The sequence below is a fragment of the Xenopus laevis genome, chromosome 2L, assembly GCF_017654675.1.
Source record: "Xenopus laevis strain J_2021 chromosome 2L, Xenopus_laevis_v10.1, whole genome shotgun sequence".
Taxonomy (NCBI): Eukaryota; Metazoa; Chordata; class Amphibia; order Anura; family Pipidae; genus Xenopus; species Xenopus laevis.
This window is the reverse complement of record NC_054373.1, coordinates 28153536-28297714: the sequence shown is the minus strand read 5'-3', so window position 1 is coordinate 28297714 and position 144179 is coordinate 28153536. Positions and strand designations below refer to the sequence as shown.

Below are 144179 nucleotides of genomic sequence, written 5' to 3'. Positions count from 1 at the left end.
TCTTGCCCGCGACAAATTTCTCTGTACAATTTGAGAACATTTTGATTACAATCAAGTTAAAGAGCTGACATTATCTTTGACCTTCCTCTGACAAAAAGATCTGTGTCTATTTCGTCTTTCGCATTTCATCTTGTTTTACTTGCGCGAACAGGACGCAGTGCAAATCTGTAAGGGCCTCATTAATCTTAGTTCGGGGTCATAAAGTACATACTATGCTATCAGTACAATAGACATGAAGTAATAACATTGTATTATGGTGAGCAGGTTACAGTGACCTGACAATAAAGTTCTATTCCTGATAACAGATTTGTTATTGTGAACCTACGCTCAAAACGTATCAGGCCAGCAAGTGAAGCAGCATTTTTCAGACCTTTGGGTTCTTGGCTGTTATAAAATACAGGAGATATAACATATCACTGTAACAATCAGTCTTCTATAGTATTAAAGAGTGTCCAGGACACTATAAAAAAGGTGGCCATAGACGCAAAGACATTGCCAAACGGGCCGATCTTTCCCCGATATGCCACTAACGGGCATGACTATATCAGGGGTAATCTGAACGTTTGGCCCTATGGCCGAACGATCGGATTATGATGAGAGCGCAATTGGCTCCGGCAGGACAAAATCAAACCTGTCCGATCGACCAAACGACCGTTCTCCGCCGGACGAATAATGTCGGGACTCTCAACTCTAAGCAACTTTTTTAGTTGGCCTTCATTTTTTATAGTTTTTGAATTGCTTTCCTTTTTCTTCTCTTTTCCAGTTTTCAGAGAGGGTTTTTAGTTCTAGTTTCATATGCAGGTTGTAGAGTCTACAGCCCTATGTGATGGGCCTGTGGGATGCCAATAACAGAGTAGCCTTACATTTGTGAAGCTCTAATACCCTAAAAAATATGATTTTTACACAGTTAACCGTCTTTAGATTATACAGTTATTACTATTCTGCCAAATCACTCACTTCAGTGTCTCTTAACCTACTCAGCATGCAGAACTACCAGCATTTCCAGAACAGAGCCAAAAGTTCATCAAACGACTCATTGATGCATATGCCCAAAATTGATCATTTTCTCTGTTTAATATTTTCCCAAAATAGAATGAAGGAATTGAACAATTTCCAGTTGTATTGTACAAGAGAACTCTCTGTGTTTTTGGCCCTCATCACTAAATTAAGTTATGTAATATCATTTTGTATACGACTTCTGTTGGAAGAGAGGCAGTTGGAATGGACTAACTTTTGTGAACAGTAAAGCCCCTGCTAATTTCTATCTTCACTGCTTCTCATTTGGGACCCCCTGAACTCTCAGGGGCCAAAGGCACAAGGTAAGCCAAGGAAGAGACAAATTCATACTTAGAAATAGGCTAGAGTTCAGAGCAAAGTGATAAAGGCAACAATATTGCTATAGATTATGGTTCATTAGCAGATTGTGCCCTTAATCATTGCTCATTAAAAAATAGAGTAAGCAATAACATGGTTTAAATCATTTGCAATGACTGGTGCACTAATGGAAAAAATCACCACCATTAAACACTGGAGCTGTGGAATTGCATCCTCTAGGGTTTTCTGGATAAGGGATCTTTCCATAATTTGGATCCTCATACTTTAAAGGGATACTGTCATGGGAAAACATTTTTTTTTCAAAATGAATCAGTTAATAGTGCTGCTCCAGCAGAAAATCCATTTCTCAAAAGAGCAAACAGATTTTTTTATATTCAATTTTGAAATCTGACATGGGGCTGGACATATTGTCAGTGTCCCAGCTGCCCCAAGTCATGTGACTTGTGCTCTGATAAACTTCAATCACTCTTTACTGCTGTACTGCAAGTTGGAGTGATATCACCCCCTCCCTTCCCCCCCCCCAGCAGCCAAACAAAAGAACAATGGGAAGGTAACCAGATAGCAGCTCCCTAACACAAGATAACAGCTGCCTGGTAGATCTAAGAACAACACTCAATAGTAAAAACCCATGTCTCACTGAGACACATTCAGACACATTGAGAAGGAAAAACAGCAACCTGCCAGAAAGCACAAGTCACATGACTGGGGGCAGCTGGGAAACTGACAAAATGTCTAGCCCCATGTCAGATTTCAAAATTGAATATAAAAAAATCTGTTTGCTCTTTTGAGAAATGGATTTCAGTGCAGAATTCTGCTGGAATAGCACTATTAACTGATGCTTTTTGAAGAAAACATGTTTTCCGATGACAGGATCCCATTAAGGAGGTTATTTATTAAAGTTCAAATACCAAAAAATTGAAAAAATCCGGGTTTTTTTTTTTACTATAGAATCCGGATTTTTAGTGGAAAAAAAGATTTTTTTTTGAGATTTAATACACCCCGGGGATTGAAAAAGTCAGAATCCGAAAATCTCATCCCATATCAGACCTGCCAAGGTTGTATATATGTCAATGGGAAAGGTCCCTATCCTATTTGGAAGTTTCGGTGGTCTGCGCTGGAATTAACCCGAAAATTATTTTGTACTTTTCAGGAAAAAAACAATTCGGACAAAACGTATAATTCGGATTTTCACTTGATTTTTTCTATGGGAGACAGCCCTCCCTTAATTCAGAGCTTTATGGATACCAGGTTCCAGATAAGAAAGAAAGTTATGGAACGGCTAAACAACGTGTAATGTATGAAGCCAGAGGGGCCAGCGCTGCAATTTTTTCCTTTTCAGGCTGCTATGGCAACATTAAATCAATTGTTTTTAGATTTCAGGGCACTGTGAAATCTCAGTGTATGAATCATGCACAAGGCAAACTTCGTTTAAGAACCAAAAAAAGTAGATCTAAGTGTATTAGCTATTGTGGTGTATTATTCTGAATATGCAGCTTTCATGAGCCATGTTTCTCTGGATGTTGGTAGAGGAGCAGGAGGAAATAAAGATGTTTATTTATGAGAGGAGAATATTTTTATAGTAATTATTATGGAAAGTCAAAGCTAATGCTTTTTTTGTTGCATGGGCTCATTAGAATTATAACGTCTACATTTTCCCAAATATTTATCAAATTCTTTCCCTAAAATCCTCAATTACTCCAGGGATGTGCATTCTGTATATTCTGATTGTATGACATAGTGATAGTCATGTATTGGGTATTTGGTCTGTAGTTGTTGATTTAAACAAATCAATTTATTGGTCCCTTGTGGTGGTGAAATCATTTCACAGTCTGTTTTTATACAGGTATGGGATCTGTTAACTGGAAACCTATTATCCAGAAAGTTCTAAATTATGGAAAGGCCGGCTTCCATAGACCCCATTTTATCCAAATTTTTAAAAATTATTCCCTAATAATAAAACAGTAGCTTGTACTTGATCCAAACTAAGATATACTGTAAGTAATCCTTACTGGAAGCAAAACCAGCCTATTGAGTTTATTTAACGTGTACATGATTTTCTAGTAGACTTTAGTTATGAAGATCCAAATTATGGAAAGATCCATTATCCGGAAAACCCCAGGTCCCAAGCATTCTGGATAACAGGTCCCATACCTGTATATATTTCCATAGTTGAATTGTTCTGCAGAATAAATAAGGTGCAGCTCGCTCATCCTTTTCCACCTTAATACCTTTGTTTAAAATTACAGTATATTTTTCGAATTTATAAACAAGTAATAAAAAGTAGAAATATCTATAAATTTGTTGTCTCACCATTTTTACATGGGGGTCAGTGACCCCCATTTGAAAGCTGGCAATAGTCAGAAGAAAAAGGCAAATCATTCTAAAACTATATAAAAAAAAAATATTGAAGACAAATTGAAAAGTTGCTTAGAATTGGCCATGCTATATCATACTAAAATTTATCTTAAAGGTGAACCCTTTAAATTATATCTATATATATGGATAATGATGTCATCAGTTATAATATGTGCTTAATGATGTCATTTGTGTCACAAGACTCACTGAAACGTGTATATTAAAACAATGATAATGAACCCCCTATTGTATAATATATATATATATATACATCCTTGAGAAAGGTCCCAGTGTGGACCGAAACGTTGGATATGCATTTGTGAATAAAGCACATTACTTTTCTTCACTAAGAACATTGGAGTGCGGGTCCATTTACTATTATGTATGCAAAAATTTGACCAACGCACCCACCATCTAAGAAATCCAGTAAGAGTGCGCTCACCAAAATTGACTTTATATATATATATATATATATATATATATATATATATATATATATATATATATATATTGATTAAGTAACACATCTTGATAAAGGTTGTAGAACACAACCGAAACGTCGATGTATATATATATTATAAGTCACTGCCGATTTCCACCACCTGTGTAAAAGAACTTGGCCTTTAGCAGTCATAAATCTCCTAAGTGGCTTAAAATATCCTTATATTTTGTAACAGGAGGTACATTATTTACTATATAAATGATCCATAAAATAACAACTGTTTCAATCCTGGACATGGAAGAATCATTTCACGGAAGCAGTAACCCAATTTTTCATCTGTGTTTGTTCTCAGTTCCACTGCGTTCAGCCATCTTTTATCTATTTTTCAAACAATGCCCCACTCAATCTATTGTGTTTAATAGAGCCTAAATAATATAATACATATTCATGACCTTCTCCATGATCCCTGATGCAGAGAGTGGTGCAGAAAACTGGAATATTATGTAGGCAAGAATATAGAGGAGCACATTTTTAATTCCTGGTGTTTCTTTTCCTTTACAACCTACGAGAAAGGCACCAAAATACTTGTTGAAGGATTCTGGGAGTTGAAGTGAAACTACAGGCATTTCCCTAATTTATTAAAGGGCCTATAAAGTCTAAAATAGAATAAGGCTAGAAATGCTGTATTTTGTATACTAAATATAACCATGAACTTACTGCACCACAAGCCTAATCAAACAAATAATTTATGCTTTCAAAGTTGGCTACAGGGGGTCACCATCTTGTAACTTTGTTATACATCTTTGCAAGACTAAGACTGTGCACATGCTCAGTGTGGTCTGGGCTGCTTAGGGATCATCATAAGCAAAGCTGCTTGAGTTCTGCATGGCTGGGAAGGCGGGGGCTCCTCCTGCTGTTCATAAGTATGATTGTTTCCCTGCTCGGCAGTTAGGGACCGTCTGACAATTCCTATCCACAGCAGTAAATGAAGGGAGAATTTCACTGCATACAGTCAGGTTTCTTATAAAAACAGTACACATTTTTTAATTAAAGTATATTGGAGATAGGTTTCTTTTTCATTAAAGAAATTAAAAATGGGATTTTATTTTTTTTCCCTATACATGCCCTTTAAACACCCCCTATGTGATTCCTAGTTTTCCTACATTTTCCTTCTTGAGTAACTCCAGACATGTTTTTCTGGATTAGATTTTATTCTTACAACCAAGGGGTTAAAACAGTACTTTTCTTTTAACCCTAAGGAGCACTTTGATTCAGAAAGCAAAGGAATGAATATGTGAGGAAGGATTCTGTATGTACTTATTTTTCATAAACAGAAATGACACATTAAGGCTGGAAAGCTACGGGTTAGAAGGAAAACTATTATTATTAACTCCTTTATTTATACCCGGCTCTGGCTGATCTGAGGAACAGAACATATTCCTAATCCACTGACAATGAAAGTTTGTAACCTTGGCCGAGTCTCACACAAATTGCAAGCATGTCCCCGTCACATCCAATCACTCGCATTACTGAGCATCTCGTTAATATTTGGGTTTTCTGCCTTCTCATTTATGCACGAGATTTACATAATGGACTCATTTTCCCATCCAAAGACTCGTCGCGGACCGGAAAAATGTTTTAGGTCCCTTCTGACAGGCTGGAATAGTTTGATAATTGCGACAAGATATTTTAGGAGGACTGCGAGTTTTTTGCACATTTTTCTTGTTTAAATGCCTCTGATTAGACGCAGAACTGCAAAAAGAGATTATGTCATAGCTGGCAAAAACAGATATATATTAGAACTTGAAAATTAAGTAAAGCAGAACTAAACAGTCATATGAAAAAGTTTGGGAACTCCTCTCAGCCTGCATCATAATTTACTCCACTTTCAACAAAAAAAGATAACAGTGGTTTGTCTTCCATTTCACAGTAACATCTGAGTACTGGGATGTTTTCTGAACAAAGATTTTTAGTGAAGCAGTATTCAGCTGTATGAAATTAAATCTAATGTAAAAAACTGTCTATGCAAAAAATTGGGAACCCTTGTAATTTTGCTAATTTGTATGCTCAATACTGATTACTGGCAGCACCAAATTGTTTGGATTAGCTCGTTAAGCCTTGAACTTCATAGGCAGGTGTGTCCAATCATGAGAAAAGGTATTTAAGTTGACCAATTGCAAGTTGTGCTTCTGTTTGACTCTCCTCTGAAGAATGACAGCATGGGATCCTCAAAGCAACTCTCAAAAGAACTGAAAACAAAGATTGTTCAGTATCATGGTTTAGGGGAAGGCTACAAAAAGCTATCTCAGAGGTTTAAACTGTCAGTTTCAACTGTAAGGGCTCTTACACATGAGCGTTTTTACCTGCGCTCCCCTGCGTTCCGTTTTTCGGCGTTCAGCCGCAGGGGAGCGCAGGAATAGATGCATTTCAATATTTCAAATGGGGCTGTACTCACACAGGCGCGTGTAGGCGCCGAACGCAGGTTGAGACGCAACATGCTGCATTTTTCCTGCGTTCGGCGCCTACACGCGCCTGTGTGAGTACAGCCCCATTTGAAATAATGAAATGCGTCTATTCCTGCGCTCCCCTGCGGCTGAACGCCAAAAAACGGAACGCAGGGGAGCGCAGGTAAAAACGCTCATGTGTAAGAGCCCTAAGGAATCAGGAAATGGAAGGCCAGGTCTGGCAGGCCAAGAAAAATACAGGAGCGGCATATGCGAAGGATTGCGAGAATGGTTACAGACAACCCATGGATCACCTCCAAAGACCTGCAATGGTGTATCTGTACTACAATTCAGCACAGTTTGCACAAAGAACATCTGTATGGCAGGGTGATGAGAAAGAAGCCCTTTCTGCACTCACAGCACAAATAGAGTTGCTTGTTGTATGCAAAAGCTCATTTAGACAAGCCACAGTCATTTTGGAACTTTAATGTTCTCTTAGCTTTCGAATAAGGAGTTAATCAAGTACATTCTCACCAGGCTTGGTGTTCTTTGTTTTTTACCTCAATAAGTTTCTGTCTGCACAGCGAGTGTTGCACCTGCATTGCTAAAAAATGCTCCCATACCCCTAGTGGTAGATCTTAGAACAGAACTCCATAGTACAAATCCAAGTCTGGCTAACCAAAGTTGTTACTCCTTCAGTTACAGTGAGTAGGAGAAGCAATAGCTTCTCTGAAAGCAGTTCCATTGTGAAGTGGTCTTTCTGTAAAGCACATGACCAGGCAAAACCACGCTACCTACATACCAATATTACAATGAAGACAAAATACATTTATCGGTTCAAGAATAAAATGTTCAATGGTAGAATGAGTTACTTGCAGTGTACACAGTGTAATTTAGTAATAAAAACTATACCATGAAAATCATGACAGTATCCCTTAAAAGACATGTAATTGGCTGCTATAGGTGCCTAGCCTAATAGTAAGTTATGGGTAAGCATTCTAGCAGAGCAGCACGGGCAAGAACCATAGCCCAAAGAGAGGTGGCACAATATCTGAAATGCAGTTATCCAATCAGCAAATACAGTAGATTTGAATAGCTACAGCAAGTTAAAAATGGAAGCAGACTTATGATCATTTGTAATAAGCAACTGCGCCATTGTGATGCAACACCTACATTAGTAAATTAGCCCCCCAATTTTACAATGACCTACAGGCATAACCATGGGAAGGAAGTTTCCCTTACAGTCTCTAGAAAAATTGTACCCTAAGCATATTTCTTGATGGATTTCTCTATTGACAACCAAGGTCACGTAACTTAGGTGGCATTTTAAAGTGGTTGTTCTCCTTTAAATTAACTTGTAGTATGATGTAGAGAGTGATATTCTGAGACTATTTGCAATTAGTTTTCATTTTTTATTATTTGTGGTTTTTGCGTAATTTAGCTTTTTATTCAGCTGCTCTCCAGTTTGCAATTTCAGCATCTGGTTGCTATGCTCCAAATTACCCTAGCAACCATGCGTTGATATGAATAAGAGACTGGAATATGAATAGGAGAGGCCTGAATAGTAAGATGAGTAATAAAAAGTAGCAATAAGAATACATGTGTAGCCTTACAGAGCATTTGTTTTTTAGATGGGGTCAGTGACCCTGATTTGAAAACTGGAAAGAGTCAAAGAGGCAAATAATTGAAAAACTATAAACAATAAATAATGAAAGCCAATTGTAAATCTGCTTAGAATTAGCCATTCTATAACATACTAAAAGTCAATGCACCCCCTTTTACGGTTGCTTGCCCTTGGATGCCCTAAAACGAGTGGAGCTGAGGGGGGACAAAATGAAAAGTAATTGAAATTGATCGTCTACAAAACGAATAAAGTGTTAACTTTGCCTTTAGTCACTATTCTGTAACATGCACCTTTGTGTAAACACACTCGAAATAATGATGTTTCTTATTAATACCCCTGACACACAGCTATTCTCTCAGTAACTCCACCACCCACTTTCTTCAGCAGTAATTTGTACATGAGACAATATAATACAATGATTTATACCATAATTTACACTTTTTCCGCATTATACCATGCCTAACACATGGTATAATGATAAAAATATGTTAAGGGCGCCAGAAAGAGCTACTAGGCATAGAAAGGTCAGATACATGTATTTATCATTATAATCAAGAAAAACGCTGCTACATTTGCATCAATTTTGACCCTAATCATTAGCTTTAAGCAAGAATTATGCAGTGTTTTTAAACACACACATACACTGGAATCACTCCCACTCAATATTCCCTTACAATTCATAATCATTTCAAAATTGTATCTTTAAAAAGATGCTTCCTAGGAGCCTTACACCAAACGTAGCCCTGGAGATAGAAGCTATATTTATCATCTTCTGCATAGTAACCACTAAACTGTTGTGCGCTCACAGTCTCAGCTTCTCTATAGAAATCTCCCCATTCTTTTAAGGCTCAGCTTTAGTGATGGGCAAATCTATCCATTACTGCTTTGCCGAAAAATTTGTGAATTTCCTGCAAAATTCTGTAAAAATGTGTTTTATTTGCCCTTTATGCCCTGCTGTTAACTGTGCTGAATTGCCCCAGGGACCTGTAACTGCCCCATGAATACAACACTGCAGGACTGTATATATGAGTGAGGGGCGGCATATAGGTGACCGACTTTTAACCACTAACTTTCATGTCTTTCAGGTGCAGATCCAGGCCAAGCCAGGTGCCTAGTGTGAGGACAAGGCTCAGGACCAGGTCTGGACTGGGAGTTAAAATAGGCCCTGGCATTCCAAGTACTTAGAGGCCCAAATAGTCCTCCACCAGCCCACTTATTAGTGCCTGTCTAAGTTACCTTACAGCAGCCCCTCTGGCATTTGCCTGAACCCACAGATTGCCAGTCTGGACCTGCTCAGGACTAGGCAGTGTCGGACTGGCCCACAGGGATACCAGGAAAACTCCCGGTGAGCCCAGGTGTCAGTGGGCCCTCCTGCTTCAAAACATTTGGCCTATTTCATGGCCATTGCCTATTTATATGAGAACAAAGAGACTAAATAGATTGAATAATAGATTATAGCATGTAAAGAAAAGAGACTAGCAGAATAGAGGTTGTGTGAGGAGAGGAATTATATAATAATATTAATAATATATAATATATTAATAATATATAATAATATTAATAATATATAATAATAGTACTGAGAGTGGGCCCCTGATGTAAGGTCTTTTGGTGGGCCCCTGGTCTAAGATTTTGGGGTGGGCCCTTGGTGTCCCAGTCCGACACTGGGACTAGGGGTAAGTGATGGAAGAGGTAAGTGCCTAATGCCCCCACAACAGTTACGCCCTAGGCACGTGCCTCTTCTGCCTGCCCATAGTTGTGGCCCTGTTTAGATGCACAAGTCAGGGATTGGTAGAGGACACAGGCCACAACCCTGTATTTATCAGTTCCCCCTTGGCAGGCAGAAAGGACATGGCTGTCTTACACTGGTACTGCATTATGCACCTGTCAGAATCTGATGCTGTGGGCAAAGTGCAGTCAGACCCTGGGCACATGTGCTTTTGAAATCAGCACTTTTGTGTCCCTATGTGGTCTAGCACTTGTGTCTGGGGTCATAGTAAATATGCAATATATATATCCACTTTAGTCACAGTTTAATATGTTCACTTATCATCGGTAAAGAATGCATTAAATCCAGTAGCTGCCAACTCATTTCCTATCTTTTTGACCAACTGGGCAGTATATGCGGCAGTGTAGCACACAGACTGGGGTTTTGGGGTCCACCCGATGGGGGTACCAAGCTGTTGCCACCTCTGTCCACTCCCGGTCCACTATTTACTTCATTGTCAATTTGGCCAGTTAAAAACTTAAACATGTTTGCGTGTTCCATTGTGGAACACTTGGCCAACTTTGATTTTACTCATTCCGAAGTTGGTGCTGATGACTGGCTTGCAGGGCCTGACAGGATTGGGGATCCTTTGGATTTTTCCTGGTGGGCCAGTCTGACCCTGGTGTAGAACTTAATTCTCATTGGCAAATTCCATGTACCAAACCCATGGTTTACACAGAACCCATCAAGTTCAACCATTTGGTCTAAATTGAGCCTAATTAACTACTATCCAATCCAGATAAAGGTGACAAACATATTTTAAAGCCTCTTCATTGTGCCTCAAAGGGTATAAAAAATCCTTCCTGACTCCAAAATGACAATTGGACGACCAGTCCCTGGATCAACTTTGTACTAAGAATTAATTACAGTAACTCTGTATTTAAAGGCAATATAGGCAATGTGATGTAAGTCTTGAACTCCAAAACAAAGTGACCTTCCACTGCTGTAAAAGTTAATAAATGCTTCCAACATTTAAGGTCAAACAGACCCTGTGTGTATTTGTCTTTATTTGCTTCAAAGGCAACCAAATCTCTGTTTATTTCATTCTTCCATCTGGCTCAGAAGATAAAAATATCTCGGATCACGTATTCTGTATTCTGGAGAATCATGGTGCGTACGACCTGTTTTGTTATTCGGTAACAGCTTTCCATCTCCGAATGCATCTCAGTGAGCAACCTGAAATCTATCCCACATAAACACCCGTAGCCAGCTGTTCTCTCCCATGTCACCTTCTATTGTTTGTTTGTGTCCTACTGATCCACAAGGCGCTTGAATGATAAATGGCCTTGTGGTTCATCGGAATTCATTTATGAATGTCAAGTCAAGTCAACTAGGAGTTTATTATCATTAATACTAAGAGGGCAGAGGAATTCTTGTGCAGCATAGGGCAGTAAGACACACTTAGATTTTTATTAAACAATATATTACAGAGCACAATAATAAAGTACAGTAAGTGCAATGTAAAACAGAATTATGGAGTATAAGAATAAAGTGCAATGAGTACAGATATTTATTGAAGTGTATAAGCAGTTCAGTGAGATCCTGTGCCTAAATAAGTCTTAACATCTGGACCCATTTAGTCTGACTGCCCTTGGGAAGAAACTGTTAAAAAGTCTTTTACTTCTAGTTTTTATACTTTCAGGCCCTTTGTGCCTTAGAGAATAGTTAGGCTTGTGCCAGATGTATAGTTCATGCCCTGGAAGACTCGGGTCGCTAGTAATGGCTTTTATTTTTTGTTCTTTAAAGCTGGCAGTGTCTAGATCCGATAATGGGCCAGATTCAATTCAGTGAGAAAAGGGTTTATCACGTGAAAAGTCATGAACGTGATTCAATTTGAGATTCAATTCAGAAAAACTTATCTCAATGTTTATCACTTGAAAACTCTGTTGAAGTCTAAGGGGGAAAAACTGCAACTGAATTTGGAGAAAAGTTTTTACCCATCAAATTGAATCTTGTCCATGAGTTTTCACGTGATAAACCACGAGATAACCTTTTCTCACTGAATTGAATCTGGCCCAATGATGGAAATGTAGTGGTGATGATCCGTTCACCGCTCTTTAGAGAAAGTTTTTTTTCCTGTTGTGTGATGCTGCTATATCACACTGCTATGTTGCTCTTGAATAGACAGCTGGTTAGACAACAGAACTAGCTAAATACTGTAAATGATTGCTCTGACATTTCATCATACAGAACATGTTCTGAACATACTTTTTGCCAATTGTTTAAATAAACAGGGTGAAACAGGGAAACTAAAGTTGCTCCATGTTTGGTCCTTGGAAGGTACGTAGATAATTAGATTACAGTAATTTCTCTGCATAGTGGTCTCATTATAATAAAACAAAGGGAGAAGGGGGGTGTATACTGGTTGCATACCTTGCAAGCGTCAGTTTCTCTCTTTGCCCCATTTAGTTGAAAAAAAAAAATAGAAGATTTTTCATGATTAAAATAATAGGTAAAAAGTATGTTCAGTACAAGCCCTATTACTTGCACTGTTTCACAAGGATGTATACTGCCCGTGTAAATGTTAAAGGATGACTAAAGCTGAACAAAGAAGAAGGCTGGAAATACTATACTGAAATAAAATTGAATGATGAGCCCTGTAGCATCAGCGTCTACGACGAAGGTAACCCCATTTTCTGATGATTTCCAACAAACCCTAAGCTTAGCTTCTCAACAGCTGACCATACTGAGCATGTGCAGTGTCACTGACACTCAAAAGATGGCCTAACAAGAACCATGATGGGGAGCTCCTGTGAACAACTCTAAAGGCCCAGATAGTTTTGGATTATCTAGGGCTGATCGACCTCTGTGTTGGTAGATTAAGTTCAGCATTTAATATGCAGCATTTCTAGCCATATTTATTATTCGCCTCTAGTTCTCCTTTAAAGGGCATATAAAGTCTAAAATAGAATAAGGCTAGAAATGCTGTATTTTGTATACTAAATATAACCATGAACTTACTGCACCACAAGCCTAATCAAACAAATAATTTATGCTTTCAAAGTTGGCTACAGGGGGTCACCATCTTGTAACGTTGTTAAACATCTTTGCAAGACTAAGACTGTGCACATGCTCAGTGTGGTCTGGGCTGCTTAGTGGTCATCATAAACAAAGCTGCTTGAGTTCTGCATGGCTGGGAAGTAAGGCGGGGGCTCCCCCTGCTGTTCATAAGTATGATTGTTTCCCTGCTCAGCAGTTAGGGACTTCACTGCATACAGTCAGGTTTCTTATAAAAACGGTACACATTTTTTAATTAAAGTATATTGGAGATAGGTTTCTTTTTCATTAAAGAAAGTAAAAATGGGATTTTACTTTTTTGCCTTTACATGCCCTTTAACTGTGCCTACAAAATTAAATAGAACTGGGTGTCTTTGCTGGTCTTATTTGCAAAGAAGCATGCAAACTATGAGGCAGATATAGTTCTTTCTTTATCTAATAATGTGAATTAAATGTGATATTAAGCATCTGGAAAAGACCATGCTGCGTGTGGTTAATATAGATTTAGCAAACGTATTAATTGTATTTCTAATATAACAGAGAAGCTGCCCTTGGGTCAGCATTTCATTTACTGCTTCTATTTGCATTTGTTTTATTTGCCGTTTAAAAAAAACCCTCTGCCATTTGCTATTAATAACCTGTTACAAGAAGAGTAGTGTAAGTGGATATTTAATTTAAAATAAAATAAATAGTGATTGGGTTGTTTCATTCTATTCCTGAGGTTTAAATCAAATCCAGCCTGCATACCTCTAGGGTGACTATAACTTTGCACAGAAGGACACACGATAAATTGAATTTTATTTGCATAGAGGCAAGTGTATTTGTTCATATGTGCAGTCATGGGCCTTGGCCAAGTTAAGTTAAGCCAAGTTATAGGCCATGGCCAACATAAAACATTTGGATAACTTTGCGCTAAATGCTTATAATGTTGAATAAAATAATAAGAAATACTATTTTAATATTTAAAATAAAAATCCTTACCTACGCCCAGTTATTTGGTTAGAAATTACTCCGGCAACTCCATGTCCAGCAAGCTCTGTCTGTATGAAGTTCTGTAGCAACACAGTCACCTATGGCCATCTGAGCTCTACTACCTCTAATTAATAAAGGGCACTAAGTTTGCCTTTTAGCAGCCAATCAGTAGGTAGCATTTACTGGTCACCTGTTTTAAAGTAAGCATCTTATTGGTTGCTATGGGTTACTACCCCTGGGCAAACTATTTGCCTTTTTTTACATAGGGGGGCATTTCTCTAAAACCATGAATGCCGTGAAAGTTATTAAAAAATGCGGAAATAATAAGTACGAACGGAAAAAAACACTGAATGATTGTCTCTAAAACCTCTAAAAAGATGAAACCTCTAAAAGTCTGAATGGCCAAAAAAAAAAAAAAGTTGAAAATTAAATTCACTGATTCAAGTTTTTTACCATTCGAGTTTTTTTATAAATGAGAAAACATTTGAGGTATAAAATAACCTCACAAACCTTTAAAACTCGACCTTTGATAAATAACCCAAACATACTAAAAAATGATTTAAACATTTATTAAACCCAGTAAAATTGTTTGCCTCCAATAAAGGATTAATTCATCTTAGTTAGGATTTTTATTATTACAGTGAAAAAGGAAAAATGTTTAAAAATTTTTGAATGACTTGATTAAACTGTATTTTATGGGAGATGATCTTCCCGTATGTTGGAGCTTCTAGATAACATGTTTCTGGATAACAGATCCCATACCTGTAGCTAGAATTTAATTCATATGGGAAATAAAAAGAGAATGAGTAAGAGAATTTGAGCAATGTTGTGGTTATGAATGAGGCAGAGTTTGGACATAGTGTAAGTGAAAAAGAAATCAAAATGACTTTTATACAGCGAACGGGAAACTGCGACTCAATGCAAAATTTTGCATTTGCATCTGATTCGTTGGACCCAAGTGTGGTGCGCCAATTCACACATCCCATCGGAGCCCTGGAGCTACTCCCAGGTGTAATGAAAGTACCTGTGTGGCGGGGTCGCCCGCCGCATGGTCCTTAGAGCCGGCGCCATGTTGTTCTAGGGCGCGCGCGGCGCGCCTGCGCACCTCTTAAAGGCGCAGGTGCGCTGGCGTTTTTGCGCCAGCACATTTTGGTGCAAATTTTGAATACTATTTAAGGGCCATTCAGTGTACAGCCCTTTGCCCATGATAGAACTGTGTTCTGTGGTTCCTGTGCCTTGTGCCTTTTCCAGTTATTCTGATTCTGATCCTGATTCTTCGTGTTTGACCCAGCCTGTTCCTGACTACTCTCCAATCTGTATCCTGACCCTTGCCTGCCTACGACAACTCTTCTAGCTTAACCCCTTGATTGACTAGCTGGTTTTGACCCTTGCCTGCCTGACGATTCTGATATCCGCCTGCCTCAACCCAGCCTGTCTGACCATACTTCTGCCTAATCCTTTTGTACCGTGACCTTCAGCCCAAAAGACTCTGCTACCAACCGTGCCCCTTTACCAGCCAGAACATCTCGCCTTGTACCTCTCGTTAAGTCCAGGTGGCACCCAAGTAAGCTGAGGGCTCCTCCCGAAGCCCAAAGGTGGTCACACTACTGGTGAAGCCAAGCCGAGACCAGGGTACTTGGCACTTGTTCTGGTATTGGGTGCCGGTCGTGACACCAGGTCCAGAGAGGTGGTAGCTTGAAGGTTCCCCAGACACAGTTGGGTGCTATTCATCAGGAAAGGCAAGATGGATCCATGTGGAATTGTAGGAGTGAGTCAATGTGGAATTGTGTCTGTATCTGTATCAAAGTGACTACAACAGCCGGAAACCTGTTGGGAGCACATTTGACCCAATACAAGGTTTCCATTCACTTTAATAATTCTGGAGCCTGTACCTTGATTCTTTTTTACAGGAATTATATGTGTTTCAGTCTGTTGTGGGCACAGAGTGGTGTTCCTTCTGTCAACTAAAGTCAATAGAAGTGTCATTTCTCGGGTTCCTTGTTGTTGGCAGGAAGGAAAGTTGCATTTTGTGGCTACGGAGTCAAGAAAGTATTTTCATATGATCTCCGAATCAATAGGGAAATATGTTCCTTTGCAGAAATGCCTCATCCTCTCAAGAGTATGAGTCGTAATTCATCTGAACAAATCCCAACAGACATTAAGAGCCAGCAGAATGGAGAAATAGAATCAATTCTTTTCCCCGGCAGATGAAATAACACAATGGTAGACATGTTGCTCTCTGAATTAGACTTATTTACCAGTAACGGTTTTTTTACTGAAGAATTTTTAGATTTTTTCTTAAACCTTTAACCCACATTCAGATGTAAAAATAGTCGGGGAGCAACGCAGGCATAGAAAGATTTTCCTGGGTGGACCAAAAAAGTGCTCTGATTGGCAATTTGGTAGCCTCTTTATGGGCGGGAAGCCTACAGGAGGCTCTGTTTGGCAGTATATCTGATTTTTATTCAACCAAAACTTGCTTCCAAACCAGGAATTCAAAAATAATCACCTACTTTGAGGCCCCTGGGAGCAACATGTGCCACTGGTTGGGGATCACTGCCATATAAAAGTTTTTCAGTTTGTCTTAAATTTTCTACAAATAATTGCCAAGGGAAACTCAATAACTAAATGTTTTTTCTCTGCAGGCTACCGTAAGAGGAAATGAAGGTACCCAGTTTCAGGGCAAGGTTGTCCCTCTTGTTCATCAACCAGTCTTTGGGTCTCTATGTCAGGGGGCTCCCAGCAGGCCCGGACTGGCAATCTGTGGGTTCTGGCAAATGCCAGTGGGGCTGCTGTATGTTTCCATAGAAAGTTACCATATAGTGGGCTGGTCAGGGGCTGTTTGGGCTGGTCGGGGCTGTGTACTTGGAATGGCAGGGCCTATTTTGACTCCCAGTCCAGGCCTGGCTCCCAGCGGGGAAAGTCCAGACCAAGGAGGAAGCTTTAGGCCAAAGTCCAAGTTCACGGTAACAGACAAGGGTTCAGGAACAAACATAGTCAAATCAAGGCAGGAGTTCAGAAGGCAGGCAGATATTTAGAAAAGTCAAGGTACAGGCAGAGTCAAAAGTCCAGGAATGCAATAAACACGAATTTAGGAACACCCAGTAATGCTTGAAACAAATCCTATAGCCGGGCATTGAACCTCGGTCCTAGGCGTCCATGTATTTTGAATTTGGTGACAAAACATGGCGTCGTGACGTCACGCGATTGTGCTCTGACGTCACCGTGCCAGCGCCCAAAACCACACGTCGACCATGGGCCCGCCATCTTCGATTCTCCGAAGACGGGAGAAGGAGCGATCCTCAGTGCTCCTGACACTCTAGACTAGACATCTCAGGAAACCCGACTACCCTTAGAACTTTAGCAATACCCACTAATGGGGGAAATGTTATTCCAGCTGTCCATGATTTGGAGCTCAGTAACTTTACAAAATACAGTAGACATTTTTATTCATCAGTTGGTTTTATTTGAAGAATCATTATAGCACTTGGATTCAGTATCTGTATTCAGTATTTGCTGTGAGTTCAGATTTTAATGTTGTTCTCTTATGGGTTCTGACAGTAAACCTGATTACTTATTAGGAACTTGAATCGGCTCCAATCTAATTTTGCCGCATAGCTAAATTCTTTTCCACCGTGGCAAAAATTACATATTAAAAAGCTGGAATTGGACCAGAAGAGTGAATATTGGATTTCAGATGCAGCAGATGTAACAGCTGTTACTACTGAGAGTAACAAGATTAAGTGCAAAACAGAACTTTAAATGGTTAGCTAATACATCTATAGGGTTACTGTCATTTAGCGGCATGTGTCAGGTGTACCTTAGTTTTTGGGCAACATTTATTTGGCACTTTTCTTGCTGAGAAATGAACATATTGAGTTTTTCCACTAAGGATTTAGTGCAAGTAAATAACATGAAATGTAAAACAAACTGTTATTACAAATATGTTCATTTTTGTTTGGCAAGTTATAAGGGGAAAATACAACATTACAGTATGTGAAAAGCAATAATCAATGCACAGATGCCACGGCTTCCAAAAATCAAATACAAAAAAACAAAGGCAAATAAAAGGTTAAATTACATGCATGAAATGGGTCATTGATCTTTTTAAAGGACCAGTTTACCCTTTAGGGACAGATTTATCAAGGGTCAAAGTTTGAGTTCATGGGAGTTATTTAAAACTCCGATGAACTCAAAATTCAACTGCAATTTATTAAAAAATTCCAATTTTTTAAAACTCGGGTGAAAGGGATCGAGCCGCAAACTCGAATCAAATTGAATTTAATTTTGCGTTTTTTCTTGAATGTCAGGAAGGTAGCGAACAACTCCAAATTGATCCCAGGACGTCCCCCCTTAGGCTAAAACAGCAATTCATCAAATTTAACAGTTGTGGCCATAAATAAACTCGAAAATTCAAATTCAAAGTTCAAATTCTAAGTTTTACGACCATTGATAAATCTGCCGCTTACTGTTTCTACTTAACTGTAATTAGTCAGCATCACCCTTCATAAGCTGTTGGAAAACATCTGTGGGATGGAAGATTCCCCCATTCAGCCAGTTATTGTGAGAATTAGGGAAAATAAACATTTGCTCTCATAGACACACCTGAAATCCAGCTTGAAGCTCAGTTAGGGTAAGATCTGGGGTAAAACTTCTAGATATTCTTGGTACTGGTATGGGATCCGTTAAGACAGAAAGCTCCAAATTACAGAAAGGTCATCTCCCATTTTAGACTCCATTTTATCCAAATAATCCAGATTTTTAAAAATGATTTCCTTTCTCTATGTAATAATAAAACAGTAGCTTGTACTTGATTCAAACTAAGATATAATTAGCAAAACAAGTTTATTTAATATTTATATGATCTTATAGTAGACTTAAGGTATGGAGATCAAAATTACAGAAAGATCTGCTATTCAGAAAAACACAGGTCTCAAGCATTCTGGATAACATGTCCCATACCTGTATTATATTTGAATGACTGACACAGCAAGTGGACTCAAACTGAAAAAGTCTGACAGCCACTGATTTGTATCCCAAGGACCATTCGTTTTATGGGGTTTTTTTTTTTGATAGTTGGAGAGATTAATTTATTATTTTCCCATGGAAGATCTTCCCCTTTACCTGCACCACTGGAACCATGTCCACAGAAATCGTTTGTGAGGTGCCCTAGTTATGTGCAGAAAAGTGCTCTGAAGATGCAATGCAAAGTTGTTATATTAAAAACGCAGTTTGATTAAAGGGCATGTAAAGGCAAAATAATTAAATTTTTACTTTCTTTAATGAAAAAGAAACCTATCTCCAATATACTTTAATTAAAAAATGTGTACCGTTTTTATAAGAAACCTGACTGTATGCAGTGAAATTCTCCCTTCATTTACTGCTGTGGATAGGAATTGTCAGACGGTCCCTAACTGCTGAGCAGGGAAACAATCATACTTATGTACAGCAGGGGGAGCCCCCGCCTTACTTCTCATCCATGCAGAACTCAAGCAGCTTTGTTTGTTTCCTTGTAGAGCAGTCGGTGACTGTGTAGAGATTTGTATTGGGTTTTATTTTTGCCTTTACATCCCCTTTAATGTTTCCAACTCCAGCTGCAGGAACAAAGAGCAGGGAGCCAGATTTAAACAGATTAACTGGGATTCTATTTGGAGGATTATTTTGCTGCAGCCACTGGTTCTGGAGAGTTGGAGAAAGTTTGTATTAAACAATACAAAATGATAACATCCACATTAGATTACATGACAACACAGGACCCAGTGCAGTCTGTATATTCTGATTATTAATCAGTCTTGCTGTATTGGCTTCTGGCAGATATTATTTGACGTGTGCTGTTTTGATCATTTATGATGATCCCTAAGCAGCCCAGACCACACTGAGCATGTGCACAGTCTTGGTCTTGCAAAGATGTTCAACAAAGTTACAAGATGGTGACCCCCTGTGGCCAACTTTGAAAGCCTTAATTATTTGTTTGATTAGGCTTGTGGTGCAGTAAGTTCATGTTTATGTTTAGTATACAAAATACAGCATTTCTAGCCTTATTCTATTTTAGACTTTACTTCTCCTTTAAAACACAGTCTATGAGAGATGGCCTTCCTGTAATTTAGAGCGTTCTTGATACATGTATGGGACCTGTTATCCAGAATGCTCGGTACCTGGGGCTTTCTGGATAAGGAATATTTCTGTAATTTGGATCTTCATATCTTAAGTCAACTAGAAAATTATGTAAATATTAAATAACCCAATAGGAGTGTTTTGCCTCCAGTTAGGATTAATTATATCTTAGTTGGGATCAAGTACGAGGTACTGGTTAAGTATTACAGAGAAAAAGAAAATAATTTCCTTCGATTTGTACATTTTGAATTCGGCCGAATACGGACCTATTCTATCGAAAATGGACCTATTCGACAAAAACAAAACTTCGACTTAATTTCGGTTGGTCTTTTTGAATTCGAATTTCGACGTTTTTTCAATTCGAAATTCGACCCTTGATAAATATGCCCCCTGGTGTCATTGCATCTATCCTACTTACTGGGGAACCCTGGAGCGAGGGGTAATTACAGGATTCCCACAGTAGTTGTGTCAGTAGGAGTAGCAGACGTGTGACAAAAGAGAAGAATTATTATTATACTACTGTATGTACATATTATAAAGGGAAAAAAAACCCCAGAGTACCAAAAATACACCATACTTATGCCGATATATAAGGGCTCTAAACACTATGGCACCAGATCTGATTTTCTACTCCAGCCTAGAAAATGTTTATGAACAAAGCAGACAACTTACCACTTTCTGCATTCTATTACTCTGTGTATAAGTCTCTACCTCCTCATTTTTCAGAAGTTTTGAGAAGAATATTCAAAATACCTAAGGGATCTAATTAAATCTATTTAAGGGCCAATTATTCACCGTGGGTATATTTTCCCAGATGCTCCATCTGACACGTGTACAAGTTTCTATTTCATGATTATTTAATACGTTCAACTGCAGGATTTTGTTTTAAAAGAATTATAAATTCTGCCAGGAATATATTTGGAATTGTGACCACTTTTAACTTGAACTTGTAGGGGTGTTGTTCCCTTCTCACCAATAAGATTATTACATTCCTAACTGTAATCGCTGGAAAGGAGAACTATTTCTACATTAGAAATAGTTCTACATGTGCTGTGACTAGTGATGGGCGAATTTGTGGCATTTCGATTCGCCGAAAAATTAGCGAATTCGTCTCGTTTTTGACGCCGGCGCCCGTTTTTGGTGCCGGCGTCCGTTTTTTTCGAAAATAAATTTTTGACGCTGGCGAATTTTTGCCGCGAATTTTCGCGGGCGTTTCGTGAATTTATTCGCTGGCGGCGAAACACGCAAATTCGCTGCGAATTTGCACCTGGCGAATAAATTCGCCCATCACTAGCTGTGACATTACAGATACTGAACATGTTTATACACCATATATAGGGATTTATCTGTACATTGTTTCAGTTCATTTGTGAAGATTTATTTTGGATAACTGTCAGCGGATTAATCAAACAGAACAGAACTGTTGTATCTAGCGGTGCCATTAAAGGGGCTTGAGTGAAATCCTGGGGTGGAGTTTTGGCAGATCAGGGGAAGCATACAGGGCTGGAACTAGAGGTGGCCATCGCTGTCCCTCCCTCCCCTCTGTCGCTGTCTCTCTGTCCCCTCTCCAGAGAGACAGCCACTGTCTCTCCGTCCCCTCCGTCGCTGTCCCTCCCCTCCCTTTTTTATAACGCACGCCGCCATACAAGTCTATGGGCGTCATTTTTGCGGCAAAACAAGGTGAAAAAAATCGCCCATCCCTAATTTTGATGAATCTGCCCCTAAGTATTGAGCCAGGGTTTAGGGAGACATTCAGGAACTCTGCTTAAAGGGCATGTAAAGGCAAAACAATACAATTCCATTTTTACTTTCTTTAATGAAAAAGAAACCTATCTCCAATATACGTTAATTAAAAAATGTGTACCGTTTTTATAAGAAACCTGACTGTATGCAGTGAAATTCTCCCTTAATTTACTGCTGTGTAAAGGAAATGTCAGACGGTCCCTAACTGCTGAGCAGGGAAACAATCATACTTATGAACAGCAGGGGGAGCCCCCGCCTTACTTCCCAGCCATGCAGAACTCAAGCAGCTTTGTTTATGATGATCCCTAAGCAGCCCAGACCACACTGAGCATGTGCACAGTCTTAGTCTTGCAAAGATGTTTAACAAAGTTACAAGATAGTGACCCCCTGTAGCCAACTTTGAAAGCATAAAGTATTTGTTTTATTAGGCTTGTGGTGCAGTAAGTTCATGTTTATATTTAGTATACAAAATACAGCATTTCTAGCCTTATTCTATTTTAGACTTTACATGCCCTTTAAGTTAAAGGTTGAAAGCTGGGAGTGCCTCTGTCTAAGCTGTGTATTGTCTCTCTTACCCTGCAGGGATATATGCTGACCATTGGTGCCAGGTCTGGACTGAGAGTCAAAATAGGCCCTGGCATTCCAAGTACACAAAGGCCCAAACAGCCCCCCACCAACCCAATAAATAGTGATTATTGGCATCTTACAGCAGCCCCCCACAGATTCTGGCAAATGCCAGTCCAGGCCTCATTGGTGCTGTGAGTATATGCCTATCCACAAATTTTCCTTGATCCTGCTTTATACTGATAAACTCCTATGTGAACTGTGTTCTTTTATAAATAAGTTCTATGGTTAAGTTATAAGAACTACTGCCCCCTATTATTTGTGTATACAATTGTAGTTCAACAACATCCTGCCTCAACACCATTACCCCCATCTGAGTTTCTTGAGTCTCGAGATTAATGAGCTCATAGCTTGGGAGAAAAGGTGCTGCTATAGACTTACAGCTGCAAATCGGTTGTATCTATTGATGCAACCCGCTGTAAGGACCCTGGAATTACGGACATTTTCAGGGTGAAGGCAGCTCCAGGGTCCCCATTATGTCAATAAACCCCCTAGCACATGATTCATTACAGCAGACTAGTGATGGGTGAATCTCTCCCATTTTGCTTCGCCGAAAAATGTGTGAATTTCTCGAAAAATTCACGAGATGCTGAAAAAATAGCGAAACTCGAAAATTGAAGCCTGCGTCAATTTTGACACCAATGTTATAGTCAATGTGCGTCCGAATACTGTCGACGTGTGACGGTTTTGACGCGAGCGTCTTTTCAGACGCACGTCCAAATTTTTTTTATGCCAGCGAATTTTCGCGGGAGTTTCGCAAATTTATTCGCCCATCACTAGAGCAGACTGAAAGTATGCAATAGCATTTAGCACAGATACACGGAAGAGCAGGGAGTACATTTGGACACACATACCTTTAATGAATGGAGTCAATAAGTACATTTACGCCCTGCCAGTCAATAAAAAGCCTTGGTATGTATAAGAATTTTTTGTTTTGAAAAAATTAGTTTTTACAAAAAAATCTTGACAAAGACACAATAAGTGATCCATACAAAAACATTAGGCAAATATGAAAAGAGCAAGGGAAAGGAAATGATTAGCTAAACAAACACTAAATGACAGATAGAAATATAGTGTCGGCCTCCGTGTCTCTCTCTTAGGAGCATATAAGTAACAACGTGGGTCTCCCAAGCCTCCAATTCCACTGCTGAAGCAGCTCTATGGCTTGCACTGCTGGTTCCCTCTGTGATGACTTGATGAATTGTAGGCACAGTATTTACTTTGTGTTTTGGTTTCTGGCTATTTGTCTTCACAAGTCTATTAGCTGATGTTGCAAAACAGCAGGGCTACTACGAAACCGATCCCCTTTAAACCAAAAACAAAATTCTTAAAATCAGCATAAACCAAAATAGTTATTGTTCTTTGTTTGCCACTACTACAGCAATTTGTTGTCTGTGGGTGACAAATTAATGAGTGCTCTAAACTGATTCTAATGCTAAGTGATAACAAATGATTTCGCAAAATCAGCATCTTAGTGGCAGAAATGCTGCCCCGGTCAGACACGGTACATAAAATACCAGGCGGCTCTCTAAGCTTATCCAATGGAAATATTGAAGAAGGTGAAGGTATAATTAATACTACTTTACAGTTACGCAAAATACTTGCGACCTGGGGTGTCTGGATAAGGAGTCTTTTGGTAATGTGGATCTCTACACATTCAGTCTACTATAAAACCATTTAAGCAGTAATTAAACCCAATAGGCTGGTTTTGCTTCCAATCAGGATTAATTATATCTTAGCTACAATCAAGCGCAAGATACCGTTTTATTATTACAATTATTACAATTTTTTAAAATTAGAATTATTTGATTAAAATAGAGTCTATGGCAGATGGCCTTCCTGTTATTCGGAGCTTTCTGGATAATGGGTTTCCAGATAACAGATCCCATACCTGTACTTAAATTGACTGAAGGTGCTACTGTTCTCCTTCCATTGCCTCCTGAAATATGGCATTCATACACCTCATAGGGGGTTATTTATAAAAATCTGATTTTAAATAAAAAAAAAGTTTGGTCGAAAGTCCCATCCACGATTTTGCCTTATTTATCATTAAAATAGCTCAAATAAATTTGATTGGGAAAAAAATCAATAAAAAAATTAGCAAATTAAATCATTTTCTTTCAGAATTTTTTCCCGAATCGCTTGTATTTTCGGGTTGTTGCCTGAAAAACCAAAATTATTGTTTTGTCAGGCTATACACAGCGAAAAACACAATATCTTCAAATTGGAATAGGGACACCTACCACATGACAGGTTTGAAATGGGGGATTTTTGGATTCGGGCTTATTGAGTTTTTTCGAATTTAAGTTTTTGCCCCAAAAAGCCCAATCAGAAAAGTAATTCAAGGTATTTATAATGGGTCTGTATTTGTTAAGTTGCCTAACTTTGAAGACCAATCACCATTTTTTAATTTGGCCCTGAGGTTTCTACTATACCCACTAAAAGGGGTGGTTCAACTTTAAGTTAACATTTAGTATGTTATAGAATGCCTAAGTTTAAGCAACTTTTTAACTGGCCTTCATTTTTTCCTTCTAAAATTAGTATTTGTCTTCTTATTTTCACTCTTTCCAGCTTTCAAATGGGGTCACTTACTAGTGATGTGCTGGCCAGGTTTGGGCCGACCTTGCACCCCCCATTTGCAGATGGCTTCCGACTTCCGGTTTTATAGCCAAGTGCCTGCTCACCCTGCCCCTTTAGTAATGTCATCGGGTGTCGTGGGTCTATTAGAGGAACCCGGAAGTCGGGCGCAGGTAGGCGCAGGTGGGCGTGGGTTCGGGTCGGTGTGCGGGTCAGGTAAAACAACCCCATACATTTTTCATGTTTAAAACAAAAAGCCTTTTTCTTTCAACTTGTGTTGAGCAAGGAGATTTAGGGACAGATTTATCAACGGTCTATTAGTAAATTTGAATTTTTGAGTGTCAAAATTCACACATTCATATTTGAATCCCCTATCTGAATGTAAACTTGAATGTGAAATTTTTCACATCTCGAACCATGGAAACAGTTATCATTCGAATATTCAGCACCTAAAAAGCTGCCGAGTTCATGTACAAGTCAATGGCAGAGGTCCGTTGAGCCATTTGGAGATGTCAATAGCCTTCCTGACAATCGAGGTTTTTTCGGAGAAAAACTAAATTCATACAAATCAAATACGATTAAAATTTTTGGGTCGGAACCATTCAATTGAATATTAGCCATTCAAATTCTTTCTTAAATAACCTCCTAGTTGAATTGTGAGTATACTGTATTCGAATAAACAAAAATCACATGAATTTGAAATTCGACCTTTGATAAATGGGCCTCTAAGGGGGTTATTTACTAATCTCCGAATACCCGAAATTCCCCGAAATCCGAAAAATTAGTGATTTTTTGTGTTATAATAGGTTTAAAAAAAATCATGAATTTTTCGGAATTTATTAAACCCCGAGGGCTAAAAAGCCTGAATATAAAAACACGGCATCTCAAACCTGTCAAGGTTGCATAAAAGTTTCAAGGAACAAAGGAACAGTCCCATTGATTTTTGGTTGTGTCGGGGGTTTCGGGCAATTTCACAATGTTTTCAGAGCTTTCGGGTGAAAACTCCGAAAAATTCGGAGTTTTCAGGGAAAATTCACGAAATAATCGTGAAAATCTGAGCTTTTCCCGCAAAGATAATTTTTGGGAAAATGTAATAATAAATAAGCGTTAAAAACCCAAGCGGGTTGGATCGGAGTTTGTAGCAGCCGATATTGAGATAAATTCGGACTTTGATAAATAACCCCCTTAGTGTCCCTTGACAGACCTAGCATTCACAAAGACTGTCACAAAGCACATAATAAAACAAAACAAGTCTTGAAGTAATTTTCTGCTGTACTTACAAGCAATCAAATGATTTATTTTCTATTTCAGAACACACTGGCTAAAAAACTAAAGCTGTCAACAGCCTGCAGACATTTGGAAAGTAATTGCAGTTGGCACTAAAGGTATTGCCTAGGCTTATGATTAATTATCTGTCTTGAACATTTTTAGGTACAAGATGCACTTGCTACCTGCCGGACACCTGCACAGAAACAGCTTTAGGCAGTGGACAACAGCCGTTAACAACAGTCAACACATTAGAAATCAAAAGAAGAATTACTATTGCCAAAGTCTCAGCCTTTTCTTCAGGCCAAGTACAATATAGAAGATAGAAGCAACTTGAGGTATAAAAATAGGTTTGGACCTATGCTGGAAAATTCCATGTCACTAATGTAATGATCATCTCACTGGTTCTTTTCCAGTGCATTTTTTCCATATCTGGGGTATACAGTAAATTAGAAGCAGCAGTAGCTCCACTGCAAGGGCAACAGAGCTGATCCATGAGTTCTCTCATATCTGAAGCTGTTTCATATTCTTTAAAGGGGACCCGTCACCCAAAAAAAACCCATTCCAAATCCTATTTTATCACATTAGTCAAGCAAAATGAACTTTAATTACACTATATAAATTCTTTGAATCTTGCTTCCTTCAGTCTGGGAATTCATAATTATAGAAAGCAGGCAGGAGCCATTTTGTGGACACTGTTATTAAGACAAGTCTTGTATCATCTCAGAATCTTGTTTGTGCACCAGAATGGGGGACCTAATGTCCATCCCCATGCACTGGCTACACAATTAAATGGTAAAGAGAACGGGAATGTGGGGAGAGCAGTGACATCTAGGAAGTTCTGAATGGAAAGTGAAAGTAATTGTCTACCCCGCCTCTATGCCACTCACATAGAGGAGGGGCAGACAATATTTGATTGACAGCTGAGATTTTTAAATGAGCTTACAACAGCTATGAATGCTTTAATAAAAAATAGAAATTGGATTTCATGTTTAATTTGAAAAGGACTTTTATTATACAGATTTTTGTGTCTGGGTGACAGGTCCACTTTAATGGCTTGTTGGTCCAAATATTTAGAAATGATTGATCAGAAAGAGAGAATTCAAATATCCACAAGATTAATTAAATGGTCTCTAGTTACATAGCTAATTTGGAAAACTGAAAAAAGACAGACTAAGATCCATCAAGTTCAACTCCTCCAATGATTGGGATCTGGAGTTATCAGGTAAGGGATCTTTCCATAATTTGGATCACTATATAGGTTTGGGACCTGTTATCCTGAGTGCTCAGGACCTAGGGTTTTCCGGATTAGGCATATTTCCATAATTTGGATCTCCATAACTAAAGTCTAGTAGAAAATCTTGTAAACATTATAAAATAAACCCAATAGGCTGGTTTTGCTTCCAATAAGGATTAATTATATCTTAGTTGGGATCAAGTACAAGCTACTGTTTTATTATTACAGAGAAAAAGGAAATACTTTTTAAAAATGTGAATTATATAATAAAAATGGGAGATGGCCATCCCATAATTTGAAGCTTAACGGGTTTCTGTATAATGGATCAAATACAAGTACCTTAATATTTAAACATCAAATAAACCCAATAGGCTGGTTTTGCTTCCAATAAGGATTAATTATATCTTAGTTGGGATCAAGTACAAGCTACTGTTTTATTATTACAGAGAAAACAAAAATAATGTTTTAAAAATTAGAATTATTTGCTTAAAGTGGAGACGGCATGTCCGTAACTCTCTGGATAAGGTGTTTGTGGATTACCATACAGGTTGTAATTGTGATTGTCCCAAATATCCCATTGACATTGCAAAGGAACTGATATTTTGCTATAGCCACTATCTAATGAAAGCCAGTCAAGGTCACCAAGCATGGGATTCCCAGGTTTCTGCCTGATGGATTTGCATAAGCATTTGCACTGAATGTGTAGCTTGTGCGACTGGTCCGGAGGCAAGAGAAGAACATACAGTAAACAGTTTCCATAACAACCAGCTGCAAGATCTTTCTGCTCAATGTATATTCAGTGAAAACGGATTTAGCAGGCTCCTAATGCATATTTAGATAAACAGAATTGTTATTTAAATGTATAAAAATGCAGTCTGGAATAATGAGCAGAGATTTTCTTATTTTTGGTATTTTGTTTCTGCTAATTTGGATGCTTTAGGCGCTGCACATACCCACAATAGAAATGAAACACAGAAAAGGTTAATTGCTTCATTAAGTCTATGAGAATGTGCAGCACTGTATTAAAAATAACCCCGGGACACAATAACATCAGAGAGCCTCGGCTACTGTCAATTTTATGAAAATCATTTCAAAGGTCAAGAGAAGGCGCAGTTTCATTTAACTTTCGCTGCCTCTGTTACAGACACCGGTTATACACGGCTAAACAATATCACTGTGTATTCAGATGGGGAAATGAGCAAATAGTGTTCTACTCATTAAACATCTCCTGCACGTGTTGGGCAACTGTGTCTACCAGTACAACAAATAAGGGAGACCTTCACATCCCAATTAATCCTCATCAAGTCATGCCATGCTGTGCAATTATCATCAATGTTTGTGATGTCATTGTGGACATAAAATAAATGTGGGATTAGGAAGTGCTATCATCCTACTTGACTTGAGTATACATTTGTCATTTTGCCAGGGTCGGACTGGACTGGTGGGACACCGGAACAAAAACCTAGTGGGGGGGACCCAGGCCTGATCCTCACCCGTCCTCTGCTGCTGCTCACCGTTGATCTCCCTCCCCTGATTGTAGCAAAAATAAGTGTAATGTGCTCACAGGGTAGAAGAGGGACTGGCAGTGGGTGAGGGGGTGGGCAACAGGGGCCCCAGAGGGGGTGTTAGGGCCCCTTGGGTAGCAGCCCTGGTGGGCCTCGCACACCCCAGTCCGACCCTGTATTTTGCCACCAACCAAGCCAATCAGCTACAGTCAGGCTTTTCACCCACTTTTTCCTTAAGGCATCCATGTCTACACAACCAAAGCTGTGAATCATTTGTACTTCCTCAAAGGCCTAGATCTGTAGATTAAAATGGGTCTGTTCTCCCGAAAGTTTTTAGAGATGAAATAAAAAATACATTGTATACAAATTGGGGTGCCACCGTTTATGATGCCCAGGAACTCTGGAGCCATTGCCACCACCAAGTTGCCAGTACATCTGTGTGATGTAGGCCCAGCCAACTTGCACCCGGCGAATCACTATAAAGTTGAATGCTGAAAATGCTACAATCCCCGATCTGACAAACTCTGAACCCAATTGTATCCAACTCATCAAGACAAACCCCCACAATTGCATTTGTTTTGATGCATCAGGTACTACTATCAGTCACAATGACATTGGAATTGTGTCAGAAATGCTGTATTGTGCTTAAAAGTCTTGTATCCCAGCTCACCTGTTGTACTTGTGACTTCCTCTGCAGGTATAGTATACAGTGGGTAACATAGTAAAAAAAAGACATATCTATAAAGTTCACCCTTTTATGCCTACAATGTCAGACTGGGTCACCAGGAAAAAACCAGAAGGGCCAGGCCTTCATGGACCCTGCTAAACAGACTATTCCCTGCCTGGAATGCAGCCTCTCCCCCACCCTAGATCTGATAGCGACAAATAAGGAGAAGGTAAGCGTGGTTGGGGGGCCTAGGTTTGACATCGGGGGCCACATTTACTTAGGGTTGAATATCGAGGGTCAATTAACCCTCGATATTCGACCGTCTAAGTAAAATCCTTTACCGCATTTAGTACGATCAAACGATTAAATCCTTTGAATCGAATGGTTCGAAGGATTTTAATCCATCGATCGAACGATTTTCCTTCGATCACAAATTGGCTAGAAAGCCTATGGGGACCTTCCCCATAGGCTAACATTGATTTTCGGTAGTTTTTAGGTGGCAAAGTAGGTGGTCGAAGTTTTTTTTAAAGAGACGGTACTTCGACTATCGAATGGTTGAATAGTCGAACGATTTTTAGTTCGAATCGTCTGATTCGAAGTCGTAGTCGAAGGTCGAAGTAGCCAATTCGATGGTCGAAGTAGCCAAAAAAAATACTTCGAAATTCAAAGTATTTTTTATTCTAATCCTTCACTCGAACTAATTAAATGTGCCCCCAGGTGTCACAGTCCTGGTGGGCCCCAGATGGCCCAGTCCCACCCTGCATGGCTAAATAAAACCTGCCTATCTGCTAGTTGATCCAGAGGAAGCCAAAATCCCCTTTCTGAAGCCTCTCCAATTTGCCTCAGAGGGAGAAAAATCCTTCTTGGCTCCGAGATATCCCAGTGACCAGTCCCTGGATCAACTATGTACTAAGAGCTATTTTCAAAAACCCTGTATTTTCTCACATGCTTAAAATCCATCCAACCTCTTCTGGAAGCTATCTAATGTATCTGCCATTTTGAGAGAGAGAGAGACAATTTGTTGAGGGGCATAGTGTTTTGAACTGAAGATTTTCAGAGCACATTTGTCATGTAAAGGATTCATAAACTCACTGCTTTATTATGGTGAGATGGACTACTTTCTGTCCAGCAGTTAGGAACCAAGGAGGAAAGCACAGCTTAGGGAAATGTATGATGTATTGAGCTTAAGCTCCTATTTTTTACTCTGGTAATTTAATTTTATTAAAGCAATCTGGTAGCAAATTACCATTGCATCATTATTCATCTGTATGTTTTTCATTTTCAGTTCTTTCATTTAGAGAAGCTATTTGTAACCTCTAGTAAATTAAATTGGCTCCATCTCCTTTTCTTTTTTTATAATTAAGCTCGATGCCCTTTAAGAACATCAGGCAGAGTGGGTTTAATTTAGTCGCCACTCGCATACTAATAAGGTTAATTTCCTGGTCACCATGTTGAAGAGTAGCGGTAATGGTGATTATGAAGAAAACCTGTCAGTAGGGGGAGGCCAACAAATATTTGGTATCTAATGAGGGTTATCGTAATCTGCGGATGAGACAATTGCATTGTCAGGTTTCTCCTTATTTACCCTGGGGAACAAAGGCATATGGTTGTCCGTTTCTAAAATTCACTTTCTATTTTAAATTCAAGCATGAATTAATCTGCTCCAGGGACACCATGATGTCCTATAACATTTTATGGCTGCTTTTCCCTGTGCCTCTTGAATTGAAATAAAGGGCTATGATACCATAAAATTCTCCTGTAAAATGTTGTTTAGTATATGACAAAAGCCAGAGGGTTATCCCTGCTATTAAAAGATAAATGTATGGCCTAATTAGACTGGAATCTCCTCCAGTGATACTGGGTCACACCCTAGAGGCTTAATGTTAGGCTTTCAGTTGTGTTGTAATTACCTAATACGAGCCAGCGAAGACTGTATGAGATGTTTAGAAAAGCTGAATCCAGAAGCAACATGAGATTGTGTAGGTAAGGTTTAAACTGCCAGTTCAACCATTAATACCATCAAAGAAGCAAAAAAAATAAACCAAATGTATATAATGACACCTGTGAAGTGCAGTCCAACATGCTTATGAACAAAAGAGCTTCTAAATTACCTTGCAGTTTACATAGATAACAATCTTTGCCTTAATTAGAAGACTAATACATTTATCCTTACAAAACCTGAAAATCAAGATCGTACAATCTCAAGTAAGAGCTTCTGCTTCCTTTAGGGCCAAGACACACTGTCAGATTCGGGGAGATTAAACGCAAAATCTCCTCTTCTTCGGGGCCACTAATCTCCCCGAACTGCCTTCCCCTGCCTTCCTGCCGGCTAGAATGAAAATCGCCGGCGGGATGGCACTCGGAGCACTTTGTTTTCCAAAGTCGCCCGAAGATGTCTCATGAGGAAACTTCAGGCGACTTCTTAAAACAAAGGCAGGGGAAGGCAGTTCGGGGAGATTAGTCGCCTAGAAGAATAGGAGATTTTGACGCCGGACAACTAATCTCCCCGAATCTGACCGTGTGCCTCTGCCCTAATGGAGCAAAATCAGTGTAATATTCACTTATGTTTAAATCTTATTTCAGGGTTAAATATCCTTAAAACTAGCTGGGCCGGAATGATGGTGTTATGGTGTAAAATGTTTGCAGTGCTACAGGATCATTTAAGCCAACACAAATATAGGAAAGGCTATCCAAAATTAGGTGAACGGTGGAAATAAAAAAAACAAAAAAAAAAACAGCAACAAAACTAACTGGATTAAACACCCCCATTTATCCAAATGTGGACAGAAATCAAACTATTCTGCAAAACTGTAATAACTAGGCAAACTGCAAATAGTTGTGATATTAACTGTGTAGAGCTTGTAACATTTGTGTCTGAATGACTCGCAAGTTCGGGGGCAGGTGGGGGACCCCTACTTGCCTCACCCTACCGGCCCCCATGAATACAGTGCTACTGAATGCAGGCAATGATTGATTCATTGGGGCAGCCACATGTCTCTGTGCTCCAAGACAATTCATAAAATGAGTTTTTGGAACTTTGCACCCTGACTTCCATATGATCCATTTCTGCCTGGATATATCTATAGTTAAAAGAAAGGACTGCTTGCATTTATGGGGGGCACCACATATAGAAATATCTTGCCCTGTATCAGGATACCGATGATCTATGGCCTCACATATTGCATGTTGTATTTTCTGTAAGCACCAATTATCTAAGCGTCCTTGATCTGTGCAATTCCTTGAAGATTACATTTCCAATACCGTGGATTTGAAACTTTATACAGGAGAATGTCAGCAATTACAGTTTAATCTACAGAACTATCTTGATATAGATTTGAAATCCCGGCAAGATTTATATCCATCTGTCTGAATGAAATCTGTTGTCTGCTGCACACAGCATCTGGCATCTTGTGCTTTGCTGGGAGCAAAATCTACAACGGTCTTTTTTTTATCTATAAAAATAAATGTTCACAGCTGATGTCCTCAAGGACTCCAAACGGCCCCTGCATTTAGAATGTCCTCACATGAGAACACGCCAGTTACTCAGAGGGTAGATGAGTCTTTATAGCGGAGCCATCTGTACTAATAATGTCTACCTATTTCTCCTTAAAGGGTTTTTGTTTTTTTTGTATCTTATTAAAAACATAATTTGTTTCTCCAAATGCCATGCTAAAAAGTTATTACAGCTGAAAGCAATTGAAAATATCTTAAAATAGGTCTTAGGTTCAGTACCACTTATCACCAGATTTGGAAACCAATATACCATAGGGCTGCTATAGATCAGTGTCAACAGCTGACGCATAAAGGCTCACGGGGTGCAGGGCATGGAGCAGTGGAGCACAGTGCAAAGAATGGGCTTAAACCACTCAAAAATGGAGCACAAAGGCCTGCATATTCCCCACGAATAGGGTTGCCACTTGGCAGGTAAAAATGGTGGTTGATACCAATGTTATTAATAGGGGAAAAAAAGATACATATAGGAAGGCCAGTATTTTTCTCCAGAAAAGGTGGCAACCTTATTTGTACATGGAACGGGTAGGGTTTCCACCTGGCCGGTATTTTACTGGCCTGGCCGATAAAAATGATGGTTGACCCCAATGTTATTAATAGGGGGAAAAAGATAAATATATAGGAAGGTCAGTATTTTTCTCCTGAAAAGGTGGCAACCCTACCCACAAAGCTGCTCATGGCTTCCATAACTTTGTAATTGGGGGCGTTATTGTTAAATGTGTAGGAGTTGTAAAAAAAAAAAAAGATTCCATCCATATGTCCCTGTCCTGTTACTTATGCACGGGGCCCATGTTTAATTTCCTGATCCATATCATGTCCATTCTAATTTCCCTGTATTTCAGGAACCAGTACTGAAAGTGTTAGCGACGCATACACATAATAGTAGTGATGGGTAATGAGCCACAGAAATGCCATTGGTACTTTAAGGCAATACTGCAGATCACATTCCCTTTAGGTCTCAAAAGCAGGTATGTCCTTCCTATATACAAAACACACGTAAATAAGTCTTTGTTATAACAAGATGACTTATTATTATTCCTATTTATCTAATACAGTCATACTCAGGGAAATGTTCTCGTGGCCACAACCAGTCTTTGGTCGATATAGACATCATTTTCGAGGGAGTTTTGCAAATTTATTCGCCGGCGGCAAAATTCAGAGCAAATTGAATTTCTTCAGATGTCACCTCTTTGAAGAGTTACAATGTGCCATTGTAAATGGATTAGTGGAAGAGTTTATATGCCGAAAACTTCCCACACCAGTCAGTTGAACTGAAGAAGCTGCTCGGATGAGTACTGAAACGTCTTCATTGATTACTCAGCAAGTCCAGTTGTTTTTAGATTGACCTATACTAGATATACCTGAAGAAAACTAGACATATTGAGCCTAGACATATTGTCAGTTTCCCAGGTACTTCCAGTCATGTGACTTGTGCTCTGATAAACTTCAGTCACTCTTTACTGCTGTACTGCAAGTTGGAGTGATATCACCCCCTCCCTTCCCCCCAGTAGCCCGTCAGCAGAACAATGGGATGGTAACCAGATAAGAGCTCCCTGAAAGATATAAGAACAGCACTCGATAGGAAAAATCCACGTTCCACTGTGATTCCTTCAGTTACATTGAGTAGGAGAAACAACAGTCTGCCAGAAAGCAGTTCCATCCCAAAGTGCTGGCTCTTTCTGAAAGCACCTACACACCAATGTTACAACTTGAAAAAAATACATTTATTGGTTCAGGAATTAAATTTTATATGGTAGAGTGAATTATTTGTGGTGTAAACAGTGTAATTTAGAAATAAAAACGACACCATAAATATCTTGACAGAATCCCTTTAAGGCAGAACAAAAAAAAAAAGTCAACCAAAGCATACATCAAATAAGCCAGAAAAAAAGAATAATTGGAAAAAAATACATATAAAAAACACATATAACTGAATATCTGTTACATCCAAGTAATAAACTGTGAAACACCCCACTGGCAGATTAGACTCTTGGGGAAACAGGTAAATGATATAAATATTCGGTATATTTATCTTTTTGACATTAGGGCAGTCCGGTCACAACCCATAGGTCAGTTTAAACCCACAAAGCCCCGAGCTGTCAAAAGTGAATGATTACTATTGTTCAGTAACATTTGTTACACACCACTGGCTTCATGGATCAGATGAATACCATTAGTATGATGTATAATTTAGGTTTCCTGGTGTCCGGCTAAACCAGCCTGTTTCTTGGCCTGCGGATGAACGGCTTTTATGCAGGCTGAAAAACATCCAGTGTGACCCGATCTAATTGAAAAAACACGATACGATGTCAGGAAGGCTGCAAACATCACCAAATTGATCTCTGCCATTGACTTATAGAGTAATTCGGCAGGTTTAAAGGGCATGTAAATGCAAAAAATAAAATCCAATTTTTACTTTCTTTAATGAAAAAGAAATCTATCTCCAATATACTTTAATTAAAAAATGTGTGAGCGTTTTTATAAGAAACCTGACTGTATTCAGTGAAATTCTCCCTTCATTTACTGCCGTAGATAGGAATTGTCAGACGGTCCCTAACTGCTGAGCAGGGAAACAATCATACTTATGAACAGCAGGGGGAGCCCCCGCCTTACTTCCCAGCCATGCAGAACTCAAGCAGCTTTGTTTGTTTCCCTGTAGAGCAGTCGGCAAATTTGGGCTGGGAAAGAAACATTTTGTAAAACGAGACAATATTACATAAGATAAGAAATTTAGATGAGACCCGCAACGTAGACCTGCGACCCACAGACCCACATCTATACCCTCATTCCGCAGGGTGCCCAGTTTTTTCCGGGTAACCTGTGGGCACCCATGGGTACAAGACCCGCTGCAGGACTCTACAGCATACAACTTGCAGTTTAGTCTTTAAATGTATAATTACAATATATTTACTGGGCACCAAATATTCTCTGCGAGACACACCCCTAACTCCATGTCAATAGGGTTATATTCATCCATTCCAGACATTTTTTAGAATTCATTTTATGTTATTATTTAGAGTGATAAGAAAAAAGTGCTATTAAAAAAATTCATCATTCTCATCCTAACGACATGGGGTTAGCTGACATCTCTGCTCATTGTTTTTGCCGAAATGTCTAAAATGATGCATAAAAGAAGCAACCTCTGAACAATTTAATCTAAGTAGCTTCTACTGCTTTTGAGTGAGCTTTTATAGAAGGATCATTTCTTTTTATTGGCTGTTAAGTAACTGTATTATGTGCAGATATGAATAAATCAAGCTGCTGTTTATGGAGGTTGGCTATTATGGGCAGTTCTGCCATCAAACGTAATCAGATTTTATCTGCAAAATTTAGTTTGTTTGGTCCATTTGGGGTGGTGCACTAGCATATATTTTAGGACAGAACAATGGTATTCTTTTACACAGAAATGTGGGACAAAAAAAATACATATTACCTGTATATCTGTCACCAAATATCAGCACTTACAAACAATATAGATCCGGATTCATTTCCATGAGAAAAAGTTATTTTATGGTTTATCACTAGTGATGGGCGAATTCGCCAGGTGTGAATTTGTGACGAATTTCCTTGATTAAGGGCTGGAAAAGCTCGAAACGTCGCTTAGCTTGAGGCACGAATAAAGCTACAATTTTTTCACTATAAACGGAGTGCTGCTGAAATAATTCCTTGTACACGAATCAGACCAGGGCAGACAGAGTCACAGACGGCACCCGACACTACAAAAAGCTGCAAGAGTGTTTGTGTAGCACTACTTTGTGTTTGCTGTGACGAATTTCCATGTTTCGCCGCCAGTGAATAAATTGAAGCCGGCGTCAAGAAATTTTGGACACGTGACGCTTGTGCCAAAACCATTGCGCGTCAACACTGTTCGGTCACCCATATACTTTGACGTGGGAGTGAAAATTCATGTTTCGTGATTTTTTTTGCCGTTTTGTGAATTTCACTGGAAATTCGCAAATTTTTCGGCAACTCGAAACAGGACAAATTTGCCCGTTACTATTTATTACATTACATTACAATTCAGTTAAAGCTTTTTTCCATAAAATTTAGCAGAGTTTTCATGTGATAAACATTTTTCTTTCTCATTGAATTGCATCTGACTCAATTGGAAAATCTGGAATTGCATCAGGAGATGAATCTTTCTCATCAAATTGAATCTGCCCCATAAAGCGAAATAACCCAGTGGAAGATTAGACCCACGGGCAAACAGGTAACTAATAGAAATATCCAGTATATTTATCTTTTAGACTTTAGGGCAGTCAGGTCATAGCCCCCAGGGTCAGATTAAATCCACACAATGCCCCTAGTTCACAAAAGTAAATGATCAATATGATACAGTAACATTTGTTCCACACCACTGGCTTCATGGCTCAGATGAATGTTATTAGCAAAGAATATAATATTCATTTAGGCTTCCTGGTGTCCAGCTTATTGATCAAAAGGTCGTTGGTTTAAAGGGGATCCTGTTCTGAGTGCAGTTAAATATTCTGAATTTAGCCTCTTGTGTAAATATATTTTATTTTTACTTGTATTATATATGGTGAGTATTTATGCTGATTTGAGGGGGTACTTTAGGTGGAGCTGAGGTGCAGGTAATGTAATGTAATTAATTCTGTTCTCTGTCAATATATATATATATATATATATATATATATATATATATATATATATATATATAGAAGTTCACAAAGTACCTGCATTCCTTCCTTGTTAGCCAAAGGTGGGTGCTTGGTCAGTCGGAGTATACAATGTTCAAAATGGACCAGCACTCCAAATCTTCAATCAGAAAAAGGTTTATTTCAACATCACTCACGTGTCCAACGTTTCGGCCCACATTAGGGCCTTTATAAAGGCCCTAATGTGGGCCGAAACGTTGGACACGTGAGTGATGTTGAAATAAACCTTTTTCTGATTGAAGATTTGGAGTGCTGGTCCATTTTGAACATTATATATAAATATATAGTCACATCGGCACTTACCACTCTGCTAATCAATGGCCAGGTGCTCACCATCAGTAATCCATCTCCATAGTAGAAAGCACTCACGACATCCCGGATAAGGGGTCTATCCATAATTTGAATTTCTAGTCTACTAAATAATCATGTAAATATTAAATAAAACTAGTGAGATTGTTTTGCCCCCCAATAAGGATTAATTATATGTTAGTTGGCTTAAAGTGCAAGGTACTGTTTTATTATTACAGAGAAAAAGGAAATCATTTTTGAAAAAACTGAATTATTTGATTAAAATAGAGTCAATGGGAGATGGCCTTCCCTTAATTCAGAGCTTTCTGGATAATGGGTCTCTGGATAATGGATCCCATGCATATATTTGGCATAATGTAAATGATAAGGATATCAGAAGTCACAAAGGGGTTTGTCACCATATATATATATATCTATATATATAAGGGACAAGGATGCAGGAAGATATGACTATGAAGATTTTCATTCATCCAGGTCATGGTAGATAGATGCAGGACGAGTTATACAGGGAACTCCAGACAGACTCACCCACTACAGTCTCAATAATTTTAGGTCATATGGAACACAGAAAATAAATATACATTTCTAAAGTGAGTGAGGTTATATTCCTGTTCGGTTTAGGATTATATTCTCTTTAAAGTGGTTCCTGCTATAGAAATCCACAGGGAGCGGCAAGGGGGGCTCTTGCCGGCGTGTAAAGGGCAAAAACAAGTCTCCCATAATAGTGTTAAAGTCAGTCCTTATGCTCTGCCTCTTTCCGCTGATATCACTTGGGTCTCTGCCTGATACTCCTTACTGTAAAAATATAGGTTACTAGACTCATGTCATCTTTATTACATTACCCCATTTATACACAGACTCCATTTCAATACCCCCTGATTTCCTCTAATGTCCCTAAGGAGTAGGGGTTCTTTTTTCTTCTTTGTGCCCTTCAAAAAGCAGAGTATTTAAATAGGTGATCTACGGGCCTACGCGGGTCAATTTTTTGAAACACAACCCGTTCCCCAACCCAGAACTCAAACCTGCAATTTGACTTGTATGTTTCCCGCTACCCAACCCGCAATAGGCCAACTAACCGCCCGACCCAAAGGACATGCAAAACAGGAAGTTTCACATCACATTTGCCCGGAAGTGACGTCACTCCGGTGCCAAATCTTCCCCAAAATAATTAAAAACTGGAACCACAAGGGTGGGTGGGAGAGATCAGAAAAAAACCCGGTGGGCCCTGGGATTTGTGGGTGCTGCTGACCCAGACCTGCTCCTTGCTGAAGACCCTAGGCGCTGCTTACTGAGCGGGGTTGCGGCTCGGGGGTTGCGGCTGGGGGGGCCTGAGACAGCAATCTTGATGGGCCTGAGACTGAGTCTAGTCTGAGGCTGGCTACAGAATTAGCTTCTAGCTATGGAATTAAAAAATCAGAAACACTGGACATATAAGTAGACATATTTAACCATATTGTTTATTTTTATTTTGTCCTAGGGAAACAATGAATGGAAAAATCCAAGTGGACCCCACCGACCCAGACCCGCTCCCTGCTGGAGACCCTAGGCACTGCTCAATGAGTTCCCCTACTGGCCCCAATCACATCTGTAAGAATAAAAAACAAGTTGCAGGAGGGGCTGGAAGAGGGGTGTTGAGGCTGGGGGTCTGGAGATGAAAACCCGGGTGGGCCCCAATCCCCCTAGTTGATTCTGGCTACAGAATAAGATTCTAGCTACAGAATAAAATTCTAGCTACAGAATAAGATTCTAGCTACAGAATAAGATTCTAGCTACAGAATAAGATTCTAGCTACAAAGAATTAGATTCTAGCTACAGAATTAGATTCTAGCTACAGTATAAGATTCTAGCTACAGAATTAGATTCTAGCTACAGAATTAGATTCTAGCTACAGTATAAGATTCTAACTACAGAATACGATTCTATCAACAGAATAAGATTCTAGCTACAGAATAAGATTCTAGCTACAAAGAATAAGATTCTCGCTACAGAATTAGATTCTAGCTACAGAATTAGATTCTAGCTACAGAATATGATTCTAACTACAGAATTAGATTCTAGCTACAGAATATGATTCTAGCTACAGAATAAGATTCTATCTACAGAATAAGATTCTATCTACAGAATAAGATTCTAGCTACAGAATAAGATTCTAGCTACAGAATAAGATTCTATCTACAGAATAAGATTCTAGCTACAGAATAAGATTCTAACTACAGAATTAGATTCTAGCTACAGAATAAGATTCTATCTACAGAATTAGATTCTAGCTACAGAATAAGATTCTAGCTACAGAATAAGATTCTAGCTACAATGAATTCGATTCTAACTACAAGGAATTAGATTCTAGCTGCAGAATTTGAAATCAGATACTTGGACATATCATTTAACCCTATTGTTTATTTTTATTTTGCCCTTGGGTGAATCAACAGAATCATTATCCACCTGCTCCATTCTGTAGATAGTATTTAAATGATTTGGCCTGTTCAGTGGCTGCATATAAGGTAGCTCTATAAACGTTGCTGTTCTGTTGAGGCTAAATTATTTTAGGTTGCTCAGGTTTCCCAAGCACATCGAGGGCTGTAACCCAGCCTACTGTTTTACCACTTCTGGGTCACTGGGCATCATGACTTCTTGAAAGCCGATGTTCCCGAACGGGACCCGACTATCTGCAACATTCTGACAGCAAAGCGACACCTGTGTATTGAGTATTTAGTCGGCACTCTCTGCCAGTCATAGCTGAACTTGCTCCCAATGCAAAAGAAGCAAAACAATAAATATGTTGCACAGTCATTACAGTAAAACTAATTAGTGCTTTGGTAATTGGGTTTTGTAAATTATAGCCCAACAGTGAGACATTAGCAAATGCTGCCACAGACAGAAAGCAAATCTACCGAGTTACACTAAGGACATGCACCACTAATTGTTTCCCTCTTTGTTAAGTTTAATAGCTTAATCCATGTTTTGTTTTGCTATGAATGTGATCTTGCATTCACGAAAGAATAAACGCCTGTGACTGATTCCCAGCGCACACAAACTGTCATCTCTACAACTATATCAATAATTGTCTCTGGAAATCAGAAAAACATAGACCAAGCATCTTTCTTTGCAGTAAAACAAGGTTCACGTTCAGAACCCCTGCAATGGGATAGAGGTATGGGATCCATTATCCAGAAACCCATTCACCAGAAAGGTCCGAATTAATCTTAGGCCATTTTTCATAGACTGCATTTTAATCAAACAATTAAAAATTTTTAAAATATTATTTCCAATTTCTCTGTAATATTAAAACACTATCTTGTATTTGACCCCAGCTAATATATAATTAATCCTTATTGGAGTTAAAACAATCCTATTGGGTTTAATTCATATTTAAATGATTTTTTTAGAAGACTAAGAGGTACATTTATCAAAGAGTTAAGTTAGAGATAACCACAGTCCACTGTGAAATCCCATCTCTCTTATTTCTTTGGGATTTTTAAAGGCTTATTTATCAATGGGTGAAAGTGAAAGTTCACCCTTTGATAAATACACATTTAAAATTCCATAGAAATGAATGGAGAGAGGAGGAATTTCACTCTAGCAGACTGTGGGGATCTCTAACTTCACTTTAATAAATTTAACCCTTAGGGTGACAGCAGACAAATCTTCTCTACTGCAGGTAACAAATCTCCCCAAATGCCTTCCCGCTGGCAAGAATACGAATCACCGGCGAGATGGAATATGAATCACTTCAGAAATGAAATCGCCCGAAGTTTCCTTGTGAGGGCATTTGGCTTTAGGGTGCTTTGGTGCCATCTTTCCTGCAGTCTGTGCTGTCCCTTGCAGCACTCTGGGCTCAGTGCATGCATAGTATTGAAGCAAAGTACCCTCCAGCTGTTTTTGTTTCTTTTTTTGAAGAAGAAAGACATGCCAACCTGGGGGAAAGCTTTTCTTTAGTCACCAGAGATATCAGAGATAACAAATTAACAAATATACTTGTCCTTTAAGAGACAAGTAACTAAAGAGTATTTTACCATCATGTCAATACCTCAATAATCATTTCTGACAGTAATCAATAGCAGTTCATTTATATTCTCCTAAGGGTATTTTTTCCCCATTCTTTAGATAACACTCAAATGGGATTCACACTCAGTCCTTTCCTCAGGATACTTTAGGAGGAATACACAATCCACTTCTACAAACACATGGGTCCCAACTCTGGTGGATTCTACTGTGAAACTAACCCAATTCTTATTCCTTGGTGGAGCTTAGGCTTCTTATCTACACTATCTCACTAACCTGTGCTGTTGTATCAAGATCTAAGCTCCTTAATGACTAATAAAACTCTCTCACAACATCATTTAGACTAGAGAATCCTACCCCAGGATGTGGACAAAAATCTTCATTCCTTATGAAGAAGAAGTCGAAGAAACAGAACTTCACTACGCCCATGCTTTATATATATATATATATATATATACCTGGTTGGGGAGTCACCTGATCTTGGATGTTACATGGGTTACCTAGCAAAGCCCCATACAGACCCTATATAACAAATTAGAGCTACCGTATACTCAACCCCTACTCCTACTCCAGGGAAACAATTTTCCTAAGAAGTAGACTACTACGGGTGATTTATGAAAATTTTTCAATGATCAAATTTCTTGCTCTAAAACTTGTGAATTTGGATTACGATCTAAAAAACTTGTACAGGGTATGTACGATATTTAAGTGCGATAAATTTGGAAAGCTTGAATGTATGTATGTATGTATATTTTTATTTGTAAAGCTCTCCTTGAGGGCAAAGCACTGTACAACAAAACAATAAATTAGTAGTAACAAACAAGGGGTCATTGGAATAAAAAGTAACAATAAGTACATTATAAGAATACAATTCACAAAAATATAAAATATAATTACAATGCAGATTAAGTGCTCAGTGTCAAGGAAACAAAAGGCTAGAGGACCCTACCCCGTAGGGCTTACAGTCTAAATGGGAGGGTAACATACAGACACAATTCAGAGGGGTATTAAGGTGCTGTGGGTTACAGTTTGTTACACTGTTCTATAAGTGCCAGTTCAGGTGTTATCCAGGTGGTCCCAGAGGTAGTCTTTGAGTTTTGTTTTGAAAACATTGAGGGAGGATTCTCTCCTGAGAGATTCAGGAATGGCATTCCAAATATAAGGAGTCGCAAGAGAGAAGGGTTTGATACGGGAAACAGCAGTAGTAGTGGGGGGTACAACCAAGCGGTTGCTCTGAGAGGAGCGGAGGTTTCGGGCAGGAACATATAGAGAGACAAGAGATGAGATGTAGTTAGGTGCAGAGGAATGAAGGGCTTTGAAGGTTATGAGGAGGAGTTTATAAGTTATTCTTTGTTTTATAGGAAGCCATGATAAGGACTTCAGCAGCGGTGGGGCCTGTACCCTTTTGGATGAGAGGAGGATAATTCTGGCAGCAGTGTTTAATACAGACTGAAGAGGGGAGAGATGGGAGTTAGGGAGGCCAGTTAGTAGAAGGTTACAGTAATCTAGTCTGGATAGGATGAGAGCATGCATGAGCGTCTTGGATGTATCAGGTGAAAGGAAGGGACGGATTTTGGCAATATTGCGTAAGAAGAAGTGACAGGTTTTGACAGTGGTGTTAATATGATCAGAGAAGGTGAAACTTCATCATCTAAAGCTTCCAAGTTCACGGGAGCCATCTCTGGCAATTTTATTCTCAATCTATTGTAAATGATGAGTAAAAGTTTGAGCTATTATATATATATATTAAAAATGTTAAAAAAAATATATATACATTTTTTTTTTTATTTTGTAATTTTTTTTAAAATAAATAATGAAGCATTCAAATTTGAGTATAAGTATAGAACCCCTCTAACATTACACACACATGAATTTTTAGTTTACTCCTTATAGAATATGATAGAAAATGTAGGCAATTCATGTAATGGGATGTCGAATTTACCATATCTCTATTATACTAACAAAATGTGTCTTTTAAATGTTCACCTTAAATGAGCATGGACATTCTGAGACATTTTGCAATTGGGTTTCATTTTTTATTATTTGTGTTTTTTCAGGTATTTACTGTAGCTTTTTATTCAGCAGCTCTCCAGTTTGTAATTTCAGTAATCTGGTTGCTATGGTCCCAATTACCCTAGTAACCAAGCATTGATTGGAATAAAAAAAAGTGAGGGCCCAAATAAAAAGATTAGTAATAAAAAGTAGCAATAACAATACATTTGTAGCTTGACAAAGCAAGAAGAAGAAAAAAGGAAAATAGTTTTCAAGAAGAAAAAAGGAAGGCCAATTGAAAAGTTCTATAACATACTAAAAGTTAACTTAAAGGTGAACCACCCCTTTAAGAACAAAACAGTGCGAATTACAACTTTTTAGGAGGGTGATGACTCAAGAGCTGCCATCAGAAATCTTTTATTTCCCAAAGGGAGGGGGGGTCATGCTACAAGATTTACATTTGGAACCCTTTGTGCCATAGTAATCAGAATAATTTTAGGGGTGCGTCTAAGACTTTGCCCCTCCTACAGTTATACCCCCCTCTAACACAGTGTGACCAGATGTGATGAATCTGATTATTATTGGACCCAGTCGTCCCTGAAAAGTTATAGATATCAAGTGCTAGAGGTTCCATTTGTATCCGAGACCTCTACAGTTACTCTCAGCAGAGATTTAGCATCTTTGAGCCCCAGAAGGGGTATCACACAATGAATGTTCTCTCGTTTTCTTTACTGGCAGAATCCAGATTTCACTTTCAGTACATTCTCTTTTATTTATGAACTGTGAAAGTAAAACAACATATTTCCCTTGATTGTTTATGTCTTACTAAAGGAGTCTTATAATTCCCAGGACTGTTTACTATTCAAGCGTCTTCATTAAAATGAGAAAGCGGTAAAAATATCCATGAAAAATTACATAATAGCTTTCAGAATAGAATTCACATGGCAACGGCGGTCTGACAACAGTAACTTGCCAGCAGTATATAATTGGCCTGTATGTGGGTTGATGCTAGTTAGTTAATTCAATTACCATATGAAAATGTTTCAGCGTTTGAATAATGAGTGGATGATAGAGTGAATTTGTAGCCGACAGCTCGCTTCTTTATGGTAATGTAAGCAGCATAGGGTACAATAAAGCACAACATACTGTATTCTGTATACTGGGGCACAGATTGGACTATAACTACAGGATCGGGTACAGAGGGTGGTTGTTAATGGGACATTCTCTGCTTGGAGTAAGGTTCTTAGTGGGGTCCCTCAAGGCTCGGTATTGGGTCCAATTTTATTTAAATTGTTTATTATAATGACTTAGGGGAGGGTATTGTAAGTAATGTATCAGTGTTTACAGGTGACGCTAAACTATCCAGCCCAATTAATTTCATTCAGGATGCGGCACTTGCAACAGGACCTTAACAAACTGCCAATCTGGGCAGCTAAATGGCAAATGAGATTCAATGTTGATAAATGTAAAGTCATGCACCTGGGATGTAAAAATATCCACTTCTACCCTTAATGGGACTGCACTAGGCAAATCCATTATGGAAAAGGACCGTGGAGTCCTTGTAGATGATAAACTTGGCTGTAGCAAGCAATGCCAGTCAGCAGCATCAAGGGCAAATAAGGTCTTGAGCTGTATTAAAAGGGGCATAGAGTCACAGGAGGAGGGGGTCATTCTTCCACTGTATAGAGCACTTGTAAGACCCCATCTAGAATATGCCGTACAGTTTTGGTCTCCATCTCTCAAACAGGACATTATTGTATTAAAGAGGGTACAGAGAAGGGCAACTAAGCTGGTAAAAGGTATGGAAAATCTTAGCTATGAGGAAAGACTGGCCAAATTGGGGATGTTCACGCTGGAGAAGAGGCGCTTAAGGGGTGATATGATAACTATGTATAAATATATAAGGGGCTCATATAATAATCTCTCTAATGCTTTATTTACCAGTAGGTCTTTCCAGCTGACACGAGGTCACCCATTCCGATTAGAAGAAAAGAGGTTCTGCCTAAATATTCGGAAGGGGTTTTTTACAGTGAGAGCTGTGAAGATGTGGAATTCTCTCCCTGAATCAGTTGTACAGGCTGATACATTAGATAGCTTTAAGAAGGGGTTGGATGGTGTTTAGCAAGTAAGGGAATACAGGGTTATGGGAGATAGTTCAGCAATACTTTTGAATTTGCCGCACACCACCTCCTTCATATTACCGGGTGCATCCATATCCCAGGCTGCTTCCAAGCCCAACACTGCAACAATCCAAAGTAGGGAAGAAGCACACCAATTCAGCTTGGCAATGCCTTTAGCACATTTATTTGCAGAAGTATTGAACGCACAGGCTTTTGTTGCACCTGAGGAAGGGGTTGGAGCCCGAAAGCTTATGCATTCAATACTTCTGTAAATAAATGTGCTAAAGGCATTGCCAAGCTGAATTGGTGTGCTTCTTCCCTACTTTGGATTGTTATGGGAGATAGCTCATAGTACAAATTGATCCAGGGACTGGTCCCATTGCCATTTTGTCAGGAAGGAATTTTTCTCCCTATGAGGCAAATAGGAGAGGCTTCAGATGGGGGTTTTTGCCTTCCTCTGGATCAACTAGCAGTTAGGCAGGTTAAAAAAAGTTAAAAGGTTTAACTTGATGGATGTGTCTTTTTTCCAACCTAACTCGCTATGTTACTATGTACATGGCCTGTCCCAAGCTATCTATAAAAATCAGGAAAATTAACTAAAGGACAAATGTGCTTATATGAATACAACTTAGATTGTATTAATTCATTAAAATGATACAGGAATGCAAAGTTTAAGAACATTAAAACAATTTCAGTGCAGGCAGATCATGATTATACCTAAAATGGCAGGGTCAGATTGTGTAGGCATTTAGGCATATCCAACCTGCAACCAAAATCTGTGGGGATTCTGAGTTCAACAGCTGCACCTGGATGGACATCTCGGCTGTACAGGTATGGGATCCGTTATCTGGAAACCCATTATCCAGAAAGCTTCAAATTACAGAAAGGCCGTCACCTATAGGGGCAAATTCACTAAGGCACGAAGCGCCGAACGCTAGCGTTAATTCGCTAGCGTTTGGCATTTTCACTACTGCGCAAATTCACTAACGAACGCTGGCGTAGTTTCGCTAATGTTACTTCGCAACCTTACGCCAGGCGATTCTTCGCTAGTGACGAAACTACGCAAATTCACTAACTTGCGCAGTGCACTGAACGCTACCTTTTACGCTAGACTTCCTTCGCCACCTCAGACCTGGCGAAGCGCAATAGAGTAGATAGGGATTGTTTCAAAAAAAGTCAAAATTTTTTCTAAGTCCCAAAAAACGCTGGCGTGTTTTCTACATGATGGCTGATAGGCTGAAAAAGATCGAACATTTTTTGGGGCTCCCCTTCCTCCCCCCTACATTTCCTGACTCATGGCAACTTACCTAGACAGTGGGCACATGTGTAGGGCAAAATAAAATTTTTATTTGCAGATTTGAAGGTTTTCTAGGCATTTGTAGTGCAGATACGTGTTCCTCCATTGAAATTTGAATTTCGCGCCGTATGCAAATTAGCCTTCGCTAGCGCAACTTTGCTTTATATAGCAAAACAACGTTAGCGCAACTCCACAACCTTACGCTACCCCTGTGCGCAACTTCGGATTTTAGTGAATTTGCGAAGCGCTGGCGAAACTACGCCTGGCGAAGTGCGGCGAAGTGCGGCGAAGTGCGGCGAAGTTGCGCCTGGCGCAACTTCGCATCTTAGTGAATTTGCCCCATAGACTTCATTATAGTCAAATAATCCAAACATTTTTAAATGATTCCCTTTTTCTCTGTCATAATAAAACAGTACATTGTACTTGATCCCAACTAAGATATAATTAATCCTTATTGGAAGCAAAACCAGCCTATTGGATTTATTTAACGTTTACAAGATTTTCTAGTAGACTTAAGGTATGAAGATCCATATTACGAAAAGAGCCGTTATCTGGAAACTCCCAGGTCCCGACCATTCTGGATAACAGATCCCATACCTGTAAATACTTATTTAAGGCTTTTATCTCAAAATAATTGAGTATCCTTTGCAGTTAAATATCGGAAAGAAACATATTGTCATGAATAAAAAGTGATTACAGGCCTTAGGGCTCAAGTTATTAAACAAACCCCCGTCCTTATACACAAACTGCCTTTTAGCTGTAATCACTGGGGTGTGGTTATTGTTTGGTTGTTTGTTTATGGCTTTAAATGGGCTGGGCCAGCATCTTTAATCAGTCACTAATGGCCAACCCAAATTCTTTGGGGATTCATAGGAGCTGCTAAGATACTTTCATAGCTAAAAGCAGGTTATCCCAGATATAAACAAAATTAATTTATTATATACACTGTATACATTTTCACAAACAGTTCTTTTAGTTAATGGTTATCGGTTAGTGGCCACTTACTATCAGACATTTAGAGGCAGATTTATCAAGGGTCGAATATCAAATAATAAAAACTTCGAAACTAGAATAAAAAAAAGAGCAACTGAAATTTATTAAAAAATCTTTTTTTTTTTCCAGGTGAATAGGCCGTTTTCATTCAAATTCGAATTGTATGAATCGAAGTAAAATCTTATTTGATTGAATTCGATTCAAATTTTCTTTTTTCAAAGTCCACCAATTGACTCCAAATAGGTTGTAGGAAGTCCCCCATAGGCTAAAACAGCAATTCGGCAGGTTTTAGATGGCGAATAGTCGAAGTCGAATTTTTAAAGAGACAGTACATGATAAATTTTGATATTCGAATATTCAAATTTTTCTCAATCGAATTTGGACTATTCCCTAGTCGAAGAACACATAAAATAGCTTGAAATTCGAATTTTTTTAATTCAAATTTTCACTTTGACCCTTAATAAATCTGCCCCTTAGCTTCAGTGCTAGACATCGCTGTCCATTACCTGCTCTCACTGTAAATACTTGTTTTCAGCTTAATACTAAAACAATCATTATTTTATTATATATATATAACATTGAGGAATTACACATTGGTGATGGGCGAATTTGTCCCATTTGGCTTCACCACGAATTTCGCAAATTTCCTGTGAAATTTGCTAATCTGGCGAAAACTTTGTGAAACAGGGATTTTGACACCTGTGACAATTTGCGGCGTCTATTAAAGGAACAGTAACATCAAAAAATGAAAGTGGTTTAAAGTAATGAAAATATAATGCAGTGTTGCCCTGCACTGGTAAAACTGCTGTGTTTGCTTCAGAAACACTACTATTGTTTATATAAATAAGGAGAAAAGGCTCAGATTACACAGCAGGTATCAGATAATCTCTGTCTGTCTAATGGTGTTATCTACTATCCATCAGTTAACATGTGCCATATAGCCGTTTTTCAATTTCTGCCATTGCTATTCAGCAGCTTGTTTTATATATATAATAGTGTTTCTGAATCAAACACATCAGTTTTACCAGTGCAGGGCAACACTGCATTATATTTTAATTACTTTAAACCACTTTTATTTTTTGACGTTACTGTTCTGTTAAAGTCAATGGGCGTTCGTTTATCTCGCTGGCATCAAAATTGGCGCAGGCGTCGGAATGGTCGCCGACGCCAAAAAACATTGACTCCAGTGTCAAAATTTTTTGTGACGCAGGCGAGTTTTCGCCAGTGAATTTTTGCGGCAAATTCGCGGATTTATTCGCCGGCGGCGAAATTGTCAAATTCACTAAGAATTCACACCTGCCGAATAAATTCGCCCATCACTTTTACACTCCTTATTTCTTATATGGCACTAGGAACAACCCTTTTTTGTGCACGTATTTTATTTTAGGTTGTTAATGCCTATTGTTTTTTCTGTGTGTTTGTGTTTTTGAAACGGTCAGGGATGTCCATCCTACAGTCTGTTAGGGGATTCACTAGTTAGTAACCATTCACTAATTGTAGGTGTAATGCAGCAAAGAGATCCCTTCCAAGTATTGCAGCACCTAAAAGTCACATTTTGCAGTATTTGATTCAAATTGTACAGTCCCTGGCAAACAAGAACAGGAATTGGAAATTATTTAAGTAATTGACCAGTCTCAGTGCAGGTACAACAAGCGGATCTTTTGCAAAGTATTCCCAGTAAATATCCTCTGGTATTATAGAATGTGCTAACAGCTAACATTTTCCAAGGCAATGATATTGTGATCTATAATGTCACATATCATTCCCTACTGTCATTCAAGGCCTTTCTTCTATGAGCCGCAGTGTTAGTGTTGTATGTGTGCAGTGCCTCTTCCCTCGAGTTATTCACAGTCACAGCATTTCTTTATGCTGAATATATTCAAGGTTTCTACACTGTCCTATGTGTTAGTCAAGGTAATAGTTCTTTTCAAATGACTTACAGTATATGTAAATCCAATCATTTAAGGTAATAGGTTTTACAGTGCCAACTCCGGGAGGCTCATTTATCAAAGCCCAAATTGATCTCATTATTTTCTGAAAACGACTCCGACCAAATCGGCATGGGTTTTTTTCCCTTTATTTATCAATACATTTTTCCAAAAATTTCCTGTGCAGAAAAATCTGTGAAAAATGCAGATTTTACACACGAAAACTTTTTCGGATTTCTGCCCGAAAACCACAAAATCTTCGGATTATTGCACGAAACAAAGAGCAGATCAAGATATCTTTGGGAGCTCTTCCATTGACTTATATGCAACCTCTGCAGTTCTGAGATGCTGGATTTTCTGATTCTGCCTTTTCCATCCTCGGGGTATAATAAATCACAAAAATGATTTTCCAGTAAAAGTTTTTAAATTTGTAGCAAAAAAAAAAACATTTTTCCAGTTTTTGGCATTTGGGCTTTAATAAATAACCCCCTAAGGTCAATAAGTGTATAGCCCCATTTGCTACAGAGCATACCTTTCCTCTAGAACAGGAATCCCCAACCTTTTGAACCTGTGAGCAATATTCAGAAGAAAAAGGAGTTGGAGAGCATCACAAGCATGAAAAATGTTCTTGGGGTGCCAAACAAGTGCTGTGATTGGCCATTTGGTAGACCCTATGTGGATTGTCAACCTACATTTAGTTCTGTTTGGCAGTGCACCTGGTTTTTATACAACCAAAACTTGCCTCCAAGCCTGGAATTCAAAAATAAGCTCCTGCTTTGAGGCCACTCGGAGCAACATCCAAGGGGTTGGAGAGAAATATGTTGCTCACAAACTACTGATTGGGGATCACTGCTCTAGAACATAGAAGTAGGCGAGACTTATGTTAAAGGGCATGTAAAGGCAAAAAAAATAAAATCCCATTTTTACTTTCTTTAATGAAAAAGAAACCTATCTCCAATATACTTTAATTAAAAAATGTGTACTGTTTTTAGAAGAAACCTGACTGTACGCAGTGAAATTCTCCATTCATTTACTGCTGTGGATAGGAATTGTCAGACGGTCCCTAACTGCTGAGCAGGGAAACAATCATACTTATGAACAGCAGGGGGAGCCCCCGTCTTACTTCCCAGCCATGCAGAACTCAAGCAGCTTTGTTTATGACGATCCCTAAGCAGCTCAGACCACACTGAGCATGTGCACAGTCTTAGTCTTTCAAAGATGTTTAACAAAGTTACAAGATGCTGACCCCCTGTAGCCAACTTTGAAAGCATAAATTATTTGTTTGATTAGGCTTGTGGTGCAGTAAGTTCATGTTTATATTTAGTATATAAAATACAGCATTTCTAGCCTTATTCTATTTTAGACTTTACATGCCCTTTAACTTTTGTTCCTATACAAGTTCTATAAAAGGTATGCTCATAGATCAGTACACAGATATATCCTTATTTATCTACTTATTGGTAGAGGTATGGGATCTATATACAGGTATGGGATCCGTTATCCGGAAACCCATTATCCAGAAAACTCTGAATTATGGAAAGTCTGTCTGCCATAGACTCCATTTTATCCAAATAATCCAAATGTTTCAAAATGATTTCCCTTTTCTCTGTACTAATAAAACAGTAGGCCACTTTGTAATACACAGAAAAAGCAACCGTATGCTTCTCTGAACTTGTTGTTGTGTTATTTATTTTAAGCTTTAATCAAATTAAGCAAATCTTGTTTATTAGCACAAGCACTTTATAAGCACTTATAATTATTAACTCATTGGTTCACTATATAATTTAAATAAGCTAGTTAATTAATTTGAGAGTAAGGGGGCTTTTACTATCCTTTTCTTTTCCTTTGAATAATTGGCAACAGTAATTCACGCCTCCTTCCCTCCACAAGGTAACATTTAAACCTAAAGGACTGCCTTTCTTCCTTGTCATAAAACAGTAGCTTGTACTTGATCCCAACTAAGATATAATTAATCCTTATTTGAAGCAAAACCAGTCTATTGGGTTTATTTAATTTTTACATGATTTTCTAGTAAGGTATGAAGACCATTATTATGGAAAGATGGATGGATAACAGGTCCCATGCCGGTACTGCTAATGTTAATGATCATAGTTTGGAGATGTTCAAAGTTGTAGACAGCTCATACTTTTTCTGCAGTCTGTCCAACTTCCAAACATGCCACTGTATTTTCTAATGTGTGTGTTTTCTCATGTATCTCGGCAAATGCCTCCACAGTCCCATATATTTACAAGCAGAGAATAAGGATTGTGCCCAGGGCTCATACAGATCTGCATGTACCACTGATCAAACATCTCTCCAACCAGTGACTCTCTAACAACATGTTTCTCACCAAACCCTTGGATGTTGTTTCAAGTGGCCTCAAAGCATTCCAGGCTTGGAGAGAAGTTTTTGTTGCATAAAAACCAGATGTACTGCCAAACAGAGCCTCCTGTAGGCTGTCAGTCCATAAAGGGACTACCAATAGTTAATCACAGCTCATATTTGGCACCACCAGGAACTTTTTTCATGTTTATATTGCTCTCCAACTTGTGAACCCTGCTCTAGACCAAAGCGGGGAGACACATTTATCAAAGGTCGAATTTCGAGTTCATGTGAGTTTTTAGAAACTCCCATCAACTTCAACGAACTCGGAATTCGACCAATTGAAATTTATTAAAAAAAAATCTAATTTCCAAAACTTGGGTGAATAGGATTGACCCAAAAACTCGACTCGAATTTCAATCTAATTCGATTTCAGTTTTAAAAACTCAATTCGAGTTTTTTCTCTGAAAAAACTTCAATGTCAGGAAGGCTGCAAACAACAATTTAAAATTGATCCCAGGACTTCTTCCATTGACCAAACAGCAATTTGGCAGGTTTTAGGTGGCGAATAGTCAAATTTGAGTTCTTAAAGGGTCAGTGTATGATAAATCTCGAAAATCGAATTAGATTTTTTTAAAAAAAAAAAAAACTCAAATCAAATTTTAAGAATTCCCTAGTCGAATTTGACAGTTTTGGCCATAAAAAAAACTGGAAAATTCAAATTAGAATTTTCAATTCGACCCTTGATAACTCTGCCCCTTAATGTACCTGTATCTGTTTGGCTGGTTACACAATGTCCTGCCTCATTGATATAATTTCTAGGCTCTGCAAATGTACCAAACATTATTGCAAACCCTGCAAGCAATTTTCCGTTAATGATTCAGTTTCCATAACAACTTGCCTTCCTATCCGTGCCATTAGATTGCCTTCCTTGGCCTTCCGAGCTCCTCTGCCGCAGACACTGCGGGGCTCACAGTCAAGGACAACAACAAATCTCCCTTTTCCCAATGGTTTGTTCAGTATATTGGAGCGGGCAAGTTTAACTTACTAAAGGTATAAACTCTGCTGCCAGTGACATTTACCTCTGCATCACATCCTATTTGTAAGTAGAAATATAGTGTAGAAAAGAAAAATCTTAAAGGGCATGTAAAGGCAAAAGAATAAAATCCCATTTTTACTTTCTCTAATGAAAAAGAAACCTATCGCCAATATACGTTAATTAAAAAATGTGTACCGTTTTTATAAGAAACTTGACTGTATGCAGTGAAATTCTCCCTTCATTTACTGCTGTGGATAGGAATTGTCAGATGGTCCCTAACTGCTGAGCAGGGAAACAATCATACTTATGTACAGCAGGGGGAGCCCCCGCCTTACTTCCCAGCCATGCAGAACTCAAGCAGCTTTGTTTATGATGATCCCAAAGCAGCCCAGACCACACTGAGCATGTGCACAGTCTTAGTCTTGCAAAGATGTTTAACAAAGTTACAAGATGGTGACCCCCTGTAGCCAACTTTGAAAGCATAAATTATTTGTTTGATTAGGCTTGTGGTGCAGTAAGTTCATGTTTATATTTAGTATACAAAATACAGCATTTCTAGCCTTATTCTATTTTAGACTTTACATGTCCTTTAAACCACCACAAGATACACTGCAGTCTCCAGTTATTTGTGATATTGGATATGGCCCATTGTTGGACATTTGCTTTCTTTTAGACCTACTGTAAGAGGAATTCTATAGCTATAGTCCAGTCTCTGGATACATTACTATCTAACCATGTTACTGTAGCTAAATGCCCAATCAAATGGGACCAATGTTGGAGAGATAGGTGTAAGTAAGATTTATGTCAACCTTTACGTTGTGTGGACGTAACTGTCCTCATTGTTTGTGTCATTGGACAACACCTAAAGGGAGGCTAAGTAGAGGACAATGGAAGTGCTACTAATCTGGTGATTGTTGCTAAAAATACATATTGAGGGTTATTTATTATTATGAGACAAGAAGAGATGCAATCAATCTTGTCTCATAATCAATAACAATCTATAACAGTTGCTGTGTCCACTAATTACCGCATGGTGGAATAAGTGTTCAGGCAACACAGCTTGCTGCTAACAACGCTTTCATTTCCATTAACCACCTCCAAGATTTAGCACGGCTATAAAAATATTCTTCAGTCGCCGCATGTATCTTGTCCATTCCAGCCCTGCACACTTGATCTTCTTTCTATTAGGAAACCGGATAATTGCAGGGGACCATTGCATCTATAACAGTTCATGACTTTGCAAATCACTATAACCTATTTCTAAAACCCAGTGAACTGCAGTCTGGATATATGGACATATGTGTTGGAATTTTGATACTACTCCTGTTTTCCTTTTACTGCACTTCTGTATATGTTGCTATGCATTAAGTATCACTTTAATTAAGTCTATAGAGTGTTAGAATTGATATAGGAGGGGCCCCTTCTCGTACTCAACAGCACCACTTGGTTTTCAACTGTTTTTATATATATCATGATTCATTGGCATGGTTGATAATAAACATTGCCATTTTATTTACATGCATGTTGATGCAAATATTTTAGGATCTAGCCGGTTCCAAGAGTATAAATCCTTTTTCTAAATATTTTTTAAAACAGAACCTCATACCTCCCAACATTTTGGAAGTAAAAAGAGGGACAAATTTTTTTTTCCGCACATAGAGCAGCAATTTATTGGCCACACCCCTTACTGTGACCACACCCCCTAATTACCATGTTTGTTTTACAAAATTTGGCAGGTTATGAAAGTTTGAAAATATTTCTCCTTATCTAAACTGTGTTTTTGTGTCTCAAAATTGTTACAAAGTATCTTATTTGCACCTGTTAGCTGTTCTGGGCTCTCTGCTAAAAGCCAATTAAGTGAGAAACTTTATTTCTTTTTCTGGCTGTTCAGTGCATAGAAAAGAGGGACTTTCCAGTACAAATGAGGGACTGCGGGTTGAGCTGTCAAAAGAGGGACTGTCCCTCCGAAAAAGGGACAGTTGGGAGGTATGGAACCTTGTACTTGATCACAGCTATATAATTCATCTTCATTGAAAGCAAAACCAGCCTATTGGGTTTATTTAATGTTTACTATAAGGGACAAATTTACTTAAGGTCGAATATCGAGGGTTAATTAACCCTCGATATTCGACTGCCGAATTGAAATCCTTCATCTTTGAATATCGGATTTACCGCAATTCGTTTGATGGAAACAAAAAATCGATCGAACGATTAAATCCTTCGAATCGTTCGATTCAAAGGATTTGAATCCATCAATTGAACGATTTTTCTTCGACCAAAAAAAGATAGCAAAGCCTACGGGGACCTTCCCCTTAGGCTAACATTGACTTCGGTAGCTTTTAGGTGGCGAACTAGGGGGTCAAATTTTTTTTATAAAGAGACAGTACTTCGACTATCGAATGGTCGAATAGTCGAACGATTTTTAGTTTGAATCGTTCGATTTGAAGTCGTAGTCGAAGTAGCCCATTCGATGGTCGAAGCAGCCAAAAAAACTATTCGAAATTCAAAGTTTTTTTTCCTCTATTCCTTCACTCGAGCTAAGTAAATGGGCCCCTAAATGTTATTTAATGTTTTAATTTTCTAGTAGACACGATATAAAGATCCAAATTAAGGAAAGACCTATTATCTGGAAAAACCCAGGCCCAGAGCATTCTGGATAACAGGTCCCATGCCTGTGAGGAATTACGCATGCGTCCTGTCCGGCGCAGGCGCGCTAATGCGCACCGGCGCGTGACGCGGGGCGCCGTCGACGGTCGCTGATGCAAGGACGCAGGCGAAAACGCCTGAGATGGACGTGTTGGCGTCAGTTCCGTGACGCCAGCGCAATGACGCCAGTTTGGCGCCAAAGTAACAATACTTAAACCAAATCCAGACTGAGATGCATTGCCTGGTTATTAGGTTATTTTACTGAAACCCTAGCATCTTATACTCTTGAATTCTTGTTGTCGACCCTCGCCTGTACCTGGACTACGATTTCTGTTGCCTGTCTCGACCCTTCGGCCTGTCTCATCGTTTACGAATCTCGCTGCCTGCCTTCTGACCTCGGACCTCCTGACCACGACTTTGCCTAATCCTTTTGTACTTCGCTTGATAGTCTCATTGGCTACTCTCCACAACCCTGCTCCCTGTTCCACTCCAGGTGGGTAGCGGTTGTGTGAGGCGCTTGTGGGTTCAATATCTACAGCTCCAGCTCCTTCTACGACTGGATAATACTGGTAAGCCTGACACATGCCTGTTTTATAAATAGCAGGAGAAAGCAAACTGGGAAGACCACATCCAATAGAAACTACAAACTTAATTTCCCATGCCTAGAATATAAATATTTATATCAAATGTGAGAGCATTAATCGCAGCTTATAGCTGTCACTTTGATTAATTACATTTCACCTTATTCTCTGCCTTTACTGATACTTGTAAAGGTTAGAGCCATTGCAAATCCAGTATTGATTTCTGCCAAAAGTCTTAGCATTTTAGTTTTCAGTTTGTGAATGTCGCTGTATAGTTAGGTGATATGCAGAGCAGCAATGTTCTGTGCTTCTTGTTACAATTCACTGACTGGGGATGGATAGAAAACACATATATTCTATTTAAAAAAAAAACAAAAAACTGTAAGTTGGGTTGAATCCGAAGGAAAGGGATATCCGGTAACTATTTGTCACTAAACAAGGTAAAATAGAGAATTTTACTTACCTACTTGACGTAAATTCCTTTTCTTCTAGTCCCGACATGTCAGTACACATGGGCATTGCCCCTCCCAGACCTTGAGGTAGGACCTATAACATAGCCAATCAAAATGAATGACCTATAAGACCACATGACCTCCTCCTCACCACAGTTATACTTTTGCCATAGCAGTACATTAAATAATTGGGATGGGAAACCCTTTACTAACATGTCAATATTCAGTACAGTAACCAAATAAATAATTGGGATGGGAAACCCTGTACTGACATGTCAATATTTTTTTAGCCAGAAATATTCTTTCTATAGAAGTCAGGACACCTGTCTCCAAATTTACAGCCTATAGGCAGTCTGAATGTGAATTATTATAATATACCCCCTCCTCTGCCATGCCACTCTGCCAATCCCTACACTGGCTTCCACTATCTTTCGGAATTAAATTCAAAATAATGACCCTGACATTCGAAGTAGTTTACAACACTACAGGGCAAATTCCCTAACCGGCAAAAATTTGCCAGCAACGGCTTCGCAGCCATCGTAACACTTCGCCAGGCGTAAATGCGCTCCGACTACGCCAATTCACTAAAGTGTGAAGTTGGGTCCAGGGTGATGACCACTGGAGAATTTTACTTTGGCAATCAAGTCGAAGATGCGCTAGCGTTGCATAATTTGCATACGGCGGGAAATGCAGCAAATACTTTACGAAAAAAGGAAAAGACGCCAGCGTTTTTTGGGACTTCTGAGCTGGCGTCTGAACAGGCGAGGCAAGTCTGGTGAATGAGATAATGTTCAGTAAAATCCGCATCTTAGTGAATTTGCGGAGTTACGTCCATTAGCCAGAGTGAAAATTTGCCTGGCGTTAAGAGTGCAGAAGCAACCATAGCTTCTATCTCCTTCGCTAGCAAAGTGACACCTGCGCCCATTAGGAAATCGGCGAAGTTCCGAAATGACATCGCCAGCGTTTGCCCTTTAGGGAATCTGCCCTACATTTCTGAACTCACGTGCAATACCATATGCTAATTCTCTCATCTCACTTATTTCTGATCGTGACTATTCCCACACCTTGTGTCTCAACTCCTTCTTCTATATTGTAAGTTTTTGTGTAGGGCCCAGTTCACCATTTGTATCAATTACTGATTGCTAAGTATGTATGTAATTCTGTATCTTCTTTGTATAAACAAATTTGTTGTGGAATATGTGGGCACTCTGAAAATGCGTTATCAATAATAATATATAGGACCACTGCTGTGCTCTTAGCTTTCTCGTTCCACTGGGCACTACCTTTCTTAAACTAATCAAATGAATGGGGGCATCAGGGCCAGGCCAACCCGGCCAGGTGCCCTAGGCAGCCTGGCCAGGCATAACGCCCACAGGCGTGCATGAGCCAAAAAAGCCAAATGTGCGGTTGCGCGAAGAAAACGAAAAAGCACACATGCCGGTACATCTGAGAGCGGGGACCGGATTAGGGGAAGCAGAGAAGGCACATTCCTGGTGCCCCCCCAGCTTTGTGCCCTAGGCACATGCCTACTCTGCCTACCCCTAGTTTTGGTCCTGGGGGGCATCCTAATAGTTACGTCCTGATTTGATTGAAAATGGAGTACATTTTTATAGCATTTCTAGGTAAAGCTTAATGCATGCCATTGATAGATCTGCTAATTTGACAAGGTCACCAAATGAGTGGATCTTTCCCAAATATGTCCACCATGAGGTGGGAGATACCGCGAAGGGCCAATCAATCAGATCACGACAGGCCGTCGGGAGAGGGCAGCATGGAGCCAATCTCGGTCAGTGCCTCAATGAGATCTTTAAACCAGCCCATCAATGTCTGAAAGATTTCCAGATATAAGCCAGTTAGGCCTCTTGATGTGGCCGATAAACAATCAGATCAACTGCCGACTCAGACACAAGGAGCCAAATCGGCAGCTAAAATTTGCCTGTCTGTGGCTGGTTTTAGAAGAAGCATTTAAAAGGAGCTTCAGGAAAGTTAAAACAAGATAGCTGATGGGAGAAATATTTCACAAAGCACCCAAAATATTAGACATTAGCATAAAAGGCTGGAACTGAAATTGACTTGTGCAGAGTGTTAGAATATCTATAATCTAAATCGATTGGTCATGGTCCAGTAGAATATTCACGTCATCTCTCGTTAGAAACACTTCACAGTTACAGCAAAACCATTAGAATTCATGGGTGAGTCATCTCCAGAGCCGTGGGACGATTCTTACACAATGGCTTGACGCTTATGACTTTTCTTGAAACGTTTTCAAGCTCTTTTCTCGGCTTATACAAAGGAGCACAACAATTAAACAAATGAGCTCTGATTTCCTGTATGTCTGTTTCCATGAATGATGTGTAACTACTGAGAAATTTAAACATAATTACTTTGAGTTTTGGCAGATCTTATTTTTCTGACGAGTGATGGTGACTGAAAAATGATTTGCCATCAGGGCCATTATGTGCGATGGGAAGTTTGACTGAAAGTCAGCTAGTATAAGTGAATGTCTACTGTACTGTTTCATTTTGCTGTCAAAGTATTCTATGGAACGTTTGGATCTCTCCGTTTTAACGTTATAAACCTGTTCTTAACATGAAAAAAGGAAGAGAAGAAAAGAAAGAGACAGGACATGAAACCCTGGCATTTTATGCTGCATTATTCTAATGGCTCCTCACTTCCCACTGTTAAGCAATTCATTAGCATAGTGGAAGAAGACATTGGCAGTGCATTGTTCTCTTGAACCCAATGAAGCCCAGGTAAATAAGCCCCTAGTACACCACAACAATTAATTGTATTAGTAAATGAGATTTTGCAGAGTCACTTCTACTTCTACAATGATCTTGGGAAGACTACAGTGTAAATATTGTAGCTCTTTGAAGGACATCTGCCGGAGCCTACTTTCTATGTAAAGATCTATCTCGTGTCCTGCATCTTCAGCAGTCAACTTCAAGAAGACTGAATTTCTCGGCAGGTGTAGTCACAAGTGTAACACTTATATCTGATGTTGTGTTAAATATGCGGTTAAAGGAGAAGGAAAGGTTACAACTAAGTAAGCCTTATCAGAAAGGTCCATCTAAATATACCAGTAAACCCCCAAAGTAGTGCTGCTCTGAGTCCCCTGTCAAAAGAAACACTGTATTTCTTTCCTTCTATTGTGTACTCATGGACTTCTGTATCAGACTTCCTGCCTTCAGCTTAAACCTCATTGCCCTGGGCAAGAGCATGCTCAGTTTGCTCCTCTTCCCCCACCCCTCCCTTCTCTACTGTAATCTGACCCCAGAGCAGGGAGAGACTCATACAGGAAGTGATGTCACACCACATTAATACTGCAGCTGCTATCCTAAACAAACAGAGAGTTTCTAGAGCTTTTTATTCAGGTATGGTAAAACATTCTACAGAATATAGCATTCTAGCTTGCACTATTGCAGCTAATCTATTGGCAATAAAATGCCTCCGTAGCTTTCCTTCTCCTTTAATGGACAGTGTAATACTGTACTCACAACAGTTTGCCCACCCAGAATCCATCCTTTTGAAGGGTGACATCTTGCATCCCTGAATCTTCTCTGTCAATTGACTGCACACATGGAGCATGCACTGTTCAACCTCTGAATTGGCTGAATTGGCTCTCAAAGTCTGAATTGGCTCCAACTGTGCATGCTCTGTGTCGATGATCACTTAGGAGAAAACTCAGAGGTGCAAAATGAAGGCCTTCAGCTGGAGGACTATGCTGCTTTTTTCCCAATAGGTAATTGGGAATTACTTCCAATTACTTCTCTCTTGGTGACACCATATATTAATGATTGTTTACTGCCTGTGAACCACGTTTTGTTTGCATGTTCCTCCTCTTTCCTTTAAAATAAAAGGGAAAGAAAAAAAAAACATATAGGGAACAATACTGTCATTGAATTCCCTATTTAAAAAAAACAAACAAATGCTTGGTAATTTGACAGTTGCAAGATATGATTGTGCATATGAATAAATGTGCTTTTTTTTTCAAATATAACAAATGTTTTTTTTCTCCCAGCTGCCACCTCAGTTATAAAAATGAAGGACATTCTTTTACACTTTAGCAGTTCACTGGGCGACTGTCACTTGAGCAGCCTTTATCTGCCAGTGGACATATATCCCTGTCATACTCGTGACTGTGACCATCTTGCTGCCATTTCAAGTCCAACGTACATGATGTTCTGTTTCAAACCTGGCAATTGCTTCTAATTGCTACTACTCACACCGTTCAGGTTGCTTGACAGCCCCGTTTCATCTGCACAGAAGATCAAAAGTGTATTCACAATACAGACATATACTGTATGCATATGTCACTGGGTTTAAAAACAAAAGGAAAAATGGTATAATATTGTAGCACAAAAATACAATATAGATTTATCACATGCATTAATATCCTTTTTGATAAAACACAGAGATAGGAAAGAAGAGCATATCAACTATTCCTGTAAGATCCAAACTCAATGGGGAAAATTACGTTCAATCGACATCTGCCTCCGGAGTGAGGTCACATCTGGCACATGGTGACATCACTTCCTCTTTCAGAGTTCCAAGGTCCGTAACTAGGTTAAATTTCAATCAATCAAACTTCAATGGAAATTTTAGGAATCAAAAAATATTCATATTTATGTTTGTCTGAACCTTCAGGGCAGACGCCTACATCAGGTTGGTACTCATGGAATACCTGCAAACCTTGACTGTATGGATAGTCCATGGGTACCCTGCCTTGGTACCCATCCATGCCTTGGTACCCAGGTAAAGTGCAGCCTCTAATACTCCCACATGAGGATTTTTTCCCAATGATATGGTTTATCTGACTCCGGAGTGATGTCACATCTGGCACAAGGTGACATCACTTCCTCTTTCACAGTTCCTGGGTCAGTAAATAGGCTAAAGCTGGCCATAGATGTAAAGATTTTTAAAAGATCTTTTCGTTATCGTGAGACAACGATCATCTCGAAACAATCGTTTAAATGCACGATGTGTCCATCAACTAAAAAGACCATTTCAAGCAATATTGCCAGCAAAACTGAGGGTAGCTGCCTGCTTGGCCCTGCAAACATAGAATAGATTGCACTGGGACTGATACAATTTTTTTTAAAGGAAAACTATACCCCCCAAACAATGTAGGTCTCTATAAAAAGATATTGCATAAAACAGCTCAAATGTAAAATCCTGCTTCATGTAAATAAACCATTTTCATAATAATATACTTTTCTAGTAGTATGTGCCATTGGATTATCATAAATAGAAAATTGCCATTTTGAAAAATAAGGGCCGTCCCCTGGGATCGTAGGATTCACTGTACTCACAAACAAATCTGTTGCTTAAGTGTTCATTTTGGGGGTATAGTTTTCCTTTAACGTGCCTGATCAATTTTCTGACAGATATCGGACGAAAAATCATAAGATGCACAATCGTTCCATTTCCACTAACCTCACGATAATTTGACGGATTCGTCGGATTGCACTGAAATCGATCGTTCACCAATGAAAAATCTTTGAGTCTATGGGGACCTTTACCCATTGTGGGTAAAGGGTCTTGGAAATGCAGGGCTCTATTTCAGGCTTCATTATCCCAGACCAGCCAACAACAACTGGTTAAGTATATTGAATCTCACAAAAGGCTATGGTTAATGACCATTTTTTTTTAAACATTTATGTAAATTCCTTTTTTTTTTCTTTTTACTTTTTATATTTATTGTACCAAATACATAATATCCACATTATTGTTCACATTGGTTGGAGGAAAATAGAAAACCTATAGTACCCATAATAATTATTATTGTTCTTTTTATAGGATTCATGCGTCCATACTCTTCTAAGAAAAGTATTAGTGTTATTGTGTGGGACAGGTGTCGGTTGTGGTGAGGAACTAGTGTTGGTGTTTTTCTTATCCTAAGAGAAAATGTGCTAGTGCTTGTGTAGGACAGATCCGTGTTATTCAGAAGGGAAATGCCTATTTTTTATTATTATTATTATTATTTTATTTATGATTATGTAAATTCCAAAGTAATCCATAATATTTTTTTTGATGAATGTATAGAATGGGTTAACAAGGAGTGCCCTTTTAAAACATCTACACAATCTAAATTTAATGTATCTTGAACCTGATCCCTTAGAGTAGTTCTCCTTTAAAATACGTTTTATAATTAAGTATAATAACGACCGATATTCCATGACGACATTCTCCTCAAGGCCACCAATAAAAAGAAAAACATAATTATTTACATATGATATTTTCTGGTTATACAATAATGTAAGATGTCATCCAATCAGGCATAATTAACGAGACCATGACACCATACAGTATCTTAAAAACATTTATTTACATTATCAGTAGCAGCAGGAAAAGGAGGGACTGAAACCTGAGGTTATAATTGGCTCGATGCACTATATGCATTCATCCTTCAACCCTATAACAGGAAAGCAATGTCCTGTCAATGCTATCCTTCTTAACAAATGGCCTCTGGAGGTTCCTGTGTTTTATCTAAGACGAGAGCAAATGAAAGCCAGTGGCAACATAACTGAATTCTACAGTTTTAGTAAGTAGCATAGCATTGTCATAAATCTTCCAAATCTATAGATTTATGGGATCTACGCCATTGAGATATTCACACTGACAAATGTTCGGCACTAATTAATTAGTGATGGACAACTTATGGCTCAAGTATTTATGGCATGCAAGAGCTATGGCAACAAATATGGGAATTTGCTGAATTGCAAACTAGTATAGAGAAATAAGCGAGCTTTCTTAAAGGTCTACACGGTAAAATCACAGGCTCCACAAGAATTCTGTAGTGCATTCTTTTAGCCAACATCTGCTTAGAACTTAAATATTAAATATTGCCTTGAGAAGTATCCAAAGCTCACATTAATATAACATTCAGGGTCATGGCGGCAGGCTTGTCTACGATATGCATGGCCTTCTTTATAAGAAAACAAAACTGTTCACATTTTTGCAGCTATGAGTAGAGCTTCACAACTAAAAACAAAAGCAAAGTTACGCCAATTATTGGCGTCATTTATATGTCTGAAGAACGCTGTAACCTCTTTATGAAATAGTTTCTTAAACAACATTAACACTGCTTCCAAGGCAACTTTGGTCATGTGGGGGGGGGGCAGATCTATTATTCTCACGGGTGGTTTCATAGGCAGCGGAACTGATAGAAGAGCAACACATTTAACAGTCCTGGTGTTTCATCTTATACACTCCAGCAGCAACAATGGCAACCAGAATGGATAATAAGGCAACTAACATATGCTGAAACCAGATGCAGTGTCCAATCTGTGCTTCTAGTCTTCTGTTAGTTTCCAGCAGCTGATTCAGCTAAGGAGAGAAGCAGAAATGGATTCAGTCCAATGAAAATGAGCATTACCTACTAATTCACAGTTACATAGTTGGGACACTGGGCAGCAAACTGGAAAATGAGGTTCAATGTTGATAAATGTAAGGTTATGCACTTTGGCAAAAATAATATAAACAAGTTTTACACTAAATGGCAGTGTCTCGTTAAATGAGAAGGATCTTGCGGTTTTTGTAGATAACAAGTTGTCTAATTCTGGGCAGTGTCATTCTGTGGCTACTAAAGCAAATAAAGTTCTGTCTTGCATAAAAAAGGGGCATTAACTCAAGGGATGAAAACATAATTATGCCTCTTTATAGGTCACTGGTGAGGCCTCATCTGGAGTATGCAGTGCAGTTTTGGACTCCAGTCCTTAAGAAGGATATAAATGAGCTGGAGAGAGTGCAGAGACTAAGTGCAACTAAACTGGTTAGAGGGAGGGAAGACTTAAATTATGAGGAGAGACTGTCAAGGTTGGGGTTGTTTTCTCTGGAAAAAAGGCGCTTGCAAAGAGACATGATTACACTTTACAAGTACATTAGAGGACATTATAGACAAATAGCAGGGGACCTTTTTACCCATAAAGTGGATCACCGTACCAGAGGCCTCCCCTTTAGACTAAAAGAAAAGAACTTTCATTTGAAGCAACGTAGGGGGTTGTTCACAGTCAGGACAGTGAGGTTGTGGAATGCACTGCCGGGTGATGTTGTGATGCTGATTCAGTTAATGACTATAAGAATGGCTTGGATGATTTCTTGGACAGACATAATATCAAAGGCTATTGTGATACTAATCTCTATAGTTAGTATAGATATGGGTATATAGAATTTGTATGAAAGTAGGGAGGGGTGTGTGTATGGATGCTGGGTTTTCATTTGGAGGGGTTGAACTTGATGGACTTTGTCTTTTTTTCAAACTGATTTAACTATGTAACTAACTATGTAACTATGTAACCTACTAATTCACTGCTTATGTGGCAACATAGGGACAACGTACCCAGCACTGTTGGAAATAAGGCTCAAAAATCACCAAGGAGTCTCAGAACTTTATAAAGGCCAAAGGTTCCATAATTAGCATTAATAACTAGTGATGCACCGAATCCATTATTTTGGCAAAAAGTCATGCGATTTCGGATCGGCCGGCCAGAAGGATTCGGCCGAATCCTGCTGAAAAAGGACGAATCCTGGACGAATTCCGAACCGAATCCTATATTCGGTGCATCCCTATTAATAACCATCATGAAATTTATAGGTGATCTCTAATATCCTCGTATTTTGTAGGAATTATAATCTACAAGTGACAATAAACATTGATGCCATTTTTATGCTATATATTTATATTTATACAGTGCCTTCGAAAATTATTCACACTCATGACCAATTCTATCAGTTTACTGAATAAGAAATGGCAGTGGTCAGCCATATGGTATGTCCCACCCAGTCAACTGTGTTTAATGGGGCCTTAGATATACTGTACCTGCATCAACCAGGGTCTGAGCTTGAGAAGAGACTTTTTTTTACCATTACTGGCTAATCCTCTATTTTGACGTCAGTTGGGGACGGATTCAGCACAACATTATCCCGCCAGCAATTGGCAGGTGGTCAAGAAAAGTGGAAAGAGGATAAGATAATCAGTTATGAACGGGCTGGTGTGAGACCCATGGGTTGTGCAGGTTTGGGATAAAGCACGAGCAGCTTGATAGGGCTTAGGTTGGATGCAGGTTTATACAGACCAGCTGCAGAAAATAGTTAAAAAACACTAGGCAAAACTGCACCGGGACAGTAACCCCTACAAAACAATCTCTGAATAGAATTTTTTGCAAATTACCATTTGTTTCCATGGGTTACTGCCCAGGTGCAATTTTGCCCAGTAGTTATTATTTAAAAATGACCACCACACCACTGTATTCTGCAGCTGGTCTGTAGAAACCTACATCCAACCTAAATCCTATCAAGATGCACATACTTTATCCCAAACCTGCACAACCCATGGGTCTCACACCAGCCGTGCATCACTGATTATATTATACTCTTTAAACTCCCAGCCTACAAGACAAGGAAAAATATTTATTATGTATCGGATGATACGGATCTAGTTGGTTTTTGTTTTTAGTGCCCTTCACTGCAAAGGTATTTTATTTTTTAGTGTGATGATTTAACATTAAAAGTACAACACTGGGGATGATGGGGAGGCTGGTATTCTGAAATAATCAGTGTTTGTGGAAGCAATAATTGAGCAATCAGTTTACATGACAACTGCATTTAACAGCTGTTAAAGTCATGTGACTTTAAGCTCTATACAATTCAGTGCAAGAATTTTTGTTTATAATTGATGCAAACATTTTTGATTTCTCTCAAGTTTAAATAAGTAAATCAAGGTTTGTATTTATTTCAGTATTGTTTTCTGTGTGGCTTATGGGTTTGGTGCACCTCTACTTTTAACAAAAAATTAGAATAACAATGAAACTAAAGCCTCACTGTAAATTTGTAGCTACTAATGAAGATCATACTGTGCATTATTTAGATGAGGTATCTTTGCTAAGATATTTTAAAAAAAAAACTAATGATGAAGATTTGACCATTGTGTGCCCTGTGTCACAGATGTTTGTCATGTTTGCAAATACAATATATCATTGCACCATCAATGAACTGACCAATCTGAACTGTTTACCTTAAAATGCAAATCGTCACTGTCTGATACAGCGTGGTTTATTGTGTTTGACTTCAGGATTAATGAGGCTGGCTTGCTATTTTCAACAGCGTGGCATCGTAACCTGTGAAAAATAAAATGGAAAAGAAAGGAATTGGAAGGAGAGGGAAAGGAAGGAAGTATGGAGAGGAAGGAAAGAAAGAAAGAAGGAAGGAAAGGAGGGAAAGGAAGGAAGGATGGAAAGGAATTGGAAGGAGAGGGAAAGGAAGGAGGAAGGAAAGGAAGAAGGAAGGAAAGGAAGGAAGGATTGATTGATTTCAATTAAATACAAAGTCAAATTGATTTCACATAAATACAAAATTTAAACTGAAAAATCAAAATAAATACCTTTTGAGTGATTTTTACACTATGAGCAGATATCTAAAATGTGCACTGGGGTATCCCAAAGGAATTTAATCACATTTTTTTAACACTCTCCTGATTGTCAGGCAAGTGTTTTACCAAAATAGCAAAGTTAAACACCATTTCTTGTTTAGACAAATGTGCCAGTATGGATATCTGGAGAGGTGGCACAGACAGTTCCCACGTGCCGGATTGTACATGCTTTGTGGCCACCTTGGCACTTTCTCACTATGATTCAGTGCCGCATTAAGCACAAAACGCGTCAAGCGGCTGATGATTAAATTCTGATTCTAGTTGCACTGGTTTCTGTGCTGCCATGTAGTAATTATCTGTATTAATTACTAATCAGCCTTATATTGTGACATTTCTATTCTATGTGTACTGTATATTGTGAGTGGGTCCCTAAGCTCAGTAAGTGACTGCAGCAGAGAGCATGTGCAGTGAATCAGCAGAAAAGAAGATGGGGAGCTACTGGGGCATCTTTGGAGACACAGATCTTCCTGCTAAAGGGCTGTGGTTGCCTTGGGCTGGTACAAAAGCTCAAAACATAATGTACTGCAGTGTAGTGAATTCCCCTTTAAATGTTAAAAGATCACTCGGTATGTGCACTAAATTATTATAGAACAAAAGTGCAACAGATTATAAATCTGGGACACATTCACTTTAGGTCCATTGACACTTTCCCATGATTCAATATTCATTTGTCTTTTTCATCATCTCATGTCAATGTTTGTCTCTGATACCATATTTGCCCAGTATCACTGAATTCCTTTCTTGGTTCTCCTTTTACTTTTCTCTCCATCTCTATGGATGATCACTACAGTGATAATCCATATGGGCAAATTCACTAAGGCGCGAAGCGCCGAACGCTAGCGTTAATTCGCTAGCGTTTGGCATTTTCGCTACTGCGCAAATTCACTAACGAACGCTGGCGTAGTTTCGCTAGTGTTACTTCGCAACCTTACGCCAGGCGAATCTTCGCTAGCGACGAAACTACGCAAATTCACTAACTTGCACAGTGTAGTGAACACTACCTTTTACGCTAGACTTCCTTCGCCACCTCAGACCTGGCGAAGCGCAATAGAGTAGATAGGGATTGTTTAAAAAAAAGTCAATTTTTTTTCTAAGTCCCAAAAAACGCTGGCGTGTTTTCTACATGATGGCTGATAGGCTGAAAAAGATCGAAACATTTTTGGGGCTCCCCTTCCCCTTACCTAGACAGTGGGCACATGTGTAGGGCAAAATAAAATTTTTATTTACTGATTTGAAGGTTTTCTAGGTATTTGTAGTGCAGATACGTGTTCCTCCATTGAAATTTGAATTTTGCGCCGTATGCAAATTAGCCCTCGCTATCGCAACTTCTCTTTATATAGCGAATCAACGCTAGCGCAACTTCGCAACCTTACGCTACCCCTGTGCGCAACTTCGGATTTTAGTGAATTTGCGGAGCCCTGGCGAAACTACGCCTGGCGAAGTGTGGCGAAGTGCGGCGAAGTTGCGCATCTTAGTGAATTTGCCCCATAGAGAGAAGAAATAAATTTGATTTGGTAAAGCACAACACCCAAGCATTCTGCAATGGTGAGTAAAGATCCCTTGTCTTTCATAACAAGCAATGCTTCACAAAGACTTTTATCTGCTGTATAGAAAGCTAATTAGTCAAACATCACAAAATAATACAACGCATAATTAGAGTTGCCTTACAGTTTATTTTTTTAATTTCATGCCAAACTTTTACTTAAAATGACACGGGAAAACTTGTTTTTTTCAAAATGCATCAGTTAATAGTGCTGCTCCAGCAAATTCTGCACTGAAATACGGTTTTTAAACAAGCAAACATATTTTTAAAAATATTTAATTTTGAAATCTGACATTTCCATTTCCCAGGTGTCCTCAACCATGTGAATTGTGCTCTGAGAAACCTCAGTCACTCTTTGCAGCTACACTGCAAGTTGGAGTGATATCACCCCCTCAATGTATTGTTATTGCTTATTTTTTATTTTTGCCTTTCTATTCAGGCCCTCTTCTATTTATATTCCAGTCTCTTCAGGCCAGGATTTGTGGAAAGGCCACCAAGGCCTGGGCCTAGGGTGGCAGGATTTTAGGGGGGTGGCATGCTGCCCACCCACACCCACATTGGTTCAGAAACACTGGGGAGGAGATAAAATAGTTTTTTTCCCTTTCCAGTGAGGGAATGGGGGTGATGAATGTCAGCGGGTCTAGGGGTGCCTGTTATGTAAATCCAGCTCTGAGTCTCTGATTTAAAGCAGTGCATGGTTGCTACTGTAATTTGGACCCTAGCAACCAGATTGATGAAATAGCAAACTAGAGAGCTGCTGAATAGCAAGCTAAATAACCAATTGCAAATTGACTCAGAATATCACTCTTTACATCATACTAAAAGGTGAACAATCTTCTATGAACAGAACCGCAGAAATTCTTACAAGACTGACTGTAAATTATGCATTAACGAGGCTTAGAAATTCAACAAAAATAATGAAATTCAAATATATACCTATGCTCCATGACTTTACTCCTGGACACCTCCTTCCAAAACTGTGAAAGTTCTTGAGTGCTGGCACCAGAGGGCTGTTCCATTTCGGCCGCCATTACTAAGAATCTGTCCTGGAGAGACGCTACAAAGGCTGTTTTAAGGACAAAACAATTTATAAAGGAAAACAACATGCACTGCTGGCATTACTGTCTGTGCATATTTATGCAGAATGCTTATAAATTGGGAACACATTTGTCGATTACATCTGGATACCTGAGAATGGATGTTCTGTCTAAAGACAGCGCTATCAATCAAATGCTCATGTTCCAATGGCAAGGTCCTGACATTTCCCACATTATTAAAAAGTATAGTATAACCAATTCTATGTAACTTTTCAAGTGGTCTTCATTATTTATTTTTTATAGTTTTTAAATGATTTGCCATTTAATGATTTGTCACTGACCCCATCTAAAAACAAATGTTCTGTAAGGCTACAAATATATTGTTATTGCTACTTTTTATTACTCATCTTTCTATTCAGGCCTCTCCTATTCATATTCTAGTCCCTTATTCAAATAAATGCATGGTTGCTAGGGGAATTTGGACCCTGGCAACCAGATTGCTGCACTTGTAAACTGAAGAGCTGCTGAATAAATAGCTAAATAACTCAAGAACCACATATAATACAAAATGAAAACCAATTGCGAGTGTTCTCAGAATATCACTGTCTACATGAAAACCAATTGCAAATGTTCTCAGAATATCACTGTCTACATCATATTAAAAGTTAATTTAAAGGTGAACAACCCCCTTTAATAAATGTGCTCCATAGCCCTAAAACTGTACTACAAATATTTTCCCAAAAAGATGACCGATCTCTAGATTATACTTTAAAAATGCATTAAATAAACCATGCCCGCTGTCACAACCATATAAAATGCAACAACTTTTGTGGTACTAGACTCACCTGCATGCAGAGACACCACAATATCAACCGTTGCTCCTGGTTCACAGCTACTGTTACTTGGTTTGACTCTGTATTTTTCGGGAGCAGTTGTCCTCACCTAAGGGGTCACAAATCAGTTTATTAGCTTGCTTGTGAACTTTTATATCTACTTTGTAAACATTGTATCCTGCGCCGATTCTAAGGTAAGGGCCACCTGAGGCGGCCCCTGCAATGCCGCCCCCCCCCTCGCTGGCTTACCTGTCAGGAGGGGAGGCAGGAACACTAATGCGGAGAGCGCAATTGCGCTCTCTCACATTAGTAAAGTCGAATTTTGACTGGAAAACTCTCCGGCGTTGCCACCTGAGGCAAGTTTCTCAACTCGCCTCATTGGCGGCGCGCCCCTGATTGTATCAGGCGCAGTCATAATAATTCACTAATGATATATGTATTAGAAATCATAACAAGGGCACCCAGTGAGGTAATATTGTGTTTGTTGCTTCAAGTGTAGGAGCTAAAGGAAAACGAATCCCCCGACCAATGCAGGTCCCTATAAAAATATAAAGCATGGCATAAAACAGCTCATATGTAAAACCCTGATTTATCTAAATAAACATTTTTCATAAATATATACTTTTTTTGTAGTATGTGCCATTGGGTAATCATAAATAGAAAATTGCCATTTAAAAAAAAATAAGGGCCGCCCCCCTGGCATCGTAGGATTCCCGGTGCACACAAACAAACCAAACACACTATACATGTTAGGTCACATGAGCCAATTAACAGACAGAGTTGTGTCTTTTGCTTCCACACTTCTTCCTGTTACAGTTAGAGTTGTAGTATTTCTGGTCAGGTGATCTCTGAGGCAGAACAGAGACCATCACAAAATAGTGGTTCAAGGCAAGAGATGTGAAATAACAATATTTACTGGTATATATATATTCAAGTTGGTAAGATTTTTTTTCAATAGCCACTAAGGGGAAGACTAATTACGGTTTGAGTTGTGTTTTCCAAGAAAAATTCAAGTTTTCAAGGTTAGTCAAAAATCTATTTTTCGGGTTAAAAAAAACTCAAATTGTTTGAGTTTTTTTTTCCAAAAAAAATTGCATTTTTTGAGATTTATTATACCCCGACCATGGAAATAGCTTGAATCCAAAAATGCACCATCTAAAACCTGTCGAGGTCATGTAGGAGTCAATGGCAGAGTTTTTTCTGTGGCTTTTGCCCAAAATATTGATCAATTCGAGCGATTCTAATTTGTTTTTGACGAACTCGCTGATTTGAGTTTTTTCCATGCAAGTTTTTTCTTAAATTAGAAAACATTTGAGTTGTGAGTTCAATCGAGGTCTAAAAAACTTCGGCCTTCGATAAATAACCCCCTAAATATGATATAAACTATATGTTGGTTAAGCATTCATTCTGATACATGGATGATATTAGCTGCTGACTTAAGACCTCAAGCCATAAGCTCTGTCTGGCACACAGATTTCTAGAAACAACTGATGTGCTGACTTGGCACTCTGTATACATTAATGCAAACAAAGTCACCAAAGAGTTTACACTGCACTTATACTGCACTGTGAAAATATAAATAGGTTTGCTGAAACAGAAGGCTTCCAAAAGCTACAGTACCTTAAATGCCACTGTGTTTTTTGTTACATTATTCAGCACAATGATACATTTTCGCTCCCCACTTTCCTTGGACCCAAAATGCAGTTCTTCTGCTGGACTAAAAGAGAACAAACAAGATTGTTACACACCACTTTAGATACAGCTCTATCTACAGTATAAATATATATACAGGTATGGGACCTGTTATCCAGAATGCTTGGGCCCTCTGGTTTTCCTCATAAGGGATCTTTCTGTAATTTGGATCTTTATACCGTAAAGGTCAGGACACACAGGCAGATTCAGGGAGATTAGTCGCCCGGCGACAAATCTCCTCTTCTTCGGGGTGACTAATCTCCCCAAACTGCCTCCCCTGCCTTCTCACCAGTTAAAATGTAAATTGCAGGTGGGACGGCACTCAGAGCGATTCGTTTTCCGAAGTTGCCTGATGAGGAAACTTAGGGCGACTTTGGAAAACGAATTGCTTTCTGGATAACCGGTTTCTGGATAATGGATCCCATACCTGTATATATGTGTGCATGCAGATAGCAAACTTACAATAGTGAACAAAGGAACACCCGTGTAGTGCACAGATCCCATCAACATAAAGTCTGAGATTTATGTTTGCACATGTGTAAATAAACAATATACAGGCATGGGACCTGTGATTTTCCGGAAAACGGATCTTTACAATAATTGGGTCTTCATAAGTCTACTAGAAAATCATGTAAACATTAAATAAACCCAATAGGCTGGTTTTACTTCCAATAAGGATTTATTATATCTTATTTGGGATCAAGTACAAGCTACTGTTTTATTATTACAGAGAACAGGGGAGTCATTTTTTAAAATTTTGATTTGGATAAAATGGAGTCTATGGGAGATGGACTTTCCGTAATTCAGAGCTGTCTGTATGACGGGTTTCCGGATAACGGATCTCATAACTGTATATGATGGTGACGTGTGTGTATAAAGCTTATATGAGGATCATGCAATGGCACGGATTAGGGTTGGAATTTGCTAACATTGCATGAGTGACATCATTTTGTTTGTTCAATGGAATAATTTGTTTGCAGTTGTTTTAACACATGACACATTTTCTCAGATATTTTCATAACTGATAAATTGAAGTGACCAATGACAGTGACAACATACCCAAAAATGAAAAAGGTTAACAAATAAAACAATTCAACAAGCCAGGTTAAGTAAAAAAAAAAAAAAAGAATACCTGATATGTAACAAAGGTCCTTTAAAAACTGTTGATGCCTTCCTGTTGTTGTTTTTTTGCTTTGTATCATTTTTGTCTAAATCCTCCAGTTTAATTTGGTCTTCACTGATGCTCATCTAGGCAGAGAAATCATACAAGAATTGCGGGTGTTAATTTATGTTCAGTAGTGGCTTTAATTAAAGGATAAGTCACAGTAGCTGAAATGCATCAATAAAGTAGAAGTAAAATAAAAGTTACACTTCTCTAAACCCAGATCCAATTTGATATTAATGTTTTCGCTAGGTCAGTTAAGGTAATGACACTTTCGGTTCATAAACTGACTAACACTTGTTAATAAATGTCATCGATGATTTCTTTCGCTTTTGTAATGCTGGAGCCGCAAAGAAAAGGTCTCCATTCACACTTCCTGGGTGCTCACAAATGTCTTAAATGTACAAAAAAATGCATAAAGGTATAATGTTACTTGCAAGAATACCATGCAAGAATATTTAAGTTGGGTTGAAAAAAGACCAGTCCCAAGTCCATCAAGTTTGATCCCTCCATAAGAACCTCAGTGCACATTTGTACACATACTTATTCAGACCTACCTATACACATCACATCTATATACCAACATGTATACTAATTAACTGTAGTTCTTAAGATCACAATAGCCTTGGATCAAGAAGTTAGCAAATCCACTCTTAAAGGCATTAATAGAATCAGCCGTCACAACATCACCTTCTACAACCTCACTGACCTCACCATGAAGAACTACCTATGTTGTTTCAAATGAAAATTCTGTTCCTCCAAACTAAAGGAATAATGTCTTTTCTTGTCTTTTCCATGAGAAAAAAGACCCCTCACTATCTGTTTATATTGTCCTCTTATATATTTTTAGAGAGTAATCATATCCCTTCGCAAGAGACTTTTTGCCAGAGAAAACAACCACATAGTTTAAATCCTCCAGTTTACCAGTTTAGTTACATGTCTCTACCCTCTCTTTAGCTCATTTATATCCCTCTTAAGGTCTGGAGCCAAAAACTGCACTGCATACTCCAGAAGGCCTTACCAGGGACCTATAAAGAGGCATAATTATGTTTTCATCCCTTGAGTTATAGCTCTTTTTATACAAGACAGAACTTTATTTGCTTTAATAGCCACATAATGACACTGCCTGGAATTACACAGGTGGTTATCCACAAAAATCTCCATTTAGTTGAATATGCATCAGTACCAGAATTTATTGCTTACTTGCATTAATTATGAGGCAAAGGACAGCACTATTATGAAAAGAAATGTAGCATGGGATCCAAACTACTTGCATATGTAACTTGGAGATCATGCATAGGTTTCCAGCTGTGAGTGAAATATTCTAGGATAATAATTCCAAACTCCAAAAGGAATTCAGTAATCCCCACATTGTCCAGTTCTGCATCTGTATACGCATGCACCCAATGTAAAACTAGCTTGTAAGAGCATAAAAGCAATGTTTTCACTCAAGGTAATAGGATGCAAGTCTTTCTATCAAATAAACCTGGACATACAAAGCATTAAAAGCACTCCAAAAATAAAACACCTTTATTTTAACCATGGACATAAACCACTACAAAGAATGAACATTTTAGGCCTTCATAGACCTTTTTCTTCAAGCCTCAGCAGCTCCCAAACACAGTACTGGGACTCCCAGCGCAGTTCACAGAACAAACACAGATATGTCCAAATGTGTTAGCTTCAAAAATCCTGAGACTGTTCCTGAATTCTGTTTTGGGGTTAAAACAGCATAAAATTATTTGAAGTGGCAGTTTTCTGCAATGTTCATAAGCTTCCAGGTAGCCTTTGCCTTCAACATTCTCTGCCATTCAATAGTGAGAGATGAAACGGGGGGTGTTCACTTTTTCAGAAAACAAATCAAAACATTACGTAGAAGAGGAACCTTTAGGAGGGCCTGCAGTGCACATAAATGTGGCCAGTTTACAAATTTGCCAGTTAGTTCAAATGCATTCCCATACATGATCATCAGTTAGTGTATGGACAGCTTTAGACGTGTGAAATAAGTCTATTAACCAACAAAAATGATGAAGATGAACCACATCAAAATATCTCAAAAACCAGATCTTTTGAGTGATATTAAATATTATTCATTTAGTAGTAAAATTTATTTATATTGGTTATGAAATATCTATTTGTACCAAATATGTCTTTGTCCAGGGTCGTGTGTCATTAAAAAAAAAACACCAAACCTGACCACATAATTTCAAACCGATGTACTCACTTCCATATCATTTTCCAGGACATGAGTTATGTATGAATAAAAGTAAGCAAGTACCTTTAATGAATGGGGTTTTGTACAGATGCATTTGCGGTTGTAAATGACCCCTAATATGTGTCAACACTGTATATATACATAATGTATTTGAACATCAAATAGTATAGTCAGATCTGCATACCCTTCCTAGAATGCTTAGACATAAATCTCCATTTTGAAAAACAGCTTTAAAATAAAAAAAACAACAATGAAAAAAATAATCAGAGCAGGTTTAAGAAAGCAGTAGCAAGTTTGTGGTTTTTTTTGTATAACGTGTTTAAGTTAAGACAATGCATGCAAGCACTATAACATGCTTACTGCATGCACAAAAATAATTCTTCCCTTCCATTAGCATGTATACCCAGGAAAGTCTGATGCCCAACTTTAGTTCAGTTCTTTACATTACAATACTACAGTGCCAACTACTTGTTGAGTGATGTTTACTTGACTTGAGTGATGTTTACGGTATTAGTAATATAGGTATAAAACTGTGCTTTTAGTCCCCCCTAATACCTTAAACATCACTCAAGTAAACATCACTCAACAAGTAGTTGACAAATGTTTATGTACACTAGAATAGAAACTTGTATTAAAAATACTCATGGTAGTTTAGTGACACTTAAATAATAACAGGGACTCCACCACCACCACCCCAATTATACACCTCTATATAGTAGGAATGTGTCTTTAATAGTTTTTTTGTTTTTTTTACTTTCATAAAACTTGCCCCAAAAACCTTGTTGGCACCACCAAGTGACTTGGTGTTGACTTCTTTGCCAGGAATATCTGTAGCTCCCTGGCCTGTAGGATGCCAGCAAATCATTAGCTAAATAACTCAACACGAAGCTTACAGTATATCTTTCCATGTGAGAAGGTAGCGCTATGATTGGCTACCCACATCCTATGGTGCTTCAGAGGGAGGACCATTAGAACAACCCCTGACTTATCTGTAACAGACACATGGACCACAGAGCTACAAATAGTCACGAGAAAGGTGAAAACAAAAATGCATACTCAAAATGTTGTTGATTTAAGGGAAGATGTAGTAATGGTTCATCAGTAAGTAATGCACAGTTGGTACTTGGTCTAAGTGATTGGGACAAGATGGTAGGTAATGACATAGCTGGATAAGTAGAGTTTAGCAACTGCATCTCCTGATGTGGAGATATAGGGTTAAGCAGAAAATTGTAAGCGGGAAAGAGGAGAAATGGTTGGTTTGGGATATTTTCATGGACCGCATGTTCATGCTTCAGTAATTAAAGGCAGTAAAAATGATAAAAACAACATTTCTAAGGATGCAACAGCAGGAATAACATTTTTTTATACTGATGAAGCAATTTAGGAAAAGTTTGTGCGGGATATTTTATTATCATAATGACAAATGAATTTAGCTGCCAGGTCATGCGACCACAAACGCCTGGTCACAAGATACATTGCAGCACTGTAACTTTTAACATACTTATTATGCTAGGGTTAGCAACAGCTCCTTTCCATCTGCCAAATAATAGAAAGCTTGAGTTATAAAAGCTCACATGATTTCTATCTGTACTATGTATAAATGAAGAATAATATGGTGATGACGCCAAATAACAATAATAATATGGTGATGGAACTTTTACCAAAATTGTGCTTAAAGCTTGACCATGTGTGAATATGGCAGAGACCTTAGATTAAGCTCCACTGAGGCAGGGACTAATGTGAATGATATACAGAAAATCCCCATTTTATGCTTTTCAGGGGACTAGAAAAAAATGGTGAAAAATCCGGAAGAGCGTAAACTCAGAGAAATGTTTTATGCATAATATATAGGTGGGACCACAATAAATGATGTAGAATAAGGAGAACTTCAATCAAGGGTTATAAATCTGAGGTTTCAATGTATAATCTCTGTAAAGATCGGTGTATTATGTTGTTGTTATATTAGCTCATCAGGGGATGGGTGTGGGATTTTCTATGCCTAGAACAAAGAATATATGTACTTTTAACATATAAATAGCAAAATGTCAATGCAGGAAAAAAACAAACTCATTTATTTTAGTCTCTACTAATAAGGACATATTGATCCAGGCGGCCGACACGCACACACGCACACTAGTTTTTTGGGGGTTTTTTTCCCATTATTATGATGTAAAACCATTATTGGTCACTATGATGTACCCTTTAACCCCATCATTTCCATAGCTCTTTTTAGCAACATTTTATACCCTATATTGACCAGTAATCAGATTAATGCTGTTGTCAAGAACAAAATACCACATATTTTCCTTATTACATTTATCATAGGATTATATTTAATACAGTATGTCAGTACAAATTATTAAACACTTGTCATTGATTGCTTAGAATTGCTTCAGAACCATTTGGCTAAATTACTTCATTCCCACGCAGAGGCTCTCTCCGCTAGCAGGAAGAATATAGTGCACAATATTACAGTTGATTACACAGTTGAGTATTGATTTTAAACATTATTTTTAACATTTTAGAAATGAATTATCTATTGCATTTTTTAAAAGTCATGGGATTAATAGTTTGACAAATGCTGTATTGTCCAGGAATCATGGAACATAAAGCTTTAAAGCTGTCAGTGGGAACCGTAGATCAAGAGACATACATACTAATATGTTCTACATGTATTAGTGTAGTGGAAATATTAATAAATGTATACAATTATTAATACAGGTAAGGGATCCGTTATCCGGAAACCCATTATCCAAAAAGCTCTGAATTACGGGCCTTCTCTCTTCTCTCTTTATTTAATGTTTACATAATTTTCTAGTAGACTTAAGGTATGAAGATCCAAATTACGGAAAGATACGTTATCCAGAAAACCCCAGGTCCTGAGCATTCTGGATAACAAGTCCTATACCTGTATTGCAGGCCTTTCTCTAGTTTCTTTAAAGGAGTCACCAACTCTGCTTAAGATCGTCTTTGCCTAAGAGCAGGAGTCCCCAACTTTTTTTTTACCCATGAGCCACATTCAAATGTAAAAAGAATTGGGGAGCAAAAGTTCCTCAGTATCCTGATTGGATATTTGATAGCCCCTATGGGTTGGAAGCCTTCAGCAGACTCTGTTTGGCAGCAGACTTGGTTTTATGCCACACAATCTTGCCCCCAAGCCTGGAATTCAAAACTAAGCACCTGCTTTAAGGCCTGTGAGAGCAACATTCAAGGGATTGCTTGCGAGACACGTGGTTGTGGGTCTCTGCTTTAGTGGCTTGGAAATTCTCCTTTCAGATAGCTTGCTTATCTCCGTCCAGTGCCCCCTTGACATTTCTAAGGTTCCTAAGTATCAATATGGCAAGATGGCTTGTGCAACTTTTTACAAATTGCCCGATATTCACTACAAATATGGGTCCTTTGGCAGGTATGTTTTTCCAGACTACCCTGTAAATCTACTGGATTACAGGCATTATGTATGGATAGAAATTCATGTCTGTTGATGCTTTCAGTGGACAGATATGTGGAAAAATTAGCAGACCCATAAGTTGCATGGACAACGCCTTGCTAATACTTCAACTGAAGTATGCCTATCATAATTATAATCTGTATGTCTGCTGCCAAAACAGCCATGGGTCTACTGATCAGCAATAACTGCCCTGATGTAGCAACTTTTAATTAGTATAATAAAAAAAACATTACATAATATTCAGTGTTTAGACTTAGAACCATGGCTTGTCAGTTCCAAAAATAGGCAGACATCCTCTTTTGTCTTCAAGAGAAATATCTGTTTAGTAATGAAGAATACCAACATACAAACAGTATTAAGATAGTAGATTTGAGTAAATATCACATTTCGTCAGAGCAAGCAGAAACATCTTCATTCTGAAAAACATAAATAACATAGTTAAGAAAAAGATTGTAGCGGCTCAATAACTGCTGGCAATGCATTCGGTTTTTATTTCACTGTACATAACAAATAAGACAATGAATTTAAACTCTTACACTATGTTGTACAATAGGTACATGGAGTTTAAATGTGGGTTTATTTAGCTCACGTATTAGAAATCTACTTGTGACACTGTAAAAGTTCAGAGATAAACAAAACCTTGATCTTCCATTGAAGATGAGGCACAAACGCAAAGAAATATTGCAATTGTTACTGAAGCTTAAAATAAACCAGTGAAGAAGAAAATGCAATTTAAGACATGATTAAGCATGACACATTACATTTTTAGGAGGCGCACTGAAAATCAAATATCAGAATAGGGGTTCTAAACAATAATTAAACGACTGAAAAATCACTGGGTGGTTGAAATATGGACAGATTAAAAATAGAAAGACACTAGAGAGTTTAAAAACTTTTTTTTTTTTTTTTAAATGCAGCAGAAACCTAGCAAAATACCCAAATGCACGTATAGGGCTAATATTAGAAAATAGAAGGGCCTAAAGCTATAGCGGTTCACTAATTGCAATTATTCTTAAACATTCCAGAAGTATTTAGAAATAATTTACATGGTGTCATGAATCTGCTACATTTTATTAGGATAAACACTGGTTGCCATGGCCAATCCTTCAGAAGGCTTGGACGCCAGAGTCCAGAGTAAATACTCTCTATGCTCTGCCGTGAAACTTCTTCTTTGAAGTTACTGCTCTGGACAACAAGAGATAACAAGGTTTATGCATATAACATACTCTTTTTCATGTGTCCACAATTAAATAAGTAGATTTGGATCTGAATTTGGTTCTTTATTTAGAAATATCAAAATTTGTTTAAGTGCATAAATAATTCATGTGTATAGGGTGTAGACTAGAGTGTAACAGCAGGTATTGTATACAACAAGACCTCTATCCACTTTAGGTTTGCATTTAGTGTGTGGGAAGTAAATGAACTTAGAGCATTTCCTTTTATCTTTTAATTCATTTGCACAATGAGACTTTACCATTGCAGTTCCTGCTCAGATGTCACTCATGTGACAAACTTCCAACTGTGGTGTTATATTCAGTTCCTCTTCGGCCAGACCATCAGACAAAGCAGTCGTTAGCTGAAACACCAATGCAACAGCAAAATCATCATTTACATAAGCACAAAATGTTTGGAAAGATTCTAAAAGTATATAGTTATAGAAATGTATTTGAAACTTACAGCTGAGACAGTGGGAAGGAGTCCAAGATCTTTTCATTTGGTTTTCATTTGTAAGGAAAAGAAAGCGGAGGAGAACACTATAGTGAATATAGTGAAAAGGGGAAAGCCACTGAAAATGGCTGGATGAGAGGCAGGAGTAGCAATAAGCACGGAAAGATAATAAAGTTGAATCAAGCTGGGGTCTCCTGTTCTCTTTGGCTTCAAGCTGAATTTCTTCTTATGACATGGTTTCTTGAGTCTACATGTTGATCAGTAACTGCAGGGTGTTAGATACTGAAAGCAGTTCTTTATCAGTTTTACAAAATGTGAAAGATGATTAATTTTATTGGGTTGCAGTTTTTTTTATTATACAAAGACACAAATGGGTTATTAATAGTTAAGTAAAGATGCCGCCAATCAAATATGATTTATATATCGGTCAGTAAAGCAGAGTTTTGTTTAAGAATGTTAAAGCTATAGCCGCACATGCTTGCGTGTCTAGGACCTTTATGAAAATCAGCATAAACTGAATTTTATAAGCGTACACAAAACATGAAACTATTCAGTTCAGCTGAACGAGCGTGAAACGTTTTTCAAGAAAGTCCAGACTTATTTCTACTAGATACTGTACAGGAAGTGTTTTTTGCAATGGAACCGTAACAAGGACTATAAATAAAGCTGTGATTTAAATGTGATTTTTAATGGGTTTCAGTTAGAGCCCATAACCAGTCAGAAGTTTTGTTATAAGATTTACAAACAAGATTTACAAACATCAAGTATGACAGAAACGTTGTTTAATGGGTTTCAGTTAGAGCCCATAACCAGTCAGAAGTTTTGTTATAAGATTTACAAACAAGATTTACAAACATCAAGTATGACAGAAATGTTGCTTTTTAATAAAATGCCCCAAAGCATCCATGAAAGTATATATAACTCTTTCTAAATGTAAAAATGTGTTCATACAGTGCTTTGCTTTACTAAAATGAATGTAAAGAGTTTTGTCAAGACACAAATACAAAATGCATTTATTTTTTCTTTTTAATAGTGCCCCTTTAAGCAACCATACTGTCAAGCTTTATTTTTCATTTAAAATTTTAAGAGATCAATGTACAGTATAATTATTTTCCTTCTATGCCCTACCCACATGTATAATTATTTTCCTTCTATGCCCTACCCAAAGATTATATGACGAGTAACATTTGTCAAACTGTTTAGGCTTTTTGACCTCAAGCTTTCTTGTCACCTCTAAGATTCCTACTATATTGTTATAAGTCCATTTTTAAAAGCAAGCAATTGGCGTGGGAGAGCAGTCAATGCACTGGGGGCTCTGATTTGCTTATCCTCTACTTTAATGTGCTTTTAAAACTGCCCCAAGGACCAATGATATTACCAAAATTCTTTGCACAGAGCAAAATAATTGCGGTATGAATTATAGTGAATAAAGTTCACCTCTTGTAAAATATAAGGATATCTATATACCGAGGTGTTCCATGATCACGAGGCGAAAGAAACTCCAAGAAGACTTATAATATCCTTATATTTTGCAAGAGGGGTACTTTATTTATTACAATACACACATTTCAGTGAGTCATGTGACAGAAATGACATCACTTAGCTCCGATTATAACCAATGACATCACTAAGCACTGTTTAAATAGTGAATAAAGTACCCCCTCTTGTAAATTATAAGGATATTATAAGTTACCGAGGAGTTTCATGACCATATAAAAACACGAGGCCGAAGGCCAAGTGTTTTTATACAGGTCATGGAACTCCGAGTAACTTCTAATATCCTCATATTTTGCAACTGGGGGTAATTTATTTATTATAATACACAAGTTTCAGTGAGTCATGTGATAGAAATGACGTCCGTTTATAACTGACGACATCAGAACTCAACGTTTATAAGGATATAATTTACAGGATATTCATGGCTTTTGTGTATTACAAGGGTATAATTTACAGGACATTCATGGCTCGTGTATTATAAAGGGAATTGTTACAGATTTCATATAGTGAGAAATGTTATAAATCCTACAGTTACAAAGTAAGCTAGTTTGAACAAATACAACTGTCCTTCTAGTTCAACCACTGCGATACATGGTACACTAATGAAGCATTCTTTTAATATTTCAGAGGTAATAAGCAAAGTTCTCCATATATTTATTGGTGTTCATAGACATAAAAATGGCAGATGAATGTAAGACGAAAAGTCAGCAAAGGATATAAAATGTTAATGTACAAGTTGCAATATCATATTAATCTCAGTGAAACATATCATAGATTTTAGCACGAGCATGAATCAAATGACGTTCTGCGACCTTGATGCAGCAAAAAGTGAATCATTGAAGAAAATGTAAGAAAAACTGGAAAGAAAATAATCGTTTGTATTGCACAGTACTTGAAAGCTTCAAGTAGAAGGTTGCAGGGCGGTTTATATCCACACACATGCATTATGATAAATATATAGCAAGGATGTGTTAAGAACGTATTGGTTTAACCCCAAGAACTCTATCTTTTCACATTTCTTGAGATTTAGAATAGTAACCTAGTAAATATATTTTTAATCTATGAATTTCGAATGCATAATTACAAGATTTTTGATAAATAATACTAAAAAAAACATTTAAGAGAAAGGTTACCTTTTTTGGCACACTGGAATCGACTGAGTCACGGAGATCTGATTCGCTCAGTTTGCTTTCAGAATCATCCTCACTTGTTATTGGTCCATTCTCACTTGTTATTGGTCCATTCTCACTTGTTATTGGTCCATTCTCACTTGTTATTGGTCCATTCTCACATAAGGGCGTTTGAAAGTCATCGTCTGGCAATGGAGGATAACTGTACTTGAAGGGATCCTACATTTTTCAAAAAAAAAAAAAAGGTAAAAAAACACATCTGTGCAATCACAGGACTGAACATGGTAAAATCAATATCAGATTGTCCAGATCTCTGTGATTTCTCACCATTACAACGGTGAAACATCCTATTCCATCACCAAACCGAGCCCACAATGTACTATTCATCAATTCTTCTTAAGCAGCACATTAATGTTAAAATGTGAAAACTCAGTTTCCAGTATGAGCATGTAAATTGTTAGGCAATCTTAATTTGCAGACATGGAATGTTGTTCATTTCTCTTCTTCTGGGCTAAAATCAGTGTCGGACTGGCCCATCGGGGTACCAGGAAAACTCCCGGTGGGCCCAGGTGTCAGTGGGCTTCTTGCTTCTAACCAATTGGCCTTTTTCATGGCCATTCCCTATTTCTATGAGAACAAAGAGGCTATATAGATGGAATAACAGATTATAGTATATAAAGAATAGAGGTTGATTGAGGAGAGAAAGAATAACAGTACTGAGAGTGAGCCCCTGGTCTAAGGTTTTTTTTAGGTGGACCCCTGGTGTCCCAGTCCGACACTGGCTAAAATATTTGGACGATCCAGCAAATTTTATGCACAAGCCACGATGAGATACAGTATGTGTACCACTAATTCGAGCCTTTTTATTAGGTCCATCTCTATTCTAGCACTTCTATAGCCAAGGTACAGGCTATACAGGTATAGACTCCATTTTATCCAATTTTTTTTTAATGATTTCCTTTTTCTCCGTAATAATAAAACAGTACCTTGTAGTTGATCCAAACTAAGATATAATTAATCCTTATTGGAAGCAAAACCAGCCTTTTGGGTTTATTTAATGTTTACATGATTTTGTAGTAGACTTAAGGTATGAAGATCTAAATTATGTAAAGATCCTTTATCCAAAAACCCCAGGTTCCGAAGCATTCTAGATTACGGTCCCATACCTATTTATATATGTTGTTAGGGTTATACTAAAATGATGGGAAGAAGGTCTGTCTGAGGCAGACAACATGGGGGATACATATAGGAAAACGCACTACAGTGTTTCTGATTGGTATCTGTCTGTCTCTCTAGAGATGTCTGTCTTTCTATTGGAAGCAGAGATAGATCATTTCAGGCATTTAGACTTTCATGATTATTTATTAGTGTACCACAGGGCCCTTAAGTATGAAAAATGGCAAGAAAACTCTAAAACACTTACAGTTCCTCCCATGAGAGGTGGCAAGTATTCAGCACTGATGTAGTCCTGAACTTGACTCTTGTTCACAAATTTTAGCAAATTTATAGCCTCTGGACCAAGCCAACTTTTCACAATTTTGAAGGCAGCTTGTAAGAAAATGAAAGAACAGTAAATTAATTAATACAAACAGAAAACCAACTAAGCGGCAGAGTTTACATTTACAGGACTATTACAAAAGAGAGGATATAAATATTTAAGACAATATTAGTGGTTATGGTACGGATCCGCCATTATCCAAAAAACTCAATTATAGAAAGCTGTCTCCCATTGACCCAATTTTATCCAAATAATCTAAATTTTTAAAAATGATTTCCTTTTTCTCTGTAATGATAAAAAAGAACATTGTACTTGATCCAATCTAAGATGTAATTAATCCTTATTGGAAGCAAAAGCTGCCTATTGGGTTTATGTAATGTATACGTGATTTTTTACTAGACTTAAGAAGCAGAGATCCAAATTACAGAAAGACTTGTTATCCGGAAAACCCCAGGCCCCGAGCATTCTGGATAACAGGTCCCATAACTGTACACAGTCAAATGCAAGCTATAACCCTCCCATGTAAAAATGAAACCATAAATCGACGTGATATTTTTAAAAACATGGTTATATGTATTATTTAATGAATAAAAATAAAATAAACATTTTAAATAAACATAAAAAAGTAGAAATATGGTAAATAAGTAAAAATAAGTAGAAATATTGTAAATATTGGTTATGGTTTCAACCAAGAAAACAATAACTTTCTTAAAAATGCATGTTATAAGGCACAGACCAATTTCCTCTAACTTATCCAACTTCACTAGTCTTGCTTCATAACCAATGTATTCTCCCTCCTCGTTTACTCAGTTCCCCTGCGTTTTACAGCTGAATAATTCACAAAAACCTCTAAATGAAAAGGTCTGAAAGCACAGAAAAAAAAAAATCAGGCATTTATACCACGGAGCGGTTCTTTCCCTCTGCACAGCCGATTAACTGCAGCTCCAGCTTTGTTTTAGCAAAAAGCAAATTAAAAAACTGGACACAATATCTTTCTTGCCTTGTTTAGCACTCTAATATATGTTTTATAAAGTCCGTGTTGGTTTTTTTTTCTAAACTATGATTTGATGTTCCAAATATGTACTTTTCTTATTGCACTATTTTTCCTGATTATGTTTTTTTTATTGTTACATTTTTATTGGTAACAACAAAGTATTTTTTATTTATTCCCGTACAGAGGCTGTGGGTTACCATGGCAACATTATACACGACAGCTTATTGGTGTAGGGACTGGCCCTATTCTGAGATCACCCTGTTGCTATGGAACTTTTATTCTAAGACAGATGTAATAGCCAACATAGTGTACGCTCGAAAAAGGCCAACAGAGTACAAGTAATTACCTAGGTTTGTAAAGGCATTGGATCTCTTTTATGGAAATCCAATTTCTAGAGAGCTCTAAATTATGGGCAGGCAATCTCCTGCCCATAAGCATTTATTAAAAGATATATTAACTAACAATAAAAAGAACCTTGTCTCAGGCACTCCAGAAAATAGATCCCATACCCCTGTCCAGGCTATAAAACCCCCAGGGAGTTACAGCCTACAGTAGATTCATGTAATGGCATAATAGAAACTAGAAACTATGTGTGAGATGGTTTGACCTGGCTTTTATATTTCCTAAGTGATATAGAGGATTAGAGGCTCCAGTAACAGCTTATGCACATGTATATTGATCATTATGAGTGAGAGCAGACATAACGGCAATATAAGCCCAGACCACTATGAAAAAGAGACGCCAGTGGATAAACAATCTTTGAATACAGCGCAGATGCAGAATGCATACTTTGCTTCACTTACCATTTTTTGTGTTGCTTTCTTCAGTCCATAAAGAAATAATGTCTTTTTAGGCCAGTAAGACATAAGTAAGCAATTTGGCCCTATATGATGAAGTTCCATAAAGGAGATACTGTAGCTACAAACAGCGCAGTAGGTATATTTGGCTTAAGCTGGCCATAGACGAAAAGATAAAGTCATACGAAACAAAGGTTCATATGATTTTCAGACGGTGTGTGGATTGTCCCAACATTTTTTGTACCATGGAGATTGGCTGTTTAGTCGATCAGACAGTTTAGAAGGTTTCTGTCGGCTAATGATAATAACTCTGCATGTATTGCCTCTCTGTACGATTGCGGTCTGTCAATTAATAGCCAGAACATTGTCTGATTTGTTCCTTTTATTACTTTATTTAATCGGCATGGTTACTTGTAGGTCAGAAGATCCCAATGCACGATTGTTCGTTGGATATAAGGATAAAATCTGCACCTATGGCCAACTTTAGAGATGAGGGTGCTAGTGGGGTACTAGGACTAGATAAGAAGTAGCCTACACCGTGAAGTATAATGCTTTAGGGCAGAGACACACGCTCAGATTAAGGGAGAGTTAGTCGGCGGGCGATAAATCGCCTCTTCTTCGAGGCAACTAATCTCCCCCGAACTGCCTCCCACTGGCTAGAATGTAAATCGCCGGTGGGGTGGCACTCGGAAAGCTTTGTTTTCCAAATTCGTCTGCTTACATGATTTTATAGTAGAGCTAAGGTATGAAGCTCCAAATTATGGAAAGATCTATTATCTGGCAAATCCCAGGTCCTGCGCATTCTGGGTTACAGTTCCCATACCTCTACTTGTGGTTGCAGGTAAACTGTTTTGGCATATGGCTGAAAGCCTTACTAGTAGGCTTCTTAGCAAACAACAAGCTGAAAACTTTGCCTGCTAACTGGTACTCATTTCACCTGGATTTCTTACTACCGATTTCCACTGATTGGTACAAAACCGTTAAAAGTAGAATACAATGTTGCCTTGCCCTCTGAAGCTTTAGTGCCAGCAATGGAGGCAAAGACTAAGGGCAGGACTCCATGGACAATTCCGACGCGTTGCTCAAAAACGAAGGCATCACGTTGGATGCGACAGAAATAAGGTAAGTAATGCTATTGTCAGATTGTGTCGCATTGTTGATGCGACGCAACATGACTGTATCATGCATCCGACAGTCGTGTCATATAAACTCTGCGTTTTTGAGTAGCGCATCGGATTGCGGCGGAATCGTCCATGGAGTCCTGCCCTAAAAAAAGGAAAAAATGTGATGCAATAATAGCTTATACAGCCCCAAGCTCTTATGAAAGCTACACAAACATACATACAAACATTACCAATATGATTTGAAGGAAAAAAGAAAAGTGTACTTACCATTCAATATCCATGGCATTTCATAGACTACAATCTTAGCTGCAAGAGACACAACAATAATTTTAGGTATTTAAATACTTTCATAGAGTGATGTAAATATTATTTATGTATCTACTTTTAAATAAAATAATATCACTTTTCACATAATACTTACACAGATATCTGGGGTAGTAGGTCTTAAAAGAGTTGATGATAAACCGAACAAAATCCATATCCTACAAAAACAAAAATCAGTGTACTTAGTTTCATGATGATAGATAAGAAATACATTGCAATAAATAGCAAATAAGAAATATCAAATCCATTAGTTGTTCTAAGGATACCAGACCTAAGATATGCACTTAATATAAGCCAGGTCTGTCCAACCGAAGGCCTGCAGGTTTTTGGGATTTTTTTGCACTTCAATAACAATTCATTAGGTTTTTTTGCTATATGAAGTCCATCATCACTTAAAAAGAAGTTCTTTTACACTCATCTAAGAATATTAAAGGGATACTGTCATGTGAAAACATGTTTATTTCAAAACACATCAGTTAATAGTGCTGCTCCAGCAGAATTCTGCACTGAAATCCATTTTTCAAAAGAGCAAAATGATTTTTTTTTATATTTCATTTTGAAATCTAACATGGGGCTAGACATATTGTTAGTTTCCCAGGTGCCCCCAGTGATGTGACTTGTGCTTTGATAAACTTCAGTCACTCTTTATTGCTGTACTGCAAGTTGGAGTGATATCACCCCTTCCCTCCCCCCCGACCCAGCAGCCTAACAACAGAACAATGGGAAGGTAACCAGATAGCAGCTCCCCTTGTAGATATAATAACAGCACTCAAAAGTAAAAATCCAGGTCCCACTGCGACAGAAACAACAGCCTGTCAGAAAGCAATTCCATCCTAAAGTGCTGGCTCTTTTTTGAAAACACATGACCAGGCAAAATGACCTGAGATGCGCCTTACAACTAAAAAAAAATACTCTTGTTGGGTTAGGTATGAAATTGTATATGGTAGAGTGAATTATTTGCAGTTTAATTTAGAAATAAAAACTATACCATAATAATCATGACAGAATGAATATAATGCATACTGACACCACTTAAGAAACCCATAGCAAGTAAACACACATTTAAGTATTGTAACTACCCTAATGGGTTAATGCGCACTGTAAACAAATCTTGACTTAATCAGACATTAAATTACACAATCTTCATAAATGAATCAAATTGTCAAAAACCATATGAGTAATTTTAGAGGCAATAAAATAAGCTAGGCTGCTTTTGAAGAGCTGAGGTGCAACTCTCTATAGAAATTAAGATTTAGAGGAGAAGGAAAGGCAACAATGACTGGGGTGGGGGCAACACCCAGTGATTGTATTCACTTACCTGATACCCCCTCCTATCTGCCCTGGCCCGGGGTTCTATCAGCAAGCATCACTGTCACAGTCCTCTTTCTGTTTCTTCTTTGTTCACGCCGGTGCGCATCAGCAGTTAAGTGAAAAGTCAAACTATGAGAGGGAAGCTAGACTTTTCACTCTACTGTGCATGTGTCGGGCCAGGGGATTTTGAAGAAGCGGAAGAAGAGAAACTCTCTGTGGCGCTTGCAGAGAAGTTACCCCAGGCCAGGGTAGGTTTTTGTTAACAAGAGCAACACCCCAGGGTATCAGGAAAGTGATAACAATCACTTGGGGATGCCTAACTTTCTTTTTTTTTTTTTCTAAATATTCTTTATTTATTTATTTATTTTCCATTTCTGGGGGGGGGGGCAAAAAGGGAAACAGAAAGCAAGAAGGGGGGGATAAAGGGAAAGCATTATATCCATTTACACAATCAACATAACAAACATAGGGGCAAATTCACTAAACGACGAAGCGCATAACGCTAGCGCCAGCGTATCGCATTTTCGTTAATTCGCCGATTCACTAACGGATGCTGGCGTAAATTCGCTAGTGTTACTTCACACCCTTACGCCTGGCGAATTTGCGCAACGGACGTAACTACGCAAATTCACTGACGCGCAAATTATTCTGAACGCTACCTTTTACGCCAGACTTCCTTCGCCACCTCAGACCAGGCGAAGTGCAATAGAGTAGATAGGGATTGCTTCAAAAAAAGTAAAAAAAAAATTTTAAGTCCCAAAAAACGCTGGCGTTTTTTCATTTTTTATGGGTGATAGGCTGAAAAAGATCGAAAATTTTTTAGGGGCTACCCTCCTTCCCCCCTACATTTCCTAACTCATGGCCTCCTTCCATGCTGTTTTGAAGGTTTCCCAGGCATTTGTAGTGCTGCTACATATACCTCCATTGTAACTTGAATTTGGCGACGTATGCAAATTAACCATCGCTAGCGTAACTTTGCTTTGCTTGGCGAATTAACGCTAGCGCAACTTAGTAACCTTACGCTTCCCCTGAGCGCAACTTCGGATTTTAGTGAATTTGCATAGCGCTGGCGAAAATACGCCTGGCAAAGTGCGGCGAAGTGGACGCTGGCGCAACAACGAATCTTAGTGAATGTCCCACATAATCGTAGTACAGAAGCTCAGTATATATGCATATATTCAAACAATATTATTGTAGTTATATTTTAACAAATAATCTTCCTGATCGTATTCAGCTGGGGCCATAAAAAAGGAGAAAGAGTTATGCATCTAGCGAGTTATAACAATATCAGTAGGGCTATTATGATTCTAGGTCTGAAAAGATTATCAATTCTCACTATTATGAGTTAACTTTATCCATGGCTTCCAGACAGACCAGTATTTCTCACTTTCATTTCTTAAGATGTAGGCAATTTCCTCTAATTTCCGAATGTCTTCTACTTTCTGTATCCATTCTATGTATTTAGGAGGTATAGGAGACTTCCATTTACATGGAATTAATGCTTTTGCTACCTGTATGAGGTGAAGAAATAGTTCATCTTGTACGATTCTGTTAGAACTAATATCTAGATGAAACAGAATGAGTAATGACCTGTAAATATTTATCCTGATCTTAGTAAAATCCCATATGGCCTTAGCTATTAATGAGGTTGCCTAACTTTCAGCACCCCCCCAAGCAATTTTGCATTTACTTCTTCTTTAAGATACGTTGAAAATAGTGGTATGGTTAGTCTGTAGTAGAAAGGTTCCAAGTGCACAGTGAAGGTAAATAGAATTCCCTGGACTCATGTTCACTTTCCCTCTAGACTAGGGGAGGCTTTATGGCTTACTGATGTCTCCATACTCAAGTCTCAACCCTAAATTGATATTATTACAGTACAATGCCATCTCCGCAGCACAGTTCTGGCTATCTCCCCTTCCTCCTCAGCAACGGCAATTACATAAACTCCATTCAGCTCCAGCTTTCCTTGAATCTGCCCATTACTAGCACTGTTAAAATACTCTTCCCACACCAGACCCAACGTCTGTCCAAATCATCTTAGCCTTGTCTAGATCTATAGTATTGAATCCCAGCCACTCTATCACTGCATGCAATCCAGCTAACCTAGAATATTTGCTGCCACCACTATCTGCCAGTTTTGACTGAATTCCCTCCTTTCTGTCCCTGTTGCCAGCCAATCTGAAATTCATTTTCTCCTGCTCTGATGTGCTACCCAAGCATACAGCTCATTCTCTAGACTGCTGCTCATCCCCAGATTATTCCAATCAGGTCATGGAACTCAATAGTGTCACTTAGCAGCTAGAAACTTGAACAATCCTCACATTAACAAAAGGTAGACATATACATACCGTATACAGTTGATATTGGTAGGGTCAGTGTATAGAAAGTGTTTGCAGAATCACGAATACTGTGTATTTCTTATAGTACTTATCTTCAAAACAAAGAAACAACTACAATAGCTGCCTCTATTATAAATCACCAGCTGGAATATAAAGTGAAACATTTCCCCAACTCTACAAAAAAGACGTCCTTGAGGCACTGTCCTCTTAATAAATACATTACTTCCACTTCAAATAGCAAACCAGAAAAATAACCCACTTTATCTCCGCAAATGAAAACACAGGAGGATTACAGATGCAAATCCATATTATCTCAAGAACAACCTTTTCTAATGAAAGCATTTGCAATGAAAACCATGTTTTATCACTTTTGAATTTGTGATCAGACTTCTCATTATTATGCGGGAGATATTGTTGACTTGAAGAAGCTGAACTTCTGTAGATTACACAAGACACTTGGAGTTTGCCAGGGCATATTATAGAAAAGATAATGGAAAAAATAAAGAATGACTGTTTGAGTTCCTCAAATCTATTTAAAAAAAAAAAGAACAAATAGTAATGATTTTTTTTGAGCAACTTGTTCAATTGCGGTACGGTAATTGTATAAAGTAATTCTCTGCAAGGTTTGACTGACAAAATACTTTTTCCTTTAACGTTAGCATCTTTCTGAGACACAGAAAGGCTACACTTTGTGGAAAATGGGTTGTGTTTTATTTGACCTTCATATATTACAATATTGTCTGATCCATAGGTTTGCCCATATTTGGCTTGCTTCAAGAAAAGGTACTTATATGGGAACATACCTGCAGAAACTGCAGAAACTTTATTTCTCATGAAATGTGTGGGCCTAAGGATTTATCTGTTCTATCTGTCTAATCAATTACTTATCCGATGAGAATAATGATTACCAATGTCTTACCAATTGCTACAAGAGTTAACATAAACCTCTGCAGTGCCTTATTGGTGCGACTTACTAAAGTGTCTGGGAAAACAAAGTCGTATCTTCAGAAAATGGAACAATACACAATTTGTATGGGAAAAATTGATAAATGAGAAGAGTATCTTACTACATTGCTTAGTCCACAATCAAGCATGTCAAAAACGACAGTTAGCAGCTTCCCTGGTTCTCTCCTGGCATAGCGTTCCAGCCAAAATGCCACAAACTTTTTCTTGTCGTCATTTGTCTTACCGTCACGTACATGGAGCTTTACCTTGAGCCACACTATAAATGGGAGAAAAATGCAATTAGAACCCATTTCTTGGAACAGAATTAAATTGAACCACAATCCTTAGATTATATATCTTCCACCTTTTTCAAAGGGGGGTCATTGACCCCATCTAAAAAGCAAATGCTCTGTAAGGCTATACATTTATTGTTATTCAGACCCTTTCCTATTACTACTCCAGTCTCTTATTCAAATCAATGCCTGGTTGCTAGGGTAATTTGGACCCTACCAACCAGGTTGCTGAAATTGAAAACTGGAGAGCTACTGAATAAAAAGCTAAGTAACTTCAAAACCACAAATACTTAAAAAAAAAGAAAACCAATTGCAAATTGTCTCAGAATATCACTCTTTACATCATACTAAAAGTTAACTTAAAGGGGAACAACTAAAACTTGTGTATTATAATAAATAACATTCCCATGTTGCAAAATATGAGGATATTAGAAGTTATCATGGCGTTCCTGTATTAAAACAGTTTGAAATTTACAAGAGGGGGTATTTTATTCACTATATATATATATATATTTTACTTAATGGGTGCTGTGGTATAGTTTATCTTGACTAACTTAATCTTTACGATTTAAAAATTAAAAAAACATGCAAATAACCAGCCTATGTTTGTGTATATATATATATATATATATATATATATATATATATATATATATATATATATATATATATATATATAAAGTGAACAAAGTACCCCCTCTTGTAAAATATAAGGATATTATAAGTTACCATATTTTTATACAGGTCATGAAACTCCGAGGTAACTTCTAATATCCTCATATTTTGCAACTGGGGGTACTTTATTTATTATAATACACAAGTTTCAGTGAGTCATGTGACAGAAATTACATCAGAACTCACCGTTTATAACTGATGACATCAGAACTTATCGTTTATAAGGATATAATTTACAAGATATTCATGGCTTTTGTGTATTTTATATATATATATATATATATATATATATATATATATATATATATATATATATATATATATATATATATCTCTATCTATCTATCTATCTATAGATATATATATATATATATAGATATATAGATAGATAGATATATATATATATATATATATATATATATATATACACAAACATAGGCTGGTTATTTGCATGTTTTTTTAATTTTTAAATCGTAAAGATTAAGTTAGTCAAGATAAACTATACCACAGCACCCATTAAGTAAAAGTGCATAAGGCAAATGTCATGCCTTTTCCACAGGATTCAATATAAATGTATCACCAATAGGGTAGCAGTTTCCCATGAGTCCATGCAGATCATTTAATATTAGAATTTCCATATATCTTTGCAGGAATATAAAATAAAACTGCATAACGTATTTATAGACATTTTATCGAGGTCTTGACACAGAGAATGTCTTTACCAAGACAACCGATATTACAGTCCAGGCTTATGCATTTACACAGACTCCCTCATCACTGTGTTGAAGACTGAAATGTCGAAAATGGAGGTCAGAAATATATACATTTTTATTACAAACATAAGTATGTAGGAAGTGGCCATTTGTTTGCCCATGTGTAAGCATCATTCCAAATGACCATAGTATGAGACTACTGCAATAGCAGCAAATGCAGAACCCAAGGAAATAAGTAGCAATCTGCAATTTGGGTGGTAAATATCTTTAAATAATATTTTTATCGAGGATGCTAAAGTTTGCTCTCAGACACAGATAACAGTTGACAGTTTGCACAGAAGTGTTTTAGAATTTGCTTTTTCAAGACAAGTAGAAGACAACTGCACACAACTTACTAACCAGTACAAAACACTAAGCCTCAGGTACCACTTCCTAAGCACAGTTACTCTGCCCAACTTAATTATACCCTTCTACTGTCTCTAGTCGTCCATCAGGGTCTTGCCTGGCCTGGCTACTCCCTGAACCATAGTGAGCATCAAAGCTTTAGAAGAGTCTGAGTAACTGTTTATAAGGCAAATGCATGGGGTCACAGTAGCCATAAGGCATCGTGTCAAAGGCTACTACAGCCAAAAATATATATTTATTTTCCGATTATAATGCTTTTCCACCAGCAGCCCTACAGCCCTGAAGTTAAGTCAAAATTATGTATTTTTAATAAAGACCAATGGGACCCTCCACCCCCAAAGCCAACATCTTGAGCTTTCTCAGGGTACTCAGGTAGTTAGCAGTCGGGGTGGCACCGTATACACACAAAACCCCTGTAAGCCACCTGGCATGGGAAACACCAGGGTGGGACTGGGCCAATGGTACACTGAGAAAAAACCCGGCGGGCCCTCGGCCTTTGTGGATGGGTCCCTTCGGCCCAGACCCGCTATTGTCTCTGCCCCCGACCTCCCTCCTGGCCCCTGGTGGTTACCGGGGGGTGAGGGGGGCCGGAGCAGGGTTGCAGCTGGGGCAGGGGCTAGAGGTGTCTAATGTGTCTTCACTGCTGGGGAGGGTTGCTGCTTCAGGACCCCCACACCCCCCAGGGTATTCTTCCACAGCAGCGAATACATGTTAGACACCACAAGTCCAGCCACAGCTGCAACCCTGCTCCACCCCCCCACCTACCTCCTTTTCTGCTCACTAACTGGGGAGGGAGGTAGGGGGAAGAGCAATAGTGGGTCTGGGCTGGCGGGGCCCCCAATCTGACCCTGGGAAACACCATAGCAACCCTAAGAGATGCAGCTCTATTTGTCCTTCAATAAAAACAAAACACAACATGAGAGTGCTTTGAAAGAACTTGACTCATGATAGGGACTTCCAAGTCTTTGTCCTTAAAGGAAAATTCAACCTATAACTAAAAAAAAAAAACCCACCCCCCTAACCTACGAAGACCACCCCCTCCACCCCACCGCCCAGCTGCTACCCTGGGGAAATGCCCCATACCTTTAACTTACCCCTCTGTGCAGATTCAGGGATCGCATTTCACAGCAGCCATCTGCCATATCTTTGTGTCTTCTTCTGGAATTTCGTCAATGTCCGTCTATTTCGGCGCATGCACAGTTGTCGCAAACCGGGAAATTGCTCAGACTAGGCATGCGACGATTTGCCCATCTCAGTCTTAGATTACTGAAGAACCGGAAGATGGCTGCCATAAACTGCGATCCCTGAATCTGCACCGAGGGGTAAGTAAGTGTATGGGGCATTTCCCCGGGGTAGCAGTTGGCAGTGGGGGGAAGAGGGTCTACGTAGGGTAGGGGTTTATTTAGTTAAGGGTTGAATTCTCCTTTAAACTCCAGTGCTAGCTCAGCGGTGAATAGATGCGTGTACACTACCACTGCTAAAAATAAACACAGTCAGATTTTTATTTATAATGATAAGAATCTAGGTTTGATATAGTTACAATCAATGTTCCCTCTACTTCCTTCTTAGCTATGAGCGCAAAAAATATATATTTTGTGCGCATTTTTAAAAACTGTGTGCGCAGGTCAGAATATTTGTAAAATGTTGGGTTTTCACAAAAAATTCTTTGTGCGCACCACAATTTGTTGTGTGCACTGGCCTCACACAGCTTAGAGGGAACACTGGTTACAATCACTTCAAAAAATATTTGTGATTCTGTAAGAAATTGATTTTCAGTTATAAATGCTCATTATATTTTTAAAGACACATTGCATATAACTGAGCTCTTGTTTTACATCCAGTGCTGTAGGGGGATTTACTGCTGGAATACAAAGACCTTATTCAGCCTTTAGTTCGTGACACAAGTTTTAGTCACAAGGCTAATGCATGAACCAAGGCACGCTTCTCAATACAAGACAAAGGCCTTAAAATATTCAAGCTGTACTGTTAACGCTTGTTTCGACACGCCAGCAATAAAAATGTATCCAAGAACAATCAAATCCATTTCTCCAAATAACAATGAGCCTGTTTTTTACCATCCGAAGAGAACACAGAACAATATCATGACAGTTTCCTTATTTCCTCTATTCTAGCACATGCTACAAAATATAAACTGAACACCAGATACATTTGTTTTTAGGTTTCAGAATGAATGTGCTTCCTTTTTATAGCCCTAATCATATGAAACCTTGGATAATAAGCATAAATTAGGGACAAAGTTCACCTCCCAGAACTTTTGTGACTTTTGCCTACGGTCCAAAGGCTATTTTTATTGCACAACACATCGTTACAAGAGGATTTCAGATTAAATAACAACACAACTCGTGCATTATATGTATTGTTTTGTTTTGTAATTCTTATACAGATAGAAACCAACTTTATAACATTCTGTAAATAAAAAAATAGGAAGCAATAAAGCAACTATCTATAAGGTTAAGTACACAACTCGTGCATTATATGTATTGTTTTGTTTTGTAATTCTTATACAGATAGAAACCAACTTTATAACATTCTGTAAATAAAAAAATAGGAAGCAATAAAGCAACTATCTATAAGGTTAAGTACCTAAAGAATACACTTAAAGGGATTCTGTCATGATTTTTATGATGTAGTTTTTAATTCTAAATTACTCTGTTTACACTGCAAATAATTCACTCTACAATATAACATTTCATTCCTGAACCAGCAAGTGTAAAATATTGGTGTATAGGCAGCCATCTCAGGTCATTTTGCCTGGTCATGTGCTCTTAGAAAGAGCCAGCACTTCAGGATGGAACTGCTTTCTGGCAGGTTGTTGTTTCTCCTACTCAATGTAACTGAATGTGTCACAGTGGGACCTGGATTTTACTATTGAGTGCTGTTCTTAGATCTACCAGGGAACAGTTATCTTGTGTCAGGGAGCTGCTGTCTGGTTACCTTCCCATTGTTCTGTTGTTAGGCTTCTGGTGGGAAGGGGAGGGGGTGACATCACTCCAACTGCAGTACAGCAGTAAAGAGTGACTGAAGTTTATCAGAGCACAAGTCACATGACTGAGGGCAGCTGGGAAACTGACAATATGTCTAGCCCCATGTCAGATTTCAAAATTAAATATAAAAAAAAGTTTGCTCTTTTGAGAAATGGATTTCAATGCAGAATTCTGCTGGAACAGCAGATGTGTTTTGAAAAAAAATTGTTTGCCCTTTAACTTTTAAAGATATACACTCGAGCCAGTGTGGGCCGGCCTGAAACCAGCGGGACCCACGCACCTGCTGGTGCCAGGTACACAGATGCACTCACTTTGATGCATCGGACAGAAAAGTGGCATACATGCTGGATCCTAATGACGCTGGAGGTCTAAAAAACAACTAGAGATGCACCAAATCCACCATTTTGGATTTGCCAGAACCCCCAAATCCTTCGCGAAAGATTCATCCAAATACCGAACAGAATCTGAACCCTAATTTGCATATGCAAATTAGGGGCGGGAAGGGGGAAACATTATTTACTTCCTTGTTTTGTGACAAAAAGTCCCGCAATTTCCTATATGCAAATTAGGATTCAAATTCGGTTTGGCCCAGCAGAAGGATTCGGCCGAATCCTACTAAAAAAGACCGAATCCTGGCCAAATCCTGAACCGAATCCTGGATTTGATGCATTCCTAAAAACAACACTACATTGTGGGAAAAGAAAAAGGTCATTTGACTCCAAAAACATCACTTAGCACTCCGCAGTTTGAAAATGAGCCAAAGGAGCTTCAATGGAAGGAGCCTAAGACACAAGAAGTGTAACGGAGGAGTACTTTCTTTCAACCCCAACTATTTTATATTACAAGTGATACTGCATTTATTCATACATGCTCTTAATTGTCATAGGTTCAATTACCTCTTCCAGGCAAAACTTGTTCGGCACAACCAGCAACATTTTACGACAATGACACTGCTATAATGATAATTTAACTGCAGTAAACATCATCTTTAACCTTAAAAGCCGTACCAACGTAATCTTTAAACTAATTATAATGCTTACACAATTTATTGCCTTCTTTGTCATATCCATGCAGATAAGTTGCTCCATTCTCAAAACACCACTTAGGAATAGTGGATTCGTTCAAGTCTGAAAATAAACCAAAGCAAACTATTAACCGCAGTTCTAAAACAGGACCTTCTTAGTTGTATACAGCTCAAACAGGACATTGTTAGTATAATAGTTGTATACAGCTCAAACAGGACATTGTTAGCATAATACAGGATCACATCAGTAAAAGATACCCTTTAAAAGAACAGGTTTGTAGGTTTGACCATCCAATGATTTTCCCATAATGAACTATTAAAGGGGAGTTCAACTGTAATATAACTTTTAGTATGTTATAGTTCTTAGCAAGGTTTCAACTTTACTTTATTTATTTATTTATTTTTAAAGTTTTCTTTTTTACCGTCCACTTCTCCACCTGGCAACCACAAAATGATGGCTCCATGAGGCTACTTTTTATTGTTACAGTCACTTTTATTACTTATCATTCTATCAGGACCTCTCCTATTCATCTTCCAGTCTCTCATACACACCAGCGCCTGGTTGCTAGGGTAATTTAGACCCTAACAACCAAATCGCTGCTGATATTCTGAAATAGATAGCTGCTAAATAATAAGTAAAGTAATTTAAAGAACATAAATAATTCAATATAAAGACTAATTGCAAACTGTCTTAGAATATGTCTGCATCATACTAAAAGTTTATTCAAAGGTGAACTATCCATTAAAGCTATGTGCACACAGGCTATTGTGCGAAACCATACTTGAAATAACATTTTATCTTCATCCTCCTACCTCAATGGAGCTTGCAATCTAAAGTCCCTATTGCACAAGGGTCAATTTCATCAAGAGCCAATGAATGAATGTATGTTATTGGAGTGTGGAAGGAAACAATACCCACACGGACAAGGGAAAAATAAAGACTGATTGCAGATTTAGATTTGGAACCCCAGAGCCACCCTACAGTCTTTCTATAACAAAGATTTAGCAAATTAATTAAACAAGCAAACCTTCATTTTTCAACAGGCCACTGTGTTTTCTCAACACTACACATTTATTTATTTTTTTTACATTTACAAAAAGCAGCAGTTCTGTTTTATCAAAAACACTGACGTTTCAGCATGAACAAAAGAGACTTGTTGCACTATGCAAGTATTTCTAAACTATAAGACTTATGGCCTCCTACCATTTACACCAATATCTTTCCTCCATTTCAAGCTTTCATCGATCATCTTCAGAGCATCTTCTGTTACATAGTGCCTCCACACAAGGTAGCTTTCCACCAAGGCATCATCATTCTGTAGTCTGTCCACATCACGAGAATCATATTTGTCAGCCTTATCTATGATTTACAAGTGAAATGGGGGAATAAGGTTAGTGCAGAACTATTAGAAGATACACGACTGCAAAAAGCTCCAAAATTGTAAATTTGCTATTAAAGCATGCATGGCCTAATATCGGAGACAAATCCATAAGATAACTTACAAAAGGTTGGCCAACAGTGTGGAAATGTTCAAATCATCTCCAGCTCCCCAGGTATTATGGCAAAGACACACTGTCAGATTTGGGGAGATTAGTCGCCAGGGACAAATCTCTTCTTCAGGGCGACTAATCTCCCTGAACTGCCCTCCCCTGTCTTCAGCTGTCTAGAATGAAAATCGCCGTCAGGATGGCACTCGGAGCACTTCGTTTTCCGAAGTCACCCCAGGTTGCCTCAAGAGGAAGCGTTCCGAGTGCAAACCCGCCGGCGATTTCTCGCCGGGTGACTAATCTACCCGAATCTGACAGTGGTTCTCTGCCCTTATGGAACTGTTTTCAAGCATAGCTGCTGTAGCAATAATGTCAGGCTTGGGGGTGTGCCTAAGCACCAATAGGCAGTTAACACCATTTACATCATTACTCCAACCTATCAGATCATTGTTCTGACCTCAAGCACTTGACATGGATATATGGAGTTCAACACGAGCAAGTAAATGGGGATGGAGTAGACAAGTTATTAGTACAGGTATGGGATCCGTAAAACCGTTATCCAGAAAGCTCCAAATTACGGAATGTCTGTCTCCCATAGACTCTTTTTTATCCAAATAAACCAAATGTTTAAAAAATTATTTCCTTTTTCTCTGTAATAATAAAACAGTAACTTGTACTTGATCCCAACTAAGATATAATTAATCCTTATTGGAGGCAAAAACAGTCTATTGGGTTTATTTAATATTTACATGATTTTCTAGTAGACTTAAGGAATGAAGATCCAAATTACAGAAAGATTTGTTATCCAAAAACCCCCAAGTCCTGAGCATTCTGGATAAAAGGTCTCATGATCTCATGCCTGTATTGGATTACACGTGACTTTTAAGACTTTTAAAGACTTTTAAATGATGCACCGAATCCAGGATTTGGTTCGGGTTTCGGACAGGATTAGGCCTTTTTCAGCAGGATTCGGATTCGGCCGAATCCTTCTGCCCGGCCAAACCGAATCCTAATTTGCATATTCAAATTAGAGACGGGGAGGGAAATCACGTGGCTTTTAGTTACAAAACAAGGAAGTAAAAATATTTTCCCACTGCATATGCAAAATAGGATTCGGATTTGGTTCGGTATTCGGCTGAATCTTTTGCGAAGTATTCGGGGGTTCGGCCGAATCCAAAATAGTGGATTCGGTGCATCCCTATGGTTAAGTGATACATTCAAATAAAACCATGCTACATGTCAGAATCGATGTATTGTATATTATTCCCTTAAATCTGTGTTGTAGCAATTTCAGAATATATATTACTGTTATATACCTGTACTATTATATTATGACTGTATTGTGTTTTATAGTTCTTGACATGTATTTGTATGTACAGGTATGTGATCCATTATCTGGAAATCTGTTATTCTGAAAGCTCTGAATTACGAAAAGGCCATCTCCCATAGACTCCATTTCATCCAAGTAATCCAAGTTTTTAAAAATGATGTTCCTTTTCTCTGTAATAATAAAACGGTACATTGTACTTGATCCAAACTAATATCTATCTATCTATATATCTATATATCTATATCTATATATCTATATATCTATATATCTATATATCTATATATATATATATATATATATATATATATATATATATATATATATATATATATATAGGATATAATTAATCCTTTATTGGAAGCAAACAACCAATTGGGTTTATTTAAAGTTTACATGATTTTCTAGTAGATCCAAATTACGGAAAGATCTGTTATCTGAAAACCCCCAGGTCCTGAGCATTCTGGATAACAGGTCCCGGTACCTGTATTATAAATATCATATATTTGTATGTTAGTGTTTAGCGAGATTGAGGTATATGAAGAAAATCTTTAAGTAAATGCAAAGCTTCCTGTATCCGCAGACTGAGAAGTAGAATTCTGAGAGATGAGGTGATAGGGAAACTGCATTAATTGATTGTAACGCTGTAGAGTCTTTAATAAGGCAACCAATGTTATGTGAGTGGAATTACTGCCGCCTCCTTCTCTCTAATCCTGTTCCTAGGGATAATCCAATGATAGAAGGACGTACGGTAGCTATAACTTGAAGAACACTACTATTTAAAAAGCACTATCACTCAGAATTCAATTATGCTGCTGTTTCCAAACCTGAAGGAAATTAGCTTTTGAGTGACTGAGGAGTCTTTGTAAATTGAATAAAATAGTATAAAGACTGCTGAATAGGGAATATTTATTTTTATAAGTAAACATCCGGTATTCATCTAATTGTATAGGTCATAATTGGAATGTAAAATGGAATAATTTTCAAGGCTTTAGGCAAACTGAAAAGTACTGAGACATTGTGTGTTAGGGGCAGAAGTGAAAGATTCAGACATACAAAGTGCACTGCTTGGTCTCTAGAAGAGAAACAATGTTAGCACTGCAGCCGGCAAGTGTAGGTGATCATATAAACTGAAGCAAAGCAACGTGGGAATGTGAAAATTTGCCATACAATACAGACCTTGCAAATACTCCTGAGTAAACCTTTTTCTTGTCTCCTGAATTAGATGCTCCTTGTCCTGTCACAGAAAATAAAAAAGACATACATTCAATAAAAGGCAAAATAATGTGTTAAAGTCAGAAATTGTAGCAGATTGCCTGGAACCAATGCAGAGAGAACTTATTCGCACATCTGAAATGAGAAGCAAAACATGTAATACAGGTATGGGACCTGTTATCCAGAATGATCGGAGCCTGGGGTTTTCCAGATAACAGATCTTTCCATAATTTGTATCTTCATATCTTAAGGGGCAGATTTATCAAGGGTCGAAGTGAATTCGAGGGAATTTTTGAAGTAAAAAAATTTAAAAAAGTAATTTTTTGGATACTTCGAAAATCGAATAGGATACCGTGACTTCGAATTCGATTCGAAGTAAAATCATTAGAATATTCGACCATTCGATAATCGAAGTACTGTCTCTTAGACTTCAATACTTCGCCAAATTAAACCTGCCGAAGTGCTATGTTAGCCTATGGGGACCTTCTACAGCAGTTTACTACGTTTTTTGAATTTGAAATAAAATTGTACGATCGTACAATAAAATCGTTTGATTGAAAGGATTTAATCGTTCGATCTAACGATTTTACTCCGACCGCAGAATACCCAAATGTGATGAAAAAGTTTGAATTCGAATTCGAAGTATTTAAATTCGATGGTCGAATTTCGAAGTATTTTTTACTTCCCCCTAGTCTACAAGAAAAACATTAAATAAACCCAATAGGCTGGTTTTGCTTCCAATAAGGATTAATTCTATCTTAGTTGGGATCAAGTACATTGTACTGTTTTATTATTACAGAGAAAAAGGAAATAATTTTTTTAAAAATTTGGATTATTTGGATAAAATGGAGTCTATTGCCGTAATTCTGAGCTTTCTGGATAATGGGTTTCCGGATCCCATACCTGTACATAATTACACAGTTTAACAGATAACAAATGTATCCCACATCCCTATCAATTATACTGGCTATTTTGGCACTTTTTGTATAGCTACAGCAAGTCACGCAGACAGGGCCGGATTTACATAGTGGGCGCCCGTAGGACCACTGCCGTTCGTCGCCCCTGTCCCCTCCCCTTTATGTGTGCAAATTTTCATCATCTGGACCGGAGCAATGGGGATTGGCGCATGGGAATTTAAAAAATGATTATATCTCCAGCCCATCCCCAGTGTTTTTGAACCAATGTGGGTGTGGTTGGGCACCATGCCACCCCCCTAAAATCCTGCTGCCCTTGACCAGGGCCTAGGTGGGCTTTCCACAAATCCGGGCCTGTACGGAGAAGTTTACAATAATTTATAACAAACAAGGGTTGCTGAATTTAAATAGGATTAAAGACCCTGCTCATAAGAGCTTACAATCGCAAAATATTGGGTAGTTATTGTTTTATTAAATTCACAAACAAACATATTATAATTAGGTAGTTCAGATCACATACAAGTGTACTGACAAACTTGAGAGACCAGATTATTTCATTGTTAGAATAAGAAAAATATTAACTGGCACTAATACAATATACAGCGCAAAAAGAAGTTGACGCCAATGAAAAATGGGATTCTACAATGTGAAAGTGTACTGCTATAGAAGTTGCATAATATTGGGTTAACCTAACAAAAGTCCATGCAGAGGAACAATGTGAATTGTAGTGGTACTGGTATAGGATCCGTTATCCGAAAACCAGTCATCCAGAAGGTGAATTATGAGGCCACCTCCTACAGATCCGCTTTTAAAAAAAAAATTCACATATTTAAAAATGATTTCCTTTTTCTTTGAAATAATACCTGTACCAGTACATTTGATTCCAACCAAATTATTTTTAAATATATTTTTAGTAGACCTTAAGTATGGAGATCAAAATTACAGAAAGATTCCTTATTTAGAAAACCCAGGTCCTGAGCATTTTGGATAACAGGTCCCATACTTCTCATTTTGGATCAAGTACAAGGTACTGTTTTATTATTACAGAGAAAAAGAAATACATTTTTTGAAATCTGGATTATTTGGATAACAGTCCCATGCCTGTGCTTTTAACGAATAATTCGGAATGCTTAGTGATGTTAGGGACGGGTTTTTCCCGACCCTAACTCGCCCTCCCAACGCCCGACTTCCGGGTTCCTTTTATAGACCGCAGATGACGTCACAAGAGGGGCGGGGCGAGGAGGTGCATCGTCTATAAAGGAAGAACCCGGAAGTTGGAAGCCGGCACTGCAACGTGGCAGGCGGGGAGAGCAGAAGAGCCCGAACCTGCTGGTAAACCCACGGTATTGGCCTGGCCTGCACATCACTAGAATGCTGATTAATTTAAATGTCCATTGACATCAATCTAAGATTACTAAATTATAATTAATCCTTATTGGAAGCAAAACCAGTCTATTGGGGTTATTTAGGGGCACATTTACTTAGGGTCGAATATCGAGGGTTAATTAACCCTCGATATTCAAGCGTCGAAGTAAAATCCTTCCGCATTTTACCGCATTTCCTTCATTCGTACGATCAAAGGAAAAATCGATTAAAGAACGATTAAATCCTTCGAATCGAACGATTCGAAGGATTTTAATCCATCGATCTAATGATTTTCCTTCGATCAAAAAAACCTAGGAAAGCCTATGGGGACCTTCCCCATAGGCTAACATTGATGCTCGGTAGGTTTTAGGTGGCGAAGTAGGTGGTCGAAGTTTTTTTTTAAAAAGACAGTACTTCGACTATCGAATGGTCGAATAGTCGAACGATTTTTAATTTGAATTCTTTGATTCGAAGTCGTGGTCGAAGTAGCCAAAAAAATACTTCGAAATTCAAAGTATTTTTTATTCTATTCCTTCACTCAAGCTAAGTAAATGTGCCCCTTAATGTTTACATGATTTTCTAGTAGACTTAAGGTATGGAGATCCAAATTACGGAAAGATCCCTTAGCTGGAAAACCCCAGGTCCCGCGCATTCTGGACAGGGCTGCCATCAGGGTGGGACAAATGTCACGGGCATGAAGAGCCGGCCCCCCTTGAGAGCGCCGAAGCCGTGCGGCCATTTTTGAAGTCCCGAACAGCCGAAATGCAGAAGTGCCAAAAAGCCGAAGGACCCAAAGCCATGAAAACAGCCATAGCAGTACTCCCAAAGCGGCGAAAAGACCCGAAGTCACGAAAACAGGCGAAATTGAAGTCCTGAAGCGCTGAAAAGACCCGAAGTCCCAAAAACAGCCGAAATTGAAGTCCTGAAGCGGCGAAAAGTCCCAAAGTCACGAAAGGAGGCAAAGTTGAAGTCCTGAAGCCATGAGTTCAATTCTACTGAACACCAATTTGTGTGTGTTTTTTTTTAAATGCTTGAGCTACCAATGTATTATTTTAATATTCTATAGGCCCCTGCCACCAATGTTTTTTTTTAAAAAATATTTTTTGGGGCCCCAATTTTTTTTTTACTTGTAAGGCCCTGGCGTCAATATTTCTGTAAAAAATATTTTTTGGGGCCCCAAATTTTTTTTAACTTGTAATGGGGGCCTGGCTCCAATGTTTTTTTTTTTAAAAAAAATGTTTTTTGGGGCCCCAATTTTTCTTAACTTGTAAGGGGGGCCCTGGCACCAATATTTTTTTAAAAAAATTATTTTTTAAGACCCCAATTTTTTTAACTTGTAAGGGGGGCCCTGGCGCCAATGCTTTTTTAAAAAAACTTTTATGGGGAGGCATTGGCGCCAATGGGTTTTTTCTAACTTACAAGGGTGCCCTGACCATCAATAGCTTTTTATAACTTCTGTTGGGGGGTTACTTTTTTAGTGCTGATGTCTGTGTGGTCTTTTAACTGTTATGTGGAGTGGGCGGGATCTGGGGTGGGGCTTGGGCGCCAGTGTGTGAAAATTTTGTTGTACGGGGCACCATGATTACTAATGGTGGCCATGATTCTGGATAACAGGTCCCATACTTGTATGTCATCTTGGATCAAATACAAGGAATTGTTTTATTATAACAGAAAAAAAGAAATACATTTTTAAAATCTGGATTATCTGGAAAAAAATGGAGTCTATGTGAAACACCCTTTCTGTATTTCGGGGTTTTCTGGATAATGGGTTTCTGGATAACGGATCCCATACCTGTACGACAGAAATTCTGGTAGAAAACACAAATGCTGGATTGGGCCTCATAGAGCCCACCACAGAACCAGACATCTAGGGCCACTCTCATAATGAGCAGATGGAGTGCATATGGTAAAAATAAGAAAATGGTAAATTTTACTGGCTGGCAGATTCCCTACTATCATGGAAGAAATGGCAGCATTAGGAATGTGCTAGCTGAATGAGAAACAAGCCAACTCAAAATGACACTACTATTTTTTTTTTTTTTTTTTAAGAATCTCACACTAGTTCTTCACAGACCAGAAATATTTGTTAAAAAGGGGCTAAAATGCTAACCGAAGCTGGCACTTGGTCAAGGATGCCGCACATCCTCAAATCTCTGGTTAGATGGCTTCAGAACATTTACGATACACAATGACAAGAACATTTTCATACATTATGACAAGACAAAGTTCATATATTTTGACAAGTGTCTTGTGAATAAGTTATGTCCAAAACAGACATGGCTGTCAGCTCTTTAGGGTGACCTTGATCAATTATATCATAAGAGCCAATAGTGTGACCAGTAACTGTGTTTTTTCCTAAAATATGTCAGTTTAATATATCACATTTCCGAAAGCCTACACAAGAATTTTAGACAAACTGCCTTAAAATTTTCCATACTCTCATTTCATATTTTTAATTGCCTCCTGTCTCTGTCATGTCTATCTCGATCTCTCGATCTTTCTCTCAACCCAAATCGTTTTTTTTTCATTGAATGTTATATTCACATACCTCCCAACTGCCCCGTTTTATTTACTAAAATGTCCTCACTAGGGATGCACCGAATCCAGGATTCGGTTCGGGATTTCACCTTTTAAAGCAGCTCTGGGAGGGGATCGTCGACCCTGTAAACTGTTCTAAATTGATACATTTACTTGATACATTTCTCATCTTTGTCCCTATTGAGCAGAATCTCTGGGTTTCATTACAGGCAGCTGTTGGAATTGATACAATAGTTGCTAAAACTCCTGAGATTCTAGTGAGAAATGTATCAATTAAATGTTGTAAAATCGTAATAGCTTAGAGTCTGCGTCTGAATTACTGATAGGGTTGCCACCTTTTTCTAATTTTGTTACCGGCTGGTGGGGGGTGGGAACAAAAAGGGGCGGGTGTGACTGCAAAAAGAGGCGGATCTATTATGTAAAAAGAGGCGGGGCCACGGTGTGGAGCTGTGTGATGCCAAAAGGGGCGTGGCTTTGCCATTAAAAGGGGCGGACTGCGGCGCGGAGCTGTGAAGACAGGACAAAAGCTAAGTTTTACAGGGGAATTGGTGGCTGGCCGAGGGGGTCTCTTTAAGGGTATTACAAATTTACCGGCAGCTACATTGCCGGTAAATTTGTAATGCCGGCCCAGGCCTTGGCAGGTGTTTTACCAGCTAGGCAACCCTAATTACTGAGCTGCCAGACTCAAACACCAGAGACATTCAACTTTAGGGTCTGGCCACATGGGCAGATTCGGGGAGATTAGTCGCCAGGCGTCAAATCGACTCTTCTTCGCTTCGACTAATCTCCCCGATCTGCCTTCCACCGGTTAAAATGAAAATTGCCTGGGGACAGGCACTCGGAGCGCTTCATTTTCTGAAATTGCCTCACGAGGAAACTTCAGGGCGACTTCAGAAAATGAAGTGATCCGAATGCCTGCCCCAGGCAATTTTAATTTTAGCCGGCAGAAGGCAAGGGAAGGCAGATTGGGGAGATTTGTCACCTGACAACTAATCTATACGAATGTGCCAGCGTGGCCAGACCCTTAAACTTAGATTTTGGAAAAACAGTAAAAAAAATAAACAATGGAAAGTAATTGAAAAAAGTTGTTATTTCTGGAGAACAATCTGAAAACAACTGAACTGAAAAAAGTTTTTGGAAGGTGAACAACCCCTTTAATACACTTTCATTTTTGATGTTACTGTTCCTTTAATTAAAATAAGAGGCTTTTTTGGCAGAGAGCCCAGAACAATCAGCAGCTGCACTTGGATACATTTGTAACAATTTAAGATAAGCAAATATAGAATTGTAACTATTTAAGATAAGCAGGTCTCTTGGAAGAACTGAGACTTGCAGCTTTAAGGGCAATTCACTTTCATTAGCAAAACTGTTATAACACATAAAAAATTGCACTAAAACTCCCAGAAATGTGTTCAAACTTTCATAACCTGCCAAATTGTGTAAAATAGACATGTTAAATAGGGGGTGTGGCCATAAAATGGACGTGGCTAACAATTTTGCCATGGCACAACTTTCTGTCCCTCTTTTTGTTTTTTAAATGTTGGGAAGTATGGGAAAGGGCTGAAAAATAACATATTTTATGCTGATGACTTTGTTGATTATCTTCCAGTTTACAACTACAAACAAAAAAAACCCCACAGATACACATATGCCATGATTAAGTCTGTTCTGCTTGAGCTGTGCGACTGTAATGTGTTGATATCCACGTGCTTTGTGTACACAGCTACTCTAACAACACAGATAAATATAGAAAACAAGTTGGCAAGGAATGCAGGCACAACATAACTCCCATGACAATTAGATTAACTGCTGCAGGCAAATTTAGGCTTTGGAAAAAGATACTGTACAGTTACTAAGTCTTAGATGTAAGGGCAATGGTACACATGATTCTGGGTGTTTCAAAACTTTTAGTAGTTACACGAGATGAAACACCTAGATTTGCCTCCTAGTCGTGCCAGTGCCAATTGCCTGGGCCCACGCATTGCACACATGGGTGAACGAAATTCTCACTATAAATCTAAAAGGACTCACATTTTCCTGACTCCGTGCTTTCAGAAAGAGCCAGAACTTTAGGATGCAACTGCTTTCTAGCAGTCTCCTACTCAATATAACTGAATGTGTCGCAGTGAGACCTGAACTATTAAGTGCTGTTCTTAGATCTACCAGGCAGCTGTTATCTTGTGTTAGGGAGCTGCCATCTGGTTACCTTCCCATTGTTCTGTTGTTAGGCTGCTGGGGGGGCCAATATCACTCCAACTTGCAGTACAGCAGTAAAGAGTGACTGAAGTTTATCAGAGCACAAGTCACATGACAGGGAGCAGCTGGGAAACTGACAATATGTCTAGCTCCATGTCAGATTTCAAGATTAAAAATAAAAAAATCAGTTTGCTCTTTTGAGAAATGAATTTCAATGCAAGAATTCTGCTGGAGCAGCACCATTAACTGATGCGTTTGGAAAAAATTTATTTTCCCATGACAGTATCCCTTTAACTTTTAGTATGACGTTAAGATCCAAGTTACCATAGAAACCATGCATTGATTTGCATAAGAGAGTGGAATATGAATATGACAGGGCCTGAATAGAAAGAGAAGTAATAAAAAGTAGCAAATTACAATAAATGTGTAGCTTTACAGAGCATTTGTTCATAGACTGGGGTTAGTGACCCCTGTTTGAAACCTGGAAAGAATTGGTCATCCTATATCATGTTAAAAGTTAACTACCCCTTTAAGTTCAAACAGTTCTTTAAAGAGCCAGCATGTTACTGGGGCCCCACGCTGGATTATGAAAGGTTACAGATCTTTCTGTATCAAGCATTCCAAATAATGGTTTCTACCAAATCTTACTGTAACTATCTTCAAAAAGGGATTTGTGACATAACAAATATCACAAATATTCTCCCCTTATTTTACCGTAACTGGTCTTCACGCTGTGCACCCCAGCTACTACTCCAGAGTACACTGTGAGCTGATACATAGGTGTTTCAGATACCCATGGGTGACAAGTCCAGCTGAAGGTACAGGTATGGGACCAGTTATCCAGAATGCTCAGGACCTGGGGTAATCCAGATAAGGGGTCTTTCCGTAATTTGGATTTCCATACCTTAATTCTACTAAAAAAAATATTTTAAATATTATATAAACCAAATAGGATTGTTTTACCTCCAATAAAGATTAATGATATCTTAGATGGGATCAAGTACATGAACTGTTTTATTATTACAGAGAAAACGGAACAACGTTTTTAAAAATGTAATTATTTAATTAAAATGGAGTGGAGTCTATGGGAGATGGCCTTCCCGTAATTCAGAGCTTTTTGGATAGTTGGTTTCCTGACACCTGTGCCTTCACTGCATCTGTCATTTTCTTGCCAGCTCCCCCCCCCTCCATGAAGTCAGTGGCAGGACCCACCCCCTTCATGACATCACCATTAGTAGCCGGTTCCAGTCAAAAAAACATGCTATGCAAGCTTGGGTGTAAATTAGGGTCAGGTGCAGGTCATAGATTTTGTGACCCCCTTATCACTAATGCTTATCATTACAATACCCTGAAGCAAGCTAAAAGTGCCCCTTTTTGAAAATAAAAGCTGCTCCTGAGAAAAGCAAGCCTACAGGAGAAGCGTTGTTTGCAATGTATAGGTAATATAGTGAATAAAGTACCCCCTCTTGTAAAATATAAGGATATTAAAAGTTACCGAGGAGTTTCATGACCATATAAAAACACGAGGCCGAAGGCCGAGTGGTTTTATACAGGTCATGGAACTCCAAGGTAACTTCTAATATCCTCATATTTTACAACTGGGGGTACTTTATTTATTATAATACACAAATTTTAGTGAGTCATGTGACAGAAATGACATCACTACTCACCGTTTATAACTGATGACATCACTACTCACCGTTTATAAGGATATAATTTACAGGATATTCATGGCTTTTGTGTATTATATAGATATTTGGTATATATATAAGTACCCAGAGAAAGTATATGCACATACCCCACCCTCTCAACCAAGTTCCCAAAAATGTCCACAATCGTTTAAGTTTTTATGAGGAGCTAGGCCCTAGGGTGGGGGTGCCTAACCTTTTTTTACCCATGAGCAACAAGTAAAAAGAGTTGGGGAGCAACATGAGTATGCAAAATGTTCTTGGGGATGCCAAATAAGGGATGTGATTGGCTATTTGGTAGCCCCTATGTGGACTTGCAAACTACAGGAGGCTCTGTTTGGCAGTACATCTGGTTTTCATGCAACCAAAACTTGCCTCTAAGCCAGAAATTCAAAAATAAGCACCTGCTTTGAGGCCACTGGGAGCAACATCCAATGGGTTAGTGAGCAACATGTTACTCAGGAGCCATTGGTTGGGGATCACTGTCCTAAGAGAACTGTCACATTAAAATAGATGAAAGATATTCCATTGCACCTCAGCAGAAAAGCTCTATGGAAACTCCCATTCATATTCATAAATACAAATATGCAGAATTATTTATTCTCATATATGTTTTGGCAACATTTCTTCTAATCTTTGTGCTTAAACATGCACACACAACTAATTCTGGTGTCCCTAAAGAAATTTATGTTACAAGACACAATGGGGGTTATTTATCAAAGGTCAAATGTTTGAGTTTTTTTTATACCTGGAATAAAGTCACAACTCGAGTGGTTTCTTATTCAAGAAACAACTCGAATGGAAAAACTTGATTCTGCGAGTTCGAGTTGTGAAATCCGAAAACACAAACTAATCGAATTATTCAAGTCTTCGGGCAAAACCCTCTGAAAAAAACGACATCATGAAGGCTATTAACATCTTCAGATGATTCAAGGGACATCTGCCATTGACAAGTTTTAGATTTAGATCATTATTTTCAAGCTATCTCCAGGGTCAGGGTATAATAAAACTCGAAAAATTCTAGTTTTTTTTTTTAATGTGAGTTTTGACCAAAATCAACTTGAAAACTCAATTTTCATGGAAAACACAACTGAAACCTTGACATGACATGGGGCAGCTGGGAAACTGACAAAATGCCTAGCCCCATGTCAGATTTCAAAATTGAATATAAAAAAATCTGTTTGCTCTTTTGAGAAATGGATTTCAGTGCAGAATTCTGCTGGAGCAGCACTATTAACTGATTCGTTTTGAAAAAAAAATTTTTTCCCATGACAGTATCCCTTTAATAAATCTGCCCCAATGTATTGCTTAATCTGAGCGACTGAACTCTTCCTGCACAAAGGTTTTAATAGTTCACATAAATGAAGAGACGTTGGACGTTCACTGGATCCACAGCATGTTTGATATTAGATATATTAAATGAATGGCAAATCTGTTTCTTAAGCCCCCATAGACGCAAAGATTTTTTAGGTTAGTGGAAATCTAACTATTGTCCATCAAACGATTTTTCTGACACTGGTCAGAAAATTGATCGGCCAGGTTATAAAATTTTCATCGCAGTGAAATGTATCTTACGATTACTAAAAGATCTTTTAAAAATCTTTACATCTATAGCCAGCTTTAGATTCTTGATACAAACATAAATAGACGCACAATATAGTGCCAACATACAATCAAACTGAGACAGGGGTTAAATAAAATCCAAAACAACAAGACATATAGGGATGTGGTAAAATGACTTCTCCATGAGAAATAAATAAATTCCCCAGGACTGTGTGCCCAGAGGAAGGAGAAAAGTTGTAGTGGTATACTAGGGCAATAAACAGTTCCTCTACTATATATAGTGAGTATGCGCTTAAAGTAAATATTCACCACAACACAAATATAAAAAAATGCAAGAATTATTGACAAAGAGTTTTCATACATTTGCAGAATAAGCAAAAATGCTTGGCGCTTTGCATATTTACAAACCAAGCCACAAAAATTCAGCCCAGTGTCAAATCACCAAGATCTCCTTTTACAAAAATATCTTTGAATGTGAGATTTTTCGTCCCACTGTTGTATCAGCAGAATACATTCCACTGACAAAAACTATTCAGTGGAATTCAGAATTCGTCTTTATGTGTATATTTTAACAGTGCCAAAGCAAAATCATTTTTTGGAGATTAAAATATACAATAAATAACTGGCTGAAAAAGCTACTTCAGTGCTGTTGAGAGCGCTCCTTCATTCAGCACTTGTGTCCACGGCATAGATTAAATTAAATATCTCACAGTTTTGGTGAGTGCAAGGCAGCCCTGTTCTTACAGCCTGTTTACTGTATTTAGTTCCCTGTCCCACTGTCAGTTAAAGAGGTTGTTCACCTTTAAATTAACTGTTGGTATGATGCAGAGAGTGATATTCTGATACAATTTGCAATTGGTTTTAATTTTTTATTGCTTGTGGTTTTTGAGTTATTTAGCTTTTTATTCAGCAGCTCTCCAGTTTGCAACATCAGCCATCTGGTTGCTAGGGTCCAAATTACCCTAGCAACAAAACATTGATTTCAATGAGAGACTGGAATATGAATAGGAGAGGCCTGAATAGAAAGATGAGTAATAAAAAGTAGCAATATCAATACATTTGTAGACTCACAGAGCATTTGTTTTTAGATGGGGTCAGTGACCCCCATTTGAAAGTCGGAAAGAACCTGAAGAAGGCAAATAGTTTAAAAAAAACTATAGAAAATAAATAATGAAAACCAATTGAAAATTTGCTTAGTAGTGGCCATTCTGTAACATACTAAAAGTTAACTTAAAGGTGAACCACCCCTTTAAACTGAAGTCTGGTTGCTCAAGTCAATGACCATAGCAACCAGGCATGTTGCTGAAAAAACAGCCTTAAAGACAAACAGCAAAGGGTCTGAAAATAAAGAGAAGTTCAACATTAAAGAAAACCTGTCAAATAGCTTCCTGTTTGCATGTTTATTATGGCCATCGCCGGCAGCCATCTTTACCCCTTGTGCGCAGGACTTCGAGTGCACATACGTGCACATCAGGAACTATGTGCATCAGCAACTGCGTGTGGCATAAACTGCGCATGCGTGCGCATCCCAGAAATACTTTAATTTGTGAAGGGGGAAGAGAGCGCCGGTGGGAGAGAAAGGGTCCGGACAAGTGGTAAGCTGAAGAGGTACATGCTTGGCGCCCCCACTTGATTGCGCCCTAGGCACGTGCCTCTGCCTACTGCTAGTTCTGGCCCTGTGAGAAACAGTTTCACCCAGTGACAACAACTGAATGAAAACAATCACTTATCCTGCCCTACCAGCAAATAATGGTGGTGCCATACCATGCTGACCCAATTATGACATGCCTAATTAAATCATGTAATTATGTCATGTTACAGTCCTGAAATACCTGAAATTAATTGTACCTTTAACTCTGTAGCCAGATGGCCCTGTATTCAGAATTTCTAGAAGAACTTGTACAATGTTACTTATAATTACAAATTATTATTATTATTATTATTATTATTATTATTATTAAAGGGTTTGGTTCCCATTTAAGTTAGCTTTTTAGTATGTTATAGAATGGCCATCTATAAGTCAATGCTCTGTAAGGCTACAAATGAATTGTAATTGTCACTTTTTATTACTCATCTTTCTATTCAGGCCTCTCCTATTCACATTCCAAGTCCCTTATTCAAATCAATGCATGGTTGCTAGGGTAACTTGAACCCTAGCAACCAGAATGCTGTAATTGCAAACTGGAGAGTTGCTGAATAAAACGCTAAATAATTTAAAAAAACAAATTGTCTCAGAATATCACTCTCTACATCATACTACAAGTTAACTCAAAGGTAAACAGTCCCTTTAAAACTGTTCTAGGGCTAACCACCTGTATATTTATGACCTGTATATCAGCCTACAATAAGCTGTATTCTTGGCTAGTAAGTCACTTGCTTCTGGACCAATATTTCTGATTTTACTGGCTTTTACACAAGGTAGTCATCTCCTTGTGGGAAAACATTACTCTGACTACAATCTGTTTCCATCTTATAAAGATAGCTAAACAAAAACATAAAACAATTTCTTTGATATACATTATGTGATCATTTTATTTGTGCTTAAGCTGATGAACTGACCATCGCCTTTCAATAATAAACCCAAACAAAACACCCTGCTACTTCTGGAATCAACAATAGCAGCAGGTTACTTGGAGGGGTCAATTAATTAAAATTTCTCCTCTTTGTGGCTGGTCAGCGTTGAAGTTAACAATAATGCTTACAAAGTGAAACTATTTGTGGGCCAGTAAATCTCTTGTTAAGTTGTACTTAGTCAATAAATCCTCTGTCGGATTATTTCTTGCTTAGGACCAGTAAAGCAATTACTCTCTGTTTTATATAAGCAAAGCTCCAGCACAGTTACACATAAAAAAGTACTATCATCTAAAGATCTATGACATTAACAGAGCAGTTTGGTGGTCATTTATGGTATGGTCAGAATATTGCCTGATAATTCCTGCTCAGTAAAATGCTACCAATAAACCCCTTTGACTTGCTGGGCACTGCCATATGTTTACTGTCATTTCATCCAGTGACTAACTGCATTAGGCAACAAGCTTCACTGGATATGCTACATTGTTACATTCAATTAACAATGTTTCTTGTCAATTAATCCTGTGGCTGGTTCCACTGGGTAGTGCCACACTGCTAGTGTCAAGTCATTGAGTGCTGTCACATTGGTTATATTCCTTAACATTATGACTGGTTCCACTGGGCACTGCCACGTTGTTACTGTCAATTAATTCCACACTGCCACACTCTTACTTTCTGTTTATACTGGGACTAGTTGCAATGAGTACTATCACACTACTACAATCAAGTCATCATGTGGCTAGTTCCACTGGGCACTGCCATATTGTTCCTTTCAGTTGAATCTATATCTGGTTCCACTGGGCACTGCCATATTGTTCCTTTCAGTTGAATCTATATCTGGTTCCACTGGGCACTTCCATATTGTTCCTTTCAGTTGAATCTATATCTGGTCCTGCTGGGCACTGCCATATTGTTCCTTTCAGTTTAATCAATATCTGGTTCCACTGGGCACTGCCATATTGTTCCTGTCTGTTTAATCTATATCTGGTTCCACTGGGCACTGCCATATTGTTCCTTTCAGTTGAATCTATATCTGGTTCCACTGGGCACTGCCATATTGTTCCTTTCAGTTTAATCAATATCTGGTTCCACTGGGCACTGCCACCTTGTTCCTTTCAGTTTAATCAATATCTGGTTCCACTGGGCACTGCCATATTGTTCCTTTCAGTTTAATCAATATCTGGTTCCACTGGGCACTGCCACCTTGTTCCTTTCAGTTTAATCAATATCTGGTTCCACTGGGCACTGCCACCTTGTTCCTTTCAGTTTAATCTATATCTGGGCACAGCCATAAATCTAGACATTATTTATATATAGTCTCCGACTATAACACCAGTTACAGGTCACACAAGACTTGTTGAATAGTAAAAGCCAATCCCAGCGTGTCTCACACTCACCTCAGCCATCTCCACACACCGCTTCTTTCATCCAGCTATGCCGACTTCTTCCGGACTTCCTGACATCATTGGAAGTGTCACACAATGGCCACGCCTTCTCAAGCTCAGACTCAGGCTCCTCCCTTTGAACTAGTGTTACCTGGAGACACCCGAAGGGAGTAAATCCATGGGATGTGAGGTACAGACAGGGCTGCCATGAGGGAGGCACAGGGGTAACACATGTACAGTGCCCGGGTCTAAAGGGGGGCCTGGCTGTGCTGAAGAACTGAAGCATTACTGAAAATGATATGTAGAGGAGAAGTGCAAAGTTAGGGATTATTTGCAAGTTCCACAATCAGCAAACTCAATTTCAAGCTGTGACACACTGAATGAGCAGTATGAAATTGGCAGACGATCCCTAACTCTGCAATCTCGCCCTGCCCCATTGCTTTTCAGCCAATGACAGCCTTCCCTTCCTTACATCAATCAGCAGCCTCAGTCCCGCCCCTGTAAGCACACTGTTCCTGTTTGGGCTCCTTTCTCTATGACAGAAAGAGAGCTGAGTGGCAACATCCTGGAGCTTGCAGAGCAGCAGCACATGAGAGAGACAAAGCAGTGCTGTGCATGTTGTGCTTAATATTTTTGCCTGACTATGAGTCTGCAGTGTGATATTATATGAAGCCACCACAGAGCCTATGTACAGAGTTTGCCTAGTGCTGCTGTCAGTACAAACCCCCATCCTGTTATTTACTGCAATTCCCACTTATACAATGATTTCTTTTTAACTTATAGGTTTTTTTTTTAAAAAAAACAATGTTTTTTTAAAAAAAACTTTTATGGGGCCCCTGGCACCAATATTTTTTTTTACTTATAGGGGGGCCCTGACCACCAATGTTTTTTTTAAAAAAAAAACATATATGGAGCCCCCAATAGTTTTTTTTAACTTGCTGACCACTAAAGTTTTTTTTTTTTTTGAAAACTTTTATGTGGGACCCCTGCCACTGGTGGGAGGGTGAGGAGGGATGGGCAGAGCTAGAGTAAACTTTTACTCAGGCGCCACCCTGTTTCTTGCGCTTTATCAATAGTTGTGGGCAATTTAAAAAAAAAAACATTGGTGGTCAGGGTCCCCCTATAAATAAAAAAAAACTATTGGTGCCAGGGGCCCTATAAAAGTTTTTTTTAGAAAAAAAAACATTGGTGGTCAGGGCCCCCCTATAAGTAAAAAAAACTATTGGTGCCAGGGGCCCCATAAAAGTTTTTTTTTAAAAACATTGGTGGTCAGGGACCCCTATAAGTTAAAAAAAACTATTGGTGCCAGGGGCCCCATAAAAGTTGTTTTAAAACATTGGTGGTCAGGGCCCCCCTATAAGTTAAAAAAAACTATTGGTGGCAGGGGCCCATAAAAGTTTTTTTTAAAAACATTAGTGGCCAGGGCCCCCTATAAGTTAAAAAAACTATTGGTGCCAGGGGCCCCATAAAAGTTTTTTTTAAAAAAAAAAAAACATTGGTGGTCAGGGCCCCCATATAAGTAAAAAGAAATCTATTGGTGCCAGGGGCCCCATAAAAGTTTTTTTTTTCTTTTAAAAAAATATTGGTGGTCAAGCCCCCCCTATAAGTTAAAAGAAAACTATTGGTGTCAGGGGCCCCATAAAAGTTTTTTTTTTTTTTTTAAACATTGATGGTCAGGGCCCCCTTATAAGTAAAAAAAACTATTGGTGCCAGGGGCCCCATAAAAGTTTTTTTTAAAAAAAACATTGGTGGTCAGGGCCCCCCTATAAGTTAAAAAGAAATCATTGTATAAGTGGGAATTGCAGTAAATAACAGGATGGGGGTTTGTACTGACAGCAGCACTAGGCAAACTCTGTACATAGGCTCTGTGGTGGCTTCATATAATATCACACTGCAGACTCATAGTCAGGCAAAAATATTAAGCACAACATGCACAGCACTGCTTTGTCTCTCTCATGTGCTGCTGCTCTGCAAGCTCCAGGATGTTGCCACTCAGCTCTCTTTCTGTCATAGAGAAAGGAGCCCAAGCAGGAACAGTGTGCTTACAGGGGCGGGACTGAGGCTGCTGAGTGATGTAAGGAAGGAAGAAGCTGTCATTGGCTGAAAAGCAATGGGGCAGGGCGAGATTGCAGAGTTAGGGATCGTCTGTCAATTTCACACTGCTCATGAAAACTAGAGTCGTGCACTGTGCCATAGTTTGAAATTGAGTTTGCTGATCATGGAACTTATCCCTAACTTTGCACTTCTCCTACTTCTCCTCCACACACCATTTTCAGTGTGGCTTCAGGTCTTCAGCACAGCCGGGCCCTGGCTTTAATAATTTGAGCCAATGAGGTAATGTTACAGTAAAGGACAGAGTTACTTGTATGTTGTATAAGGGATTTCCAGCCTGCAGCTACCCCCCCCAGCAGCCACATGGTCTGCTCCCTCTTTATGTACACCTAGGGTTGCCACCTTTGCTGATGGCTAAACCTGAACATGAGAGGGGGGGTAGTGACATAGGAACAGACATGATGACATCAGAGGTGGGCACAATGATGTTGGTGGAGTTATGACGCCGGGGCGAGGCTATTATATCACTTAGATGCAACTGGCTGGATTCTATCCAGTTTTCACAATGTTATAAAGTGTTGATGTTCAGTTCAAAGTCACACAGGTGGCAACTCTATCTCTAGCTATATTCTACTTGATGATTAAACCCACTCCTTTAATTACAGGTATGAGATCTGTTATACAGAAAGCTCTGAAATACAGCAATGCTAATTTAGAAAAAAAAAATTCTTATTTTGGATTGATTTGCTTTTTTATTTTGTATCTGTAATAATAACAAATGAACTGCACTTGATAATAACTAAGCCAGGTTGAGGTGAGTATCATAGTATTTAAATGTTTTTCATTTATTGGCCAGATTATTGTTCCGTTTCATAAGGCTGAAAACCGAACAGAAAGTTCAGACCTAAACAGGCCTGAGAAAAATGAACTGTTCAGGTTAAAACCAAACAGGTGGCAACCCCCGTCTTTACAGTGATGATTTCATGGCCTTTGACTAACTTTTTTTTATTCACCTAGAGCAAGAGTTACATAAATCCTAGACTGGGGGGCCTAGCATTTATTTTAAATGGCCATTAAAGGGTTGTTTCAATACATTTTTAGTATGTTATAAAATGCCTAATTCCAAGCAACTTTTCAACTGGTTTTCATTATTTATTTATTTATCTTTATAGTTTAGTGTCATTGTTCCCCATCTGTAAGGCTACACGTTTATTGTTATTGCTACTTTTATTACTACTTTCTATTCAGGCCTCTCCTATTCATATTCCAGTCTCTTATTCAAATAAATGTGTAGTTGCTAGGGTAATTTAACCATATTAATGACATTTAACCATATTAATGACATTGCAAACTGGAGAGCTGCTGAATAAAAAGCTAAATAACTCAAACCACAAATAATGAAAAATGAAAACCAATTGCAAATTGTCTCAGAATATCACTCTCTACACCATACTAAAAGTTAACTCAAAGTGAACAACCCTTTTAATAATCATAGTTCCTCAGTATTAGTAATAGTTAAATGAGCAGAGCCACAACTGGACTGGCACATTACCTCCTCCTGATACAGTGGGTGTATACTTTATAATAAAAAATAGGGATTAATTCACTTCATAAATGGCCCCATCAAATCTAGCATTAAATGGAGTTATGGGATCCAGTATATGGAAATCCTTTATCTAGTAAGCTAGTGCCAATTTCCACAGAGCTTTATTTAAGCTAACATTTTTTATTTCGTGGCTGCACTTGGTAATGCACCTGATTATTTGTATTCTCGGTGCAAACATTCTTAGATACCTTCATTTTATTGACAAACACATAAATATTATTCCTGCTGTCCTTATAGAAAGGCCACATCACACAGAATCAAGCAGTTATGCCTAGAACAGCACACAAAGACTAAGATAACACTACACAAATACAAATTTATTTTTATTACCTCAAATGTTTTTGTATCTAAAACTTGTATTTATGTAGCTCATTGACTAGCTATCTTTGTTGTATGTAAATCGTTCATGTGGCATTTTTTGATGCACCCGCATTCTACATTTGTTTTATTTGCTCCTTCCAGTGTTATTATTATTATTAGCATGTATTTTTAGAGCTCAATTAACTTACAAATTATTACTCATTGAGATCACCTTACAGGTACAGTATGTGTAATGTGCCATCAGATGTTGATACTATATAACAATAGGGTGGAGCTTAAATGTTTTTCTAGTATACAAAGTGACCCAATATTTATTTGTATTAGAAGGTGTGCACTCAAGAATAGGTAACATGGTTCTGCAGGTTCTGCTTGTTATTGCTATTAATACATCCTGACTAGCATTCATTTTTAGCGGCCAATCGAATTGCTGGAATTCTGTTCATTCTTATGAACGGAATGAATTTATAGTTCATCAAACCAGGGTGAAATTATTGAAACAATCCAAAAAGCCTATTTGCCTGTAGCATATTTCAGTTCTCTCTTTGATAAACATGCACCTATCTATCATTCTACAGGTAATTTAAAAAATTCTGTACCGTTTCTGAAATAATCAAGTTTAAGTTCACTATTTCTTTCTCAGCATCTGTTTCTCTTTATTCTCTCTTCATTCAGGAGTTGTGTCAGATATTCATTGACACTTTAGAGATATTGACACCAGAAATTGAACATTTTTTTTACATCTATCATAATATTGCTTTTGAAAGCTACCAGAGGAAAGGACCTGATTCCTTTTACATTAAGGGGCCCATTTACTTCGAGTGAAGGAATAGAATAAAAAAAAACTTCGAATTTCAAATGTTTTTTTTTTTGCTACTTCGACCATCGAATTAGCTACTTCGACTACGACTTCGAACGATTCAAACTAAAAATCGTTCGACGATTCGATAATCAAAGTACTGTCTCTTTAAAAAAAACTTTGACCTTCTAGTTCGCCACCTAAAACCTACCGAAGTACAATGTTAGCCTATGGGGAAGGTCCCCCATAGGCTATCTAATGTATTTTTGGTCGAAGAAAATCGTTCAATCGATGGATTAAAATCCTTCGGATCGAACTTCAATTCTAAGGATTTAATCGTTCGAACGAATAGCGCTAAATCCTTCGACTTCGATATTCGAAGTTGAAGGATTTAACTTCGACAGCTGAATATCTAGGGTTAATTAACCCTCGATATTCGACCCTATGTAAATCTGCCCCTTACTGTCTGATGCCCCATGTTCCTGTATGAGGGGGCTGCCATATTTGTGCAGCAGGAGTCCGTTAGCATTAGAAACTTTAACCGACAGGCTGAGATTTGTCAGGTTGGCAAAACAGTCAGGTTTAGAATCTTCAACTAACAATAAAACAAATAGATAAGCCTAACCTCTCAGCAAAAAATGATCAACATGACCCATAGGTAACTTTTAATGTACATTCATATTTTAAAAAGTAGCTTTTTAGTGTCAGTATCACGTTAAATCCAATATATATTATAGGGGGTCTCCTTTTGCCTAGCAGATGTATTAGAGCTCACTCAATTACAATCACCACACATCATGTCTCTCTACATGCAGAATTTGGGCAAAAGACAGTTATTTTGTTAGATTTTGGAAAGGAAGTCCCCCCTACATCCTATAAGATGTTTTGGATCTAACTGTCAATAAATATCTGACACCCAACTGCTGCAAGAAGACAAAATGAAGAGAAACAGATGCTAAAAGAGGAATAGTGAAGATAAACTTGATGATTTCAGAAACAATGCAGAATTATTAATTGATTATATTTGGAAAGTTTCTTATTTCAGAATGATGAAGCTTATATAGATATTTCTCCTTTAACATTTCTAACGTTCTGTAAATGTTCCGTTTTTTTTTTTTTTAATGTTGAAGGATATCTGTGTTGCACCGAAATTCATAATGGAGAGTTAACTGAAAATGGAAGCGGGACTGCACCTTATGGAGAAGAATCAACAAATTGCTTCTTACAACGGAGACCTACTTCTTTTTCAAATCCCTGATAGGAAAAGAATTTGCGATGCCAGTGAAAAGAACACTTTGCTTTTCTTTAGAAAAAGGTTTGACACAGTCTCTCAGACGTTTATTGAGCAGTCACTTGGACAGTACAACTTCCCAGGCACTAAATCTGGGGTTGAACTCGTTTGTGTTAACTGTGTAACCGACTCCCGTACAGGCATAAACCTTCCTTGTGTTTTGTTGAAAACATGTAAGAAAAAGAGTAGCAATGCCACAAAATGTACCTTGCTCCTGTTCCATGCATCCAATCAGGTTGAATGCTCTCTAAAGTTTCGTCTAGACGTTGATACGGTGCAAGATCTACAGATCTGTGATGGTCCAACCGTTTTGTGGAGGCACGAAGATAAACTGTTTTATATTTCTCAGCCTACTTCTGGTGTTTTAACATCACCCCTCAGTCTGACTGCTATACATTGGGTCGGTACAATATATGGAGAAGGAACAGTAATCTTTGGCACCAGGAATGCAACTTTTCAAGGGGCCAAAGAAATAGCAACTGGATTTCATCTTGATGCTGCTGAGTTTGTTTTGTATTCCATTGAAAAGCAGAGAACCGTTCCAGGGACCTGCTTTCTGCCACACGCATACAGCACTGTTTTACGTTGCCTTCAGGTGTGTGTGATGCAAAAAAGAAATGACAAGTATGAGACATCCGTTGCTGCAGCGAGCAATACACAGCTTATTTGGATACAAAATGGAATTCCGAAAGAAGTTTGCAAGCTTCCATTTGAGAATCCCTGCAAGCTACAAATAGCTTTAACAAGCCGAGGGTATTTGTTTATTATTTCCTTTGCTTCTGGAGACGTATGTGCAGTACAGAAAGATGGCTTGAAGGTAGTAACCTGAGAATTTGGTTTTATTTCTGCAGAGCATGTCCGCAATCGTCAAAATCTATTTTTTCTGCATTCATAAACTTCTGTTTCGCTGCCATCATAGCTTACATAACTGTTTCCAACCATTATATACTTTAGTTGCAGTGTTCAGCTAAGGCAGGTCAGTTGCTTGTTGTGACTTTTCAGGAAAAATCATATCATTGGCCAGAATAGTGTCTGAGACTATCGCTCCAAGATTACTGTCCATTTTCCAGAGGGTTTAGCCCCTGTCATGTCCTATGTTTCCATAGGCTTTGCCAAATAATATCTGCAGCTTTGTTTTGATGATTTGTCTGAGGAAAAGTCACATAAGCACAATCTTTTGTTTTTTCTCCACTTGGTTCCTATTCCAGAGTTCTTAAACCTGTTTTCAGAATCCTCAAGCTGCCTGGCTTTAGAATAGTAAATCATTTTGGATACTAGTTACTGCTAGTGGGAAACCAAAAGGCAAACATACAAGAATAATTGATGGTATGAATAACATAGATGAGTGTATATACAAAATATTGTTTTCTCTTCTGCATGAACTCAAATGTAATGTAATAGAGCAAAGCCTCTTTAAATCATGTCTGTCCCCTGCAGAGGCCTTCTTCCCGAATTGCGTCATACATACCAGTCCAGTAGATCCCTTCTTCCCCCACCTCATCACCAACTCCAAATATACAGTACACATAAAATATAAATGTCACAATATAAGGCTGATTAGTAATTAATACAGATAATTACTACATGGCAGCACAGAAACAGTGCAACTAGAATCAAAATTTAATAATCAGCCCTGTAGCATCAGCTTATATCACAGACCAACCTCATTTTCTGCTTGATAATTTGCAACAACCCCTAAACTTAGCTTCTCAACAGCTGCTCAGAGCCCACTGAGCATGTAAATGTCACAGAAACTTTCCAAGATGGTGACCCCCTGTGACAAGTTTGAAGTCCTGGATCATTGCTGCTATTGACAAGCTGAAACTTTAGGCTGGTTCAATATATAAAATATGGCATTTTTAGCCATATTCATTTTTAGGGTTTAGTTCTCCTTTAAGCCAGTACTAAATTGGTTTCAACTGTCCATGGAGGATCATCAACAGAAAGCCTTTTGTCATGAAGTATGGGGCAAAGAAGCCCTGCATGGATTGCATGATTCAGGAGGGATGTAGTGAGAAAGGCCTCTGCAGGGGACCCATATACAGAAGATTTTTCTTCTTTAATATTATCCACAGACAAACCTAGCGAGTGGCGCATTCCCAGAGTGTTAGGATCAGAATATCGCACAGAAATGGATCAGTTTTGTGATCCAGTTTGTAGTAAACCATTCCAGCTCAGAATAGATTGTCCTCTTTCTTCTTTTCATTTGCTCTTTTTTTTTCTATAATTCATGAGAGCAATAAGAGATGCAATGATTATTCACTGCTCAGGCACTTACTAAGGCACCATATCCATAATTTGTCATAGTCCCATTTCAATACACAACTTTGTTCCTTTCTTGCTTTCTTCTATCCCCGTTGTTAAATAATCCTAATCTACATTTTTATGCACCGTATCTCCGTAGTTCCAAGATATGTTTGTGAAGAACATATGACTCCATCAGACTAAACACGTCGGTTATATTTGTGTTACAGATTGCTGCAACTTGGCAGCAAGTCCACACTGTTGTCGTGGATGATTTTCTTGGCAGAGGCACTGATCAAATACTCTTGCTGTTAAAGTGTGATCCAAACAGTTCATCTGATTTTCAATCATTCAAACTAACTGACTGCTGTGAAATTAACTATCCTGTAAGTACAAACTAAATTATATATTTGAAATTTTTTTTAACATGTATGCAGTGTACGTCTTCTATCCGTCTAATTCTGATGTCTAGGGTTTACTGGTTCCAGCCAGTGAAATGGCTTCCGAGATATTGGCAGTTTTATACTATTAGGCAGGCTTTTAGCTCAAAAAGTTTTTTGTAGGCCCAGAATGTCAGCGACCCTGTCTGTACTTTTTGTTACTTCAATGTATCCTGTAAAAGCGATATGAGATCATTGTTCCATTTCTTTAAAGGGGTAGTTCACAATTAACTTTGAGTATGTTGCAGAATGGTCAATTCTAAGCAACTTTTCATTTGGTTTCCGTTATTTATATTGTATAGTTTATTAGTTATTTGCCTTCCTCTTCTAACTCTTTTCAAAATGAGGTCTCTGATCCCATCTAAAAACAAATGCTCTTTAAAGGAAAACTATACCCCCAAACAATGTAGGTCTCTATAAAGAGATATTGCATAAAACAGCTCATATGTAAAACCCTGCTTCATGTAAATAAACCATTTTCATAACAATATACTTTTCTAGTAGTATGTGCCATTGGGTAATCATAAATAGAAAATTGCCATTTTAAAAAATAAGGGCCGCCCCCTGGGATCGTAGGATTCACTGTACTCACAAACATACGAGCAAACCATACATTTAAGTCACATGAGCCAATTAACAGACAGAGTTGTGTCTTTTGCTTCCACACTTCTTCCTGTTAGAGTTGTAGTATTTCTGGTCAGGTGATCTCTGAGACAGCACAGAGACCATCACGAAATGGTGGCTCAAGGCAAGAGATGTAAAAGGGCAATATTTACTTAAATATATATATTCCAGTTTGGTAAGATTCTTTAATATGCCACTTAATATAATATGAACTATCTGTTGCTTAAGTGTTCATTTTGGGGGTATAGTTTTCCTTTAAGGCTACAACATTATTGTTATTGTCCCCGACCCGCTGCAGGACTCTATAGTAAACCATAAAGAACACTGCTTATTGTACAACTCAGATTATTTGGGAGCTTTCTTAAATTTTTCAAATATTGAAGTGGAAAGTTCAATTTTTCACCTTCTTTTGTTTTTCTAAAGCAGCTTTGGGAAGGGAAGGGGGGGTCGCCGACACTTTAATTGTTCTAAATTGATACATTTATATGAAACATTTCTTATCTTTGTCCCTGCTGAGTAGAATCCCTGCGTTTCATTAAAAGCAGCTGTTAGAATTGATACAATAGTTGCTAATACTCCACAGATACTGCTGAGAAATGTATCAACTAAATGCTGCAAAATTGGAACAGCCTTAGATTTTGGAAAAACTGTAAATAAAATGGAAAGCAAATTGAAGAAAGTCTTTATTTCTGGTAAACAATCTGAAAACAACTGAATTGAAAAGAGTTTGGAAAGAGAACAACCCTTTAAGATGATTAAAAGTGTGATATATATCTATATTTGTGGAATTTAGACTGGGGAATGTGACATCGGTACATCAACTGAAGATGGATTTCATGAAAACCGCCTTCTCGCTATACGAGCACTCGAGTCAAGATTGCAGGTTTGTAAAAGCTGAACATTGAATTTGAGCCTTATGAGTCATTTATAAGCACTTTTCAGCCACTTGAAAAGTGCCCTCTGTCCCATTCGCCTAATGACATGAAGCGACAGTGAACTGAATGGTTTTTTGTGTTTGTCTATTTTCATTTTATTAATGGCTTCTTGTTTTGAGAAATGCCATGTTGTCTGATAGCCGACACAAGAGCAATGTAAGAGCACTTCTAGTTTATCAGCATGCTGGGAGCAAACCTTTCTCCCTAATTGCAAAGAAGATAATAAAAAAAAAAAATGCAGAGAGAATATAACAGGACGACTGCTGAGGCGCTTTATTAAACACGAAAGTTTAATAAAGCGCACATTGAAAAAGGACTTGATCTGTAATATTCCTACTGCGAAGGACTCAACATGGAATAAAATCATATTACATAACACCTACATGCCCATATCTAAAATGAGCAGCACTATCTACAAGTCCTAAAAGACTATTGTTTGAAACAATTCAATATAAGTTCAGTCTCTATAGTATTATAGAGGGCCTTCAACCATAAAGTCCAGAATTTTTTTTTAGCTCAGTTATATTATCCAGAAATCGGAAACCTTCGAGAACTGTATGGTGCCCATTAAGGCAGTACAAATGTAACTTAGAGACACACACCTACCTATTCCAAAACATAATATATTTTGTTATAAGTCTCCTTTTCCTCTAAAGAACGGAGTTGTGCATTGCAATTTATCTAAAAGTCTACCATTCCATATACATTAAAAAACAAATGAACGTTCTTTATTACCTCACAACAATACATTATATGTAAATGGAAGCCTGATCAATTTTACTTAACCAACAGACATATTTGACTTGCAATACTTTCATTTGCATTATATGTGACTGATGTTTTTTAATGTCAACAGGCAGGTTTGCTTTCACTCGAAGAATTGCAACAGCATTTACAACTCAAAGATAGGGTCCTGAGGTCATCATGCGAGGCACTGATCAACATGGTTCAAGGCAATGAAACCGCTATTCCCTCTGCAGACAAGGTAACACCCAATGTCATTTATTTTGTAGTTACATAGTTAAGTTGGGTTGAAAAAAGACCCCTACAGCTCTTTACACAGATCATCCTTTGCTTTTATTCTTCATGTTACATGTTACTAACTAGAGGCAGTTTTAGACTATGCCAATACACCCATTGTTTTTATAACAGATTGGCCACAAGTTCTTTTTTCCCCCATAGATCTCCAAATGTGTTAAAACCCAGTTAATGATAGGGAAAGGTCCAGGAGTATGTCATGATGTCATTATGGGTGACTTTAAATATTTATTTATAATGTGTTTGTGTATGTATACACCATGCAATGCCAGCCACCTCATTGCCAGCCATTTACAGTATATACTTTATGTTTGAACTGATAATGTGAAGGAGATGCTTATGCAGATGAGAGTCGGCTATAAATATGACCATTATCACATTAATTATTTTTGTATAACCCTTTGAGCGGCAGTTTCTAATATATTTCTATTTTGTTAAGCTCTACATTCAAGTCCTTCTTTTTACATAAGACCTACGAGTGTTGACCTATGTCACTTGTTAGATGATTTCTCGAGTGTGGACTTTTGATGTTTTGATATTATGATGGAATGTTCCAGCACCTAGGCATTTAACTGTGCTCTGATATATATATATAGATATAGATATAGATATATATATATAGATATAGAGATAGAGATAGATATAGATATAGATAGATCAATGTGCTAGTCACATTCAGACATTTATCAAGATTATATGCCGAGTCGTTGCTGTGGATGTGCTTGCTGAACTACCACTTGTCACCCAGGCAGTTGGTGGATTTTGTGCCCTCCTTTACTACGGGGTGTGTGTGTGTGTGTATATTCTGTATATATATATAGATATATATATGTGTGTATATATGTATATATATATATATATATATATATATATATATATATATATATATATATATATATAGATATATATAGATATATATAGATTTATATATATATATATATATATATATATATATATATAACAAACAAGGGAAAGGTGTGCTCACCACTAATTTTTAAAACCATTAGGTGGGGGTGCAATGAGGCTGTGACCACAAAATACATATAGACAAATACAAGAGTCCTCTGCACTCAACCCATTATCAATATATTTAAGACAGACATTTTGTGCATACTGCTACTGAAAAATGCCTTACCCTTTAAACAAAACAGGGATTGTTTGTCCATATATTGCAATATATTTAAGCTGGCCAACTACGTCAAAGTCATCCCATATCTGGCCAGTCCTATGCTCAATTTTCATCTGATTCATTAAGAATTCTATTGCTTCATTATACATTTTACAAAGGGACTAAGTTTTACCTGCAACTTACTCGCTGCTTTCAAAGTAAAACTCCCAAACTTGGCTGCCCTTTTATTAGACACCAGTGGGATCACCTGACTATAGTTGGGAAGGGTGGGAGCTACAACATGGAGCTGGTCACTGCTCCTGTATAAACTATAACAAACAAGGGAAAGTTGTGCTCACCACTAATTTTTAAAACCATTAGGCGGGGGTGCAATGAGGCTGTGACCACAAAATACATATAGACAAATACAAGAGTCCTCCGCACTCAACCCATTATCAATATATTTAAGACAGACATTTTGTGCATACTGCTACTAAAAAATGCCTTACCCTTTAAACAAAACAGGGATTGTTTGTCCATATATTGCAATATATTTAAGCTGGCCAACTACGTCAAAGTCATCCCATATCTGGCCAGTCCTATGCTCAATTTTCATCTGATTCATTAAGAATTATATATATATATATATATATATATATATATATATATATATATATATATATATATATATATAAGTCCATGTGGGCAGCAATCCGCTCTTTATGTTTGGACTCGGGTGCAAGGTAAGGAAATCAGATATGAAGACAAATGACCAGCAACACCGAGATGTTTCGTGAATAATTCAAGTGTATTAGAAAATCACATGTAAAGCCGACGTGACGTTTCGGTCCACTCAGGGACCTTTCTCAAGGCAACTTGCCTTGAGAAAGGTCCCTGAGTGGACCGAAACGTCACGTCGGCTTTACATGTGATTTTCTAATATACTTGAATTATTCACGAAACATCTCGGTGTTGCTGGTCATTTGTCTTCATATATACTAACGCACACACGCACAAACACTCTCAACGCACACACACACACTCTCAACGCACACACACACACTCTCAACGCACACACACACACACTCTCAACGCACACACACTCAACGCACACACACTCAACGCACACACACACACTCTCAACGCACACACACACACTCTCAACGCACACACACACTCTCAACGCACACACACACTCTCAATGCACACACACACACACTCTCAACGCACACACACACACACTCTCAACGCACACACACACACTCTCAACGCACACACACACTCTCAACGCACACACACACTCTCAATGCACACACACACACACTCTCAACGCACACACACACTCTCAACGCACACACACACACTCTCAACGCACACACACACACTCTCAACGCACACACACACACTCTCAACGCACACACACACACACACTCTCAACGCACACACACACACACACTCTCAACGCACGCACACACACTCGCGACGCACACACACACACACTCTCAACGCACACAGATCTCTTGGGAGATTGAATGGGTTAATGGTAATATCTTCACATTACTTCACATCAACCAAGTTATACCACTTACATCAGGTGAATTTAAATTTTTTGTTATATTTTTTTCTTTGTTTACTTTGAAGGAGGGCTTGGTTTCACTTTGGGATGATAAAGAAAGCAGTCCTTGCCTGCCCAGTACATCGTTATGTTTATCGTCACCAGCTGAATGCCCTGTAGAGAGAATATGGCAACGCATTGTTAATGACCTTTTGGTGATTGGTGTAAAGCTCAACAGCTCAGCGTATCTGTAAGTGAGCCATGTATGTAACTTGTTGTACTCCACAGTCTTAAGATGGCCATAGATGTGCAGATTATTAGGCTTAATCGGATGAACGCCCGTCCGTTACAATCTTCTGACCTGCAAGTAACCATTCAGATTAATATAAAGTAGTAAAAAGAACAAATTGCACGTTGTTCGGGCCATTAATTGACAGCAATCCTATGAACGTTATGTCTGACAAATAGGAGTGACAGTCATCCATTGATATCGTCAGATAGGCAATACATGCAGAGATATTATCGCTAGCTGATATAAATATTTTAACCCGTCCGATAGACTGAACACATACAGTTCGAAAATGGAACTTTTGTTTCGTACAATGGTATCTTGGCGTCTATAGCCAGCTTTAGGCATTATAGTGTCTTTCTGCTGCCTGAGTACTGCACATTGTTTTGGCTGTATCATATGCCTTTGGCCATTTTGAAGTATGAAAATGCCTTCTAGTACTCTATAATTAACATACTGTAGGTCTTTCTGCAAAGTATTTTCTAAGTGTTTTCAGGACCCCATGTTCTAGCGCAAATAAATATGCCCACAACAGATTAAGCTACAACTGATCTAGCTTTTTCATAGATGTACTGTACACATTATGACATTAAAGATCCACGCACCAAACATTTCTACTAAAGTTGCATTTAAAGTATTTTTTTCACAAACTCACTCTTTAATAAATCCTCACTATTATTGAAGAACTACGGCCTTTGCATAAAGTCTTTAATGTAATCCTTTTCTCGGATTTCGTTTTACGTTAACAGAACTAAAACTATCATTATGACGTGAACGGCAAAAACAGTTTTTTGTTATTTGTGATTTTTGCATTATTTAACTTAGTTTTGCACTTCACATTTCAGACTAGATAAATATTAAGAGACATGTAAAAAGTGATAACCAGTTACATGTTGTTTCATATTAATGGTAAAATGTTTTTAACAGATCACTGAGCAGTGTGAGCTTATCTCTAGTACTGGATCAAAGCACAGTCCAGCTCTCCACCGTTACCAAATGCGAAACTCTGGAATTGAAAATGGCCATTGGTTCTTTAATAAAGTCTAGTCCCGTCTACCAAGGAGAACCCACTGCAAAGAAGCAAAGAACTAGCTCTTTCACCACAGGCAGTGTTTTGGAGGATTCTTCGGGAAGGCAGAGCTGTCCCCCTTATGAAAATGATTTGGCAAACACAGTGACTGCTGTCACAGAACTATCCCCTCTCCTGGCACTTGTTAATACAAGTTCTGTTTTGCTGCTGCACGCCAGGAGGAGAAATCGACCTGACAGTTTAGTTAAAAGCGAGATGCTGACAGTACCATGCGGGAGAATTTCTTTAAGCACAGAAGATGTTTTAAAAGGGAAGCACACAGTAAATATATCTGAACACTGTCAAGGTAAATTTATAACACTTCTAAATTATTCACCAATCCTGGAACACAAAGCCCTTTTGTTCGAAAGTTCGAATTGAACTAGTGAAAAACTTAAGAGGAATGAAAGACAGGGAAGCGAGGAAATTAACAGCCGTTGTCCTTAGAGACTAGAGGTCTTATTAAATATTTAGAGAGAGTTCGTAAATGAACCAAAGTAATGTTTAATACATATATTTATGCCTAAAAATGCTAGTGCTTTTAGTATTAAGTAATATTATTATTAAACTCAACACACAAATACAAGAACACAGGTAAAGAGTTTGACTTTGATTTAACTAGGTCTGTCTCATTCTCAACTATCTATCTGAAAGGTGTTCAAATGCACGGGAAAGTGAGTGTCATTTTACTTTTTATTTTCTCTGATTTCTACCACCCTGCCTTTGGTTCACACCTTGTCACTTCTGTTGAAGAGGAATAGAATCTAAGGGGCAAATTCACTAAGATGCGAAGTTGCGCCAGGCGCAACTTCGCCGCACTTCGCCAGGCGTAGTTTCGCCAGGGTTCCGCAAATTCACTAAAATCCGAAGTTGCGCACAGGGGTGGCGTAAGGTTGCGAAGTTGCGCTAGCGTTGATTCGCTATATAAAGCGAAGTTGCGCTAGCGAAGGCTAATTTGCATACGGCGCGAAATTCAAATTTCAATGGAGGAACACGTATCTGCACTACAAATGCCTAGAAAACCTTCAAATCAGCAAATAAAAATTTTATTTTGCCCTACACATGTGCCCACTGTCTAGGTAAGTTGCCATGAGTCAGGAAATGTAGGGGGGGAGGAAGGGGAGCCCCAAAAATCAGCCATCATGTAGAAAACACGCCAGCGTTTTTTGGGACTTAGAAAAAAAATTGACTTTTTTTTTAAACAATCCCTATCTACTCTATTGCGCTTCGCCAGGTCTGAGGTGGCGAAGGAAGTCTAGCGTAAAAGGTAGCGTTCAGTACACTGCGCAAGTTAGGGAATTTGCGTAGTTTCGTCGCTAGCGAAGATTCGCCTGGTGTAAGGTTGCGAAGTAACACTAGCGAAACTACGCCAGCGTTCGTTAGTGAATTTGCGCAGCGAAAATGCCAAATGCTAGCGAATTAACGCTAGCGTTCGGTGCTTCGCGCCTTAGTGAATTTGCCCCTAACTGTTATAGGCTTACAAGGATATCCCTCTTTAGAACTGACCTACGAGCAAAGTGACCATTTAGATGTTTTAATGACCATTTTGTCTATGTCTTGTTACTGCATTTTTTCCAAAAAGTCTTGGTAGCAAACAGTATTTTTGGGAAGAGTGTACTATTATGATTTAAATGACAATAGTAATACATCTGCCTATAACACAAAACTCATCCATCCAGCATGTGTGATTCTTGCAGGCGGTCTTGACAAACTGGCAGTCTGGGCTGCTAAGTGGCAGATACGATTCAGTGCTCATAAATGTAAATTTATACACTTGGGAATATTCTGGGTACTCCTACCCTACAGGGCAATGCCACACATGGCTTTTTTCTTATGGAAATTTGAAGTACCTGAAAATACCTTCCCTGCAGTGTAAATTAAAACTGTGGCATTGTGAAATATATGTGGAATAAGGCATTTTCACCATATTAAGGGGCCGATTCACAAAGGGTCGAGGTATCGAGGGTTAATTAACCCTCGTTATTCGACTGGGAATTAAAATCCTTCGACTTCGAATATCGAAGTCGAAGGATTTTAGCGCAAATAGTGCGATCGAACGATCGAAGGATTATTCCTTTGATCGAACGATAAAATCCTTCGAATCGAACGGCATTGTGAAATATATGTGGAATAAGGCATTTTCACCATATTAAGGGGTCATTCACAAAGGGTCGAATATCGAGGGTTAATTAACCCTCGATATTCGACTGGGAATTAAAATCCTTCGTCTTCGAATATCGAAGTCGAAGGATTTTAGCGCAAATAGTACGATCGAAGGATTATTCCTTCGATCGAACGATAAAATCCTTCGAATCGAACGATTCGAAGGATTTTAATCCAACGATCGAAGGAATATCCTTCGATCAAAAAAAAACTTAGGAAAGCCTATGGGGACCTTCCCCATAGGCTAACATTGAGTTCGGTAGCTTTTAGATGGCGAACTAGGGGGTCAAAGTTTTTTCTTAAAGAGACAGTACTTCGACTATCGATGGTCGAATAGTCGAACGATTTTTAGTTCGAATAGTTCAATTCGAAGTCGTAGTAGCCCATTCGATGGTCGAAGTAGCCCAAAAAACACTTCGAAATTCGAAGTTTTTTTTTACTTCGAATCCTTCACTCGAAGTTAGTGAATCGGCCCCTAAGTATGGCTTCCACGTGTAAAGTGTTGTACATGCAATGATTTGATTTCACACTGAGGGAAAAGTATTTTCTGGCACTTTGAAGTCCATGGGTAGTTCCAGCTCTGATTTGTTGCCATTGTTTTCAGTACATTAAAAAAATGCATTATGAATAATACAGTTTTGAAAATAATTGCACGCTGTAAATTTTCCAGAACATGAGCTTTTATTTAATGATGATTCACGATGAAGAAACACATGCCTCAACTGCTGGAATAAATTTCAGGTTTCATTTCATGGTGAAATTGATAAGGAAACCACACTGATGCTTACAACGAAAATATTTCCTGTGTTTCTTTTTTTTTTTTTTTTTTTTTTTTTTTTTGCCCATTATTCAACTTCTGAAAAAGCATCTGTTTTCTCTCTGCATTTAATTTCAACAGAGGAAACATTAATTGCAGCTTAACTGCAGGTGCCACTCTGTTTCCTTAAAGATGTAAAACCATTTCTTATTACCAAAATTGTAATTCAGCTGGCGTGTCCAACTTTACTTTCCCTCAAGGTGACTGTTAATTTACTAGACCAGATCTAACCGTGAAAGCTCTGATGAAATAATTCATGACATTTGTGCTGTTATGATGTTGCATTGCAACAAGAATGTTTGTTATTATACAGTTATTATTTCTTACAGGGTTTCATTTAGGGATGCACCCAATCCAGTATTTTGGATTCGGCCGAACCCACGAATCCTTCGCGAAAGATGCGGCCGAATACCGAACCGAATCCGAACCCTAATTAGCATATGCAAATTAGGGGTGGGAAGAGGAAAACATTTTTCACTTCTTTGTTTTGTGAGAAAAAGTCATGCGAGTTCCCTCCCATATGCATATGCAAATTCGGATTCGGTTCGGCCAAATCTGAATCCTGCTGAAAAAGGCCCTAGTTTCATTATAATCCTGCATCCCTAGTTTCATTATAAACTGAAGTATAAATGGAGTTATGGACAGCAATATACACCTATGCTATGTGTGCCAAATAAATACAAGCATTTATGGAATTTATAGTATATTTTATGTTTATATTAGTCAAAGGGTCATTTTTAAGATTCTCTCTCCCACTGGAATCTGCCGTCACTGAGGCAAAGGGCAGAAAATGTGCTCCTGTTCGCCCTCCCTCTTTATGTGCAAATAAGAAACTACCTGCCAATGACTGGGCCCATTTTGCATTACAAGCATATGGGATCTGTTATACGGAAACCTGTTATCCAGAAAGCACCAAATTATGTAATGGCCATCTCCCGTGTACTCCATTTTATCCCAATATGATTCCCTTTTTGTTCTATTATAATAAAACAGTACCTTCTACTTGATCCAAACGATATTTAATCGGAATTTGAAGCAAAACCAGCCTAGTGGGTTTATTTTATGTTATTATGATTTTCTAGTAGACATGAAGATCCAAATTACAGAAAGATCGGTTATCTGGAAAACCCCAGGTCCCAAGCATTCTGGATAACTGGTCCCATACCTGTACCACAAATGTTAACCGATATTTTCTTTTTTTTTTTTGTGATTCTTAGGCAGTATAGAAGACGTTTTGGCTGTTTTATCAGCCTATATAAAATATTCCTTCCATATCTCCTCGCCTGACTGTACACTGACGTCTATGAAGTTCTGGATGATGGGTCATATGCAGGGGGAACCTGTACGACACATACCAGAAATCATTTGCAGCCGTATACCTGGAAGTCTTGAAGGTACTCTTTTCATCTGGAATCCAAGGAGCCCTTGTGAAGGGAATCTTACCGTCTTTGCCAGGTATAATCACCTAGACAAGTCCTTAGAGAATAATTCAGTTAATATACAGTGGTGGGGCATAGGCATACCTAACATTTGTTATGTTGGAGTGATGACACTGGTTGAACACAGGTTCTGTGCTACAAGAAGAGAAGTTGATGGTTCATGTGGTGTGGGACCTTCTGCCTAGACAAGGGCTGTCCAACTAGGAGGCCTCCAGTGAACTATTATGGCCCTAGTCTGCTCATAGCCTCCAAAGAATTCACTGTATGATCATCATATTAATATAATCTGGCCCTTCAACATACCGTATGCAAAATTATTGACCCACTTCATGTAAAAAATGGAGAGCACTAAACCATGCATGTAATGTTAAAGGGTTGTTCACCTTTAAATTAACTTTTAGTGTGAAGCAGAGAGTGATATTCTTGGACACTTTGCAATTTGTTTTTATCATTTATGGTTTTTAAGTTATTTAGCCTTTTATTTAGCAGCTCTCCAGTTTTCAGTTTCAGCAATCTGGTTGCTAGGGTTTAAATTTCCGTAGCAACCCTGCACTGATAAGAACAAGAGACTGGAATATGAATTGGAGAGAGGCCTGAAAAGAAAGATGAGTAATAAAAAGAGGCAATAACAATATATTTGTAGCCTTACAGGGCATTTTTTTTTAGATGGGGTCAGTGACACCCATTTAAAGGCTGGAAAGAATCTGTAGAAGAAGGCAAATAATTAAAAAAAAAAAACAGAAAAAATGAAGACCAATGGAAAAGTTGCTTAGAATGAACAACTCTATAACATACTATAAGTGAACGTGAAGGTTAACCACCCCTTTAAATATGTCACTTGCTGGACACTTAAATAAACAGTGGGTGAATTGTGCAGGAGCTAACACTCGTGTAGTAAAGTATATACACATATAAAACAATACTAGTACAGTATAGCATGTTTAATAATATTGCTAATAATAATTCTTTGTGCTATGTTCACAGTTACTGAGAATTTCATTCTGAATGTATTAGTCTGCTTAATGCACTCACTGGAATGAGCCTTTCCTTTTCAACTGCCGCAGCATTCACTGTGCTCAGCTAAGAGAGGAGGTGTTGCAGCCCCAAACTGATAGGGACTTCTGTGTTTCCTGGTGGTTTCCAGATAAGGGATCTGTCATTTGGATTACCTAATAAACCATTTTTACATTAAATAAACCCAGCAGGATTGTTTTGCCTCCAATAAGGATTTATTATACAGGTATGGGGCCTGTTATCCAGAATGCTCGGGACCTGGGGTTTTCCAGATAATGGATATTTCCATTATTTGGATCTTCATACCTTAAGTCTACTAGAAAATCATCTAAACATTAAATAAACCCAATAGACTGGGGTTGCTTCCAATAGGGATTAATTATATCTGAATTGGAAACAATTACAAGTTATTGTTTTATTATTACAGAGAAATAGGAAATCATATTTAAAAATGTGGAGAAAATGGAGTCTATGGGAGACGGCCTTTCTGTAATTCGGAGCTTTCTGGATAACGGAATAAATCTTATTTGGGAGCAAGTACAGGTTATTCAGAAATAACCTTTAAAAATGAATTATGTTATTAAAATTCACTCTATGGGGCAGATTCCCTAAAGGGCCGAAGTGACGAACGCTAGCTAAAATTCGCCAGCGTGATGTCGTTTCAGAACGTCAACAATTTCCTAACGGTCGCAGGTGTCACTTCGCTAGCGAAGGAGATAGACGCTAGCATTGCTTCGCACTCTTTAACGGCAAGCAAATTTTCACTCTGGCGAACGGACGTAACTCCGCAAATTCACTAAGATGTGGATTTTGCTGAACGTTACCTCATTCGCCAGACTTGCCTTCGCCAGCTCGGACCAGGCAAAGTGCAATGTAGTGCATAGGACTTCCTCAACTTTTAGTCCCAAAAAACGCTGGCGTCTTTTCCCTTTTTCTGAGTGACAGCATGCAAAGGTCCGTAAAAATGTTTTTGGCTAACCGGGTTCCCCCCTCCATTTTCTAACATTTGGAACATAAACTATACACTGGGCTTATGTGTAGGGCATTATAACAACTGTATTTATTAAGCTTCCCTGGGCTTGTGTAATGTAATTTATTTGCTGCAACATATACGTCCATTCAACGGTATCATTTCCCGCCGTATGCAAATTAAGGCAACGCTAGCGCATCTTCGCTTTGATTGCTGAAGTAACAATAGCGAAAACTCGCCAGCATTCGTGCCTTGGGCGCAACTTTACACTTTATTGGATTTCTGTTGTCCTAGCAAATTTACGCCTGGCGAAGTGTTGCAATGGCTGCGAAGCCGTCGCTGGCGAATTTTCGACAGTTGGGGAATTTGCTCCTGTGGGAGATGTCCTTCCCGTAATTTGGAACTTTCTGTATAATGGGTTTCTGGATAACGAATACCATACCTGTATTTTAATAATTTCCATTGGTCTTTTTGAAAATGTAACTTTTTTACAGAGCAGCATTTATTCCCTTTGCAAAATACATTTCAGCTTTGTGTGTGTGTTTTCTCTCTTTAATCCAAAGCATATAATGTACTCTTTACCATTAAGGAATACCGCAGTGATGCTCCAGTGCCTCTGTAGTCTCAGAAGTGTTCTTCCTCCAACCTGTGTGATGAAGATCATAAAGCAAGAGGGCATGCACTGTTTGGCTGAAAGCTTGGCGCTGTCTCTGGAAGAGGAGTTGCTGGCCCTCAAGAGTGCAATATCCACATCAGCAAGCGATGCTGAAGAAGACCTGACCCTGAGAAGTAAATTGAAGAAAAAGCCCAGTAGCACAATAACTCCTTTATCCGACACAAAGGAAGATGTGCAGCGGTATCGAGATGAGCTCCTGATTGAGCAGGAGCAAAGTAAGCTGGGAGCTAACCTCACTATAGAAAGCGATCAGTACAGACAAATTGTAGAGAAGATAGCTCAGATTCAAATGAACTCTGACAAACTAGCAGCGAGACTGGCCTCTTCCTGATCTCCAAGTCACATGAAATCTCACCTAGGAGATTCCTTTAATAGTTGTGATTTGTTCAGAATAATTCACCATAAGCTATACTGCAGGCTTAAAAGAAAACTATACCCCCAAATAAAAACTTGAGCAACAGATCTTTTATATCAAATTAAGTGGCATATTAAAGAATTTTATCAAACTGGTACATATATTTAAGTAAATATTGCCCTTTTACATAGAGATCACCTGACCAGAAATCCTACAACTCTAACTGTAACAGGAAGAAGTGTGGAAGCAAAAGACACAACTCTGTCTGTTAATTGGCTCATGTGACCTAACATGTATGTTTGTGAGTACAGTGAATCATACGATCCCAGGGGGCGGCCCTTATTTTTTAAAATGGCAATTTTCTATTTGATTACCCAATGGCACATACTGCTAAAAAAGTACATTATTATTTACATGAAGCAGGGGTTTTACACATGAGCTGTTGTATGCAATATCTTTTCATAGAGACCTACATTGTTCAGGGGGTATAGTTTTCCTTTAAATATTTTATTCAAAAATGGAATCCAAGGGGGTTATTTACTACACTATGAATGCAAAAATTGGGCTGGGTGTTTGTGCAATACCCCGAAGTTTTCGGGTGAAAATTCCGGAAAAATCTTGAAATTTGTGAAAATCAGATGAAAAAATCTGAAAAATTTTTGAAAATCTGATTTTTTACTGCAAAGCAATTTTAGGGAAAATGTAATAATAAATAAGAATTTGTAGCAGAAAATATTGAGATAAATTCGGAGTTTGATAACTAGGGATGCACCGAATCCAGGATTCGGTTCGGGATTCGGTCAGGATTCGGCCTTTTTGAGCAGGATTCGGATTCGGCTGAATCCTTGTGCCTGGCCGAACCGAATCCTAATTTGCATATATGTCACAAAAGAAGATTTTTTTCCAATTTTTCCTTTACTGCCCCTAATTTGCATATGCAAATTTGGTTCGGTATTCGGCCGAATGTTTCACCAAGGATTCTGGGATTCGGCCAAATCCCAAATAGTGGATTCGGTGCATCCCTATTGATAACTAACCCCCCAAGTGTTGTTAATTCTTATCAAGAATAAGGCTAAGGATTGCTTTACACAGGTCACAACTTGAATTAATCAGTAACTGCATAATTTACTGGCCTTCCTTTATCATTTTAATTTTTCCACCCTTATTAACAGCAGGAAGTATCGGAGCCATTAAAGTACTGGTCTGGTGGCAACCATGGAATGAATCCCTTTATTTCCGTTATATAAAGTTTAAACAGCTAATTTATACCTTAAAGGGGTGGTTCACCTTTAAGTTTACTTTTAGTATGTTATAGAATGTCTAATTCTAAGCAACTTTTCAATTGTTTGTCATTATTTATAGTTTATTAGTTATTTGCCTTCCTCTTCTGACTCTTTTCAGCTTTCAAAATGGGGTCACTGACCTCATCTAAAAAGCAAATGCTCTGTAAGGCTACAAATGTATTGTTATTGCTACTGTTGATGACTCCTGTTTCTATTCAGCCCCTCTCTTATTCATATTCCAATCAGTGCATGGTTGCTAGGGCTATTTGGACCCTAGCAACCAGATTGCTGAAACTGCAAACCGGAGAGCTGCTGAATAAAAAGCTCAATAACTCGACACCCACAAATAATAAAAAATGAAAACCAATTGCAAATTGTCTCATAATATCACTCTCTACATCAGGGGTGCCCAAACGTTTTGCAACGAGGGCCAGATTTGGTGAGGTGAAAATGTGTGGGGGCCGACCATTCAGCCCGACATTCTTTGAACCATTAACATTAAATTACAGGAATCGAGTAATCGTAGCAGTAATATTTGGGCAGATTAGTGAAATGATCTGCCACTTTATCTATACTGCTGCCTGTGTGCTGAAGGTGTTAGTAATAGACAGGTAGTGGCACGTAGTGACGCCATACTTCTTTAGTTTACTCTACTGGCACGTCAGTACGTCTATTGATACCTTCAGCCCTAAAGAAGTATGCGTCTCTACGTGCCAGTACATGTCTATTACTAACACCTTCAGCACACAGGCAGCAGTATAGACCAAGTGCCAGATCATTTCACTAATGTGCCTTAATATTACTGCTATGGGATTCTTGATCGCATTATTAATTTCATGATGGAGGCTGAGGGCCAGTGTAAATTTGAAAACGGGCCACAATTGGCCCTAGGGCCGCACTTTGGACATGCCTGCTCTACACCATACTTAGGGTCAGATTTATCAAGGGTCAAATCTTGAGTTCATGGGAGTTATTTAAAAACTCCCATGAACTCGATATTCGACCAATTGCAATTTATTTAAAAAAAATGGAATTTTTGAAACTTAGGTGAATACGATTGACCTGCAAACTAGAATCAAATTTAATTTGAGGTTTTTTTTCTACGAAAAAAATTTGAATGCCAGTAAGACTGCAAACAACTCCAAATTGATCCCAGGAACGTCTTCCATAGGCTAAAACAGCCATTTGTCAGGTTTAAGGTGGCAAATATTCAAATTCAAGTTCTTAAAGGGTCAGTGTATGATAACTCTCAAAAATCTCATTCCAATTTTTTTTAAAAATTTAATTTTAATAACTCCCTATTTCAATTTGACAGTTTTGGCCATAAAAAAAAAAAAAAACTCAACCTTGATAAATATGCCCATAAAAGTTAACTCAAAGGTGAACAACCCCTTTAAAACACTGCTTGAATGTTTATCTAGAAAAGCCAAAATATTGTTAAAATATTTTGATAACTCTGGAAAAAGTTGAAACTACGTCTCTCTAGTCATTTATCTATGTGTATTACTAATTTCTTTTTCTATTTCTTTTTTTGTAATGTTCTTTAATGTTTCGCGTTCAACGTAATTAAAGCCAAAGTACATGTATTTATTTGTGGAAGTGCTTTATTTGCTTGATTGCAATGAATGGCACATAATCAGCATTGGATTATATTTAGCTTGGTGCCAAAATAAAATTGCAGTACTTTACTCAGAAAGTGCTAATATTTTTACGCGAAACAGCAAAGGAAGTAATCATGCCCTAGGAACCCAGCTTTTTAGAGCTTAATGTCAAGAGCAGAAATGAGTATGTTAGGTCCTCAAGATGGGCGAAGGTGTCAGACTTTCCCTTAGTGCATAGCTGAGTCGCTTTTGCTATTTAAAGAAATCTTCAAAATAAGAAAAAAATGCTGAACACTAGTCAACACTCTCATGTGGTGGGATCAATCGGCTTCTTAGTAGGGGCTGAGGTATCACAGTAACACCAAAAAAAAAAAGTTATTTAAAGGAACAGTTCAGGGTGAAAATAAAAACTGGGTAAATAGATAGTCTGTGCAAAATAAAACATTTTTCTAATATAGTTAGTTAGGCAAAATGTAATGTATAAAGGCTGAAGTGATTGGATGTCTAACATAATAGCCAGAACACTACTTCCTGCTTTGCAGCTCTCTAACTCTGAGTTAGTCAGTGACTTGAAGGGGGACCACATGGGACCTATCTGTTCAGTG

At 38.3% G+C, this 144179-nt stretch overlaps 2 protein-coding genes across 6 annotated transcripts; one reads left to right on the top strand and one right to left on the bottom strand.

Moving 5' to 3' along the window:
* Window positions 1-63846: 63846 nt before the first annotated feature.
* Window positions 63847-118106, bottom strand: mospd2.L (motile sperm domain containing 2 L homeolog). 2 transcript variants are annotated; one of them, XM_018245223.2, is made up of 15 exons: window positions 117901-118106; window positions 103633-103690; window positions 100843-100998; window positions 99655-99741; window positions 93646-93800; window positions 89026-89086; window positions 88872-88910; window positions 85615-85739; window positions 84195-84410; window positions 74204-74319; window positions 73000-73096; window positions 71392-71488; window positions 70446-70575; window positions 67553-67655; window positions 63847-64866 (listed from the first exon to the last, which is right to left on the bottom strand). In XM_018245223.2, exons 1-15 carry the CDS (start codon window positions 117907-117909, stop codon window positions 64720-64722), a joined length of 1596 nt encoding a protein of 531 aa, XP_018100712.1. In that variant the 5' UTR covers window positions 117910-118106; the 3' UTR covers window positions 63847-64719. The 2 variants fall into 2 exon arrangements, with proteins under 2 accessions (XP_018100712.1, NP_001088147.1); NM_001094678.1 differs by lacking the exons at window positions 63847-64866; window positions 67553-67655; window positions 70446-70575; ... (1 more) ...; window positions 73000-73096; window positions 74204-74319 and adding exons at window positions 78759-80312; window positions 81371-81472 and having other exon boundaries at window positions 117901-117922.
* Window positions 118107-120014: 1908 nt separating this feature from the next.
* LOC108707919 (Fanconi anemia group B protein) lies at window positions 120015-140878 on the top strand. 4 transcript variants are annotated; one of them, XM_018246019.2, is made up of 9 exons: window positions 120015-120222; window positions 123794-124771; window positions 126429-126584; window positions 128056-128145; window positions 129054-129182; window positions 131985-132148; window positions 133115-133563; window positions 137454-137691; window positions 140249-140878. In XM_018246019.2, the coding sequence occupies exons 2-9, from the start codon at window positions 123839-123841 to the stop codon at window positions 140664-140666; spliced, it is 2577 nt and encodes an 858-aa protein (XP_018101508.1). In that variant the 5' UTR covers window positions 120015-120222; window positions 123794-123838; the 3' UTR covers window positions 140667-140878. The 4 variants fall into 4 exon arrangements, with proteins under 4 accessions (XP_018101508.1, XP_018101510.1, XP_018101509.1 ...); XM_018246021.2 differs by lacking the exon at window positions 120015-120222 and adding an exon at window positions 120291-120413; XM_018246020.2 differs by lacking the exon at window positions 120015-120222 and adding an exon at window positions 120444-120605.
* The last annotated feature ends 3301 nt before the right edge of the window (window positions 140879-144179 follow it).

Excerpts from the sequence above, each read along its gene's own strand:
- mospd2.L (XM_018245223.2), bottom strand. Across the intron at positions 89,087-93,645 it reads ATTGTGGACTAAGCAATGTA|GATATGGATTTTGTTCGGTT; the intron begins GTAAGATACTCT and ends TTGTTTTTGTAG. Across the intron at positions 85,740-88,871 it reads AATGCCATGGATATTGAATG|CTGCCTTCAAAATTGTGAAA; the intron begins GTAAGTACACTT and ends TTTTCTTACAAG.
- LOC108707919 (XM_018246019.2), top strand. The coding sequence starts at position 123,839 with ATGGAAGCGGGACTGCACCTTATGGAGAAGAATCAACAAATTGCTTCT. Across the intron at positions 124,772-126,428 it reads TACAGAAAGATGGCTTGAAG|ATTGCTGCAACTTGGCAGCA; the intron begins GTAGTAACCTGA and ends TTTGTGTTACAG. Across the intron at positions 133,564-137,453 it reads TATATCTGAACACTGTCAAG|GCAGTATAGAAGACGTTTTG; the intron begins GTAAATTTATAA and ends TGTGATTCTTAG.